Below are 121,896 nucleotides of genomic sequence, written 5' to 3' on the forward strand. Positions count from 1 at the left end.
ATTTACCCATAGTTGGGACAAGGTTGATGAGTGCAAGGGCGTATCCACACGCTGATGGGCCTACACCCTGCATCTCTAGGGCCCTTGCAGCTCCGGGATACTGTACAATAGTGCCTTGGATGCTCAAACTATTGTAAAATTGTGTATCTGTAACAAAATTAACGCATACACAATCTTATCATGTCTTATAATGTTGATTGACCCTATTGATATTTGCAAGTGTTAACAACCTGTTTAGTCTATTGTTTTCAATCACATGGTTTAACCGACTAATTCCGTTTGAAGTGATGATGCAATGGGGGAATTTAAATGCGGTTGTAAATAGACTACCAACCTATTAGATTCTCAAAGAGGGACGAAAGATACCAAAGGGACAGTCAAACTCATAAATCTAAAACAAACTGACAACGCCAAGGCTAAACATGAAAAAGACAAACAGAAAAACAATAGTACACATGACACAACATAGAAAACTAAAGAATAAACAACACGAACCCCACCAAAAACTAGGGGTGATCTCAGGTGCTCCGGAAGGGTAAGCAGATCCTGCTCCACATGTGACACCCGTCGTGTTGCTTATGTGATTACAAATCCGGTAAATAGTCTAATACGGTAGGTCACATTCATGAAAGGGAAGGGGACTGTAGTTACGACGTAAGGAACATATCCGATATCATTTGTGAAACGGTTATTCCATAACGGTCAACCAACTCGTGATGGCGTCCGTAAAATTTACGAAGGAATGATTTCAACTTCACCATTTGGAACTCTTGGATTAATAGCTTATTTGTGAGCAGTAACCCTCTATCAAGAAAATCATTTCTAGTTATTTTTCATTTTCAGGGTGCTATAGTAGCTATTAAAAGTATAGATAAATCAAATATCACAATAAACAAGCCATCGCTTTTGGAAATTAAAAAAGGTGAGTTCGAATATATTTTTTGTTTCATTGAAACTATTCAAAGACGTACATTAGCTTCAACATTATTATTCACGCAAAAATGACTAACAGGTAATATTATCATTCCACTGTAGGGCATAACCGTTAAAATTGTCCGCTCTACGCTTAGAATGGACGTGCTATTTCCTCTTTTTTCACATCAAAATGAATTACACAAAATTACCTAGAGATTTTTGTGTTTACAATATTTACATAAAAGCTTTATTTTGACTGAGCAGGAATTGGCTGTCGAAGATAGACAAAGGTAGAGTAGGAATATTTTGATCATGTCATATGCAATGTATATGTGGTTTGTTGCTGTACTAAATTTAGAAACATTGTATCAAATGTTTGGCTGTGTAAGGTTTATGCTTTAAACGTTTGATTATGTTAGCTTTTGATTCTGTTTGCATGCTTATTATAATGAAAACAACACTGTATCAAGTCCCATGGATGTGCTTTTCCTTATTTACCATCATTATTGCTATATTACTTTTTTACAGATTAAAAATCTGCTGAATGACCATATTGTTCGTTTTCTCGGTTCTTGCATCGACCCTCCAAATATGTGTATTAAAACAGAGTACTGTCAGAAGGGCAGCTTACAGGTATTAACAAAAGCCAATTGTACACTTTCTCGATGAATGCATTTACCCTCCAAACATGTGTAGTATAACAGAAGGGCAGCTTACACGTAAAATAAAAGCTGATTCAGCAGCATAGATAATCCACTTTATTTAAGACCTAAGTGAACTTTACAACTAATTTTTATTTGTACTAGTTTATTAACTTAATTGGGTTATCTGCCGTTTATAAGAGAAAACATATTAGAAATAACAAATACATGATACCTTTTCTACGCTATCTCTGACATATATACAAACGATTAAAGTGACGTCAGTTGTTTATAAAATGTATTTACTTAAGACTCACTATAATGGTTTGCTACGGAATGACGGAATTTCGAAATTACGGAAATTCAGAATTACGGATTTTCGGAATTACGGAATTACGGATTTTCGGAATTACGGAATTTCGAACAAGGGTAAAGCTATATGGCACCGACAACTTCGTTACGGACCATACATATCATTACTAAAAAAAAAACATTCTTTCAAACAGTCCAATCCAATACAGCTCCAAATAACAATAAATATTCAAATGGTAAAATAAATATTCCAAACAAATTAAAATATACAAATGCTGATGTCCCGAACTTTGAGGATACCAACTGAGTGGCCTCAGACTATAAATTGAATAACTTCAGATACAACGAAAATCAAAAATCGTGTTAAACAGAAAATGTATTTATTTTTAACATAGAAAAAATATTGAGAAGGAAAACAGTTCTTTTTTATATCAAAGACTTTTCCCGTTGGTAAATCGATATCACTATGAACATAATCAGCTCGCCGCCTGGACGCTCTTTTACATCGCGATGACCGTGAGAGCATTCCGTTGCTTTGTTACCACAGAGATTTGACTTGCGTTTTCGACTAGTAATCGATCATATAAATAACAATCTGTATCGCTTGTTATAAATTCATTTCTTCAATGGATACTAAAAACAAATGAATAAGATGTAATTGTCTGTTGACGTTAGAAATGTGTATATTTTTTCTATATTTTTCTTTATTTATACATTTAGATCGTTCAGTGCCGTTTATTTGGTATTTTTATTGACGTAATCGTTCTTGTACCATCATAACTGTCGTTACCTTTAATGCTTTAGAAGTGTGTTTGTCCATATTGCACTTAACAAAACATTCAGCACCCAAATGACGTTTTGAAGGACAGGAAAGCAGTTATTTGTTAGGGGTTTATCTGATATAAGATTTATAGGTATATTAAGAAGATGGTGCATGAGTTGGAATGAGAGAACTTTCCATCAAAGTAATAGTTTGTTTTAAGTAAAACCATTATAGATCAAAGTAGGGCCTTAAACATGGAGCCTTGACTCTCAGCGAACACCACGCTATATAGGAACCGAAAAATTACTAGTGTTAAACCACTCAAACAGGAAAACCAACAGTCTAATTTGTATAAAAAAAGGAGATTCAAAATGCACAGGCCAAATTTTGTCGAATCAATCTGAACGAGGACAGTGACGTTACGCACGGTGTTCGGTTTAATAGTGGTAACGTTACGCGAAATCGTTTTTCTACCATATTTGCCAACTTCTTTACAAAACGTCATAACAATTTTTAAAAACAGATTTCAATTTGATTTCTAAGTATTTATGTAAGAAAATGAAGGTTGTTTAGATGACTAATTGTACATTTTTGACACATAAATCTGTATTAAATCATTATCTTAATTTATTAAAGCATATAATTTACATAATTATCACATTTAAAGACTGTCAATTATTGCAAGATGTGTATCCTCGGGCATGGTCAAGATTCCTTCATTACTTGTATCTAAGTCCATGCATATAAATCTCTTTGAAACAGCGGGTACCAAAGCTGTTTTACGTTGCAGAAGTTTAAATTTTACCATTCCATCTTCAACTATCAATTTGTTAAAGTAAAGTCCGCGAATAATTTCACTACCTTTTAGAAAATGTGCACCCCATTTATCAGTGGTATCGATGCTTAACACTTGTGCTTTTCCCGAAGCTTTCAACAAAAAATAATCATCGTTTGGATCATCGGCAACAACGGCAATGCTACATCCTCTGTTGACTAAGTCTTTTATCTCCGTTTCATCCTCGTCTTGAAAATCGTTTTCCCTATTAACCTCATCTTCTCTTGCCATTCTTATTTTACGTGCCGTTCCGGTGATATGACAATTTTGGCAATGTGAATAGTTGCCATTCAAACACGAATCACATAAGTAACAGGATAATTTTTTACAGAAATAATTCCGTTTTCAATACAATGTACATTGTGAATAGATCTATTGTTTGGCACTGGTTTAAATCGGTTTTGTTCATCACGTTCTATATTACCTAATAATCTAAAAATTCTACGTTTACAACTTGCACTTTCATTTGGTTTTGTTAAATTTTGAATGGCGAATTGATACATATCTTCCGCAGTTTTGATTTTTACTTTACCTCTAAGAACAGCAATATCGGCCTGTCGTTTAACAAAGCCACCTGCTGCGTCCTGTGGCCCTTTCGCATGACTGGTTTCAAAATTTTTTCGAAAGTATTGATCAAATCCAAAATCTTCTTTAGAATAACTAAAGTCACCAAGACAATGTCGGCTTTTGTATTGAGCTTGACAACCGTCTGTAAAGTCGTGAATCGTATTAAGAGATGCAGAAATGGAACTAAAATAATAAGTTACAAGTTTTTTAATATTATGCGTGAAATACATTTCGTGTGAGTCATCTGGACTAAACACAAAAAAATGTTCTGTTATTAAAGATGGGTTTTCGACGGTACTTTCCTCTCCGTCAATTTCTAGTATGGCATGTCTATACACTAATGTTACATGCATAGATATTTCGAGTCTTGCAAAATAAGAAGATTGAATTTCTGTTTTTTCGAAGCATCGATAAGTTTGCGCGAAATTGGTGAGACGGGAAAGTTTTTAAGATATCTCTGAAGTAGGTAAACATTTCACCAGGCTTTGTTGTTTTGTTGATAAGATTAACTTCCTACGGGACGAACCTTTTGTTTTAATATTTACATACTCGTATCGCTCCCAGTTAATATCTGGAGCCAATTCGGAAGTATCAAGCTCTTCTTGCATCAAAATCAAACCGTGAATACCGCAATTGTCACAGTTTCTATCGAGACACTCAATTTTGTGATATTTTTCCTGAGGATCTTTCTCGCACAAAGTTGTATTAATCAAATCAGAAAGCGTCTCGAATACCTTAATCTGGATTGTATCGGCAACATCATGATTTTTCAAAACATTTTTTCTGAACTCCATGCATTTTTGGAAAATACTTTGGGCTTCTATATGGTATCTACAACAGCAAGTAGACCTGTCTTGTTGTCTAGCTGCTCTTACAAAGTAGGGTCTCAAGTTTTCAAACTTTCGCTGTTTAATATCAATATCAGGATGTGTTGTTCTGAATTTTAAAAAAGCTTCTGTTTGTGTTTTATTTAACACATGTATCATGTGGCTTGAGTAAATGTTTGGTTCTTATCTTACCCGTTAATGTCTTTTTTGTTTCTTGTAGGTCGAGATATTGATGGAGAAAACTAAAAGTCATAAACCGTTTTCTTTTCATCTTCAGACATTGCGTCAGATCTAGTTTTTCTGGAAGTATACGTCCAACTTGATTTTTCAGTTTGTAGAACACGCGTTCTCGACTTTTGACCTTTTGACAAAGTTTTTACGGGTAGTCCTAAATTTCTGGCTACTTTTACTTTTATTCTATTTTTTGTTCTTCGTTTCCATTTACAGCTGATGTTATAATTGAAACCGTTTTTCGAGCATCGTCGCTTCTTTGTCCTTTTGTATGGTCTAGTGCAATTTTTATATCTTTGATGATAGATGAACCCATCGCGGACATTTCTTTCTGTTCATTAGATGTTAATATTTGAAGTTTCTGTAAAGTAGCGACAGTTGGTGATATACTCGCACGTTTTATATTGATATATGACGATATCAAAGCTGCACGTTTTGTTGGGGTTCTTGACAAAGCGTCCTTCATTTTTTTCAATGACCTGCATTTTGACATTTTAGTATTAAAAAAATTGTCAAGTTCCTCCTTTGAGTATGTCCTGACTAGCTGTTCCCTGCGTTTCCCCCTATGCTTTCTTACATACTGTTTGTTTTTTTCCTTTAACTTATTCTTTTTATGCCTTTTATTTCTCATGATAAGCGCCTTAGGGTTGAGACTAACATTTTTTTTCTGTTTTTCGCCGACTAGCATTATACTCATTTTTATGTTCAAGTTTTGAATCATTTTCTGTTGTTTACGCTTCTCGATTTTTTTTGTCTTATACCATAATGTTCTTTCTCTTTTAGTTTGAAAACTTGGTATTCGTTGACCCTGAACACTCATTTCTTCCTAAAAAAAATAGAGACAAGGTTTCTTTAACTTCGGTTCTAAAAACAACTATCTGAAGAAAAAAAAAATCATTACTTGTTTTATACATGCTTTAGAGTAAAAGTTGAATTTTCCGTAGCAGAGATGTATTCGACGGACTGGCATTCCATTCGATAAGATGATGTTTTTGCAAATATTATCTTACTGTACATGCATGTAATATTTGTCACTGTACTTAACGCAAATATAAATTAAATGAGTAAATATGTAACGATAGTATTCCGATAGTAAAGCTTTGAGTAGTGAAAATACTTATCGATTATTTGAGGCACGGGCATTTTTAAACTCTGCATGATAATGTTTATTTTTAATCAGGTCGGAAATGTTACTGTTTTCATCATTAAAAGTATTACGGGTCCATGAAGAACGGGTATATTTTTCCAAGCGTCTTTTATTCAAGCGTATGCAAATGGAAATGGAAATCTTACTAGCAAAGACTTTAAAACAAAATGTACATATGTAATGTTATTTATAAAAGCGTTTGCGTCTATGAAATACAATCTTCAGTTAATACTAAAATTTAATGTATGCATCATATATATCATATTTAGTTTGCACCAATGCGATAACTGAAATTAAGAAATTAGACTACTGTGTAGATACATGCGACAATTTTGGTAATTGTTACAAAATATTATATACGTTGACGTTTCCGTGCGAAAACGTTCTTTTTTCACTTGGTAACATTTTGGGGAGACACGAACAACTTTATAGAAATTAATGTATTATTGCGCGATTCCCGAAAACTAAAGGCTCAAATTAAACCTCTAAAAAATTACTTTTCGGAAATCAACTTATTTTCAAGGATTTATTGGTTTGTACCAAATTGTATCTCTGTTCATTTATTATAGGTACTAACAAACCTTAACAATTGCTCTTTGGTAACATTTTCGGGAGACACAGAAAAAGTTGTAAAAAATATAAAATGGTATATGATACGTTAGATATTGATACATATTCGTAAAATATAATGAAATTACACTTTTAAGTTAAAGCGACATACCTGTTCTATGATTTGTGTGTAAATTCTACAATGTCAAACTTCTCGCTATTCGATTTTTGTTTTAAAATTTTCAAGTCTTACAGTTCTACGAAATTTCAAATATGGCCGCTAGACTTTCAACCGACGTCATAATAAACCTCCAATTTTAACGTGGTCAATATGATTATATTGATTCCCTCCAAAACATATTTTGTTGAATTCCGTCCAGGAGAAAGCATTTTTTTTTTAATTTTCATATGACTGGTTAGTTCTTGTTGTTCCGTCTTACATGGGAATTAACGGCAAATAGTTCACGTAAACATCGCATAATCATAAGATAAAACATAGAAATTACTTTTTTCCACCTGATTTTATTTTGATTTGTTTCAAATGATGCATCAAGACAGTTTACCGTTTATTAATACGTAGAATATATTTGGTTTTATCTTATTTGCGCATCAAGACAGTGTCAATTGATAAATAGACCGAATACTGTGCGTAACGTCACTATGATTAATCTTTGTCAAAAGTTAGTTTCAGTGTTATCAATAAAGACAGTCTTCCATGCATGCGTTGCGAGCAGATCTGATATATATTATTTCGGTGCGTTCCTTATAAATTTGCTAATAGTTATATATATATATATGAATAAAGATTTTGATACTTAGCTATTTGATTACGACATTGTTAATTAAACCCCATCGGTACTGGCATTTTCAAATTTTGAAAATGGTGGATTGAACCTGGTTATATTGCGCTAAACCTGTCACGTGTATGACAGTATCATCAAATTCTGTCATATTTACACCGATGCATGAACAAAACAGACATAATAGGTAAAATTGTCAAAATATGGATACAGCAGTCAAATATTAATACTAATAATTACATATATCGATATTACAAAAACACAGCTATATTTTAAAAGTATTGCATTGATGTTTTAAAAGTATCGCATTGTTTATTTATGTAAATAAGAAAAACACAGCACTTCAAATTTTACACGGACATAACCTTTAGCTTCTAACTAACTTCTGAATGTATATTTAGACTCAATTGTTGTTTGTATTTGAACAATAGTTTTAAAGTTAGATTTTCTTAATTTTTCGTTGCCGAAAACAACATTTTCCGCATTGAATGTCTGCATATTTACAATTGATATTAGACAATATCACTCATTGATATAAGAAAAGTTTTTATCGATACGCTTCTTCCATAGACTGATTAACTACTGAGATGGTGATACCCTTCACTGACCACTGAGAAGGTGATACCCTTCACTGACCACTGAGATGGTGATACCCTTCACTGACCACTGAGATGGTGATACCCTTCACTGACCACTGAGATGGTGATACCCTTCACTGACCACTGTTATGGTGATACCCTTCACTGACCACTGAGATTGTAAATCCCTTCACTGACCACTGAGATGGTGATACCATTCACTGACTACTGAGATGGTTATACCCTTCACTGACCACTGAGATGGTTATACCCTTCACTGACTACTTAGGTAATGATACCCTAACTGACCATTGTGATAGTGATACCCTTCACTGACCACTGAGATGGTGATACCCTTCACTGACCCCTGAGATGGTTATACCCTTCACTGACCACTGAGATGGTGATACCCTTCACTGACCACTGAGATGACGATACCCTTCACTGACCACTGAGATGGTGATACCCTTCACTGACCACTGAGATGGTGATACCCTTCACTGACCACTGAGATGGTGATACCCTTCACCTACCACTGAGAAGGTGATACCCTTCACTGACCACTGAGATGGTGATACCCTTCACTGACCAGTGAGATGGTGATACCCTTCACTGACTACTGAGATGGTGATACCCTTCACTGACCACTGAGATGGTTATACCCTTCACTGACCACTGAGATGGTGATACCCTTCACTGACCACTGAGATGGTGATACCCTTCACTGACCACTGAGATGGTGATACCCTTCACTGACCACTGAGATGGTGATACCCTTCACTGACCACTGAGATTGTAAATCCCTTCACTGACCACTGAGATGGTGATACCCTTAATTCATCGAAGATTGATCTTACCTGAGGGAGTTAAAAGTCAACCTATTTAAAATCAGGTAAACTAATGTTGTTTAAAATCCCATTTTTTGCAAATTTGAACTCAGAAATCCCCCCTCTGTTTATATTTGTAGAATGTCAGTCATATAGTGTTTAATACTTATGGGACGACACATGTCCGAAACTTACTAATCTGTTTTTTTTGGTAATCTCGTCATCACATTAGGATATTTTAAAACGGCATAAATGTATTGGTGACATTAGAAAACAAATATTATTTTTTTTTATCAAATATTAATCATTTACATTCAGGTTTATTATATATACCACACAACTGTTGGATTTGTCACATCGTGTCTATCAGTCCACCAGTCGAACGAGTTTTATTATAAGTCATGGCAAAAATGATCTCAGCCCTTCTCTTTGTCAGTTTTTCTTGTTTATCTGAGTTTGGACCTACATTTGCTGAACGTATAAAACAGAACACTACATACACGAATGGCTATGGTGTATCTTTAAAGCAGACCACGACACATATAGATGATGGTGGTGTATCTTCAAAGCAGACCACGATTTACAAAAATGATGGTGGTGTATCATCAGAACAGACCACGATTTACAAAAATGATGGTGGTGTATCTTCAGAGTCGACCACGACACACATAGATGATGGTGGTGTATCTTTAAAACAGACCACGACATGCATAGATGATGGTGGTGTATCTTCAGAACAGACCACGACATACATAGATGATGGTGGTGTATCTTTAAAACAGACCACGACAAACATAGATGATGGTGGTGTATCTTTAAAACAGACCACGACATGCATAGATGATGGTGGTGTATCTTTAAAACAGACCACGACATGCATAGATGATGGTGGTGTATCTTCAGAACAGACCACGACATACATAGATGATGGTGGTGTATCTTTAAAACAGACCACGACATGCATAGATGATGGTGGTGTATCTTCAGAGTCGACCACGACACACATAGATGATGGTGGTGTATCTTCAGAACAGACCACGACATACATAGATGATGGTGTTGTATCTTCAGATCAGACGACGACATACATAGATGATGGTAGTGTATCGTCAGAGCAAAAAAAAGAAAAAGAAAAAGTTGTAAAAAATATAAAATGGTATATGATACGTTAGATATTGATACATATTCGTAAAATATAATGAAATTACACTTTTAAGTTAAAGCGACATACCTGTTCTATGATTTGTGTGTAAATTCTACAATGTCAAACTTCTCGCTATTCGATTTTTGTTTTAAAATTTTCAAGTCTTACAGTTCTACGAAATTTCAAATATGGCCGCTAGACTTTCAACCGACGTCATAATAAACCTCCAATTTTAACGTGGTCAATATGATTATATTGATTCCCTCCAAAACATATTTTGTTGAATTCCGTCCAGGAGAAAGCATTTTTTTTTTAATTTTCATATGACTGGTTAGTTCTTGTTGTTCCGTCTTACATGGGAATTAACGGCAAATAGTTCACGTAAACATCGCATAATCATAAGATAAAACATAGAAATTACTTTTTTCCACCTGATTTTATTTTGATTTGTTTCAAATGATGCATCAAGACAGTTTACCGTTTATTAATACGTAGAATATATTTGGTTTTATCTTATTTGCGCATCAAGACAGTGTCAATTGATAAATAGACCGAATACTGTGCGTAACGTCACTATGATTAATCTTTGTCAAAAGTTAGTTTCAGTGTTATCAATAAAGACAGTCTTCCATGCATGCGTTGCGAGCAGATCTGATATATATTATTTCGGTGCGTTCCTTATAAATTTGCTAATAGTTATATATATATATATGAATAAAGATTTTGATACTTAGCTATTTGATTACGACATTGTTAATTAAACCCCATCGGTACTGGCATTTTCAAATTTTGAAAATGGTGGATTGAACCTGGTTATATTGCGCTAAACCTGTCACGTGTATGACAGTATCATCAAATTCTGTCATATTTACACCGATGCATGAACAAAACAGACATAATAGGTAAAATTGTCAAAATATGGATACAGCAGTCAAATATTAATACTAATAATTACATATATCGATATTACAAAAACACAGCTATATTTTAAAAGTATTGCATTGATGTTTTAAAAGTATCGCATTGTTTATTTATGTAAATAAGAAAAACACAGCACTTCAAATTTTACACGGACATAACCTTTAGCTTCTAACTAACTTCTGAATGTATATTTAGACTCAATTGTTGTTTGTATTTGAACAATAGTTTTAAAGTTAGATTTTCTTAATTTTTCGTTGCCGAAAACAACATTTTCCGCATTGAATGTCTGCATATTTACAATTGATATTAGACAATATCACTCATTGATATAAGAAAAGTTTTTATCGATACGCTTCTTCCATAGACTGATTAACTACTGAGATGGTGATACCCTTCACTGACCACTGAGAAGGTGATACCCTTCACTGACCACTGAGATGGTGATACCCTTCACTGACCACTGAGATGGTGATACCCTTCACTGACCACTGAGATGGTGATACCCTTCACTGACCACTGTTATGGTGATACCCTTCACTGACCACTGAGATTGTAAATCCCTTCACTGACCACTGAGATGGTGATACCATTCACTGACTACTGAGATGGTTATACCCTTCACTGACCACTGAGATGGTTATACCCTTCACTGACTACTTAGGTAATGATACCCTAACTGACCATTGTGATAGTGATACCCTTCACTGACCACTGAGATGGTGATACCCTTCACTGACCCCTGAGATGGTTATACCCTTCACTGACCACTGAGATGGTGATACCCTTCACTGACCACTGAGATGACGATACCCTTCACTGACCACTGAGATGGTGATACCCTTCACTGACCACTGAGATGGTGATACCCTTCACTGACCACTGAGATGGTGATACCCTTCACCTACCACTGAGAAGGTGATACCCTTCACTGACCACTGAGATGGTGATACCCTTCACTGACCAGTGAGATGGTGATACCCTTCACTGACTACTGAGATGGTGATACCCTTCACTGACCACTGAGATGGTTATACCCTTCACTGACCACTGAGATGGTGATACCCTTCACTGACCACTGAGATGGTGATACCCTTCACTGACCACTGAGATGGTGATACCCTTCACTGACCACTGAGATGGTGATACCCTTCACTGACCACTGAGATTGTAAATCCCTTCACTGACCACTGAGATGGTGATACCCTTAATTCATCGAAGATTGATCTTACCTGAGGGAGTTAAAAGTCAACCTATTTAAAATCAGGTAAACTAATGTTGTTTAAAATCCCATTTTTTGCAAATTTGAACTCAGAAATCCCCCCTCTGTTTATATTTGTAGAATGTCAGTCATATAGTGTTTAATACTTATGGGACGACACATGTCCGAAACTTACTAATCTGTTTTTTTTGGTAATCTCGTCATCACATTAGGATATTTTAAAACGGCATAAATGTATTGGTGACATTAGAAAACAAATATTATTTTTTTTTATCAAATATTAATCATTTACATTCAGGTTTATTATATATACCACACAACTGTTGGATTTGTCACATCGTGTCTATCAGTCCACCAGTCGAACGAGTTTTATTATAAGTCATGGCAAAAATGATCTCAGCCCTTCTCTTTGTCAGTTTTTCTTGTTTATCTGAGTTTGGACCTACATTTGCTGAACGTATAAAACAGAACACTACATACACGAATGGCTATGGTGTATCTTTAAAGCAGACCACGACACATATAGATGATGGTGGTGTATCTTCAAAGCAGACCACGATTTACAAAAATGATGGTGGTGTATCATCAGAACAGACCACGATTTACAAAAATGATGGTGGTGTATCTTCAGAGTCGACCACGACACACATAGATGATGGTGGTGTATCTTTAAAACAGACCACGACATGCATAGATGATGGTGGTGTATCTTCAGAACAGACCACGACATACATAGATGATGGTGGTGTATCTTTAAAACAGACCACGACAAACATAGATGATGGTGGTGTATCTTTAAAACAGACCACGACATGCATAGATGATGGTGGTGTATCTTCAGAACAGACCACGACATACATAGATGATGGTGGTGTATCTTTAAAACAGACCACGACATGCATAGATGATGGTGGTGTATCTTCAGAGTCGACCACGACACACATAGATGATGGTGGTGTATCTTCAGAACAGACCACGACATACATAGATGATGGTGTTGTATCTTCAGATCAGACGACGACATACATAGATGATGGTAGTGTATCGTCAGAGCAAACCACGACATACATAGATGATGGTGGTGTATCTTCAGGGCACACCACGACATACATAGATGATGGTGTTGTATCTTCAGAACAGACCACGACATACATAGATGATGATGGTGTATCTTCAGAGCCGACCACGACATACATAGATGATGGTGTTGTATCTTCAGAACAGACCACGACATACATAGATGATGATGGTGTATCTTCAGAGCCGACCACGACATACATAGATGATGGTGGTGTATCTTCAGGGCAGACCACGACATACATAGATGATGGTGTTGTATCTTCAGAACAGACCACGACATACATAGATGATGATGGTGTATCTTCAGAGCAGACCACGACATACATAGATGATGGTGGTGTATCTTCAGAACAGACCACGACATACATAGATGATGGTGGTGTATCTTCAGAACAGACCACGACATACATAGATGATGGTGGTGTATCTTTAAAACAGACCACGACATGCATAGATGATGGTGGTGTATCTTCAGAACAGACCACGACATACATAGATGATGGTGGTGTATCTTTAAAACAGACCACGACATGCATAGATGATGGTGGTGTATCTTCAGAGTCGACCACGACACACATAGATGATGGTGGTGTATCTTCAGAACAGACCACGACATACATAGATGATGGTGTTGTATCTTCAGATCAGACGACGACATACATAGATGATGGTAGTGTATCGTCAGAGCAAACCACGACATACATAGATGATGGTGGTGTATCTTCAGGGCACACCACGACATACATAGATGATGGTGTTGTATCTTCAGAACAGACCACGACATACATAGATGATGATGGTGTATCTTCAGAGCCGACCACGACATACATAGATGATGGTGTTGTATCTTCAGAACAGACCACGACATACATAGATGATGATGGTGTATCTTCAGAGCCGACCACGACATACATAGATGATGGTGGTGTATCTTCAGGGCAGACCACGACATACATAGATGATGGTGGTGTATCTTCAGGGCAGACCACGACATACATAGATGATGGTGGTGTATCTTCAGGGCAGACCACGACATACATAGATGATGGTGGTGTATCTTCAGAACAGACCACGACATACATAGATGATGGTGGTGTATCTTCAGAACAGACCACGACATACATAGATGATGGTGGTGTATCTTCAGAACAGACCACGACATACATAGATGATGTTGGTGTATCTTCAGAACAGACCACGACATACATAGATGATGGTGGTGTATCTTCAGAACAGACCACGACATACATAGATGATGGTGGTGTATCTTCAGAACAGACCACGACATACAAAGATGATGGTGGTGTATCTTCAGAGCCGACCACTACATACATAGATGATGGTGGTGTATCTTTAGAGCAGACCACGACATACATAGATGATGGTGGTGTATCTTTAGAGCAGACCACGACATACATAGATGATGGTGGTGTATCTTCAGAACAGACCACGACAAACATAGATAATGGTGGTGTATCTTCAAACCAGACGACGACATACATAGATGATGGTGGTGTAACTTTAGAGCAGACCACGACAAACATAGATAATGGTGGTGTATCTTCAAACCAGACGACGACATACATAGATGATGGTGGTGTATCATCAAAGCCGACCACGACATACCTAGTTGATGTTGGTGTATCTTCAAAACAGACCACGGCATACATAGATGATGGTGGTATAGCTACAGAGCAGACCACGACATACAAAGATGATGATGGTGTACCGTCAAAGCGGACCACGACATACATAGATGATGGTAATATAGCTACAGATCAGACAAGAAAATTCATGGATGACTATGGTGTATCATTGAAAACAACTGTAGAAAAAATAAGTAAGTATAAAATATTTTTTTTCTGAAAACCAACTTATTAAACAAAAGTGGTATCATAGTTTCCTTTTGGTCTATTTTACATTGTTGTTTGATAAATTTTGTTTTGTACTTCAATTATAGTTCTGTATTACTAAATGTCAATCAAATCTAGTACAATATATTGATTTTACCACCCTGCTAATTAGTTTCTGTTTATCATTCATCAAGAGACAAATACATTAGATTATAATTAGAGCGAATATAATTCTAGATTATCGTTTCATTTAACTGCTCATCTGATCAACACCTATTAAATAAAAACACGTATAATCCATCAGATAAACGCAGATTGTTATAGAACTCAATTTCAAAGAAAATATATATTAAGGTTAAAAGAATTTTTTTTTTAAATTCTGAAACTGTGCTATTTTACAGTCAAATTGCATTGACCATATAATATGTACATGTGATAAACAGAGTTTAATCGTGTCTTGTTTAATTTTTACACTTTAAGGAATAACACATGAGTCGGTTTCACTAACTATTTACGACTAATTAGTTAAAGTCTTTTGTGAAACCGACTACAGCTTCGAGGAATGTTTACGTTGCCCGCTTAAAATTCAAAATATTTCATCTGGAACAGTTGTTAGAGTTTCATCTCAAAGAGAATAACTATGCATTGTCTCGAAATATAAAATGTGTAGTCAGCTCAGTGCAGGATAGAAAGGCCTGATGCAGCCTCTCATTCTGTACCAAACCAGGAATATGACAGTTGTTTTACACTCTTGGCTGATATCGTTTACATTTGTCAGTTTTTTACTCTATCTGTTGGCTGATATCGTTTACATTTGTAGTCAGATCAGTACAGACTGGCGCAGCCTCTTATTCTGTACCAAGTCAGGAATATGACAGTTGTTTTTCACTCGATCTGTTGGCTGATATAGTTTACATTTGTCAGTTGTTTTTCACTCGATCTGTTGGCTGATATAGTTTACATTTGTCAGTTGTTTTTCACTCGATCTGTTGGCTGATATCGTTTACATTTGTCAGTTTTTCACTCGATCTGTTGGCTGATATCGTTTACATTTGTCAGTTTTTCACTCGATCTGTTGGCTGATATCGTTTACTTTGTCAGTTGTTTTTCACTCGATCTGTTGGCTGATATCGTTTACATTTGCCAGTTGTTTTTTACTCGATCTGTTGGCTGATATCGTTTTCATTTGTCAGTTTTTCACTCCATCTGTTGGCTGATATCGTTTACATTTGTCAGTTTACAACCTATATGTTGGCTGATATCGTTTACATTTGTCAGTTTACACACTATCTGTTAGCTGATATCAGTTACATTTGTCAGTTTACACTCTATCTGTTGGCTGATATCGTTTACATTTGTCAGTTTAAACTCTATTTGTTGGCTGATATCGTTTACATTTGTCAGTTTACACTCTATCTGTTGGTTGATATCGTTTACATTTGTCAGTTTTTATGGAATTCCCCTTTTGAAGTTTACCTTGGAGTTTGGTATTTTCGTTACACTTTTACTTGTTTCTAGGCCTTAAACAAATAAACTTTATATTTCAAGAAAAATATTTAGCTTTTCGATATATATTTTTTGTGCAGTCAAACTGCATTACCGTATGAATATTATATACATACATAGAGATATTCAAGGAAACCCAAGTGGTCAAATTAACATCAGAATACATGTATATCTGTCATACTTGGTATTATAAAATTCTCTTTATTTTAAGAACCAAAATATGTGTTTGCCATAATTCTAAAGAACAAAAATAAATATAAAATACTTGTCTGTCCCCCCCCCCCTTGTTATAGACTTTACAATGATTCTTACAACTGTAGCAGGCTATGCGCTTTTTCTGTTTCCCTCTTCTTATAGTTTTTACAATGATTCTTACAACTGTAGCAGGCTATGCGCTTTTTCTGTTTCTCTCTTGTTATATTTTTTACGATGATTCTTACAACTGTAGCAGGCTATGCGCTTTTTCTGTTTCCCTCTTCTTATAGTTTTTACGATGATTCTTACAACTGTAGCAGGCTTTGCGCTTTTTCTGTTTCTCTCTTGTTATAGTTTTTACGATGATTCTTACAACTGTAGCAGGCTATGCGCTTTTTCTGTTTCCCTCTTCTTATAGTTTTTACGATGATTCTTACAACTGTAGCAGGCTATGCGCTTTTTCTGTTTCTCTCTTGTTATAGTTTTTACGATGATTCTTACGACTGTAGCAGGCTATGCGCTTTTTCTGTTTCCCTCTTCTTATAGTTTTTACGACGGTTCTTAAAAACTGGAGCAAGCTATGCGCTTTTTCTGTTTCCCTCTTCTTATAGTTTTTACGACACTTCTTAGAACTTTATCAGCAAGCTATGCACTTCTTCTGTTTCCCTCTTATTAAAGTTTTTACGACGATTCTTAGAATTGGAGCAAGCTATGCGCTTCTTCTGTTTCCCTCTTGTCATAGTTTTTACGACAATTAATAGAACTAGAGCAAGCTATGCGCTTCTTAATATAGTTTTAAAGACGATTCCTATAATTGGAGCAATCTATGCGTTCTTCTGTTTCCCTCTTGTTATAGTTTTTACGACAATTCATAGAACTAGAGCAAGCTATGCGCTTCTTCTGCTTGCCTCTTAATATAGTTTTACGACGATTCTTAATACGGGAGCTAGAGATGCGCTTCTTCTGTTTCCCTCTTTCTCCTCTTGGAGTTTGGTATTTTCGTTACACTTTTACTTGTCTCTAGGCCTTAAACAAATAAACTTTATATTTCAAGAAAATATTTAGCTTTTCGATATATATTTTTTGTGCAGTCAAACTGCATTACCGTATGAATATTATATACATACATAGAGATATTCAAGGAAACCCAAGTGGTCAAATTAACATCAGAATACATGTATATCTGTCATACTTGGTATTATAAAATTCTCTTTATTTTAAGAACCTAAATATGTGTTTGCCATAATTCTAAAGAACAAAAATAAATATAAAATACTTGTCTGTCCCCCCCCCCCTTGTTATAGACTTTACAATGATTCTTACAACTGAAGCAGGCTATGCGCTTTTTCTGTTTCCCTCTTCTTATAGTTTTTACAATGATTCTTACAACTGTAGCAGGCTATGCGCTTTTTCTGTTTCTCTCTTGTTATATTTTTTACGATGATTCTTACAACTGTAGCAGGGTATGCGCTTTTTCTGTTTCCCTCTTCTTACAGTTTTTACGATGATTCTTACAACTGTAGCAGGCTTTGCGCTTTTTCTGTTTCTCTCTTGTTATAGTTTTTACGATGATTCTTACAACTGTAGCAGGCTATGCGCTTTTTCTGTTTCCCTCTTCTTATAGTTTTTACGATGATTCTTACAACTGTAGCAGGCTATGCGCTTTTTCTGTTTCCCTCTTCTTATAGTTTTTACGACGGTTCTTAAAAACTGGAGCAAGCTATGCGCTTTTTCTGTTTCCCTCTTCTTATAGTTTTTACGACACTTCTTAGAACTTTATCAGCAAGCTATGCACTTCTTCTGTTTCCCTCTTATTAAAGTTTTTACGACGATTCTTAGAATTGGAGCAAGCTATGCGCTTCTTCTGTTTCCCTCTTGTCATAGTTTTTACGACAATTAATAGAACTAGAGCAAGCTATGCGCTTCTTAATATAGTTTTAAAGACGATTCCTATAATTGGAGCAATCTATGCGTTCTTCTGTTTCCCTCTTGTTATAGTTTTTACGACAATTCATAGAACTAGAGCAAGCTATGCGCTTCTTCTGCTTGCCTCTTAATATAGTTTTACGACGATTCTTAATACGGGAGCTAGAGATGCGCTTCTTCTGTTTCCCTCTTTCTCCTCTTAATATAGTTTTACGACGATTCTTAGTACGGGAGCTAGAGATGCGCTTCTTCTGTTTCCCTCTTTCTAAGAACTGAAGCAAGCTTTGTGATTCTTCTGTTTCCCTCTTGTTATAATTTTTACGACGATTCTAACAACTGGAGCAAGCTATGTGCTTCTTCTGTTTCCCTTTTCTTATAGTTTTGACAACGATTGTTAGAACAAGAGCAAGCTATGAGCTTTTTATGTTTCTCTCCTGTTATAGGTTTTACGACGATTATTTTAACTGGAGCAAGGTATGCACTTCTTTTGTTTGCCTCTTAATATAGTTTGTACGACGATTCTTAAAACTGGAGCAAGCTATGAGCCTCTTCTGTTTCCCTCTTGTAAAAGTTTTTACGACGATTTTTACAACTTGGGCAAGCTATGTGTTTCTTCTGTTTCCCTATTGTTATAGTTTTTTGGACGATTCTAAGAACGGAAGCAAGTTGTGCGTTTCTTCTGGTTCCCTCTTTTTTAGAACATGAGCAAGCTGTGCGTTTCTTCTATTTCCCTCTAGTTATAGATTTTAAGACGATTCTTAGAACTAGAACAAGCTTGGTGCTTCTTCTGTTTCCCTGTTGTTATAGTTTGTACGACGATTCTTAGAAATTTGAGCAACCTATGCACTTTTTCTTTTATGCCTGATATAACGATAATTACTAGCATTCAAATGAAGTAAAGTTTCCTATGCATGAGATTGTGGTCGTTACTAGTATTCACATGATGTAGAGTTCCCCATGCCTGATATAGATCATTGCTAGTATTCAAATGAAGTAGAGTTCACAATGCCTGAGATAGAGGTCGTAACTAGTATACAGATACCGTATAAGACAAAGAAAATATTGATTAAAGATATTTTTGATCTCAAACTACGCAGAGGTTTTTAATAAATGACTTTACGATATGGCTTTTGCTCAGTGTTAAAGGCAGTATAGTTGAGATATGTCTTATCGGCAATTAAACCATATATCTGAGTTATATTTTACAGTAATGCTTCATCTCGCTATTTACATCTACCCTTAGGCTCGTGAAAATGGTTGAATATGATAGTTTTACGAGAAGACAGAGTATTTAATCTCACAACAATAAAACATATAGAAACAACTATAAATGTGATTTAATTAATGTTCGTCATTGAAAGTTAGCCGACTGAAAAGTTTAAATGGAAGAAATTTTTTCCTGATACATAAACCTAGGAAATTTCAATTTGTATAGAAAGTAAACTGGATAAAATTAGATCTGATGTCTGGATGCCAAATGAGGGTATCTCCCCAAACCAATTCCATGTGTAAAATCTTATCATAAAACGCACAGGCGCTTATAAAGGACTCTTTTATTTGTTGTTTTACCGTACAATCAAGTATTATTATATTTGTAATAGATATGCATGGTATTATGGAACACTTTTTTCTATTTCAGAATATATGAATCGAATAAAATGCGAAATAATGAATTTGACGGATATCGTTTTGCCATCTGCTTCGGGACGGGTGTACCCTGTGAATAAATCAAGTCAGTCGCTTCTGATATGGTTTGATGACTTCAGCTATCTTTCACTTTCCATTAGCAAGAATTGTGTTAGCCTCGCATTAGATATGTTTCTCGACATAATTATAGATGTAGCATATTTACAAGACTTTCTAACAAAATGCCCGGATAAAACATTCAGTCAAGACATATTGTGTGACTCTACTCTGGCCTATAATGTCAGCTACATTAAAGACGTGTTCCCACACTTTTCCAATGTACAGATATATTTTATCGATAAGTTGGACCACTGCACAGCGCAATTTAATGCATTTTTGGAATCAGAAAACCATTTATTAACAAATGCAGAAATCTACCATTTCCTTACGAATAAGACAATCTGCTGGAAACATGTTTATTTCACTTATATATTAAATGTTAAGTTTTCGTTGAAAGACTTAAGTGATGATAGAAATACCATTAAAACAGGTAGTTTATCAAAGCATAGATCGAAGGCTGACGTATATATCATACTTCAACACCAAGCATGTCAAGAACAATTTCTTCATTACATCTATTGGAATGGTTTACATGTGAAAGAAAACGACACGTACCTCCTGAGTATTGATAATATCATCACGTTTAATGAGGGAAACAATTGTATTCACGTTCGTGGTCCATGCCCAGATAGATATATCCAGGCCGCACTGGCATTTCCAAAGTCAGCAGTAGTTTATTTGGAAACCGCAATAGCAGTAGAAGTGACACTTGTGAACGGTGTCATGTTATATATTTTTCTGCAAAAGAAGAACCGAACACCGGTCACTTTACTCCTTTCAGCTCTGGCTATATCTGATACTACAGTCGCAATCCTCATGACCATTCCAACATGTATTGCCTTTCAGATATATGGTCACCAGATGGATTACAGAGATATAATGCCTGTGTGGTATATATTTGACTATCCACAATGTATAATGTATTTATTTATTGATGAATTGAAGTTTACCTTCCACTTTGTATCAGTTTTAATAACAACACTTTTATGTCTACAAAAAACTGCCGCTCTTCTATTTCCAATGTGGAGCAAACGCCATTTGAGTAATACTGTGAGTGTAGTATGTTCAGTTTGTATAGTTATCTTTTGTTTTGGTATTTTTACCCCTATTCTGTATAGTTCATTTTTAATGGAAGAGGTTCAAGGCAGTTGTTGTCGTAAATCGTCAGTTATATATCCTAAAGTATACACTTACTTGTATACAATAGTTTACGGGTGTACCATTCTAGCATGTTTAATTGTAATCGTCTTTACAGTTTATATAGTATGCAAGTTAACAATTTGTAGAAGAAATCTTCCATGGACTGATAGTTTGGCTGTTCAGAAAAGAAACAGAATTTCAGCATTAACAGTAGTTTTAATTTGTATTATATTTGTTGTATCAGAGTCCGTGTCTATTGTTGCATTTTCCCATTTTACACTGATGCTTTTTGACATTAACAGTGCATTGCCATTCTATTTAGATATCAAACAATACGTAGATCTCAGTTTAATACTTGGATTCTCTTTAAACTTTATAATTTATATTGTTATGAGTAGAGAGTTTCGAAATAAATTGTGGATTACCGTTACAAATATTGTAAGATGTTGCAAATGTTGGTAACGTGGGTATTCTGGTATTTCAGACCATCCGTCAATTTCTGCTTGTAATTCTTGTCCTCTAACGAGCATCCTCATGGGTTTTTGATTATGTGTTTTTATGATCGTATTTTGTTTTTTATTGATCATTTGATAATTTAGGACTGCAATTTTGATAATTTGATTATCCAAAATTTAATTAATGATTATACAGGGAGAAAATGTGATTATTTGGATGTTATATTCAGTATATTGATATTTAACATGAATGTAGTTCATGCACTAAACTTTAATCTTTCGCTTTTATCACATGTTTTGCATTTTTTGTATATTTATTGATTATATTGTTTTTGTGCCTCACGAAAATGTATTATTTTTGCTGAAATGCAGTTTTACATACTATCTATTACCACATATAAAATTTAAATTATGTTTGTTACAAATTTATTAATGATGTTTAAAACAAAATCGTGATTTTTTTAATTATTATTACTTGGTCAATGCCACTACTGAAGGACGTGTCGTCCACGAGGGTATCACTAGCCCGTAGTCAACACTTCGGGTTGACATGACTATCAATAATGTGGTCATTTTTATAAATTTCCTGTTTACCAAACTTTGAAATTTTTGAAAAACTTAGGATTTTCTTATTCCAGGCATAGATTACTTAAGCCGTATTTGGCACAACTTTTTGGAATTTTGAATCCTCAATGCTCTTCAACTTTGTACTTGTTTGGCTTTATACATATTTTGATATGAGCGTCACTGATAAGTCTTTTTAAGATGAAACGCGCGTCTGGCGTACTAAATTATAATCCTGGTACCTTTGATAACTAATTAAAAACATCTTACTCCACTAAAAAGAGTCCTATGTATCGTCGATTTCTATGCACCTGTAGATAACGCCCATCGGACATTATATTAAACATAATATACTTTTTTATCCAATCATAGCCTACGTACAATTGTTGTACTAGTATTATAATTACAAATAAGCAAGGAGTAAAGAACGAGTTACTTTAAACAGATTTTATTGTTCAAAATGACAAATGAATCAGACACAAGTTTTTCATCTATGTAACATCTTTTCTAAAAGAACGCGATCATGTGATTAGTTGTCTCGATTGTGTAAGATATTCTAGAATAACCGTTCAGTATCATTTTTCTATATACTGTTCTTTTCAGTTACGCTTCAGGCTTTAAATACTTATGAAACACGAAAAGACCTCACTGTCTTAACCTATTCAAAAAGAGTACTGGTATTGACGTTCTCTTTGTCTTTTTTTTTTTTTTGGGAAAGAATATTGAACTTTAATGTTCCCGCAGGCGATGCTGGTCACATCTCAGATTTTTTATTTATTAAGTGGACGAATAAATCATAGCCGATGGGAGACGCTATTCATAATATTAATAAAGGATCGTCATAGATCTCCTCACGTCACTTTGGAAATTTCAAAATTGGCGGGAAATGTATTTTCCGTTCGAGCCAAGCCGACATGGACATAGACTAGCAAACTGTATTTCCAACGTCTGTTTATTGTCTACGCATCGTTGTTGTGGGTTGGAATAATAATAAGTCTATTTTCCCATTTTCTTGTGTACCGTCTTTTCATCTTTGCTAGATGGTTACGATCCAGTCCAGAGGAAGAGACTGCATCGTAAACAGAGGCTAGCTTAGATGTCTATCAAGCCCATTGTCAAAAAAAATAGGGCTTCTTTGTGTTCTAGACCGCAGTGGCGTAGCTCTACTTCTGTTATTACTGAGACAAGTGGGTGTAGCCATTTTATTTTATTTAATCATACTTCTGTTAGTTTGACTTGTTCTATTGTTAATACTCCTGAGTACAGATGAACATCTAAATAAAAGACGGTTCGGGAATGATTGAACAACACGATGTCTTGATAAGCTAGCTATAAACCATATCATTAATATTCGCCATAGCTCTTTTATTGGTTGTTCTTCGTCTGACTGTATTCAAATGTGGCCTTTAATTATTAAGTCTTGTGTAAGACGTGTTTTCATCATTAACCCTTTCACGTTCAAACAAATTGGACTGAAACTTATGTAAAAGACACTATCGAATTTAATCGAATATAGCATTCGAACTAAAGCTCATACTAAGGTCATGTAGGATCCATTTGAAAGATAATTGGTTAAATATTTTAAAAATGTAATATATATCAGAAAATTTGTCTTTTTTAGTAACGTAATGTGTTTCTTAAAGTCACGTGACTTGCGAAAAAAAAGTGAAAAATACAAAATTCTTCAGAAAAAGGTTGTGTGGAGACATTGTTATGGGCTAATAGGATATGATTTTGTTGTCAAAGCAATGACCCAAATCTGATATAAACAGAAAAGTTGCTATTATGGTATAGATGGAGGAAATATGTGCTATATGCCTCGCAATGTTGATGCCCGCAACATGCAAAATAAAGGATCAGCTGTCCATCCAAATCTATTCCTTGATTTTTTTTTAGGCTAAATCATATTCATTCAAGCAGAAAATAGAATGTTGGATTTAAAAGTAAAGATTTAATGACCTACCAATAATAACTTGGTGTTTTGGCCCAAAATGTTGGGGTGGTGAACGGGGAGGGGTGCAATTAGGAGACACATTTTTTAAAAAGAAACAAACAGTTTAGAAATTAAGTGTCGATATAACATATGATTGTTGTTAATCTCATTATTTTGAACAAAAAGAGGATAATATCATACCTTGGTTTGCCTAACTTATACCGGTTCCTTTATTTCAACAAAAGTGTTTTTCCATAACCAAGCACTTGAAAAACAATGTTCTGTTACATCTATTTCAACTTGTAAACTAAAAACTTTCATGAACTTTTTTGGGGTTTTGTCTCTTTTTCAATTAGTTTGGAAATGACCACACATTTACAGTGTATTTGAAGTTTATGATTGCGTTGGTACACATTAAAGCACTCTTTTAACGTTCAAGTTTTAATCAGACTTTGAATAGTTTTCCTCCAAAAATACACTGCATCATTAATAATCATATTGCCCCTGAAATCAACAGTATATCACTATGAATCACATAGCTGTTATATCGAGTATTGATTTGAGCCCTCCACCACTGCTGTAAGTAACCAAATTTATTTTATTTTGTTACATCTTCTGATATCGAACTCGGACTTCTCTTGAACTGAATTTTAATGTGCGTATTGTTAAGCGTTTACTTTTCTACATTTGCTAGATGGTATACTGGAGGGTTGAGATCTCATAAACATGTTTAATCCCGGAGCAATTTTGCGGCTGTCTCAAGTCAGGAGCTTCTGGCCTTTATTAGTCTTGTAAGATTTTTTAATTTTAGTTTCTTGTGTATAATTCTAAGTTTAGTATGACGTTCATTATCACTGTACTAGTATACATATCTTTTAAGGCATCAGCTGAAGGACGCCTCTGGGTGCGGGAGTTTATCGCTACATTGGTGGATTTGACTGTCGTCTGCTCTATGGTCGGGTTGTTATCGCGTTGACACATTCCTCTTTTCCTTTCTCGATTTTAAAATCTAATGTCAAAGATTCAGTATTTTACGCAACCAAGTTGCACAAAAACATAGTCCATCGGTACCAGAGTAGATAAGAAGATTTAACCAATTCGCGTTCCCATCGGTGCCAGAGTAGGTTAGGAGATTTAAACAATTCACATTCCCATTGTTTCCAGAGTAGGTTAGGAGATTTAACCAAATGCACGCTCCCGTTGGTACCATAGTAGGTTAAGAGATTCAACCAATTTACGTTCTCATCGGTACCAGAGTAGGTTAGGAGATTTAACCAATTCACGTTCCCATTGGTACCAGAGTAGGTTAGGAGATTTAACCAATTCACGTTCCCATTGGTACCAGAGAAGGTTAGGAGATTTTACCAATTCACGTTCCCATCGGTACCAGAGTAGGTTAGGAGATTTAAACAATTCACATTCCCATTGTTTCCAGAGTAGGTTAGGAGATTTAACCAATTCACGTTCCCATTGGTACCAGAGTAGGTTAGGAGTTTTAACCAATTCACGTTCCCATTGGTACCATAGTAGATTAAGAGATTCAACCAATTCACGTTCCCATCGGTACCAGAGTAGGTTAGGAGATTTAACCAATTCACGTTCCCATCGGTATCAGAGTAGGTTAGGAGATTTAACCAACTCACGTTCCCATTGGTACCAGAGTAGGTTAGGAGATTAAACCAATTCACGTTCCCATTGGTACCAGAGAAGGTTAGGAGATTTAACCAATTCACGTTTCCATCGGTACCAGAGTAGGTTAGGAGATTTAACCAATTCACGTTCCCATTGGTACCAGAGTAGGTTAGGAGATTTAACCAATTCACGTTCCCATTGGTACCAGAGAAGGTTAGGAGATTTAACCAATTCACGTTCCCATTGGTACCAGAGTAGGTTAGGAGATTTAACCAATTCACGTTCCCATTGTTACCAGAGAAGGTTAGGAGATTTAACCAATTCACGTTCCCATCGGTACCAGAGTAGGTTAGGAAATTTAACCAATTCACGTTCCCATCGGTACCAGAGTAGGTTAGGAGATTGAACTAATTCACGTTCCCATTGGTACCATAGTAGGTTAAGAGATTCAACCAATTCACGTTCCCATTGGTACCATAGTAGGTTAAGAGATTCAACCAATTCTCGTTCCCATTGGTACCATAGTAGGTTAAGAGATTCAACCAATTCACGTTCCCATTGGTACCAGAGTAGGTTAGGAGATTTAACCAATTCACGTTCCCATTGGTACCAGAGTAGGTTAGGAGATTTAACCAATTCACGTTCCCATCGGTACCAGAGTAGGTTAGGAGTTTTAACCAATTCACGTTCCCATTGGTACCAGAGTAGGATAAGATATTAAACCAATTCACGTTTCCATTGGTACCAGAGTAGGTTAAGAGATGCATTCAATTCACATTCCCATCGGTTCCAGAGTAGGTTAGGAGATTTAACCAATTTACGTTCCCATTGGTACCAGAGTAGGTTAAGAGATTCAACCAATTCACTTTTCCATTGGTACCATAGTACCGATTGGAACGTGGATGGGTTATTTCGTCTTATCATCACAGGGATTCTGCTGGAGATAAGATAAGTACCATGAAGGAAAGAAAATTTAAATCTTATTCCATTGTCAAGTTTCCTGTTGATGTCATTTGTAAACGTTCCTACGAGTTTTCCGCCATTTGAAAATGTTATTTCAGTTGTTTTACTAGGTACCTTATGCGATGTCTCATGCTTCTCTTCTATTCGGACCTCGTTATCACCAATGCTGTTTATTGCACACCTTTTGGTTAAGACTTCAGATTCTTGTGACTATCGAAAAAGACATCAAAATATACAGTTTTCTTCAATACCTGCTCTTCTTTATGTGCACCATCAAGATGTTAATCGGCAATCTCACTGTCAGCATTCGCTGTGTTCTTCTCTTTCTGTTCTTGTCCATCATTGTTATCTTTTTTTCTATCAATGGAAGGTTTCGATTAAAACTGTGCCTTTGTTTTACAAGAGGTGAGCTTCAGTTTAGACCTTCGTTCCATTGTTATTATCGATATTTAATAGATTTTTGCCATAGGTCAATTCTACAACATTACCATAAACCTTTTGTTTCTTTATCGTCATATAATGGTGGTGTTTTTGGAAGTACAAGCTTCGGGTTTGTCCTACAAATATCAAAATTATCTCCACCTTGCCAAAAGTTTTTCGCAACTGATTCATTTTTTATGATTCCTGGTTTTGTAGGGGTATCACCAATCTTCTTTCTCGTCTAGTTTTCATCAAATTTGACTTTTATTTTATCATATATGAGTTCATGCCTAATGTGTATCTTCTATTGCGATCCTTTAATAGCATAATTGAAAGCATCTGACATCGGCTGTGATTCAATCGTCCAATTAACAAATAAAAAATCTGAGATGGGACCAACAGCGCCTGCGGGAATATTAAAGTTAAATATTCTTGTCAAAAAACGTGACAAAGAAAACGTAAATACTAGTACCCTGAAGGATATGAGGTCGTTATATATGTTAGATGGGTCAATGTTCGCAATTGTTTCTCCATAGGCGGTAATGGTAACAATTTCTTCAGTTGCTCAGTTCATATCGTTAACTTGGATGTGTATGATACAAGTAGCTCGTTTCGAAGCTGAAATATTTTCACATATGTGGTTAAATTTTCGGGGTACGAAGTGGGATAACTTTTTCCGTAAATTAGCAAACCCCTAGAATCCTTTCGTAATGCGGCTCCACATGGTACAAAGATCCCTCTTTAAACACAACAAGTTCTTTAAAAATTTAATACTTTAACCTCATTTAATAGCTGCATAGTTTTAAAACATTTATTCTATGTTCCCTCTTTTCAAAACAACAGAAATGGTTAAGCTTTGTACCTTGTATATCATAGAAACGTGTCTAATATCACTACACACAGATTTTGTTTTGTTTACAAACAACTTTTGAGTTCCTCATTTTGAGGCGCATAAGGGATATTGACCCAAATAATAGTTGGTCACATGACACAAAATGCATGGCCAGGGTCAGTATTACTGGATGGAAAAACATTACCACATGTTGATACCTTTACACACCTCGGCAGCACTGTTACTACGAATGGCGGTGCGTGCAGAATCTGACAGTAAAAGACGACTACCACAGGCAAGTTCAGCTCTTTGTAACCTGCCGGCTGTGTGAAAATCTGGTCAATATACCATCCGAACCAAACTCAAACTTAACAGCAGAAGTGTCATGCCTGTATATTTGTATGGTTCAGGATGTAAAAGGATGACAGAACATTACCAAAATAAGCTGTCGATATTCCATACCAACTGTCTGGGAATGATTCTGTGAATCTTTTAGTCACAACTATAACGAGAAGACGGTAGAGGTCGATTGGGGATGTCCTTCGAAAAGACCAGGAGGTTATCACATAGACATTACTCCACTGGACCCCCCAAGGCAAAAGAAAGAGAGGAAGACCCAAATGACATGGAGAAGAACTGTAGAGGCAGAGGCTAATACACATCAACATGCATACAAGGGGCACACTACAGAAAATTGCCAACGACCGATAAAAGTGAAAAAATATTCATAAACTGCCCTTCCCGCCAACTGCGTTCAAGGGCAGTAAGTAAGTCAAGTAAGTATAATTGAATAAAACTTTGTATTGTGTTTAATATGATGGCCGATTGGCGTTTTCTACAGGTGAACAGAAATTGACTTAAAATTCTCGACGATACCGACGATAACCTCATTTTAATGGAGAAAAATGTTTGAAATAAGTAATAACAATTAAAATATTCACGATTTTATTTAGAAAAATATTATTAAATTTGTTATACACATAATGTAAACTACACGTAAGGTAATATATAGTGTGTAAAACTAACATTTCAGCAACTTTTACACATTATTGTGAGGGACAGAATCAAATAATTAATATATATGTATATGCAAAAGGCAAAACGCAAAACATGTGATTTAAGCAAAATGTTTATTCAATTGAAAAAAAAATACAACCACAAAGGCGATTTCATCCACAATTAGTAAGTAAAATATTTGGAGAATGTTTTAAAGATATTTCAAAATATGAGAAGTTTGTCATGTTTGTGGAGTTGACATATATTAAAAATTTCCCAAAATTCAATTCCGGAGACCGATATTAAATTTCGTTGGATTCTTAGCAATTTAAATGCTTTGTGTATTTTCGCGACCATTTGTTTTCAAATGGCGGCCATCGAAAACAATTTGACAGCTGAACATTAAATTACGTGGATTTTTTTCAAAAAAAGTTTAAAATTGCCAGTTTGGAATGTAACTACGACAGAAAATGACAACGCGTTAAAAAGTACCTCTAATGACCTCTATTTCTTTGGGAAACATGTCTGTTTCCAACTTTGTTGGGTATGAAGAAGAAATGAATATACAGTCAAGGTCGTTAAAAACTTCTTTCATCATTGTAATGAGTCTAAACAAGAAATTTAATTAATGGGTGTTTTATTAAAAAATGAATTAATTCAAATGGCAAATTCTTGTCAAATATTACAATCATTAAATAACAGGTACAAGACAAGAACAATCAAAACCAAGGAGTAAACAAAGACTTAAAAAAACAAAGGACATTTACATCAACAGTTATAAATAATAAATACGAAACAACACGAACTTCACTAAAAACCGGGAATTAAATCAGGTGCTCCGGAAGGGTGGGCATGTCTTGTACCGTAAACGGCACCCGTCTCACCATCTGTCATTTGTGATATAAATATCCAATTATCAAGGTGAATATATACAAAACTTTGTATATAAATAGGTATGCCACCTGATACAGCAACATGAAGAGTAGAAACACCATTTTGGTTTTTTTTCTAAAAGTACTTCCTTCATATATAAAATATAAAATACTCTGATTTGGCAAGGGCTACTATCTGTGCGAAAAACTAGTATATATTTGTTTAGGGGCCAGCTGAAGGACGCCTCCGGGTGCGGGAATTTCTCGCTAAATTGAAGACCTGTTGGTGACCTTCTGCTGTTGTTTTTTTATTTGGTCGGGTTGTTGTCTCTTTGACACATTCCCCATTTCCATTCTCAATTTTATAGCTTATCTAATAATTGAATTTTACAATAATAATGATTTTTAAATTCAAAATAATGTCACTTATGATTATAAGTAACATTTTTTACAGAATTTCTGTCAATATTTTTGGTAAACTTATCCTTTGTCTGTATGATATCTTCAATAGGCAATACAGAATGGTTCAACAAAGAAGCATAGGATAGAGCTAAAAGGCTTTTTTTTACTTTGGAGAAATAATTGTGACTCTTAGGTAAAACATTATAGGTCAATGTACGGCCTTCAACACGAAGCCTTGGCTCACACCGAACAACAAGCTATAAAGGGCCCCAAAATTACTTGTGTAAAACCATTCAAACGGGAAAACCAACGGTCTAATCTATATAAAAAAAACACGATAAACACGTATAAGTTAAATAAACAAACGACAACTACTGTAGATCAGATTAAACGACTTAGTATGTTTTATTGCATTAAACATTGCAAGAAAGATTTATTGAAGAGTTATTGAAGATTTGAACATCTGTGATCGTCCTTGCTTTTGAAACAAACAGCCAAGAATCTAAGAAAGAAGGAAACAGAAGAAGCGCATAGCGTACTCCAGTTCTAAGAATCGTCATAAAAACTGTAACAAGAGGAAAACAGAAGAAGCACATCGCTCGCCCAAGTTCTAGGAATGAGGGAAACAGACCAAGCGTATAGATTGCTCCCGTTCTTTAATCGTCGTTAAAATTATAACAAAAGGGAAACAAAAGAAGCGCACAGCTTGATCCAGTTCAAAGAAGCACATAGGTTGCTCCCGTTCCAAGAAATATGGAAACAGAAGAAGCGCATAGCTTGCTCCAGTTCTATGAAGCGTATAGGTTGCTCTCATTCTGAGAAAGAGGGAAACAGAAGAAGCGCTAGCATGCTTCAGTTCTAAGAAAGAAGGAAACAGAAGAAGCGCACAGCCTTCTCCAGTTCTAAGAAGCACAAAGGTTAGTCCCGTTCCAAGAAAGAGGGAAACAGATAAAGCGCATCGCTAGCTCCAGTTCTAAGAAGCGCATAAGTTGCTCCCGTTCTAAGAAAGAGGGAAACAGAAGAAGTGCATAGCTTGTCCCCGTTATAAGAAAGAGGGAAACAGAAGAAGCGCATAGCTTGCTTCAGTTCAAAGAAAGAAGGAAACAGAAGAAGCGCACGGCTTTCTGCAGTTCTAAGAATCGTCATAAAACTGTAACAAGCGGGAAATAGAAAAAGTGAACAGCATGCTCCAGTTCTGGAAATCGTCGTAAAAACTATAACATGAGGGAAACAGAAGAAGCGCACAGCTTGATCCAGTTCAAAGAAGCACATAGGTTGCTCCCGTTCCAAGAAATATGGAAACAGAAGAAGCGCATAGCTTGCTCCAGTTCTATGAAGCTCATAGGTTGCTCTCATTCTGAGAAAGAGGGAAACAGAAGAAGCGATAGGTTGCTTCAGTTCTAAGAAAGAAAGAAACAGAAGAAGCGCACAGCCTTCTCCAGTTCTAAGAAGCGCATATGTTAGTCCCGTTCCAAGAAAGAGGGAAACAGATAAAGCGTAAAGCTATCTCCACTTCTAAGAAGCGCATAGGTTGCTCCCGTTCTAAAAAAAAGAGGGAAACAGAAGAAGAGCATAGCTTGTCCCCGTTCTAAGAAAGAGGGAAACAGAAGAAGCGCAGGGCTTTCTGCAGTTTTAAGAATCGTCATAAAACTGTAACAAGAGGGAAACAGAAGAAGTGAACAGCATGCTCCAGTTCTAGAAATCGTCGTAAAAACTATAACAAGAAGAAACAGAAGAAGCTCATGGCTCTTTAGAATTATGTCAAACACACATAGCTAAACATTTTCTTGAAATAAAAAGTTCATTTGTTTAAGGCTTAGAAACATGTAGAATGAAAAAGAGTGTAACAAAAATACCAAACTCCAAGGTAAACTTCAAAAGGAGAAGTCCATAAAAACTGACAAATGTAAACGATATCAGACAACAGATCGAGTGAAAAACAACTGACAAATGTAAACGATATCAGGCAACAGATCGAGTGAAAACTGACAAATGTAAACGATATCAGCCAACAGATCGAGTGGAAACTGACAAATGTAAACGATATCAGCCAACAAATGGAGTGGAAACTGACAAATGTAAACGATATCAGCCAACAGATCGAATGGAAACTGACAAATGTAAACGATATCAGCCAACAGATCGATTGAAAACTGACAAATGTAAACGATATCAGCCAACAGATCGAGTGGAAACTGACAAATGTAAACGATATCAGCCAACAAATGGAGTGGAAACTGACAAATGTAAACGATATCAGCCAACAGATCGAATGGAAACTGACAAATGTAAACGATATAAGCCAACAGATCGAGTGGAAACTGACAAATGTAAACGATATCAGCCAACAGATCGAGTGGAAATTGACAAATGTAAACGATATCAGCCAACAGATCGAGTAGAAACTGACAAATGTAAACGATATCAGCCAACAGATCGAGTGAAAACTGACAAATGTTAACGATATCAACCAACAGATCGAGTGAAAACTGACAAATGTAAACGATATCAACCAACAGATCGAGTGAAAACTGACAAATGTAAACGATATCAGTCAACAGATCGAGTGGGAAACAACTGACAAATGTAAACGATATCAGTCAACAGATGGAGTGTAAACTGACAAATGTAAAAGATATCAACCAACAGATCGAGTGAAAACTGACAAAGGTAAACGATATCAGACAACAGATCGAGTGAAAACTGACAAATGTAAACGATATCAGCCAACAGATGGAGTGTACACTGACAAATGTAAACGATATCAGCCAACAGATCGAGTGAAAACTGACAAATGTAAACGATATCAGCCAACAGATCGAGTGAAAACTGACAAATGTAAACGATATCAGCCAACAGATCGAGTGACAACTGACAAATGTAAACGATATCAGCCAACAGATCGAGTGACAACTGACAAATGTAAACGATATCAGCCAACAGATCGAGTGACAACTGACAAATGTAAACGATATCAGCCAACAGATCGAGTGGCAACTGACAAATGAAAACGATATCAGCCAACAGATTGAGTAAAAAAACAATTGTCATATTCCTGACTTGGTACAGAATGGGAGCTGCACCAGACTTTTCTATACTGTACCGAGCTGACTATGCAAATGAATTTTACATTTCGAGACAATGCATAGTTGTTTTCTTTATGCTGAAACTCTAACAACTGTTCCAGATGAAATATTTTTAATTTGAAGCGGGCAACGTAAAAATTCCCCAAAGCTGTAGTCGGTTTTACAAAAGACTTGAACTACTTAATCGTAAATATTTAGTGAAACATTTCTTTAAACAAAATTATATTTTGATTGAAATTGAGCTCTAGAACCATCTGCGTTAATTTGACGCATTATATGTGTTTCACTTTTTGGCGTTTTAAACTTTAAACCCTGTACTTTTTGTTGGCTATTATTCGTGTTTTCCCTGATATATATGTGTTCTTCTATTTATTTGTATTATTGTCCTATCATGTAATGTTGTCATTTTGATGTTATACTAAGTATTGCCATAAAAGCGGGAGATTTGGCATGCCACAAGACCAGGTATAACTCACCATGTTTTTCTCTTAAAATGTCCTGTACCAGGTCAGGCAAATCGCCATTGTTATATTACAGTTCGTTTCTGTATGTGTTATATATAAATGTTGTGTTTCTGTTGTGTCGTAGTTCTCCTATTATATTTGATGTGTTTCCCTCAGTTTTAGTTTGTAACCTGGATTTGATTTTTGATCATTTTCTCATTCGATTTATGAATTTCAGCGGTATACTACAGTTGCCTTTATTTATCTATTGTATTTGTCTCTTGATGAATGAAAAACAGAAATTAATTAGCAGGGTGGTAAAACCAATACATTGTCCTAGCTTTAAATTAACATTCAGTGATACAGAAATATATTTGAAGTAAATGCACAAGCACAAAACAAAATGAATCAAACACCAAAATAGACCAAAAGGAAACTCTGAAACACCATTTGTTTAAATTAGTTGTTTTAGTACAAATCTACTACTTACTTTTTTCCCCCACAGCTGTCTTCAATGATAAACCATAGTTGTTCATTAATTTTGTTGTCTGCTCTGAAGATACACCACCATCATCTATGTATGTCGTGGTCTGTTCTGTAGATATACCACCATCATCTATGTGTGTCGTGGTCTGCTCTGAAGATACACCACCATCATCTATGTATATCGTGGTCTGCTTTGAAGATACACCACCATCATCTATGTATGTCGTGGTCTGCTCTAAAGATACACCACCATCATCTATGTATGTCGTGGTCTGCTCTGAAGATACACCACCATCATCTATGTATGTCGTGGTCTGTTCTGAAGATACACCACCATCATCTATGCATGTCGTTGTCTGTTCTGTAGATATACCACCATCATCTATGTATGTCGTGGTCGGCTCTGAAGATACACCACCATCATCTATGTATGTCGTTGTCTGTTCTGTAGATATACCACCATCATCTATGTATGTCGTCGTCTGTTCTGAAGATATACCACCATCATCTATGTGTGTCGTTGTCTGCTCTGAAGATATACCACCATCATCTATGTATGTCGTGGTCTGCTCTGAAGATACACCACCATCATCTATGTATGTCGTGGTCTGCTCTGAAGATACACCACCATCATCTATGTGTGTCGTGGTCTGCCACCATCATCTATGTATGTCGTGGTCTGTTCTGTAGATATACCACCATCATCTATGTGTGTCGTGGTCTGCTCTGAAGATACACCACCATCATCTATGTATGTCGTGGTCTGTTCTGAAGATACACCACCATCATCTATGTATGTCGTGGTCTGTTCTGTAGATACACCACCATCATCTATGTATGTCGTGGTCTGTTCTGAAGATACACCACCATCATCTATGTATGTCGTCGTCTGTTCTGAAGATACACCACCATCATCTATGTATGTCGTGGTCTGTTCTGTAGATATACCACCATCATCTATGTATGTCGTGGTCGGCTCTGAAGATACACCACCATCATCTATGTATGTCGTGGTCTGTTCTGAAGATACACCACCATCATCTATGTATGTCGTCGTCTGTTCTGAAGATACACCACCATCATCTATGTATGTCGTGGTCTGTTCTGTAGATATACCACCATCATCTATGTGTGTCGTGGTCTGCTCTGAAGATACACCACCATCATCTATGTATGTCGTGGTCTGCTTTGAAGATATACCACCATCATCTATGTATGTCGTGGTCTGCTCTGAAGATACACCACCATCATCTATGTATGTCGTGGTCTGCTCTGAAGATACACCACCATCATCTATGTGTGTCGTGGTCTGCTCTGAAGATACACCACCATCATCTATGTATGTCGTGGTCTGCTCTGAAGATATACCACCATCATCTATGTATGTCGTGGTCTGCTCTGAAGATACACCACCATCATCTATGTATGTCGTGGTCTGCTCTGAAGATACACCACCATCATCTATGTGTGTCGTGGTCTGCTCTGAAGATACACCACCATCATCTATGTATGTCGTGGTCTGCTCTGAAGATACACCACCATCATCTATGTGTGTCGTGGTCTGCTCTGTAGATATACCACCATCATCTATGTGTGTCGTGGTCTGCTCTGAAGATACACCACCATCATCTATGTATGTCGTGGTCTGCTCTGAAGATACACCACCATCATCTATGTATGTCGTGGTCTGCTCTGAAGATACACCACCATCATCTATGTGTGTCGTGGTCTGCTCTGAAGATACACCACCATCATCTATGTATGTCGTGGTCTGCTCTGAAGATACACCACCATCATCTATGTATGTCGTGGTCTGCTCTGAAGATACACCACCATCATCTATGTATGTCGTGGTCTGCTCTGAAGATACACCACCATCATCTATGTATGTCGTGGTCTGCTCTGAAGATACACCACCATCATCTATGTGTGTCGTGGTCTGCTCTGAAGATACACCACCATCATCTATGTATGTCGTGGTCTGCTCTGAAGATACACCACCATCATCTATGTATGTCGTGGTCCGCTTTGACGGTACACCATCATCATCTATGTGTGTCGTGGTCTGCTCTGAAGATACACCACCATCATCTATGTATGTCGTGGTCTGCTCTGAAGATACACCACCATCATCTATGTGTGTCGTGGTCGAATCTGAAGATACACCACCATCATCCATGTATGTCGCGGTCTGCTCTGAAGATACACCACCATCATCTATGTGTGTCGTGGTCGAATCTGAAGATACACCACCATCATCTATGTATGTCGTGGTCTGTTTTGAAGATACACCACCATCATCTATGTATGTCATGGTCTGCTCTGAAGATACACCACCATCATCTATGTATGTCATGGTCTGCTCTGAAGATACACCACCATCATCTATGTATGTCGTGGTCTGCTCTGAAGATACACCACCATCATCTATGTATGTCGTGGTCGGCTCTGAAGATATACCACCATCATCTATGTATGTCGTGGTCGGCTCTGAAGATACACCACCATCATCTATGTATGTCGTGGTCTGCTCTGAAGATACACCACCATCATCTATGTATGTCGTGGTCTGCTCTGAAGATACACCACCATCATCTATGTATGTCGTGGTCGGCTCTGAAGATACACCACCATCATCTATGTATGTCGTGGTCTGCTCTGAAGATACACCACCATCATCTATGTATGTCGTGGTCTGCTCTGAAGATACACCACCATCATCTATGTATGTCGTGGTCGGCTCTGAAGATACACCACCATCATCTATGTATGTCGTGGTCGGCTCTGAAGATACACCACCATCATCTATGTATGTCGTGGTCGGCTCTGAAGATATACCACCATCATCTATGTATGTCGTGGTCGGCTCTGAAGATACACCACCATCATCTATGTATGTCGTGGTCGGCTCTGAAGATACACCACCATCATCTATGTATGTCGTGGTCGGCTCTGAAGATACACCACCATCATTTATGTATGTCGTGGTCGGCTCTGAAGATACACCATAGCCATTCCTGTATGTAGTGTTCTGCATTGTGTATTCAGCAAATGTGGTTCCGAACTCAGATAAACAAGAAAAAGTTACGAAGAGAAGGACTGAAAACATTTTTGCCATGACTTAAAATAAAACTCGTTCGACTCGTTTGGTGGACTGATAGACACGATGTGACAGATCCAACATTTATGTGGTAAATAATAAATACAATCTAATTAGAATATTGATCTCTAATTACGTTATACTACTCATTTTTAGTAAAACGTAATCAGAGATCAATATTTTAATTAAATTTTGATAAATATTTTATAAAATAACTTTACTTTCTAATATCGTCAATACCTTTATGCCTTTTTAAAATATCAGTGAAATATTTCCTAATGTGATTTCCAAAACACATTGGTGTCATCCCAAAAGTATTAAACAGTATATTGACTGGATCTCTACAGATATAAAAGGGAGATCTCTGAGTTCAAATTTGTAGAAATGGGATTTTATAAAACTTCTAAAACCCATTAGTTTACCTGATTTTAAATAGGTTAGCTTTTAACTCCCTCATGTATAGTCGATCTACGACGATATAAGGGTATCGTCATCTCAATTGTCAGTGAAGGGTGTCATCATTTCAATAGTCAGTGAAGGATATCATCATCTCAGTGGTCAGTGAAGAGTATCACCAACTCAGTGGTCATTGAAGGGTATCATCATTTCAATAGTCAGTGAAGGGTATCATCATCGCAGTGGTCAGTGAAGGGTATCACCATCCCAGTGGTCAGTGAAGGGTATAACCATCTCAGTGGTCAGTGAAGGTATTACCATTTCAATAGTCAGTGAAGGGTATTACTATTTCAGTGGTCAGTGAAGGGTATGACCATCTCAGTGGTCAGGGAAGGGTATCACCATCTCAGTGGTCAGTGAAGGGTATAACCATCTCAGTGGTCAGTGAAGGTATTACCATTTCAATAGTCAGTGAAGGGTATTACCATTTCAGTGGTCAGTGAAGGGTATCACCATCTCAGTGGTCAGGGAAGGGTATCAGTGGTCATACTTTACACGCAATTTGACGTACTTGAAAGATTTAAAGCTCGCACATCTAGCAAATAACGCTGATAGCTTTGAAATTTCACTCTTGATAGGAGCCGATTATTATTAGGATATAGTTCAAGATCACGTGATTAGAGGGAATGGACCTACAGCCGTAGCATCAAAAATTGGTTACTTGTTATCTGGACCCGTAATAGAAACAGAAAGAAAGCCTTTTCCTCATCGGTTCTTTAGAATGTTACTTCACACCAAGCAGAGGAAAGCGAGATCGGGAAATTCTGGAATTTAGAATCGCTAGGAATATGTTTAACACAACAAGACGATGAGGAGAGTTTTGTAAAGACTAATCAACAAGACTGTATTAAATTTGAAAACGAACGTTATTCTGCCAAGTTGCCATGGAAACTGTATCATCCGGACTTACCTTCAAACATCCTGATCTCTAAAGCAAGAACCGAAAGCACAATTAGAAGACTAATAAAATTGAGAATGGAAATGGGCAATGTGTTAAAGAGACAACAACCCGACCGTAGAAAAAAAATACAGCAGAAGGTCACCAACAGGTCTTCAATGTCGTGAACCACATTTATTAAGAACATATTCAGAAATTATTGAAACCCAAATGGAGAGAGGGTTCATAGAGAAGGTAAACAATAAAAACGACAATGGCAAAAGCACTCACTATATACCACATCATGCCGTAAAAAAGGATTCGGCAACAACACCAATTCGTATAGTGTACGACTGTAGCTGTAAAAATTCGCCAGATCACGCAGGTTTGAATGATTGCCTAATGTCAACTCCACCAGACTTGGACGACTTAAGGTGGTATGGGAGTCTTAAATAAAAATGATAGAATTTATTCATACTTTGTCAAAATGTAGTATCTATTGATACATGTTCAAAAATATTATAAAAATGATAGGTCACCGTGCATATTCTCAAGCTACAGGTTGTGACAAAATGACAAATTTTGTATGGATTATACAGGAAAAAACAACATTTTGTGAATAGAAACTAAACAAAATGATAGAATTGTAAAATAAATTAGGAAAAGATTGCTTTCAGACAATGCTTTGAGAATATCAAAAGAAAAGATAGGGTCACCGTACGTTTTTTCCGGCTAAAAGACAAAATAGGAAAATTTCATGTAGAGTCCTTCAGAAAATGCACTGTTTTAGAGTTACCTCCCCTGAAATTGCCAATTTGAAAATATTCAAAAACAACCAAAAATAATCTACACTTGTAAAAATATTAATATTTCTAAGTTATATTCTTATAAATTGGTTCTTTTAAATGAAAATTCATATTAAATATCTGCATTCCTGCGTCACATTTTGCTAACTTGATAGAAAATATAGACCTTAGATTCTCTGTTTTTACAATCCAAGATGGCGAAAGACACCCATACCACCTTAACAAAAATATTAATGGGATTTATAACCAAGAAGTACACAATAACCACAGACATTGAAAAGGCTTTCTTACATATTGGATCAGATGAGAAAGATCGACATTTTACACGCTTTTTTTGGTTGAGCGACACAGATAATCCTAGCAGTACTCTTACAACATATCAATTGAAATCTATATATATTTTGTTTGGTGCAACAAGTTCACCGTTCATCCTAAATGCAACACTGCTTAAACACTTGGATGCATGCAACACAAATATATCAGCAATGATGAAGAATAACCTTTACGTGGATATTATTTTGTAAAATGAAGATGGCGCCGCAAAGTATTTTGTACAAGCCAGATCATTGATGTCGGAGGCTGGATTTAACCTTCGTTCATGGCGTTCAAATTGCTCAAAACTTACAGATTTAGAAAAACAACATAACGTATGTGAAAAAGAAACAGTTTTCAAAATACTTGGACTGGAATGGGATACAGTTAAAGATACGGTCACTTTTCAAAAATCGACTTATTTGATATTGAACTACCAATTAATATTACAAAACGTGAAATTCTTAAACAGTCGTCAAGTATTTACGATCCGCTAGGATTATTTAGCCCTGTATCCGTCTGAGCAAATATTTTAATGCAGACATTCTGGGAACAGAAGTACGAACGGGATGAGCCATTACCGTTAGAAATACAGACAACATGGAAAAGTTTTAGTAAGACAACTTAGATTGTACCTGAATAACAAAGACGCAATTTGCTGTGGAGGGATAATTCATAACGCACCTGTATGTGAAAATACGAAATTTCCTTATTTGTTACCTAGAAGTCATCCTTTTCAAATACATAATATATATGATTTGATTTTAATCCTGATTTGGCCATACCATCGGCCGTTCTCTGTGATATAACTTTTTGTATAATCAAGGGTGTAAAAGTCTTTTGATCTATTTTACTGACATTGTCAAACTTCATTTGGGAATTCATACTCTCAATGGTAAATGAAAATTTCTTGTAGTCAATAGAAATATTGCCTAACAAAACTCTGAGTGCCTCAACATCCTCAACTGCATTATTCGCAATGTAATCACTTTAAAATTTGCAAACATCTTTAAAAACTCACCTTTATGATTAGGCAATTTAAATCTGGGTAGGTCGTTTTAAACAATGGCAAAGTATCCACAAAACCACTAACAATTTGTCTAAACTCTAAAGAGAGTTTTATCGCCAAACAGGAAAGAATTTACAAACTGTTCAAGTTGGAGACGTAGTGGAAGATGATAAATTACAGAAAAACCGATGGAACATTGCCGTTGATGAATTGATAACCGGAAACGATAGTTTTACACGAGCAGCTATAATACAAACTTGTGCAGGACGTACATCACGTCCTATAGTAAATCTGTACCCGCTCGAAATCCGAACAAACATTAACAATTTAGATGACAAAAAAGATGAAACTTCAACAGAAAGGTTGACAAGAGTTCTACCAAAACGAGAGGAATCTGTCCGAGCTCGAGAGAACATCAAGAAATGGACTACCCAAAGTAAACTACTTACTGACAATTTTATTTGAAAAGGCCCCGAGAATGACGCGAATTGAGCGCGAATATATTATACATGTTAACGTTGCCACCTGACTTATAACGTTACTTTTATAGCAATGGCTAAACACGTGTTAGTGTATAAACACGATCTATACACAACGCATGTATCATTGTTTATCTACTTTACACAACATCATCATCTCAGTGGTAAGTGAAGGGTATCACCAACTCAGTTGTCAGTGAAGGGTATCATCATCTCAGTGGTCAGTGAAGGGTATCACCAACTCAGTGGTCAGTAAAGGGTATCATCATCTCAGTGGTCAGTGAAGGGTAACATCCTCTCAATGGTCAGTGAAGGGTAACATCATCTTAGTGGTCAGTGCAGGGTATCACCGTATCAGTGGTCAGTGAAGGGTATCATCATCTCAGTGGTCAGTGAAGGGTATCATCATCTTAGTGGTCAGTGCAGGGTATCACCGTATTAGTGGTAAGTGAAGGGTATCGTCATTTAAGTAGATAGTGAAGAGTATCACAACCTAAGAAGTGAGTGAATGGTATCACCATATCAGTGGTCAGAAAGGGTATCATCATCTCAGTGGTCATTGAAGGGTATCATCATCTCAGTGGTCAGTGAAGGGTATCACCATCTTAGTAGTCAGTAAAGGGTGTCACCATCTAAGTAGTTATTGAAGTATATCACCATCTCAGTGGTCAGTGAGGGGTATCATCATCTCAGTGGTCATTGAAGGGTATCACCATCTAAGTAGTCACTAAACTGTGTCACCATCTAAGTAGTTAATAAAGGGTATCATAATCGCAATGGTCAGTGAAGGGTATCAACACCTCAGTGGTCAGTGAAGGGTATCATCATCTCAATCGAAGATTGCCAGTTTTCTATCGAAGGTCGGATATCTAGGTTCTCTATGGGTTATCTGCCTCCTTCCATCAATTGAAACTTACCGCCACGAAATAAAATCACTAGTGTTGAAAGTAACGTTGAACACCAATCAATCAATCTCATCGCTCCCTGTTTTCGGATATATCATAGAGGCCCCTCATGGGGGGGGGGGGGTCCTAGTAATCACATAATCACCATTTTTTTGCCAATATAATCACATAATCATTAAATATTTGCTTATCTTTAGTAATCAAATAATCATAAACTAAAAATACAGTCCTAGGTAATCAAATAATCATGAAATATTTGGCTTAATAATCAAATAATCATTAAAAAAACGGCCAAGTAATCACATAATCAAAAACCCCACGAGGGCCCTCGTCATATGGCGTGTGACATGCAAATAAACGATAACAAGTGAGAGGTATAACACGTGTCATGATCAATCGAAGTGATGGAAATCACTCATGGAAAGATTAAAAGAGTAGTTTGAATAATTTCATATTAAGGTATGGTGGGGGAAAATGAACATTAATAAAGCATTATTGCTGAATATTGCATCTACAGCAGGTTTTTAGAAGGAAACGTGCTTTTCCAGTATGAGGATAAAACGAGCTCAAATAAAATAATATGAGTCTCTTAATTTGCACAATTTTATTTAAACTGCAGTTTATATCTTATCGAAATAATGTTGCTTGTTCTGAACATGTTAAAAAAAAGCAATTAAAAATTTCTTCTAGTAATAAAATTAACGGTACCAATTTTCTTGCACCAGACGCGCATTTCGACAACGATTTCAGTGATGCTCATTTGAAATCCAAAGCTTATATAAAAGATGAAGAGCTATATTCCAAAAGGTCCAAAAAGTATAGCCAAATCCGTGAAAGGAATCAGAGCTTTGCATGAGGGAGATACATTCCTTAATTTATAATAATTTCTAATATTTTGTAACAGCAAATTTTAATAACACAAAAAATCCGTCGTATTTTCATGCCAGTACCGAAATACTGGCTACTGGGCTGATGATACCCTCGGGGACTAATAGTCCACCAGCAGAGGCATCTAAATGTTACCAGCTATCCTTGTAAGACATAAAATCTAGACCAACAGCTAAAAACATTAAAGTATCAACTAAAATAATCTAAACATGTTGTTTTGGGGCATTTTGTAAGTTGAAACAGAGGTTATATGATATTGAAGATTAAAAGTTGTAGAGTGCCTTTTGATCAATTTTTAAAGTATTTTTCAACACAGGGCGTTGTAAATGTACTTTTATTTAACTTACGTAAACAAATTTAAAAAAATATTTTTAAATTTATTGAAATGTGGATTTTTTCTTGATTGCAAAACTATATATTCACTTCTAATAAAAATTCAAATGACTTAAATATAGACATAATGATTGATGGGGAATAAACTAATAAACAATGAAATAAATAAAAATTTTAAAACTGTTTTAAGCCAATTCCTGATAAAAAAAAAAAAAGTGAACTAATCGAAATTTTTGATTAATTACAGATGATTATTTGAAATTTATCAAGTAAGTTATAGGCCTTTTATATATTCACATTAATGATTATCTATTATAATATATACACTCCGCATTTTTTACGTTGATCTAAACATGGAGGTAGGAGTACAGCCTAAGCAACACGAACCACCAAAACAGGTTATCTCTTGGACGGAACCCGGATTTTAGGTTAGGGTTCTGATACTTTATTAAGCTAAGAACTAGATATATAGATGCCGTTTGTAAATTTATTTGGCACGCAAATCCGCGACGCATACCCCCCCCCCCCCCCCCCCCCCCCCCGTTTCCCAATCCAGCCTGAATTTGCTCCTGTATCTCAGTTGCTCCCAACTGGTTGCCATAAACTGCACCACAAGACAATAATTGCAAAACTGGCCGTGAAAATAATAGAGATAATTTTGAGTTAGCCCCCCCCCCCCCCCCCCCCACACACACACATACACAATATAATATCAAGTTGAACAAAACTGGTTGTCAAAAGTTATCAGGGTTTCGCTTTAAATGTTGTTCGGGAAAGAGATAACCCCATGGTTTGTCTAATAGGAATGTAGGACAGAAAGTAACACGACTGGCAAAAAGTCACCATCATCAGTTTCGAGATTTTTTTGTTTGAACTGGTATATTTAAAGAAACTGTATTAAATACTATCAAATAATTGTCATGAGAACAAAATGGCAAAGTAGCTCTGTACTTACGGAGGCTTGAGGATACAACAATTTCAGGAAAATTTAAGACATTTTTTTTCATCATAAATTTTATTTATTACACTTAGTCTATTAGTTGTTGCTGTATGATATGAAACCAAAATCAACCCCAAAAAAATCGATTTGTTTTTGCACCAGAAAAAAGCTCCAAATAATCTCCCTATGATGCAAAAATGCATATTTTATTTGCATTAAAATTGAAATATCTTTAATTTGTAACTCATTGGTTAGGTAACCTATATTTTTTTCCCCATATTTTTCAAATAAGATATACGGCTTAATTAAACTGAATAATTGTAAAAATTTAAGCAATTTCTGTAATTTATTTCTCTTTTATTCCGATATTACGTCTATTTCTTCTATTAGTTCAACAAAAGTTAATGGCATGCTTCTTTCGAAGGCAGATTAATTGTGAGCTTTAACTGAGACTACTTTAACACAATTATAGTAGTCTCGGGCTTTTATGAACGGTGACTCCATTTTTTTTTTTTTATAATTCTATTAAGTATATATGATGAATAGATCTAGGAAGATTTGGTGTGAGTGCCAATGAGACAACTCTTCATCCAAATAACAATTTATAAAAGTAAACCATTATAGGTCAATGTACGGCCTTCAACACGGAGCCTTGGCTCACACCGAACAACAAGCTATAAAGGGTCCCAAAATGACTAGTGTAAACCCATTCAAACGGGGAAAACAACGGTCTAATCCATGATAAAAAACGAGAAACGAGAAACACGTATAAATTACATAAACAAACGACAACTACTGCCCCCCCCCCTCACTACTGTACATCAGATTTCTGACTTAGGACAGGTGCATGCAAACATTTGCAGCGGCATGAAACGTTTTAATGGTACCAAAACTTCTCCCTTTTTTCTGAAACAACAGCGTAACATCACAACATACTGAGAAAAACACACGATAAAATATCAATTAGCAGGCTTAACTAAATAAAAATGTAAATTAAGCGGCACACTATGAACGAATAAATTTGATCTGCGATATCTGAATGCAAATGCACAGTTAATAAAATATAAGGGACACACGTTTAAGGCCAAAAAGCAAACAAACATGTCCAAACAATCGCGGCCATGGCAAGACACTACTGTGAAATATTTAACCCCCGAAAATGAGTCACTTTTGAAAAAAGTCCATTTATAGAAGAAAAAAAAGCGAAATCCTATATTTAAAAAAACAAAACACACCAGCGATTTTTTATATCTTACTGGAATTAAAATTTAAGAATAATAATTAAATATCTTAATTTTCTATTTAAAAACTTTTGTTACTGTTGCTCATACAAACATTTTAACTTCATATTTTAAATTTATTTTTTTTAAAATGCAAAAAAAAAAATGCAATTATAATCAAACGATTATCTTACATTTATGAGGGCCCTCATGGGGTTTTTGATTATGTGATTACTTGGCCGTTTGTTTAATGATTATTTGATTATTAAGCCAAATATTTCATGATTATTTGATTACCTAGGACTTTATTTTTAGTTTATGATTATTTGATTACTAAAGATAAGCAAATATTTAATGATTATGTGATTATATTGTGTAACGAAGTAAGTTCTTTGGGAATTGTCAGGTGGCCAATGTCATACAAAACCAAATTAAAATATAAATTTAATTAACAAAACAAAATAAAGTAAATTCAACAAAAATTGTAATATGAAATGAGAACACAAATGTAACTAAATAAACACACACGGAACTAAACAAAATGTCATGAAATAAACATAAATCAAACAAATTTCAGCCTGCACACTTTCCGCACACTGCCCGGATACGTTCCTCGTTGTACGTACTGTAGATGTAAATGATGAACTGGGTTGTTCCCCTTTAAATTTCTCTTTATAATTAAACGGACGAATTAACTAATTTTCACATATATTTGGTTGCTTCTAAATTGATTGAAGAGAACACTAAATTTGTATGAATAAATATAATGCTGAATAACAAACTATAACTGCTTTAAACTGCATAAATACTGCACGGACTTCTCGATTTCTCAACTAAAAATGTATATAATTTTACGGACTTTTTGCTCCAAATAAATAGAAACGGACTATAGATTTATCACCGCCTCCATGCGTTGTAACTCCAACCAATATATCACCGAGTTGTTACCATTTTTAACCCCGACACCATTAATTCATCGACACCATTATCTCCGACCAGTCGACAATTAGCAACGTGCCAACGCACACTAAAACCGGGCCTAAAAACCCCTGCAAAATAATAATTGAACCCAAAAATTACTTACGTTATCTATAAATATGAATAATATGGCAATTATCCGTACATTTGGACCGCGAGCAAGAAATATCATCTCGACAGCAAATTGACCTCAATGTACCATAAAATATAAGTAAAATAACTTACCTGAGTGTTGTTTCAATTAGCCTTTGGACATCCATGTCCTGTCCTGACAATTATAATGTCCAAATTGCTCTCTAAACCACAAACCCAACTGCACAAACGTGTGCTACTCTCAATGATCATGTGCCGACTGATTTGAGACTCACCTGTTAAATTTCAATAGGTGCGTAATCACGTGATAAACAAGGTCTGCTTGACTAGATTACCGGTGTTAGTGAAAATAAGAGATAACATAAAATATAGTCCTAGGTGTAAAATAAATCATATAAATAATTAACTGAAGTTTGTTACAAACGTCCCTTTCCAGGAGACTAAAGAACATTTAGTCCGACCAGAAACAACAAACTTCAAAATCTAATCTGAAATTAAGCTATATCAGTAAAAAAAAAAAAAAAAAAAAAAAAAAAAAAATATGTACACATCAAACATAAAAAATTCAGTCCTGTAACACTAAAATAAAACCAAAATTAACACAATAACGCTGTAATAACGCCACACTCAGGGGTTATCTAAATATCGCCACATCTAGACAAAACATCTGCAACAATGTTTGTCTTGCCTGCAATGTAAAAAACTGTATAATTAAATTCCTGAAGTATCAAACTCCAACGGAGTAACCGTTGGTTACTGGTTTTCATCCTCTGTAACCACTGTAAAGGAGCATGATCAGTATAAATAGCAAACTCTTTACCCTCTAGATAGTTTCTCAAAGTTTTAACCGCCCACACTATGGCAAAGCACTCCTTTTCTACCACTGCGTAGTTGCATTCCGCTCCAGAGAGTTTCTTGCTGATAAACATAATTGGACGCCTTCCGTCATCAAATTCTTGCTCTAGTACAGCACCTAGACCCTTACCGGACGCATCAGTCTGCAAAATAAACTTTTTAGAAAAATCTGGACTCCGTAATACAGAATCACTACAAATACATTCTTTAAGCTTGTCAAAAGATTTTTGTGTTGTGTCTGACCATTCAACTTTATTTGGTTCGTTTTTCTTTGTAAGGTCAGTCAAAGGTACGGATATGTCGGAGAACTGTGGTATAAACTTCCTGTAGAAACCTATCAGACCGAGAAATGATCTCACCTGTTTCTTCGTGACAGGCACTGGAAATTCATGTATAGCAGATACCTTGTCCTGAACAGGCTTAATCTTGCCACCGCCGGCAATATGTCCTAAAAACTCAAGCTCATCGTAGCCAAATAAACACTTACTCGGTTTTGCAACGAGGTTTGCCTGTCTCAGTGAATCGAATACTGCCCTTAAATGCTCAATTTGGTACTCCCATGTATCGCTAAATATACCAATATCATCAATGAACGAGTCAGCAAATTCCTCGTATCCTGCCAGAACTTTATCCATCATACGAACAAAAGTAGCACCTGAGTTCATCATACCAAATGGAGTAACAGTAAACTGATAATGTCCGAACGGCGTTATAAATGCGCTCTTCTGTCGGCTGTCTTTATCAAGTGGTACCTGCCAATAGCCCTTAGTTAAATCAAGTTTACTGATATATCGTGCTCTGCTGACTTTATTCAGTACCTCATCCATGCGTGGCATAAAAATCGGGTCAAAGATAGTCTGTTTGTTCAAGGAACGATAATCGGCACAAAATCTAAGTGTGTTGTCTTTTTTCTTGATCAGTACTATCGGAGCTGCATACGGACTGTCAGACGGCTCAACTATACCTGCAGCTAACATATTGTCAATCTCTTCTCTGACCTTATCTCTAAGTGCGTATGGTAGTGGGTACGGACGTTGGTAAATCGGTTCATCTGTTTTTGTAACTACTCTATGTTCTATAATATTTGTTACCTTAGGTACGTCACTAAAGATGTCTTCATATTCTGATAGTAATTCTTTAAGCTGCTGTTTTTCGACAGTTGTCAATTCTGGTGAGATCGTAACGTCATCTACATTTTCTTTGCTTTTCAACACTGGAGTTATATCTGTAGTCATCTCACTATCATCTGTGCCTTCATCTGTGTTAAGACCTGAAATTACATTTAAGCACGCAGCAATATCTGTTGTGACATTATTATCAAGATCATTATCTACCCGCTCATGCCATAACTTCAACATATTTACATGAAATACTTTGTCTTTTCCTCTAACCTTGACCTTATAGTCAACAGGACTAACTTTATCAGTCACTATAAATGGTCCTTTCCAACTCGCTAACAGCTTTGATGTATGTGTAGGCAATAATATAAGCACCTTTTGACCAACTTCAATCTTTCTGTCTCTAGCTTTTCTATCATAATAAAACTTCTGTCTTTGTTTCGCTTTTGTTTCATTTTCAATGGCGTACTCAGCCATTGTTCTCAACTTTTCTCTAGTGTCTAATAAATAACTCAACACAGAGTTTTGACATGTACTAGGCTCTTCCCACTCTTCTTTAAGTACTGCTAGAGGTCCTCTAATGTGCCTGCCATATAACAATTCAAACGGTGAGAAACCAGTACTCTCATTTGGTACCTCCCGATATGCAAATAATAAGTAGGGGATATATGCATCCCATATTTTTGGTGTCTGTCGTGCATATGCCTTCAACATTTTCTTCAGTACACCGTTAAACTTTTCACAGAGTCCATTACACATAGCATGATAAGGACTAGTGCGTAACTTACTTATCTTTAATAGTCTACATACCTCAACCATCAGCTCTGACATAAAGTTACTGCCTTGGTCTGTCAACAGCTCCCTGGGTATGCCAACTCTAGAAAATAAACTTATAAGAGCATTAGCGACTGTAGAAGCTTCTTGGTCTTTTAAAGGAATTGCTTCTGGATATTTAGTGGAATAATCGACGCAAACAAGTACATAACGGTTTTTATCATCAGTCATAGGCAAAGGGCCAACAAAATCAATAGCAATGCGCTGAAATGGCTCATCCATAGGTGGTATGCTAATCAATGGAGCACGTGGTACTCTACCCTTCGATGTACCTATCTGACAATCTGGACAAGACCTACAGTATTCGGCAATATCATTAAATATACCTGGCCAGAAAAAGTGCTGCATGATTCTGTCTCTTGTTTTCTTATTCCCAAGGTGACCTGCCAACGGAATATCATGTCCCAACGAAAGAACTGTTCCTCTCAACTTGCTTGGTAATACAATTTGCTGAATAACTTCACCACTTGGCTTAGTATACACTCTATATAGTAAATCTGAATTATATATAAAATAAGATGCTGGGTTATCATGCACATCACTTACATAAGATTTTACCTTATCCAAAGTCTCATCTGTCTTCTGTAACTCAATCAACTGCTTCCTATCACAAATCTTAAAATCATGGCATACGTCTGAAAAATCTATAGAATGAGATATAGGTATATCGCTACTACGCTGAACATTCGTCTGATCAATCATAATATCTGCTTCATCCTGCTTCTTCTTTCGAGATCGAGTCTCAACTGCATGACATGGGACTGAGTCACCTGAAACAAAAATATCTTCTCCACTAGTCACTGATAAACCATCGACACTATGTGGTACTGATGTGTTCACATAGTTTCCAACAATCAGATCTGCAAACGGTGTATCTAAGATCAATGCAATAATATCACCTGAAATATAAGGAGTAGAAATATTAATACATACTTCTGGACACTGCTTCACTGAACCATCTGCTAAACATATGTCTCTAGTCTGACCTGTAAGACAATCTGGGTTAGTAAACCTACTATGAACAAATACAGTAGAACAACCTGTATCTCTCAAAACTGAGATTTTATCACTATCGATCTTACCTTCTACTATATCAAGTCCATGTACCTGTACCTTGTCGCCATTACATGAAACACCAGGCAACTTAACAGTCACACCACTAATATAATCATCTACTCTATACTCCTGTCTACTCTGTATGCACAAACCAAACTTACCTGGCTTAAAATTATCCTCCTTTGACCGGTTCGTCCTTGTAGGACAGTGCGTAGCTATATGACCAATGTTCTTACAAATAAAACAAGTCCTAGTGTCAGGTTGTCTTCCTTTTGATTGGTTATATCTACCTTGTTGTTTAGATTGGTCGGTGTCAATTCTCCCAACTGATTTAGAACTTACCTGTTCATCTTTATGTGCTTGCTGAAAAGCCTCAGCTTTGTCTACCAACTCATCAATTGTTTTCGGTTTCTGTTCCTTGATCCAAAGTTTGAGCTCTTTATTACAACTTACCATTAACTGTTCTCTAGTAACTAAATCAACAAATCTATCAAAATCAGTGCCTATCAACTCACGCTCCAACCAATGTCTAAGAAAACCTACTAGTCTGACTGAAAATTCCTTAAATGACTCATCCGAAGACTGGCGTTCACTTCTGAACTTCTCCCTGTATGCCTCGGCAGTAAGCTCGTATCTACATAAAATAGCAGATTTAATTTTATCATAATTTTTACTGTCCTCTTCAGACAATCTAGAAAATGCCTCTAAAGCTTTCCCACAAAGTAAAGGGACTAATCTAAGGGCCCACTCAGACTTGGGTATTTTATGCAAAACCACCAATTTCTCAAAGGACCTTAAAAATACATCTGGGTCTTCACCTTCCTTAAATTTAGGAAGTTTCGACTTCAAACTTGAATGTGTCTGTGGTGGTGCAACACCTTGAGCCATTTCTTTCTCTCTAAGCTCTAACTCTTTTAAACGTACCTCTTTTTCCATCTCTATCTTTCTCATCTCTCTCTCTTCCATCCTAGCTTCTCTCTCAGTAGACTGCATGTTTTTCAACATTTCTAAACATGTCTCCAAAGTTTCACCCTTCTCTAACATCTCCGGAACCCAAGCGGGTAATACACTTCCTGCCATACTGTACAATACAAATAATAATAAAATGATAATGTAAACAAATAATAAAACATAAAAGTTCAAACAAAATATATAACAGAAAAAAAATCCCTGTTGTCTACCTGACAATATTTTCTAATATAACAATTGGCACAGTGACAATCCCACCGCTGCCACCATTGTAACGAAGTAAGTTCTTTGGGAATTGTCAGGTGGCCAATGTCATACAAAACCAAATTAAAATATAAATTTAATTAACAAAACAAAATAAAGTAAATTCAACAAAAATTGTAATATGAAATGAGAACACAAATGTAACTAAATAAACACACACGGAACTAAACAAAATGTCATGAAATAAACATAAATCAAACAAATTTCAGCCTGCACACTTTCCGCACACTGCCCGGATACGTTCCTCGTTGTACGTACTGTAGATGTAAATGATGAACTGGGTTGTTCCCCTTTAAATTTCTCTTTATAATTAAACGGACGAATTAACTAATTTTCACATATATTTGGTTGCTTCTAAATTGATTGAAGAGAACACTAAATTTGTATGAATAAATATAATGCTGAATAACAAACTATAACTGCTTTAAACTGCATAAATACTGCACGGACTTCTCGATTTCTCAACTAAAAATGTATATAATTTTACGGACTTTTTGCTCCAAATAAATAGAAACGGACTATAGATTTATCACCGCCTCCATGCGTTGTAACTCCAACCAATATATCACCGAGTTGTTACCATTTTTAACCCCGACACCATTAATTCATCGACACCATTATCTCCGACCAGTCGACAATTAGCAACGTGCCAACGCACACTAAAACCGGGCCTAAAAACCCCTGCAAAATAATAATTGAACCCAAAAATTACTTACGTTATCTATAAATATGAATAATATGGCAATTATCCGTACATTTGGACCGCGAGCAAGAAATATCATCTCGACAGCAAATTGACCTCAATGTACCATAAAATATAAGTAAAATAACTTACCTGAGTGTTGTTTCAATTAGCCTTTGGACATCCATGTCCTGTCCTGACAATTATAATGTCCAAATTGCTCTCTAAACCACAAACCCAACTGCACAAACGTGTGCTACTCTCAATGATCATGTGCCGACTGATTTGAGACTCACCTGTTAAATTTCAATAGGTGCGTAATCACGTGATAAACAAGGTCTGCTTGACTAGATTACCGGTGTTAGTGAAAATAAGAGATAACATAAAATATAGTCCTAGGTGTAAAATAAATCATATAAATAATTAACTGAAGTTTGTTACATATTGGCAAAAAAATTGTGATGATGTGATTACTAGGACCCCCCCCCCCCATGAGGGGCCTCATTTATCTGGCTTGGTCTTTCAAACAAAAACCGTGAAAAAATTAAAAAAATCATCAGACCCATTTTTTTTTTCAGTATAAAAAGGAAATGTTCCTTGATTTTTAGAATTATATTTGAGAATGAAAAGGTGAAAAAAGACTAAAACAAAAAGAAATCTAATTGTATTTATTTATGTATTTTCTCATTTTGAAAATTAGCATGTAAGTTGCACAGACGCTGCTCCTTATTATCCAATCTAGCTCAACCCAATACACATTAGAAGTTTGTTTTTCTCTAATTATTTTTTTTCTTCAAATTATTATATGATTTTTATGAGGTCATGTTAAGTTCCAGGAAATTGCGAGAATGCAGAATTTTTCACTATTACTACCAGAGCTTCCATATGACTTACCCCCGGCTTTGAATACACATCATTTTGGCATAGCTACACACCTGGCTGTTTAGAGCGTACATAAAGAGGAGAAAAAGAACCCTATCTACATATGTAACATATGCACACAAGATGTAGATTCAAAGGAGCCAGTGTAATGTGTAGTTCCTGTTTTGAGTGGCAACATTTATCTTTTGCTAGACTAAACAACTTCCAAAGGCAAAGAATAGACCACTTTCGAGTTCATCCGTCACCGGAAAAAAACTCGTCAATTATACGCGCCTTTATCATCGTCATTTGTGCGTTTAGGGGCGTCGTCACTTCCTTCCAATGTTGAGCGAGTGGTTGGAAAACTATAATTCTATATTGTACGAATTATTCGGCAAATTGAATTCTCAAAATTGACAATCAACACTGCTGTCATTAGGGAAATGTCAGTAAGTACCTACAGAGCAACCATTATTTCTAGTTGATCCTGCACAAAGACGATCACTAAGACGCTTGATGAACGTAAATAGTGCAGGGATACAGGCGAGCCCCTCTATCTGGTAAATGACGTCATAAAGGCGTGTATAATTGACGAGTTTTTACCGGTGACGGATGAACTCGAAAGTGGTCTATTGGTTTTGCCGGTGACAATTGCAAATGTTAAATAATGTGTCAATTTGAAATTCATAGCAAACAACTATTAATATTGTCTGTCATATCTGTTTTATGATGTAGTTTTGCATAACACTATTTTTATCACTGGCAGAATATTTAAACCATAGATTTTACACAGATTTAAATTTGAAAATCAACATTTTGTTATAAATATTTTAGAAAAAATATATTTAATAATGTATTTACAAATGTGTGTTCATGCTTTTAATTAATATTATAAAGTTATAAATTATTTATTTATGAAAATCTTTTATTTTTTATTGTACTGTATTTGTAATTGCTTAATATTGTGGTAAAACGATTTAAAATTATTATTAAGCTTTTTTATTCTCTACTAATCACATCGATGAACAGTTTTATTTAGTGCCGGCTAAATAGCATATTTGCTATTTAGCCGGTGCCGGTCAAATAGCAAATTTGCTATTTTGCCGGTGCCGGTCAAATAGCCACTGCCTAAAAAATACGTCCTGTGACTTTCTGCCCGTTCAATGTTACCGCCTAATTCTTGCTAAATCGTAGCTGAGACTACTATAACACAGTATTCTCAGATCGTAGCTAATCGGGCAAGGCATTCGGATTTAAAAAAGAGAATCTTGTTTTGATGTCAATAATATCAATTGTTGACTTGTTTTTGATATTTATTTTAAGAAAGTCTTCTAAGATCTACTAAATAATGGATAAACACATGAATTCGTACAAACACGCTTCACCACATGTCCCCTATGACACCCCTGTTTAAACTGATTTCCCCCCTATGGTGTGTTGCTCATAATCGATTAGAAACTAGTTGCGCATGCTCACAAAAAGAAATTGAGGTCTGCAACAGGACAATGAAAAGATTAATGTCGAAATGATAAGTTTCCGTTGTCACATTAATTGATAATTGTTGCAATAAATTATGGAAATTTAAGTACTGAAGAACATGAATTAAAAATTTACCAGTTGATATGTAAAATCTATACAATTTCACAAAATCTAAAAGTTCTTAAAAAAATTGTATGGTCACATGGTTTCTTAAACACACGCGGTCTACCCACGTGACTCTTGCACAAAAACGAACAGACAATGGCGGATGCAAGTCGTAAGAAAACACTCTTTTTACCTTTAAATTATTGTTTTAGCTCAAGAAATGATTTGAAAAGTCAATCCTGTGTCCCATATATATGTTGTTAGACGATGATAGATACTAGTATTTTGCTCAAATCATGGTAAATTGCCGAAACAAGTCAACATTTCGCACAAAAATGCCGGCATCGCACCGGGCGGTAATGAACCCAATCGAAACAAAAATAGTATATTAAGACTCAGCATAAGAAAAACAGACACAATTGATATAAGTCCAGAGTTATTCAACTAAAAAATCCTCGTTCGTGTGAGGCATTATTTTCATACTGTACTGTACTTATATAGTATTAGTAATGTGCTCTCTTTTAATATCTCACTTCAGACGTTGAATTTCATTTAATACCAGCATGAATGGTGGGGTTCAATAATATAATTATGAATAAAGTCCAACTAGAACTATTAATCGTGCTTTAATATAAGTTTGGGTTAAGTTAAGTTGAAATATTGTCCATATCTGACTATCAAAAGTTGGTCAATGGCTCAGTTTTGAATCTAAAATCGTTCATTATTAATAACAAGTAAAAATGATGGGACATTGTGATAAGTGTCCAAATTTGAAAATGAATAGTGGCAGGTAAACAAAACTTGCATAAATTAAGTGATAAATATTCAATAATGAACAAATTGAAACCAGATTTATATGGATCCAATGCCCTCAGTCAGCTCAAGAAGCAAGACCTATTCTCTGACATCCGAAGCTGGGGCCTTTGTATGTAGGAGCTTGTCCAATTTCAAAAAGTTGATATTACACTGTTCATGTATTTTGAACAGAGTAATATCAACTTTTTGAAATTGGACAAGCTCCTACATGTATTTCAACAGTCTGCACAGTTGGCCACTAGTCCGATGCCCCAGACTAGTAAAATTTCATTCGGACTAGTAAGTTTTTGAAAAACTTTGTTTGGCCCAATAGGAAAAATGTCAGGATATTGGTCTTCGGACTAGTAGTTAAAAAATATTTTGGTGTAGACAGTAATATCAACTTTTTGAAATTGGACAAGCCCCTACATACCACGTCCCCAGCTTTGGATGTCAGAGAATAAGTCTTAATGACAGATCAAGAAATTATAGTAATATTAAGTAACACTTTTTTTTCACACTAAACTTTGCCCCTGAGAGAATACCCATCATTTCGCAAAAAGAAATGTTTACAATCACAGCATAAAAAAGGCTAAATTTGGGGTACACAATCTTGTGTTGTTTTGATTTGGTTGCCCACAGATTACACTGGGAGTATTACATGTAGATGGGTTTCCTGTTACTTTCATAAAACTTATGTTTAAACATCCAGTAGAAAAGTCTATCAGGGCAGAGAGAAAAAAAATCTTGAGTTTCCTGTAACCCGACCCACCCTGTTTTTCAGCACTGACACTAATTTTTTATTGGATCTTCAAAAAAAAATGGTATCAACCCACCCTGTTTTTGACACCAGCTTTTGTTAATCGACATAATAATTTATCTAACTTGCTTCTACTGGCACAGAAAGCCAGTAAAACATTTTATTAATTTCAAAAGGTATTCCAAATAGGTTAAAATCCAAGAAATTTGCACAGCAGGTGCTTCAAAAACATTGCAAATGGCTGCACTTCCGGTATTTAAAAATAATTACAGACCTTGAATTAGAAAAACCATGAGGCCAAAATAAAAATATGGTTTGTTTCCCCTCGCCCGACCGACTCAGAGAAATCCCGCCGACTCAAAAGTTTTTATTCCGTTTTTTTGCAACATTTTTTTTTTATTTCCGGAAATTTTTCGGGGTTGTTTCCGGTGCCGATGATCATTTTATGGTGACCAAAAATCAGCGGTATTGTTTTTGAATTTCAAACATCATGTATTATTTTGTACACATTCCGATCACGTGATCGACTGGTTTATTTATCCGAGAGATCGTTAATTCACCCAACGATGTCAAATATCGTAGGGACAAGTTCAACAAATGATCAAAATGGCGCCATTTGCAAAACTTTTACTGCCAAATTAACATTTCCTTCCTCCAATTTTTCGCTTTTAAAAGATACCGAAACTTAAAAAAGGAATGGACAGAGACATTTAATGAATGTCTCAGGTGCTGAAAAGTTCATTTCTAAAAAATATAAGGGAAGTGTTACCCCCTTCTCTGACCAGCTGACAACGTGGTCTCGACCATTGATTGAACCATTTATGACTATATCATTACTTTTTCGCGTTTACTACCGAACTGTCAAACCTGCATTGTTTGAAGGAGGCAACCCTGTTATCAAGGGATTCATTATAAGCCCGTATATTACGATTACTTGTCCATCCGTGGCTCTTTGTCAAATGGATATGGGAATAAGACGAAACGAGAATTTTGTGTAGATATATATGAAATATCGATATTTGTCAACCAATCATCAATATATATTGTTTAAATATTGCTTTAAATTTAATGTAAACAGAGGATGGCTTGGATTAGGAATAGTATTTAATGCTTAAAAGGCCACAAATGTAAACAGGAAGTTATGTCAGCCAGTAAGGGAGATAATTTGGGAGGGAAAGACCTAAAAGAAGTATTGTCAAATCTTGAAAAAACAAAAAGAAAATGTACAACACTACCTTTTTGAATGTGACCTGTATTCAGATGCCAGAGACAAATTATTTCATCAAATATACTTCATAACAGGACAAATTCCAACAGATCTAGATAATTTATTAACAATCAATTTGCCAAATGCAGAAAATATCAATCAACTATTAGCGGAGTGCATAGAGGAAACAAACCGTTTTAGTGGATAATTTGATACAAATTTCTTTAAATTTTTATATTTTTAATTTTTCATGCCATTTCAATAACCTAATAAACCATTTTTTAAATTTATTTCACTTCATACAATAATTCTATAATATTTTTAAAGCGCCACCTACAATATATAAGTACAAAGGAGAAACTACATTTGTGATAATTATTTTACAAGAGAGGATAATTTACAAGAGAAATTACTCTGTCATCACGACAAAGATTGAAGATTGAAGAACTTATCTGGTGGCACATATTCAATTGTTTTAATATAGAATTATCAAACACAACCTCTAAAAATCAATAACAAACCAACTGCGCGACGCGACAAAGTTACTGAGAATTGTGGAAAATCACGCGCTTACCACAGCGCTATCCAAAAATCCTGGGGAGAACACTGGAATCTGTTTCTCAAATGTAGACAATATGCATCTTTTCCAATGATCTCAAAAAAGATGTTTTCTTTCTATGTAAAGACATTGGGCATGGTTGTCGTTGTTTTAGATGTCACAATAAGAAATTCAGAGGAAAGCAAGAAAATTTGATTTTTATTAATATTGGTGATTTCCTCAATGTCAGAAGCAAAATCTTGAGTCCTGAGCTGTCAGAGGGTAAATTGTTTGATGGAACATTCTTCAGGTTGAACAACTACAGTACATGCATATATATATTTAAAACAGTTTGCTACTTAGTAGTCAGACTCACTGTCAAAGAGGGAAAAAAATCACAGTCATGAACAATTCTGAAATACAAATCCAAATACAATCAGATAAAATTAATGTCAAGTTGACACCTGACACAGAGAGCTACAAACATTTAGACAATTTAACACGTACATTTTAAGTTGCTACAGATGGCTATATATGCCAGACATACACATAATCGATTTGTTTTGCTCTGTTGGATATTAAAAAAAATATCAAGATAAAAAAAAAAAAAAAAAAAAAACCTACCTACCTACCCACCTACAAAAATGTGGGTAGGGGTTTGGGGAAACAGACATTCTTTTAATTGTGGCCTGATAATTTCCTGGATTTCATTAACAATGTAAAAAAAAAAAAAGAATTTCAACCTACAACCCTATTTTTCAAAATGATGTTACCGGAAACACATAATTTTTTTTATCAGCCTAAGCATCAGTGTCATATATGCTGATTGACACTGGGCCAAGCATGTTGTTTCACAAAAAAAGGATAAATCTAGCTTCCACACCTTTAAAGTCTTCAGGTCAATGCTATACCAAGGAAGTTTACCAAGTTGAGAAAAAAATTGTTAATATTTAGGGATATATGTTGCATTTGACATTGAAGATTTAAAAAAAAACATGTCTACATTTGGCTTGTGGTAAAGTAAACTTAGAAATAAATGTTTAATTAAGTAAAACTTTAAAATAATGTGAAAGTTATGATTTTGTATTCATTTAAATTTATATATGTGTGTTTTTATTTCTATTTGCAGAATATAATTATTCAGCTGGAGGGGCACCAAAGTAAGTTTTGCTTAAGATCAATTTCAATGTGTTTAGTATCCATAGCAATAGCAGTTTTCTCTTCAAGAATTTGCAATGGCAACATTTGTTTCATTTATGTAATGAATTAGAATGTTTTAACCAGTAAGCCAACATCTTCACTTAATCTGAAATCAATTATCTTTTCTTGACCCTTTCCTCCATAATGACGCCTCGGTTAAAATGCTTCGACTACAGTGTCTGCATCAAACTATAAAATTTGTATTGAAATTGAAAAGAATATTTATTAGAATATCCTAATATCCGACTTATATTTATTTGTTAGAATATTTGTTTTTCTCAATGCATTGATACTTCAAAGCATATTTTCAATATTTTGTTAAAAAAATACTATGCGAATGAAAGATGAAAAAAAAAATTCAATGGAGAAAAGGGGTTTAGGGTGGACACCAAATATTTAAAAAATGGCTCTGCATAGGAACAAAACATCTTTTCTGATTTCTGTCTACAATCTTCTTGTTAAACATATTTTACAGTAGACTTTGTTTTGTTTTACAGCTACAACTATGGTAGTTACGGAGCAACAGCAGCTGACTCAACAGCTACATACCAACAGTATGGTCAGACACAACAACCACCAGCACAACCGGTATGTAAATGTCTTGTGATTAGAAACATGGCCAGAGTTCTTGAAAAGTGGTAGTCCTAAAGAGTTGACCAGCAATTTGCAAAGGACCAACACAATTTTAGCATTGTGCAATAGAAATAGTAGTGAGGACTACCATGGGGAAAAAGATTTCAAGAACTCTGAATCATGGCAATGAACATCAGAAAAGACTGGTATTGCATAATTTTTAAATCTATTTTTAGTCCAGTGATTATACTAAGATGAGCAAATTCAGCAAGCTTTAAATAAAAAATATTGCAAAAAAAAAACAACACTCTTTTAATTCATTAAGAATAATAAGACTAATTGAACAGTATCTCTAAATCTGGAAAAAGTCACAATTTCCAAACATGTTTTTTTTAATTGTAGTGTTGCTCGTCCCATACATTGTACACTTTTAGACATCCAAAAAAGCTGCTGCATCAGAAAACCAATATTCAGACCTTTTTCTTGTGTGTCAGTCTTCACACTGAATGACAGCCCAGGCTAGTAAAATTGCTCTTGGGCCTGTAAAAATCACATCAACAGGCCAACAATCTAACTAAAAATTTTCAAAAATTAAGGTGCGGGCATGTAGATTGAACAGTTCATTGTGAAGACTGATGTCAGAAAGTTCAAATAAAATGTAACTTGCATGGGGCATATGACTGGTGACTAACATTGCATACTGTAACTTTATGAGCGTTTTTTTGTACATTTTAGGCTGGCTACCAGCAGCCTGCAGGTTACACAGGTTATGATGCTAGTGCTTATGGACAGACAGCACAACCAGCAGCTACTCAGGCAGCCGGTTATGGACAGGCAGCTACTTACGGACAAACAACTGGTAAATAGTAATGCACCATATCTTGGCTTGCGCTTGTCTCCTTTTATTAGATTTTCACTGCTAGATCTGTTCTCTCTCTAAAGGTTGCAATATGTCTCCTTGTATTAATTGCGATAGCAACATTGTTTGCTCTCTGTGATATTTTTTTGCAGTTAATATAGAACATGCAACAAAGGTGTCTAAAAATTCATGAGTCAAATTGCAATCTTCATATAATTAACTTTATTAACATACAATACATTGCTATAAACGGTCACTACCTTCTTTCCAAATTTTGATGCTTTTTCTGTAACTACATGCATATTTCTGCCGTTTTTGTTGTATTCGTCCTTTTTTTTTAAAACCTTAACCTTAATATATAAAAGTTGGTGAATTGTTTATATTGGAAAATATTCTTTATTTGATTTCTGCACATTTGTTTTTGACTTGCCTATTGTACAGAACTGGTAACAGTCATATGAACTGCAGCCTTCTGTCATCATATTAGCAAACCAATTTTGTCTTCACACTATAAAATATTTGTTTTTTTGAAAATACATTTCCATAGGAAACTGACATCCATTTCGTAGAGGTCTAGGTGATTGTTCTTATTTTCTTAAGCTCTTCCTATCTTACTAAACAAAAGTAAATTCAGTGTTCAATGTAATCTGAGCTTCTTCAATTTTAATTTTTGCATCAAACAAAATATATTAATTGCATAGATCAAAGTTCAATTTTCAAAATAATTCTGAATTTTATTTGAAACAAGAATACCTGACTTTGTTTTTTTCTTTAAACATAATATTGGTTATTTTTAGTGCTGAAGTTTTTTCTTTAATATATATATTGTAGTAGAAATTGTATGAGCACAAAGCTAGAACTGATATCCTATGAAATGTATTTTTGAAAGCATCATATACATAACTTTTCAGAAAGTCCTCCTATCTTGTAGCTGAGGTAACCTACATGTACACAATAGGTAAACAACAATGTTAGAATAAAACTGACTGGGTATTCATTAATGTTTTAGCTCAAGCAGCACAAGGAGGTGGTCAGGCTTATGGAGTTGCAGGGTATGGACAACAACAGTATGCAACCACAGGTAATAAAAAGCTATTATGTGAACAGCAGAGGTAAACTAGCTGGTAAACAACCAAACATGGTGGACATGTAGTGTATGTTGTCAAAAACCAAACATGGTGGACATTGTATTGTATTGTATGTTGTGTTTAGTAATTAAAGTTATACAAGAGTCGACATTGTTATCTCTGATCAGTTAGATAGAAAATTGATAATTAGAAATCTTTCTATTGTGAATGAATATGTGATATTCACATATACTCAATCTAGCCTCTTCCTCATTTATATTTTCATGGTCATAAAAACAACAAATGTCGAACCTTGCATAAAACTAATTTATTCTGCACTTGAATGTTTATAATATAATTGAGAAATAAAACACTTTGTTGACATGTCCATTTGATTTTGTGATGTTGTTATGTATGTATCTTGTATGTTGTAGATCAATCTGCCTACGGAGTAACACAGCCACAAGATGCTGCTGCACAGTACGGCCAGCAAGGTAATAACATTGATTTATTGATAGTATAGAAATCACACTTATAACCAGGTATTTTGAACCAAGTAAAGCATGTGTTGTCTTTTGGATGCTTTTTTTGTCTCAGTAATTTGTTTTCCATAGTGGTCTTAGTTCTTTTAAAAAATGATTTTTTTTAGTTAGTATATCTTTGAGAGCTGTGTAGTTATCTTTGTTATGTATTTTATATTATGGAGACCACAATAATCATGTATATATATGTCACAAATAAGTCAAATGTATTGTTGTTGCCCTAGTTCCTCTGGAGGAAGGTTTGTCACACTGTGAACCAGAGCTAAAATATAAAATCTTGTTTCAGGGTACCAACAAAATACCTCATCCTATGGCTCTTCAGGAGGTTACGGTGGACAGGCTACCACTACCACTGGCTATGAACAACAGTCTGGTGGTTACGGTGGCCAGACTGGTGGCTACAGTGGTGGTAGTGGAGGAGGAGGAGGTGGCAGTGGTGGTGGTGACTACGGGTCACAAGGAGGTGGTAGCTCTTACGGCAGTGGGGGAGGATCAGGTGGATACGGGGGTTCTGGTGGATCCTATGGCAGTGGTGGGGGAGGAGGAGGAGGGGGTTATGGAGGAGGCAGAGGTACGTCATTCTTGGCAGTCAACAAAATTACAGCTTCCATCTTACAAGCTGCAAATAAATATTTTTTTCACAGAAAAAGTCACTTTGATCAATGATGAGAATGAATATATAAAATCTTTAAGAAATAACTTGTTTAATTAAGATTTAGGTAAGTAAAATAAGAATCCTCCCTCTGGCATATAAAATTGGCTGAAATTTTGAAACATGTTAATGTAATGTTAAAAATCTCTGTTGTGTCATTGTTTTGAATCACCAGCTTGCACAAATTGTGTTCTTTTTGTAATACTTTTTTGTGTTGACAAGCTTGAGATGAGATTTATGTTTTGATTGGACTTATTTTAACAGGAAGAGGAGGTGGTGGAGGTGGTGGCCGAGATGGCGGAGGAGGAGGAGGATACGGAGGTGGAGGGTAGGTTTCTTTATTATCATTAAGATCCACAACAACAAAACTATTCGGGGAAAATACAAAATCGTTAAGAGTCCTTGATGAGGTATGCAGTACAGCTAGTTTTGGTTTTAAACAGAATAGAAAAAATAAGGAGTAGAATGTTACTAATATGTAACTTGCATTAAAAATAAGACTAGTATAATACTTTCCACACTTGTGTGATTATTGGTTGAAGAATGGGTTACTATAGCGATAGTTATATTATTAAGTAAGGTGTGAACAATCCATATATTTATAAAGTTTATTCCTTTATATGGTATAAACTTAGTTTAAAAAGCCACCCTGGGTAATAGTATCCGATAGTGATTATTGGTAGAATTGGTTAAAAACATTACAAGTACAAATCAGAATACGGGTATAAAATTATGATTTACAAAGGTTGTTCTGTGATACATCTTGAAACATCACAAGGGTTCAATTATCAGGTTATTGCACACATACATCTGTATAAAATAATTTATAAACATGCTATAACTCTGCCATTTCCTAAGATTTTTTCAACAGGTTTACCATAGAAGGTTGTATAAACGGTGTACTTTGTTGCAAAATGCATAGAATGTCGGGGCTATCAAATTAGTATTGTGAATGAAATTAAAAGGACTCGCTGGAGCTAACAAGTAACAAAACTTTATTCTGATCATTGTTCTGGTATTCAGGTTTTTTTTTACAACTCATGTTCTATATATATAATATGCATCAATTTACTATAAAAAAAAACTGGGTTTATTTTAAGAGGAAATAACAAATGTTTATAGAAGAAAAAGGTTTACTTGAGTCGGGAATTTTGTTAGATGTATATTTTTTATGAAAAATTTACATGTTCTGTCTTAAAACCAACTTCAAAAAAATAATATTTTCTTTCAAATTTTATTGGTAGTTTTATGTCTGAACCTGTAATGAATTCTTACTTGAATTTCTAAATCAGCTATCCTCTGTAAAATCAAAGTCAAAGCCTGTTTCATAAATAAAATTCTTAACCACCCTTTAAAGCAGAAATAAACATATTCTGCAAGATCTTTACAAACATGAGATTTTCTCTTTATTTGGTACAATTGTATACATCTGAGATTAAATGTTATATATTTATATAAAGGTGATCAAGAGGTGTAGTTAGCATTTCCAGCGAGTCTGTTCAGGTGTAAAAATAAAAATAAATCCAGGTTATATAAAAGTGGCTCTGGTACATACAAATTAAATAAAACTACAAAGTGTCAGTCTGATAAAAGTGTTGATGGTAAAATTGGTGTTATTTTAAGTCTTTTAATTAGGTTAATTTCATTTAAACTGACTCCTACCAAAACATTTGGAAATTAGGAGCAATAGATTAAGAAAATTGAAAAGAGTGTTTTTACTATGAAAGTAACCCTGAAATAAGGAGGCTACTTAAATTTTACCTCAGAAATAAAAAAAAAAAATCAAACTTTTAATATACAACTGATTGTTCAACATGTTTAAAATAATCCACATCACTTGTTGGGTTAATCTCCATTGTAAAACAGTAATTGTGGAATTGGTTTTACTTCGAGTACAATTTTATTTTATTGGGTACATTTTGTACGCATGTTTCTTTTTTATGCATGCAGATATTCTTTTGAATAGAATAGTCTTGTGAATAAAGAGTCATTTAGGAAGATGCCAAACTAAGCCTGTCATTAATGGTTTTGGAAAATGTGCAGGTCCACGCAAATCAGATAAAAACTAAACAGATTTTTGTCAAGGTTTGAATGAAATTTTTAATTGGTAAATTATTTTTTACATAATTTTTTTTCCTAATTTGTAAACTAAATTGGGTTAAGATGAAAAGAGATTACATATCTAAGAATTGAAGGTTAAAGTATTGTGTGTGTGTTTTTTTTTAAAGGTTTCACACCTTGATCATTAGATAGGTCAGAGAATGAGTTGAAAGATTAAGACTTTAGATATTAAGTCTTAGTTGATACCATATAATGTGTATAAATCATTGGAGAATAATGACAGTTATCTGAAAAATACTAAAGGTGGTTATGTAAAATAGAAAATCTTTTATGTTAAGTACAACATAAAAGAGTTTATTTTAAAATATTATAAAAGTAATAAATTATATTAATATTTCCCCTATACCAGAGCCACTGAAAAGGGTATGAACAAGAATATTATTTTCAAGTGTATGGAGGTTAATTATTTTAGATAAACATGAAAATGAAGTTGACACAAATAATAAAAAGGTCATATTTGGAGAAATAATAAAAAAAAGTCATATTTGGACTAAAAATAGAATAGTCATATTTGGAGTCTGAAAATAGATAGGTTGGGAGTGTTTTGCAACAGTCTACATTTAGTATTTAGCATCAAAACCAAAAGAAGACCTTGTTTGGATGTACAAGGATATGGCAGTATAATCCGTCCACATCTTGTGGGCGTGATCGATACTGACCCCAACAATATATTTCAGTGGTAGTCGTGGAGGGTACAGCAGAGGTTTTGGTGGTGGTAAGTTCAAAGGTCAAGCTTTTGTCACTGACCATTATTCCAAGTTTTCTCTTAGTGTTGCAATTACACGCAACTATCTTTAAAGAAATGGATGCTGCATTTGCATTGCTTCATCTGTTTTCTTGATAATTAATGTAGTTTTGTTGGATATGTTAATACTTATTGGGCAAGGGAAGTAACTGAGTGAATACACTGGTTAAACAGAAAGGTGTTTATCTTTATCTAATTGAGAACTAAAAATTGAGTAAAATTTTTCTGATTTCATTTTTAAAAAAAGCTAAGTTTATTCACTCAATCTTTTATACATAGTGTATTTATGTTGTTTAATCTTAATTTTGTGAAAGAGGGATTTATGTACCAACATTCAAAACTTCAAAAAAGATTTCAATGCCATAAAAAGGAACAAACAAGTTTTATATTATAAATGGAAAAGAACTGCTTATGGCTATGTTAAATGATACAATTTTGAATTTTGGTACTATAAATGATGGATGAAGTAGTAGAGTAATGAAGGTTGGAAGATGGAATATGAAGCTTTTGTGTCAAAACAACGTTGGAAAAGTCTGGAGTAATGTGGACCTGCCTTCTTCAATTTAAAGTGATTATAGACATTGAAGTACTACAGAAATCAAGTGACGAAAAGCATCATTAGATTGGAATAGACAACAAAAGTTTATTCAGAGGAGGATAAAGTGATAACTGACATTTAAACAATTACAGATACAAAATGTGAACTGACTGCAATAATGTACATTCTATAACTGGAGAACAGTTAAAGATTATATCAAAGATGATTAGCATTTCTTTGAATGAAGTGGAATATTAATCTTGAGTTCAAATTAGAAGTACCGGTATAATGAGGTCTTGAAGTTATAATTATCACAAAGCTATGCAAAATTAGTAATAGAAAGCATAGTGCCAGTTATACTTCAAGTTATTAATGATGAATCATGATAAAAAATATATGAATCAGGGAAAATTGATGTGTTGATAATGTTCTTATCAAAAGGTTGAAATATACAAGTGCAGATATAAAATAATATGGGATATAGATATCAAGATTGAATTTGTATAAGACAAATGTTACTACTAAGAAAAATCATAAAGTGTGGTCTGTTGAAGCCAGTAGAAATTATATCAATTACAGAGCGCAACATTGAAACAAATATCAGCTCTGTGAAAATAAGATGGGCTTCTATACATGGTATTAAGCGTTCTCAATGTAAATGTAGATATAAAAGGACTATATCAGTTGGTGATACCATCGACTGTCTTAAAATACATAGGTCTTACTCGAGAAGTGTCATGGGAAAAAGTAGTTCCTACTCGAGAAGTGTCATGGGAATAAAATAAGACATGATAAAATATGGTATGAGTAATATGTGTCGGGAAATATTAAATCTCTCCGCAATCTATGGTACAATCTGGATATATATATATGTCCGCCCTACAATATGAACAGGGAAATGTGTATGAGGTTAAACCTGGTATTAATTAAACATAAACCGATAGGAAAATGGCAGATTTAATAATAAATGGTCAAAACTCCATCCTTTAACAGGTTTGATATATAACCGAATGAAAATAATCCACATAAAAAAGTGTGGAAGATGGTTAAGTATTGGTGTGACCGTTGAGTACTAATTTGTTCTTAAGTTGTTACATTTCCTCCTGTTGTACATGAAATCCATAAAAAAACATGTTTATTATGTATCTATATATTATTATAATTAAGTTAACATAAAAAAGTACTTAATTTATTATTATATTTTACCTTGCTTTCTGAAAAAAATCTTAGGTTTTTCAAAATAAGGGTCAGACTACATCTGACAAATCAATTGGAATTACATTAAATTGCTATATATATATATATATAAGTACTTTTTTACAATACAATGAACATACCAAAATTAAACTTCTTTTTCAATTAAAAAGTAGCTATAAAATATGTCTTGCATCATACATGTCACAAGCAATTGCTGATCCATAATTATACTAATACTGTGGATTCTTTTATGTTTGTGGGTACCAATTCACATGGTTAAAAAGACCCTACAAGTTTGTGGATATTTTATTTCTTTGTTTTCAGAAGTTTAATATCAAACCTATAGAAAATTTGTTAATCGTTGAACATTTAATTTTTGGTTTACCTGTACCCGAGAAATCAACGAAAATTGGCATCCAATGAATAATATAAATAAACCCACAGTTCTCAGCAATTTTTATGTTATAAATTATATACATATTAGTAAACCTTTTATTTGACAAAAGTGTGATGGTGTAGAAACTCGGTGATTGTATAGTATGGATCATTAATAGATAACCTTCGTGTTTATAGAATTTACTTAACTAATGAGACTTTGCAGAGGGTTGTTAAATTATGTGGATACCCTGTAACTCAACTTCATAGTGTAAAACTAATCTGGTATTCCCCGGATAATTATTTCTGATTTCATATTGTTCAATGAAAATAAAACCAATATTAGATAGGGTATTTTTTGTACGAACAAATTCTATTTGTTACTTTCAGTATTTTCTTCAAATTTCTTAACCTTGAAAAATTTAACAACTCAGTGAGTTACAGGGATTCAGCCTCTTGTAATGTTTCTATATTAAAATCATTCATTTATACCATGTTTTCACCAAACCTTTAAAAAGACATCCAAGTTGACGACCAGTTGCTACATATACATACATAAAACATTTTTGTTGAGTTATGTATCTTGTACAAAGAAGGTTCTTATCTGTCATACTTATGATCATTCTGATAGAACTTTATGTTAACAGTATCACTTATTGAATGTTGTCATTATTTTAGTAGATTATATTTGGTATGTTCAATCTTTTGCTTATGTATGTACAAAATCAATTTGATAAAAATACAGGTCATATGTCCAGCCTTTGCTTTCAAGAATCGTGACAAGGCTTAGATGTACAATTTGTTAAAAATGTTAAAGCAGGAGTATTGATTGTCTGCTGTTGTAATATAAAGAACAAAAAATAGAAATCGTTTTGTCAGATTCTTGTTAACAAAGCTTGGACACATGATTTGTATAACAATCATATTGGTACCAATTACCAATCTTAATATGCAAGACACACTTGTAAGTTACAGTTTAGAAATAAAATTTATAAAAAATATCTTTATATCAGAATTCCAAATTAATCTTTATGGACATGTTTTAAGCAGATAAAAGTACTTGTGAATATTGCATATTGATATTGGTTTTCATGAAGTCGATTCAAAAATGCTAATCAAATTCTACCTGTTTTTCAGGAGACAGAGGTGGCGATAGAGGAGGTTAGTAAATATCATGTATATATCTTTCTGTAATCAATGGTAATGTTTAAAAAGAAGTATGTAACAGCTTTTGATTGTTAAAACAGTAAAAAGAAATATCAATCAAATTTTCTCTTGATGGATTTATTGGACACCTGCTTCTTGCATTTGTTTGCCAATACTTTTAATTGCAAGTGTAAGTTTGCCTCTTACCACATGAGTTATATACATTGATTTTCAAATTCTTATTGAAAATGTTACACTTCTCTTTACTACATGACCTGATAGAAAATCAACTTAACATTCTAATAATTTACATTCCAGGTGCTGGAGAAATGACAGAAATGATAGATACTATCTTTGTAACTGGATTGAATGAAGCCATTACTGAAGATGCTCTTGTAAACCATTTTGGAAGTATTGGTGTCATCAAGGTACATATATATATACTGCTTTTGAAGAAACAAGAATATAATGAGCTGCACATAACAATTTACAAAGGTTTTACTTATGAACACAAAATTGTTTTTGTTTACTTACTTTAATAATTATCTTAGATAATCCTCTTTATGTCCTTGAACACATAAGGCATCAACACACTTAAAGCAAATTATCTTATGCTCTGTTTGTGTATAAGGAAACGAAGAATGGAAAATAAAACAACATAATTTCACAAATCATTAAGAGACATCAAAGAAAACTATGATATTAATACATCATTCATTCGCCTAAAAGTTTGAAATGCATGCATCTTGAAAAGCACGGGAAATACTTAATATATTTTTTATATTTTGTCCCAATTCTGATTCTAAATATTAAATTCATACATTTTCTACGTTTCATAACCACAAAAGTTTCTGTTACTATATAAAATAATGACCTACTAATATTTTTGTTTGTAGATGGACAACAGTTTTTGTTACTATAAAAATATAATGACCTATTGATACTTTTGTTTATAGATGGACAAAAGAACTGGTAAACCTAAGGTATGGATCTACAAAGATAAAATGTCTGGTAAACCAAAAGGGGAGGCAACCATCACATATGATGATTCTGCTACAGCACAGGCAGCTATCAACTGGTTCAATGGTAGGTTTCTTATATATAAGAAAGCGCATTGATATCCTCTGATAGCACATGAAACATAATCTAACTATATAGTGAAGATGCTTAACAGATCTATATCTTGGAAATATTGAGAAGGATTTATAGGAAGGTTGTAATTGACATTCATCATCATGAAATCAATCCATGAGAGATGAAAGGCACTCAAATTATTAAAATATGGGTTGTTGCATTCTGAAAATTCTAAGAGTTTGTAAGAATATAAAAAAAAAAGAAGTTTTGTATTGGGGCTTCAAAAAAAGGCCTCGAATGTCCCCTTTAAGTTCATTCTAAAACAGTACATGCAGAAAGAACAGAAGGTTAGGAAGAGACTTACAAATAGTGCTCCATCTTCTAACATACTTAAAAAGATGTCACTTTGCATACATAAAATGGACTCATGAACCCATGTAAAAAAAAATCAACTCGATTCCTTCTCTCAAACATTCATATCAATGAAGTTAATTGTCACCTTCTGGAAACATTACAAACCATAAAAAATATCCTTTTTACAGAATCATATTTTGAAATGAATATTGTTCTTTTTCAGAAAAAGATTTTGATGGTGGTATTATCAAGGTTGAGATAGCCAGAAGAGTACAGAAGAGCTTTGATACCAGAGGAGGAGGCCGAGGCGGAGGTGGAGGAGGTGGAGGAAGAGGTAAAACATTAAGTTCAATATAAACGCCAGAAGTTGTTCTCATCAAGAATATCATAGAATTGTTTTATGCAGGATGCTCCATGAACAGTCCTGGAATCAGAGGAAGAAATGGTTTCTTATATTTCCTTTTGAAAGTTCATTATTAAGGATTGCTGAAATTTGCAGTAAAACATATGAGAAGTCTATACAATATAAAACTTTTATGATTTCTGAACAGTTTTTTTTACATTAAATGAAAGCATAAGAGTTAATTGACTGACAGAGGGTTTTAGATACAGATAATGCATGCTGGGTAGAAGGTAGCCATACCTGTAGCCAGGGGGCTTTCAGACGAACCCCTCCACCCCTTTTTGAAACCTGATGAGCACTGTTCAAATTGTGACTGTTAAAGTCGAGTTCATGAGTCCAAATACCCCCCCCTGAAAATTACTGGCTACGGGCCTGGTAGCTTCAAAATAAAATAAAATTTTAGTGTTTCAAGTACTAGCATTAGAGGCTGATCATGAAAGATAAACCCAATTTTTTTCTTTCGAGAGTTAAGGGCAAGTGAGTGATACTTTGTTCTAACTTTGTTTTGGGTATTTTACCTTGTAGTAGTTGAGTCCTGTGTTTAAATATTAAGTATAATTAGACCTCATAAATCACTTCTAGTGGTAATGAAATATTGCGTATAATTAGAGTGGTATTTACGTCCTTTTAATATTGCGTATAATTAGACCTCATGCTAGACATATATGCATTTACAGGAGGTGGCGGCCGAGGAGGAGGCGGTGGATTTGGAGGAGGAAGAGGTAAGGGTACAGTATGACAGGAGGAAATATTGTCATTTGTTTACTTACCAGGTAAAAGTGATCAAAACATGCCTAGGTTCAAACTAATGGATTTGAATACTAATTCTTCTGTGTTGTGGATTGAAGAAAATTGTATTGTTGTGAATATTGATTTCAAGGTTTTGCAAAATTGCATACAATCTGTTAATTTTTTTTATACTTCTCTGATACTTTTAAATTCATGGCTTGTTTTAACCAGAACATTCCACAAAAAAGTGTATCCAACAAGTAATATGGAAACCACGGTATAGATATTTTCCACATATTTTTTTTTCAGATGATTATATTTATAGGATGATTTGGTAGATGCCTTTTATACCCTGAGAGACTACATATTACAGTATTTTAACTTTGATTACAAGACATTAGCAGTATATCTCATTAAGGAGTGATTTCATACTGTTTGATTTCAAGTTCTGTCTCGTATGATCTCTCCCATTGAATGGTGGTTGTTTGGACTACCAAGTCCCATACAGATTTCTACATTATATTCTATGATATATCCAATAGTAACATACAATATGTGAATGCCCATGTTATGACCTTTGATCTGTTTATATACATACAGATTTCTACCTATTCTATGATATATCCAATAGTAATATACAATATGTGAATGCCCATGTTATGACCTTTGATTTGTTTATATTTTAGGTGGTGGTGGTGGTGGTGGTGGCAGTGACCGAGGAGGTGGCGGCGGCAGTGGTGGACCTTCCAGAGATGGTGACTGGACATGTCCCAACGGGTAAGATATTTTTTATAGGCAGGAAGTGTAGTGGTTGTTTGATCCCTGAAATGCATGAAGTCAGTATTTAAAAACAAGAAATTTGTTACTGGTAGAGAAGTTTGGTATTTACATAGCCAAATCTAAATTGTTGGAAATATTACAGTAGTTGAAACATTCATTTACTGACACTGCAGTCAAAAACCAAAAACATTCTTTTATTGACACCACCTTCAAATGTCAGATGAAATATTTAATTATTGACACTGCTGTCAAAAGCCAGCTGAAAAATTCATTCACTGACACCAGTCAAAATCCAGTTATAAAATTCATTTACTGACACTGCAGTCAAATGCCAGCTGAAATATTCATTTACTGACACCAGTCAAAATCCAGCTATAAAAATTATTTACTGACACTGCAGCTGAAATATTTAATTTCTGACACCAGTCAAAAGCCAGTCAAAATATTTAATTACTGACCCTGCAGTCAAAAGCCAACCAAAATATTCATTTACTGACACTGCAGTCAAATGCTAGCCGAAATAGACATATACTGACACTACAGTGAAAAGCCAACCGAAATATACATTTACTGACACCGCTGTTTTAAGCTAACCTGGAAAATTTATGCACTGAAGTGTTTCTTTGTAAAACATAAATTTGTTCAGTTATGATAATGGCATAGAAAAAGAATAATATTGTTCAAGATGAGTACAAATGTTCACTCTTTTAAGATTCATGCTGAAAAAATGATGTAAACAATTTTGTTATGTGTTTCAGTGATTGTGGAAACAACAATTTTGCATGGAGAGACAGTTGTAACAGATGTAACACGGCCAGACCAGAAGGAATGGGAGGTGGAGATGGTGGTGGCCGGGGACGAGGTAGAGGAGGCTTCGGTGGTGGCAGAGGGGGAGATAGGGGACGAGGAAGAGGTGGATTTGGTGGGGATAGAGGTGGCCGTGGAGGATTTGGTGGTGGCCGAGGAGGCGGTGGTTATGGAGGAGATAGAGGTGGACGTGGTGGTGGAGGCCGAGGAGGTGGTGGATTTGGAGGAGGAAGAGACCGTGGAGGTGGACGAGACAGGTAAGACATCAACTCAGGCTTCAGCTGCTCTAAAGTGGTATATAAATGAATAATTAAAGCATTTCATATATACATATTAATAAACATGAAACTAATTTTCTGGTTTGGTGTTGTAGCAAGAAAAAAGTAGGATAGAAAATCCAGGAGCACACATGGAAATTTGACATTATTTTTGAAACATAAATTGTCTAAAAAAATAAATTATAAATTATAAATTTAGCAGCTCAAATGTAAGCTTATTCAATTGCTATTTTCCAGATGAAATATATACAACATATACTTTATTATTGGTTATAAATATAAAATGCTTAATATAGCCTGTATAGTTTAAATGTACTGATATAGATGGTTTTTTTCTCTATTTTTCAGACCAGGTGGTGATAGAGGTGATAGAGGTGATAGAAGACCAAAGCCATACTAAATCATTAGACATTGACTTAAACATGACTTTTAGTGTTGTCCACATTTTATCTCTTTTACTATGTTTTTTTTTATCATCATGAAGATTTGCCAGCCATTGTCATTAAAACATCATTCAGTTATACTAAAGATATCATGAGTAAAACTTTTATATTGTATACTTGTTGAATGTTCTTTATTCTACTTACACTTATTGGTGTCAGAAATGAAGGGTTTTGATCAAACATACCAGAAGACAGCAACCCTAACTAGAAAAGCATTTTCAAGGTTTATTGAGCTACTCATTACATATGTCAAATTTTAAACCAACATTAGACATTTCATACAATTGATTATGGATTTTTAAATTTTCAATGTCTTAGCCCTTTCAAAGTATTGGTTATAATCAGACTGATAGATCTGCAATTGGTTGATTTATGTTGACATGAAGAACTGATTTAGGGATACCACCTAGAACAACAGATGATATTCTCATGTATTCTGTTTTCCAAAGCAATTACTAATATATATGAAAATGACACGGTTTACATTGATAAATTGACATAATTCATTAAGGTTTTTCCTCCATGTCAGTGGGACATATTTCCATCCTGTTGTTTAATCATGTGAACAAATTGTGTTTCATATTTGTATATAAATGCCAAGAAGAAGATTAGAAATGTATTAAAGCTTTTGAATAAACATTTGCCATTTATTTTTACCAGCTTGTCTTAATGACAATCCTGAATATACATGTAATGAACAAGTAATATTTGAATTACATAAATGGGTCAAAATCTTAATTGTTTTTACATAGGCGGCAATGGTAATGTTTTTTCCTGTAGCTCAGTCCGTATCGTTTACTTGGATATGTATGATAGCTCGTTTCGAAGCTGTGACACTTTCACATGTGTGGTTAAATTTTCAGGGTACGAAGGGAGGATACTTTTTCTGTAAATTAGCAAACCCTGAACATCCTTTTGTGATGCGGCACCTTATGGTAAAATATTCCCTTTTTAACACAATAAGTTCTTTGAAAATTTAATACTTTGAACACATTCAATAGCTCCATAGTTTTTACACATTTATTCTATGTTCCTCTACTTTCCTAATCACCACAAATAATTAAGTTCAGTCATTTGCTAAAAATAGAAACATGTCCAATATCACTGCACAGAGATTTTTTCTTTACACATGACTTTTGAGTTCCTCATTTCAAGGCAAAGGCACATTAGGGATGTTGTCCCAAATGATCTTCAATCAGCTAGCACTTATCCTAATTCATGATTTATAAAAGAAGTGTAAAAATCTTTTTATTTATATGTCAAAATAGATATCTCAATGGGTTGTTGAAAAAAGGGTGTCTTACTTGTTTCAGTAGGTTAACAAGAGTGCACACAATGACATGTCTGGTTCTCTTTACTTAAAGAAATAGAAGTACTATTGATGTTATGTTAGTAATCCTAAATAGAGAACTATACAAAAACTTTCACATCAATTTAACATGATCCACGAAAATGAGTTCAAGGTCAGATAAACCTAAAATGAAATACAATGTAAACCTTACAACCATTCTTTACACCAAATGTGCTTTAAAAATAGTTGACCTAATGCACAATCGAAAAATCAAACCTGACCAGGAAAACTGTACATCATTGGTCATGGATCAATGAACCATAAAAATGAGACCCAAGGTCAGATGAACCCAGCCAGACAGACATGTACATTCTTTAAATATAGTTGACCTTTTGCACAGTATCTAATCTTTAAAAGAAATTTAACAATGAAAACTTGTGATTTACCAATGAACCATGTAAATGAGGTCATGGTCAGACGATCGTTACAAAGACAAATGTGTTAAAATCATTCCATACACCAAAAATAGTTGGTCTATTGCTATTGGTGTTTTAAAAAAACTGACAAAAAAATAGTAAAACTTGAAATATATAATTAAATATTGTCAAACCCCAAATATAGTTGGTTTCTGCATATAGTATTGGAATAACTGACCAAAACACAAAAACTTATACCACTGGACCAAGGAAATGAGGTTCAAGGTCAGATAGTACATCTTCCAATCATTTCATACATTAAATCTAGATCTATCGCATACAGTATTCGTTAAACATGAAAATGATGTCAACTTTATAAAAGTCTGATTGCACCTGCCTGTTTGATATGTACACAATTCCTTAAACCAAATATAGTAGAGCTCTTGCTTATAGTATCGGAGATGCAGACTTAACCACGAAAACTTCACCTTGTTTACTTACCCATGGAATAAGGTCCTAATTAAGTGAAAACTACCGGATGGGGATAAGGACCTAGCAAGGTAAGTAAGTAAGTAAGTAAGTAAATTTTATTTAGAGTCGGCATATATATACATTATAACAGAGAAAACATGAGCTCTGGTGAGCTCTTTAACCGACTAAGGTACGCACATACCAAATATAGTTACCCTTTTCCTCGTAATAAGAAAGGAATTGAAAAATTACCATGTGACATGACCAAGTAAAGTTTTACCAAATTGTTCCGACAGAAATAGTGAATCTAATCAATATAAGTGCAGCAAAGATCCAGAGGAAAACGATATACTGGTAAACCTTGGCTTAAGAATTTCTGTGTCTGCCCTCAAGTAATATATTCTATTGCGCTCATGAACAATATATAAGCTAGCATCTTGAGCTTTTTTCGTGACCTAATAGTTGCAGCTTCAAATGGATATGCTAATAGTATGTGGTGTAAATGATTTCGGCCTCCACTTTGCTGTTAATATGTTTTGTTGAATATTAAAATATTGTTTATGTTATCTGGACATGAAAAAATCATAACATGCATTTCAACATCAACTATTTAATAATTAGTTGAGCTGGTATAAATGATTGGGAAACAGATCTTTAAAGCACGGATTGGCCATTTTCTTGGATTTTTGCAATAAATCATAAAAAAAAAAAACTAAATTCACCTTGTCATCTCGCTGACAACAAGTAAAAGTACAAATGTGCAAATGTCTTTTACTATACCATTCATGAACTATTTTACATATGTTTGTACTGCCAAGGACCCCACCAAACTAATCTCCATGCACAAAAGTCCCAAAAAACATCAGCAAACTACGAATCTCGATGATTTAGTTGTTTGATGCTTTAACGTTCAGTGGCAAATATTTCATTTATGTTCAATTTCAGAACAATGAACCTGGATGAAAAAGAGCATAAACCTCTTTCAGACCACACGTTGCCATCAGAAACATCGACCTATTTATTTATTATTACTTCGTTTTAACATCTAGTAGCAAATGTAAGACGAAAAGGTAGGTTCTATTTCAGCTTTTGTTAATCCGCATGAAGGGTATGGAATTTGATCTGCCACTAGGAAATTATGACAGTTGTTGCACTCTATTACATATGCTATTGATTGATTGTTGTTTGATTCCAGTGGCATCCGGCAAAGAGTTGTTCCAATGGTTTTTGCCGTGCATAATATAGCGTGCCACTCATTACAAGTAAACAATTAATGAATGTAAAACTATTCATAAAGCTTCTGAATAAAGTAAATCGGTTTTCGGTCATAGGGCAGTTGAAAGAGTAGCTACATGTAGATAGGACTTATAAACAATTTATGAATGTAAAACTATTCATAAAGCTTCTGAATAAAGTAAATCATTGTTAATTGAAAACATAAACTACACATTTTTATGAAACAGAATTTACTCAAAATTGTCCAAAATCTGCTCTTCGGCTCCAAGCAGATACGAGCTTCTCTATTTATTTGTCAATATTCACACTGAAATCTCGACGAATATGCAGTAATGCTAGCGATGCTAACCTGTCATTGTTCATTGTTGATCGTACATTTGATTTCAATAGACGTAGTACACTGATAGATCTCCACGGTAGCATTCGCGAGATCTTATAAACCAGTGTACGTGTTTGCCATTGAGCGACCTCCCATGAATGCGTCGAAATTACATACCAGGTCAGTTTCGTATGTCTCAGACAGTGTTGAGATTTTTTATATTTACTACAACACGAGGAAGCAGATACGGCACAAAGATGCGATTTTCTGATAATACCAGACGCGACTCCACTCTCCAGTTCCATTATCATATATGGTCTATAAACGCAAAATATAATGAGACTGGCTTTCCAGTGACTGTTTTGGCGTGTTTGCAGGATGAGTGGCTCTGGTAGTCAGTCGAACACATCGCCGTGGCATAATTTCAACGATATCAAAGGGTTTAAAGCTAATGCCGATTGGTACATCTCATTCCAAACAGATAAACCGTACTCTGTAAAATGTGCTCCGAAACTACATGTATTGAGTATAACAAATTCAAATCTTGTAAAAGATACAAGTTACAGTGTCCGATTTTGTCATGCATGATCTCCAATAAAACTTCTATTTTGAAACCAAATGCCGTTATTTAATGACATTTCATCAATCAAAAAAGTGACAACATATGTGTCAGTTCCTTTAAAATTTAATTTATAAATTTTTAATCTTGCCATAATTTTTTTGCATGCCGAACCGATGTGCACGCAACTACGTGTTAGCGAATAGGGAGCTACGCGCCTGCGGCCCCCTCATATATTAACACAAATATGCTAGAAATAACATTTATTTACTATCTACTAATAATTTCTAGGTAACTGTCTACAGCGGATTACGTTCAAATCACTTATAATATCTGAGACTTTTAGTACAATAGTCCAAGGCAAGATAATATATAACCCTCGAGAGCTCTAAATTATATTTTCCGTTCCATGGTATACAATATGATCAATGGAAGTAAAACATCATTTAAGTCGGGTTACATGAAAATTACAAAAAAAAGTCTGCAGAGCTTTTTGCCAACAGTAACAATAAGAACACATACACAATTAAGACATAGGACATAAAACATACATTTCCTATATCTATATACAAAGTCATTAGACATATATATATATGTATATTTTTTTTCTTTTTCTGTGACGTATTAAATTTATATTAAGATCCAGTTTGTTACATCTTGTGATCAATTTTATTTGGCAGTCGCGAATGGCAGTCAGCAGGGTTAAAGAACATCAGTTGTTCGACCTGTTAGTCAAATGCGTTTTGTTTAAATATACTTTTTCACTCTTTTGGTCTTTTGGAAAATGTTGTTTGTGCTGTTTTTAGACCCTTCTACAACGAAATTTGTTTGACATGCACACGTATAAAAATTGCGGTTTTTATCCAACGCAATCATAGGTTTGAACGTAGTTTTCAATTTAGACTCGTACATATATATATACAACTCGTCTAAACATCAACCCAACAATGTTAGATCTGTAAGTTTGCTTTCGCAAATTTTTGATTCTTCCCTCGCACCCCGTATAACCCCGTTACAAATGAATCCGGACGTTGACGCGTTCGAAGCGATAATCAGGACAACATTTGGGATGACAATAACTTTGAATGCCTCTCTAGAACTTATTTGAGTATATATGAATATGTCAATGAGCATGTTAGTATCTTTATTCAATTATACAGTTGTTGTAAGTTTTAGATATTGTATAAAACGTTTGATTAAACTGCTAGATGCAAAACGCACAGACATGGTGCAATTTCATACGGTTTACGATGTAAACAATGCTGAATATCTTTTCGTGCATACACCTTTGAGAATTAATACCTTAAGCAATACTAAATAACTATAAATTGAATTACTACGTGCCTTCAAATGTGCCCTAGAACTTAGAATAAACGCAATATCATAGAAAATAATTTTTCTCTGACTGTATTGTTCGTTTCACCAAATGTGTCGCGTTCGTTGTGCGTTTTGAAATAATCACTGTACAGTTCGTTGACAAAAACCGTGACAAACACTTTCTTGTCAAGGTTTTCGAGATGGTTTCGGCGACCCTTTTTCTGTATTTTATTGCAAATGTTTATCTGTTAACTTAGTCAAACTAGTTGAACTTAAAATATCTGTCATACAAAGCCAAAATTGAAATATGTAACTCGAGTACATCTGCTTGGAATGTTTCTATTGAAAATTGAGACTTTCAATGTTTTTCCAGATGAAATGAACAGTTAATAAATATATTCCAGAGGAAAGAAAGTTTCAAAAAGTATAGTACAGTCATCAAAACTTTAATGACTTCCTTTTCACAATTTAAGACTCTTCCAAATGCCGATGTTGGTCCAAATTCGCCTAGACGAAAGCAGACATACATGAAGGAGCTCGTTGAACATAATTTGCCGAATGCCATAGATGGCATTCCAACTGCTTTAATTTTTTTATTATTTTTTTTTTACATGCGGAGCTTTGTAGATGTGGTGTGATGGCCAGTGAGACAACTGTCCATCAAAGTTTAAATGAAGTTGGCGTATAAACTATTATAGTCCAATGTACAACATTTAACAATGAGGAAAACATATACCATACAGTCCCCTAAAAAAGGCCCCGATATAAAAAAAAAATATGAAAAAAACGATTACACTAACGGTTAATAATTTATAACTTATGAAATGACAGATCTATATAACCAATGTACTGCAGGATTCTGACGTTGGACCGACAAACAAAATGCGGCAGGTTTAAACATGTGAGCCCCCAACCCACTCCTTAACATAGAACACTGGTGTAACAGCACAACATGATAAAAAAGTTCTGTTGCAATTGGCTAAACTCAAAATGTCGGTACAAGGCACAAAAACCATATACATAGAATATCGACAAAGGAGTAGTTGTAGTAACTGATAGTTATTTCAAAGCGAATTACAACTAAGAAGTAAATCGTGTATCCAAAGTGTTTTAATCAGTATATCCTACGCTTTTAGGTAAAGACGTAATAAAACGCACGAACTTGTCCAATGCCAAATATGAACAGTATCGAGAGGATGTACGGTATTATGAGTTCTCATAAGTGTGCATAAATTGTAATAATGTTAAGTGATGTTTTGATTTAACAGGTAGAGCAAAACTTTCTATATTGTGGCCAATTGTTTTTTTTTTATTTATGAAAGAATTTGGTGAAGGGTGACTCGGAGATATACTATAAGTTATGATCACTTTGGTCTTTTTCCGATCGGCAGTAAAAACTGACTGAAGTTGGCCACCCATTTAGTTGTGTGGGATGTAACAGTACACAGTCACGTCCTGTCCGAATGGGAATATAAAATCCAATGTCTCGTGTAAAGAGAGTACCACGCTAACTACATAGTACGAACCCCTGCAAAAACTTCAAGAGATGTCTATAAATAGCCTGTTGAAAGGCACCATTTGTGTCCTTATAAAATATGCATCATTTTATCCAGTGGCAATCCAAACGTCCCTGACGTAATTCCAGAGGGTCTCCTCACAGGACTTACATGTATGTGTTGCTACTTTGTGCTTATCCTGAACATGCATGGCATATTTGTAAGTGATCGTTAAGCAACCAACAATCAGCCATTACGTACGCGTGTCATAAACAAATAAAAGGGTCCATATATTGTCAAGTACAAACAGTAAAGAAGAAACACAGCAAATGTCTAAGGTTAGGTTGGTGATTGATGCTTTGCTAACCCATAATTTACCAATGACGCCAAGGGTAACTGGGGAATATAAATATGGTCCCTGTGGTCTTCTGTGAAATAAATCAAAATTTGAATGAAATGCATATGGGTGAGTATAGACTTTAAAGGTGTTTATAATAACCAGAATGACCTGACCAATCATTTAGATTTTTGCACCACAGTAGAAAGACTGTAATGTTCGAGGAATTTAAGCATAATCTTTATACCATAAAAATTAAACAAACACAAAAACATAATTAAAGAAAGCAAACCAGTTAATATTGAGTGTTTTCTCTTCATCTTTATATCTTCACATTAAAGTAACTGTATTACTATTGATGGCTATCAGTTACATGTTCCTTGCATAGACCTATTCTTGAGCCTTAATGTAACTCTATGGTAAGCTATGACCCCCTTGGACCCGCCTCTGAGATTCAGGCCAAAAGGCTTAACCTATAATCCATTGATTATATTTGATTACTTTCTATATCAAATAGAAGATGCGGTATTGAAACAGCTCTTCGCAAGAGACCAAACGAAACAAAAATGAACAACTATAGGTCACCGTACGGCCTTTAACAATGAAAAAGCCTACACCGCTATTAAGCACACCGAAATAACAAATGTAGTCAGTGCATACGAGAAAACTAACGGCTCAATTTTTGCACAAAAGTGTGAACAAAAAAATATATACAACCACTGAATTACAGGCTCCTGGCTTTCAACAGGCACATACAGAATATGGCGGGATTAAACATGTTAGCGGGCACCCAACCCACCACCTAACCGTACGTTGACTGTTGTATGGTAAACACTTTCAAATATGCTATGAAATTAGAAATCGGACTTGTGTATCTGTATGCTTTGTCATAGTTGCATCTATTGAGTTATTGTATTTTCCTACCAATTCACACTTTTGTATACATGAGGATTTTTTTAAATGTAGAAATTTCCTCCAAGTGTTTTTCGACAATACAACTGACATTATGGGTTGCTGTCTGCATGTTATGATGGTAAATTATTATTTTCAAACATGCATATTGGTTATAATCATATCAAAGCATAATCTAATACATGCAAAATTCATTCACAAACGCAATATTTTGTCAACGAAGCGTACAGTATAAAAAGGTGTAATGACAACCAACATGAAAAAAGAGACATTTTAAAACGTGTATTTTTTTGTTTCTAGATACAACATAAACAAACGATCTTTATAAGTTTGTTAATTTATACTATGAAGTTTTCAAAAATGTATGTTTTAAAAACTATGAGGTACGAGAAACATTAAGTTTTGAATGTTTAAAAATACCAAGCACGTTTTATCATTAATATCGTCGTGCGTTTTTTGATGTTTGTATAAAAAAATGTCACATTTTTTAAAAACCTTTTAGTAACTCATGAGTATTATGGCAAAGAATATATTGGCGCAAAATATACGAAGAATAGATATTGGATTGCCTTTAAAAGTATGAATTCCTTACTATCTGAACTCAGTGCTAAACGGTGTGCTCGACTCGAACGCGTCAACGTCCGGTTTTATCTGTATCGGAGTTATACAGGGTGCCTCGCCGGGATTCGAACCCATGCTACTGTGATATCGTGACACCAAATCGCCTACACTGCAGCCGTCCCTTTAGACCATATATATATATATAATAAGACAGCTATATTGCATAAGCAAAAATGTTCATATACTAGTATTAAAGGGTATCGGGACCGTTCGCCCTAGTAACATGTTCGCCCTGGGTCCGTTTGCCCTGACAAACAAGTAAAGTACTAAACTAACTAGATAAGCACATGCAAACTGAGACTACTATAACACAGAGATTGGTCACTCTCTGTACTGGCCAGTCAAATCGTATTTTCACGATGTCCACGGATGCGCGCGCATTCGGACTGATTAGACAAGAAGGACGATCAGCCATTGTTTGCAAGCGTGGTGCAAAATAATAACATATGTGGCTTATTAAGGCGTTTTATGTATCAGTAAGTATAATAATAAAATTAAAAATGTCAATTATTGTTTGATTATGTTCACAATAGCCTTGTTTAGTGAATTTATAAGCGTAAACTTACAAATGAAACCTTGAAAATTTACCGCGTTTGACTTTTCAGTTCGTTAGACCGACTCGAGTTATTTTGTAAATAGGTTAAATTCAGAAGAACAGTTGGCTTTCTAGATAGTATTAAAACTTTCTTTCATATTTTTTCTTTACACTGATGTATACTTTGTCATAATTTGATATACCAGCAAACTGCTATTTATCCCTTTTTGTGGGGAGATTTACCACATGAAGGTTTTGAAAATGGCCGATGTAAATTTTGAGTCAATTTCTGTTGTGCTAGGGTATAATTCAGTTGAATAATTTGTTTTCCCAAATGGCATTAAAACATTCCCTTGGATTTCTTCTTTCTAGTAATGTTTACTTTGTCATAATTTGATATACCAGCATACTGCTATTTACCCCTTTTTGTGTGGGGGGGGGGGGGGGGTCCCCATGATGAAGACTTTCAAATGAAAAATGTCAATTTCTGTTGTGCTAGGGTATGATTCAGTTGAATAATTTGTTTTCCCAAATGGCATTGAAACATTCCCTTGTATTTCTTCTTTCTACTAATGTTTACTTTGTCATAATTTGATATACCAGCATACTGCTATTCACCCCTTTTTGTGTGTGTGTGTGGGGGGGGGGGGGGGGGGGGGGGGTCCCATATCATGATGAAGACTCCCAAATGAAAATTTTGTCCACATTTTAAACAAATTTAATCCATCAATTTACCATGCTATTAGTTTGTTTAAGTAAAGTTGCAGACCCTATTCTGAGTATTCATTTATCATGTTTATAGTCTAGAAGCATAAGTAAGTTTTCAATGTTACTGATTATAATTTTATTTATTGTAGAAATGCCTCTCCGAAAGAAATCCCGTTTGGGACAACCGAAAAAAACAGCCATCAGAAAAAAGAACCAAAGCATAAAATTGGTAAGTTTATTTTTCAACATGGTAACATTTAAATACTTGCTGACTTTGAATACCAATGAATAAGGTTTACTGTAATATCCATTACTTTATACATAGGTCACTGAGTTCATTGCATGTCTTTGGCTGAAGAAAAATGCTTCATTCCCTTTGTCATTTAGGTGAACCCCATTTCTAAGGTGGTTATGTCTGAAGCACTTGTGGTTCCAAAATTTAATGCCTGCTGTCTGTGGTGTTTTCTCTGACAAATGTGTTGTAGTAGTCTCAGATGGCATACATGTAGGAAGTAAAGTTTACAAGTAAGACAAATAGTCTATTCAACTCTATCTTTTTTTTTTTAATTTAGAATGCCAAAGATCAAAAGATGTAGAAATTAACAAATGGAGTTAAAAAGAGAGTAATCCTCGACAATGAACAGCTGTTGGTACCAGTATGGAGGAGACATCTGTTCCAGTTTCAATCCACACTGAAGATGGAAAGAGAAAATATGAACGCTTAAATTTGATTGTCATGCTGTTTCTTTTTCTAGCACCAGTGAAAGGCACAGAGCAACTGATTGCACAAGAAATTGAGATATTTGCAGTGAATGAGACACACAATAAAGATGAAGAATCTTGCCATCTCCCTTTCACTGTATGCAATTTATTACAAGTTATCATCGCTGATACATGTATATATTCTTAGCTGTACAGATACCGAAATTTGCATAACCCAGATCAGTTGCAGGGAAATTATCATAAAATTCTCAGTTATCATTGACAGTAACATTATGAATAAATGTTTGATAATAAAAATATTATTTATACCTGGAATTGTTTTTGTTCTCTCTCATTTTGGTTTAGTTATTGAAAAAGGATGGAATAATGTGTAGTGATATTTTAGATATATTGTATACATTAATACATGTACAAGTTCTGATTCTCAGTCTGACTGGTCCTTTTCATTTTAGAATACTGGGATGTATGTAGGTGTCTTTTTACAGATGTAATTTGGTTTATTCAAACGCCACACCACATTTATTGGTTTATAGATTTTATTGATATGATTACTGTGCTTTCCCAAAGTAAGGAGCCTTTAATTCACTGGTGTGTTGCTGTATACATCATATTTGGATTTTTTTCTTATTATTTTGTTCATAAATAAGACCGTGAGTTTTCCTGTTTGATGTGTTAAACCTTTTTCTTAAATAGACCTTGTATAGTTGACAGTGCAATATGAATTTTACGCATTGCTTAGAGCCTTTTGGTCACCTTTAAATGTTGATGTCTGTATCATTTGTTTTCTTGTGGAGAGTTAGACATAATATTGCATATACTGTACAGAAAAAAATGAATGTCATACACTCGCAAATCAATATGTAATAAAAAAATGAAATATTTGCCACTGGACGTTTAGCAACCATCAATTAAATCAACCTGATCAACAACAACAAAAATGAAATATTTGCCACTGGACGTTAAGCAAGCATCAATTAATTCAGCCTGATCAACAACAAAGGAAGACACCTTTTCGTGCAGTTTGTATAAAGTAAAAAAGGGTTTTAACTAACAATCAAGTCAAAATGTTGTTTCACTATTCACACAGGTCCATGTCAAAATGTTTCAAAATTAAAAGGAGAATTTTCTAGTCTAAAAGTAAAAAAAGAAGGGAAACATGTACATTACGCTTACAATATGGTTAATGCCTTTATATTCGAGGTCAAAAGTGAGACTTGTATTGCAATTTTCTATTAAATGATCATTAAGTGTAAGTCCTAACTAAATACACAATCCGTGAAAAGGAGAAACCATAAATTTACCGACAATCATAAAAACAACTGAATGCAAGCTCATAGTATTTCGAAAAACACAATTAGAAAACAATTTACAGACCATCATAAAAAATCAACCCAATACAAGCCAAATTAATAATGAACCCAGAAAGTAGTCATTTTTTAATGATCTATACAAATTATAAATATTATAAGACAAAGTCGATCATGATAAACGATATTTGTCAAACAATATTTATTATTTAATTCTATAATTTGTAAATAATATTTTCGGAAGGAGTGTGAAAACCTGTGGTGTAACTACTTCGTGGGTACCAGGTGTCAAATAAAACTCATTTTAACAGGTTGTGATTTACCTGACCATTGGATAATTCAAGCCGAATATACATGTCACACTGTGACATTATGTCTCCGAGAAACCCATTATGAAACAATCAAATAATTAACTCCGATACATGACATACAATTTATTACGTATTAATTATTTAATATTGTATTTTTAATACAATATCAAATCTGAGACTACTATAACACTATATAGCCGTAATCTTCAGCCGTAATTAACCTTTATTTGGAAAAACAAAAACAGAAGCCTTTTTCCATTTTTTTTTTTTTCAATCATTCATGAAAATTTAAAAAAATTATTAAATAGTATTGATAATGAGATTTATATATCTGAATTCCATTTTTAGTTAGCACGTGTATACGTGTATCAAAACTATATCCCAGCCAATTCACAAATGCACCTGTTTTTACAGGTAGGTAAAACAGGTAAAACATTTGTTTATTTGATCGGGGGATTGTTTATATGATTCCTTGATTGGATGAAATAAACGGGACCTATTTCAACAACTTCGTTTGTCGGATTTATGAGAATTACAATCCATTCTCAATCATAGTCGCATAGCTTATTTTAAAAACTTTTAAAACATGTTTATTATGAAAAACTATTAAAATACATTTATTATTATAAACTATTATAATATAATAATTATTAAAGTAGGATAATCATAATAATATTCATATAATAATAGGAATAATAATGACAGCATTGAAAATAATATTTTGCTTTGTATTATTCATTTTTAATTGAACAATTACATGTCGTCTGCTAACGGTAAAATACGAAACTACGTTAAATTAACGCAGCTAGCTTTTTTGAGTGTAGCCGGTTTAATAGGGAAATCGAGAGTGACCAATCTCTGTGTTATAGTAGTCTCAGATGCAAAGCAGACGAAATAAATAAAGAAAAACTAGCTATAAAAGTAGCATAAAATATATAAAAGCTCTAAGACCTGCAGGAGCACCAACACCTGTCATAAGTTGCCATTCCAGTTGATGAATTGGTTAATAGAAATACATCCTTTCTCCCTAAAAATAAAATGCCCGTCAGAATAAACAAAATCTGCGCACCGAAGTCCCACCGAAGTCAATGCGATAATTATCCGGAATGAACGATTTTCCGGAATTGTGTCAGTTATTTTGTATACCGGAAGTTTTCATTCTCCTAGCAACTGCACTTCCGACATCTGACAGAAAAAACTTTTTACAAAATGCTTCTTGAATCACAAGAAATGCAAGGCCAAGAAATCCCTAAACTTATACAGGTACATGGCTGCTTCATCATTTCCTCATCTACTCACGTTTTAAGGGGAAATGCAAAGGAATACAATTTTACAAAATTAAATAATATCGTTCTTTATTTTGACAATTTTTGACCAGGGTCAGGGACCAGCATAACTTCAAAAGCCTTTTATATTTGATGATTATGTACATGTATACACTAAACGTTAAACATTGTGAGTTTGCATTTGTACTTAAACATAGTATAACAGGTTTTAAGGTGTACAGACTTGTATCAAGCTTCAAAAAAAAGTTTAATATGTGAGTCAATACAAGCCATTTCTGGATATCACACAGGATCCCGTTAAATGTTGACATCATAAAACAAAATATCTAATGCCACAATGGAAAAGTGATTGTTGTTAACGTTAAAGTTCAAGCAGCCAGGATTAGCGATAAGGTGTATATGAGGCAGGTGCTACCTGTTCAAAACATGTATCTTTTTTAAATCAAACAAAGAAGCCACTACCTATAAGCCTTTGTTTAATAAACAGTTGAAGATGAACCAAAATGTTGATGCTGGTTTAATGCATTGATGGTTCAGAAAATTATAAAGATCACTTTAATGACACGATTACATAGAATTTATATATAATGTATCATTAAATTATTATATACATACTGCAATAATATACTATAAACAAAGACACATAACAGTAATTTCAAAGTTCTTAATAGGACATGTATATGAATCATTATTTTTTTTATTATTTTTTTCTAGCCAAGAGATCACAGAGCTAAAGTTTGTGTATGGTAAGTATAACTTGTATTGTCATACTGATAGACTAATCATAATTATGGTGTACCATAGTCAGTCAACTATTATGTAAACCATATACAATGAATCAGTCTAATTGAGACAGCTTTTGATTTTTTTTAATAACATATAAAATTTATACAGAATATACAACTTGTTCAAAATTGCATTAAAATAAAATTGGTTCAAATGAAAGTCAACTTCACAATTTCTCATTTGAATACCTGATTGATCTATACCAGAGAAATTAAGGCTAAGGGGAGATAATTAAACATCAAATTATAAAAGCTGTTTAAAAAATAACAAGTGGGAAAACGTTCAGCCTTTTTCCATGATACATTTTCATTTGTTATTTTGCAGGGCAGATTTAACTGTTGATGATGTGGATCGCATCAGTGAATCATTGAACTCAGACCATGTTAGGCAGTAAGTAATATTCTTATACAGAAAGTGTACGTTTTCTTTATTTTCGCATTTATTATTGAAGAACTATATATATATGCAGAACTGTAATGCAATGAAAAAAAATATATATATGTCATATGTTTGTTCAATATAGATTAATTTGAAATATTTGTTAGCTCAGCTTTCCACCAGTCAAATAAATATTTGAAGCTTACATTGTATATATTTGCAAAGTTACCACTTTGAATATCTTTTATATTTTTTTACAATATGATATTGAATAAAAAATACTGTAAATCAACAAATTATTGCAAGCGACCTTTTTCCTTGAGTATAAATTGTCACAAATATGTAAAACTTGAATTCTTATTTATTTTTAAACTGGCCGCCATGAAACAATTTGATAATTGTGAAATTGAATAAATGTGAAAAGAGATAGTATTGGCTAAATATGAAATAAATTATTCTTGAAAAAAAGTTGGTTAACAGTAATGTCACAACAATTCTCAGCTGATCAGACAAGTTCAAAGACCATAATTATATCAATTAAATTGTTTGCTCCATCCCATTTAGTAAGTTGTTGCAATTCTTGATTTGGTTTTGACACTTTGTTGATTACTGCAACAAAACTGTAAAAACTTATATTAAGGTTTCAGTTTTGACTAATTTTGACAACATAATGCAACAAACAGTACAATAAAATTGGGAATGGAAATGGGGAATGTGTGAATAATGTGTCAACCCGACCAAAGAGCAGAACACATCCTAACTGTAAGAAACACACTTACCTCTCAAAGCCTGTCCAAGGTTCCAATTTGTAGAATTTTGAGTACACAGGAGTTTTTTTATGGCTATATAAATATTATTATCTAGTACTTACACATTTCAGGAACAAAGTTTCCAATGGGTTCCTATGTAAAAACTAGTTCATTGAGTTCACAGTGAAAATCTATAACTTAAAGTTATACCTACATTTCTTCTAATTTTGCCAGAGTTTTAGCTGACATATTCCACTTGGACGACTTTAGGACCAATATAAAGACAGGGATTGTTATGGATCTGTATTTTTATACAATAATGTTTGCCAGAGAAAATAACTTCAACAGAGAGAAAACTTCTGCTGTGTTCTCAATTGTAAAGAAGACACATGAAGTTTGTATTGGTATGTTTATCTATTTTCTAATGGAATTGATGAGGGTCCGGCTGAGGTACTTCAATTATGTATTCTTTAAATTTTTAAGCCATTTATCATCTATGCTTTAAAATTGTTATATATTTGCCCCCTACTCTATTCTTTATATATTAAGCACCCTATTATTCTCAGTTTATTATTTTTTTGCCTGTTTTTCTCTAGATTCTTCATATTTTTAGCCCTTTATTCTGCACTTTAAACCCATTATTCTCTTTTCTGTAAACCCAATCCCTCATTGATGGCATTCAAAATATCAACATGTAATAGATGTGTCTTGGAGGTATTTTTTTTATTTATTTCCTTCAATTAAAGCTCATATTTAACTCGATTATTGCTGATTATAGGATTTTGGTTGAGAGGGAACATGTTTTTCTAAAACTATCAGATTTTTTAATTATATTAGCTGCAAGAACTAAATTATCTCCCCTTCTGTTAATTTTTCTAAATTTTGTGTTTAAAAAAACCTGATTGTTTTGTACATATAGAAACAAAATAAATATTAAATCAAATGTCTTAATGTTACTCTTCTCTCTTTAACCAAACAGCCTTTCTATTTGTCTCAAAATTTGGAAAAAAACTTCCAACGTCTGGAGGGAAGCACGTCAGAAATATCTGTAGCTATAAAAATTCATGAATTTTTTCTTTTACATGTAATATCTGTATGAGATGAGAAATTGTTGTGTCAGACATAAATGCTGAAAATAATGATATTTACCATTTATAATTTTTCAGAGACTCCATTTGGAAATGTAGACCAGACATTTAATTATTTTAAAGAATTGGTTCTGTGTCATGCTGTTAATGTAAGTTTTATCTTTAGATAGAAAAATGGAAAGTACAGTATGAATTTAGGCCACCCCCCCCCAAATAAAATAAATATGGATTCATTGCAGTCCTTTAAACACAAAAAAAAAGGTGTTCAAATATGGCATATTCTATGAGATGCTAGCTAACCAAATTTCATTTATACAACAATGATGTAACACACCTTCAATGGCTGACATTAGTTTGTTTATTAGCTCATAGAGTGACCTAGTTTAGTCGTCATCAACATTTTTTTATGGTTTACTGCAGTTTGAATTTAGAATTCAATTATAAGAAATGGCTGTTTAATAACCCATGTTATTCAGTGTGCAACACATTTTTTATTTTATTTCTTCATTGACAGAAAAAAATAACAGTCATTCCTTAAATAAGGTCAATTGTTTATATTTCTGTAACTTGTCAAGATTCAGGACTATTTATAGTTTGTTGATAATATTGGGTCATTTTCTTATAAATATAGTCTTTTTTTCATATTGGCAATAACTTTTAAGAAGGGTTAACATTGCAATACAAATTTATTACATGTAGTTCAAAAAAATATGGAAAGTATTCAAGGGATGTTCTAGATATAGATATTTTGAGAACTTATAATTCAGAGACCACAAGTTAGTTTGGAGTTATTAAACAAAATTTCATGTTGTTACAGACACTATCTCACAAATTATAGTGAGTGATGTAAGAAAATCCTGAAATATAATTAATACAATGTACTTCAGACATTTCTATGTGTCCACACTTAAACAATATATCTACAATAAAATGACATGTTTTTTCAGAGACCACCACACAGAATTGAGTTATTTAATGCAGATGAAGTCAGAAAAATTACAGAATATACAGTCAATACATACTTCAGACATTTCTATGTGTCCACACTTACACAATGTATCTACAATAAAATGTTTATGTTTTCACAGAGACCACCACACAGTATTGAGTTATTTAACGCAGATGAAGTCAGAAAAATCACAGAATATACAGTCAACACATACTTCAGACATTTCAAAATGTACAAATATGCATTTACACCATTGGTAAATATAAGTTTTTAAAATACTGTGTATTCATTACTATTTGTTGGATACCATTTTCGTGGATTTTGTGGGTATAGGGAAGCCACAAATTTAAATGTTCAACGAATTAAGACTTTTTTAAAAGAGCGTATGCAGATTTTGCCATAACAAGAAAATTAAATATCCAAGAAAATGCAAGTTTTTTTCAATCCACATAAATGGATACCAATGAAAATAAATGAATCCACAGTATATATATATATACTTATAGTCCGTAGCAATGTTGGACACTTACAAAATATTTAAAGAAAAAAGGAACAGGTTAGAAAATTTCTACTTAGATTTATCAGAAAAAATACTGTAAATTCAGAAGTAAATGTGTGCATTACATGTATAATTAAGAATCCTGAACCACTTGCAACAAGAATGTGTCCTCAGTACATGAATTCTCCACTCGCACTATCATTTTCTATGTACAGTGGACCATGAAATTGGAGTAAAAACTCTAATTTGGCATTTAAATTAGAAAGATTATATAATAGGGAACAGGTGTACTAAGTTTGAAGTCGATTGGACTTCAACTTCATCAAAAACTACCTTAACCAAAAACTTTAACCTGAAGCGGGACAGACACACAGACCAGAAAACATAATGCCCCTCTACTATCGTAGATAGGGCGTAAACATGCAAAATTAAAGCTTATTGCAAAAAATCATTACTGAATTTATGAATGCGAGTCTTTATTACATGTATTGTAATCCTGATACTTTCAGTCTACAATTATTTCTGAATTTTTACAAAATTAACAAAATTTTAATATGGAACAGAGCAATTGTAGTATTACTTTTAATTAAAAATTAAAACACCATAAAACAATATTATGAAATATCTTAATTCTCATCATTGATTGCTGTTGATTTGTCAAATATGTTCCTTTTTAACTTCTAAAATATCAGATAGCAATATTATTTAAATTGAAAAAGATAATTAGTAGAACAATTTATAATACCTTTATATTGAAAATAGGCATCTTCGGAAAATATCTGTGAAGAATTTTTTTCTGTAGCAGCCACAGGACAATTCCAAATGAAGAAATAATCATGAAAAACATAACAGTAATGTGACTAAGGGCTTATAATTTCATTATTTTACTTTATTTTGACTGGCTAACAGCAATCTCGCGTCATTTTTTGTTTTAAAATGAATTGCAAGAATTGAAACATGCATGATGACACATTTCCACAATTAAGTGAACAGGTAAATAAATGAAAAACTTATTGATTGCTTCTTTTAGTAATTTCATAGGGTTGTAAAAGTGCATACATTTTTTAGAATGACCTGCTAATACACGCTACATACAAAATGTACTTCTGAAGTGAATAGTGACCACCCAATGAATTTACAAAAAGAAGCATTCAACTCTTAATTGAAAACATTGTATTAATTGTTATATATATTACTTTATATTACAGGTGAGATTAGACCTGTCTTTATCTTACGTTGGATTACCTGTCACACCCCCACCATCTGAAGGTAAGGTTCAGTCTGTCATATGCATAGTTACTTCCCTTGATAACTTTTCTCATATGAAGGTCCTTATTCTGCAGGTGTCCTAATTGTGCAGTCAATTTATATAATCATATAGACATATGTAAAATACATGTACTTGTAAAAATAAAAATTAAGTTTAGCTCCCTAGGAACCATTAAGATTTCCTTTGGACTTGGATTTTGTTAAATGAGTATTTGGGTACAAGTTTTATTTACATATTTTGCTTCCAAAAATTTGACTCCAGCACACCTGATACAAAGGTTTACAGAAACATGTCAATTGAGGGCTCTAAAATGTATTTTAGCAATTACAAACTCCAAAATTTAGGAATGACACAAAAATAGCACAAATTCTCAATGTAGGATATTGTAAGCATGAATTAATTTTATTTATAAACTTAGCAATAGTTTTTTCTGCATGAATAGTGGGTATATATCAATTGTTGATTGTTGTAACATTTATTTTGTACCATAGGTAAGAAAAATATTTAGTTTCTCATTTTGAATGTTTGACTGTCCCCTTTTTATTAATAAAAAATAATTTAGACTCTGTCAAGTAAAAGCAACTATAAGTGAAATAAATCAGTGCAAATTGGGAAAAATGCACTGTTTTTTTCTATTCACAACAAAATTTTGACTTTTTTTTACCCAAATTGCATCTTTTAAATTCTTTTTCTTGAAGTACATGTGTATCAGAATGTCCTCCCACAGAGTTGGTAATGTGTTATATTCTCCAGTCAAAAATCTTAAAAAATATTGGAAAGAGAGCTTCCTAAGATGAAAGTGATACTGGAAAGAGGGGGGAGGGGGCAATACCTTTTTATGTTTACCTGTTTTGGTCCTTTTTTAATGTGTTGTTAACTGAGATAAATTAAAGCTGTTAAATGTTTTTAACCCACTTTGTTAACTGTTATCAGCATTTTTGCATTTTGTTAACTGTTTTTACCAAAACGGAGGTGTTGTTAATTAACATGTTAACAAACCCCCTTTTGCCTCTCCTCTGTAAAAGCAGAAATTTTCGAGGAGGATTTAATTTAAAAGCAATTAAAAAAAAACCACGCTAAACATTTCTTCCATTTACTGGAAACCTCAAAAATTAAATCCCCATGCATGAAATCTTATATAGACAAAACCTTTAAAATTTTTTAACCCCACACATATTAATGTTTCTACGGTAGTTAGACCAATATTATAAACATTTTAGCTGATGATGATGGTGATGAGGATATCATTTTATATACTGCCAATGGTACAGGTATAGAATGAAATAGCTTCTAGGAAATATAAAGAGTTTTGCTAGATATTATTATGAATTAGATAGTTTAAAAAAAAGTTTCTTAGAGCGTGTTACATATTTGCATCATATGGAGCCAGTATTTCAGCAGAAATGAGATTATATTTTTACCCTTTTTTGTGTCCCACTGAGTGAAACTCCTAATTTTTCCTACATAACAAAATTGAAAAATGTAGAATATATCATATTTGGTTATTAACCCCTGTTAGAATAAATCCACATACAATGTTAAAAAAATTATTAAATATTTTTTATGAGGCTTAGAAGCTTGGGAAGGACTTATCACACCAAGTGCAAGTCCAAAACCAATCTTGCAACATATTCATATATTTACATATTTTTGTTGTTGTATTATTAATGATTTTTCCCTTAATATCCAGTAATCCCCTAGATAAACTACCAAATTGAATTATAATATTAACAGTAGAAAATCACATATTCACAAATATGTATTGTATTGAAGTCCAGAGCTTTCACTATAACAGAACTGGCAAGTATAAAATTATTCCCCAAACATTTATTTATTTTTGTCTTTGACAAAGTATTGTAATTCATACTGCAATTGATAATGGTAACATTTTCTTTATTTGATGGAAACTTAGAGAACTCATACAGGTTCTAATTTCAAAGAAAATATAACTTACTCTTTAATAGATTGATTTATTTACTGTCCAGATGAAATTGTTTTATGCAGGACAATTTTAAAAGTTTTGCAATCTTGTAGTTACTATTCACTATTATTCATATAATACCACTTTTTAGATTTCGTGCATACGTATACGAAAACCATGAATTTGAATTTTCAGAAAGCTACAAATTTAATATAGGTTTGTAATGGTTTGTTCATTATCACTGAACTAGTATATATATGTTTAGGGGCCAGCTGAAGGACGCCTTGGGGTGCTGGAATTTCTTGTTACATTGAAGACCTGTTGTTGACCTTCCGCTGTTGTTTTTTCTATGGTCGGGTTGTTGTCTCTTTGATACATTCCCCATTTCCATTCTCAATTTTATTGTAAACTACTTTTGTTTGATCAAACCACAACAATGGTAATACTAACAAACATAATTTATATGTGTTATTTGATAGTGTGTTGATTCACATTTAAACACACAAAGGTTTATATTTATATACATTTACAGCTGATGAAACCAGTCCACCAGAAGATGAGGTTCCCCCTGAACAGACAACGGAACCAACAGAAGGGGAAACAACTACAGAACAACAAAAAACTCCTGAACCAGGTAAACAAATTAACTTTGTTGTTGATTGGTCTATGTTTCATGTATAGGTCATGGTAGTCTTATTTTGAACGGAGTTTATATACAAGTAAATGTAGCTTATACTCTGGCCACTCGCTTTGAAAAATTAGTGTTCAATGACAATGATTTGATTTTTTTTTAGATATTCATAAGTATTCACTTTTTTACCAGAAAGTAGTAACTTTACCTGACCATATCGGGAAAAAGGTATTTAGACGGATCTTAATACGTTCTTGTGAAACGTCAAAATGTTCAGGACTTAATTAAATCCCTATTTCGGTAGAATGTTACAAGCATACGATTTTTATTGCGTCTTACACTTTGAGAAGCAAATAATCTTTAACTACTTTATTCAAATATTGTGTAAAAACATAAATATTGAGCTTTGAAAGTCAAGTGGCTCGAGCATTTTTCTGAGGAAGTTTTAAAAAATTGCAAAGAAATATTTTTACAGTGGGTTAGCTTTCATAAGTCTTCACTATCTATAGATTAACAACTTTTGGTTAATATTTACAATTTAGAATCATCATTGAAGGTGGCGGACGATTGCACAGTTAATTAATTCTATTGATGTGCCATTTGTATGCAAGATTTTCCACTATAAACGAATGTTACTTTAAACAAATATAAGGACTTAGTTAGCTAAATCTACAGATTTTATTAGATATTATGATTTTTATTGCAACAGATTAATATGCTACATAAAGATCAGATTTGAAATATAAAAGTGTAATTGGGATTTAGTTCTAAAATCAAAATCCTACTTTTTGCTCTACATAGCTTGACAAAGTTTATTACCAACTGTCTACTGTTAAAACTATATCAACTTCTATATTGTTTGTGAATATTGTTGGTTGCTGTCTCATTGATGTATACTGCACATATACTGTTATGCCTACATGAATTATAAGGAGGTTGAAATGAAAATTTTGAAACAAAGGAAGATGCAGAACTTTCACATGACAATAATTTGGATTTTTGGTCATTTTTATGTCCCATTTATGGGCATTATGTTTTCTAGTCTGTGCGTCCGCCTGTTCATCTGTTTGTCCATTCATCCTGCTTCAGGTTAAAGTTTTTGGTCAAGGTAGTTTTTGATGAAGTTAAAGTCCAATCAACCTTATACTTAGTACACATGTTCCCTATGATATGATCTTTCTGATTTTAATGCCAAATTAGATATTTTCCCAATTTTCACAGTCCACTGAACATAGGAAATGATGGTGTGAATAGGGCATCCATGTACTGAGGACACATTCTTGTTTTGTTATAAATTATATATAAAATCTGCATGTATTTGAGCTGATATCTGACATGGTGTTTGATTAATTTTGACCATTTAATGTCCATGCAATGCTTTAGGCAGGGTTTCCTCTGGGTCAATTATTTTTTTCGCCACCTCTTTCGCCAAAACAATATATTTTTCGCCACTTTATTATTTTTTTTGCCAATATATTTTCCTTTGAAATTTTCTTTTTTTCCAGCACCCCCCCCCCCCCCCCCCCCCAAAAAAAAATAAGAAGTGTTTTTTTACAACAAAACGAAGAATTTTATTACTTGGAATTGATCCCTCATGTAAGGTGTAGTCATTACATTGCTGCACAGGGTTACTCTAATGCCAACCTTCTAGACCGTCGTAAATAAGTAAAACTATATGCTTGAAACACCTGTGTTACTGAAACGACTTTGAAGTACCCACTCAAATCAATGATCTAGTATATGAAAGTTAAATGATAAAGTTTAAGATCAGAGACCTTTCTAGCTTTTGAACATTTTTCGTCATAACAATAATTTTCTTTTCAAAAGAAGGAGAGGAAGCGTAAATTTTGCTTCAAACACGTGCGTCGCAAAGCGGTAAATAAATCCCTTTTGAGACATGTGACAGAAGCCATTTAACCATATCATTTTGTCATATCATACAATCAACACCTTTATTAATTAGTCCTTTGATGTCGATAGCTATAAATGCAATCAGCTGATTATTGATTTTCTGTCGAAATCTTAACGAGTTCAAGGTGAATTCCGAGTATTGTCTCATCAGTAAAGTCAGAGAAACCGAAAAAAGTAAACAAACAAGATGGCTGAAAATAAATCGTTTTATATATTTCTTTCGCCAAATTCTTTGGCCAATGACGAATTTTAATCGCCACAATTATTATTTTTTCGCAAATTGCGAAAATGGCGACCGCCAGCGGAAACCCTGGCTTTAGGTGTTACAGTTTTATACATTCCAAATTATGGAAAAAACTATAAAGGCTATTGTAAATTCAGAAATTGTGTGCATAATTTCAAAATGTATTGTAATTTTTGAAGAAGACAAAAATGCAAGATTGTTTATTGGGATTTTGGGAAAATCTGCATACATATATATATATATGTTTATTATTGTAATCGCCCAATCCCATTCATCACATTTATAAAAACTTTGCACTAATTTCTGAAATAAAATCACATTTTTGGAAGAAATGAATTGACACAACAAAAACGTTTTTCATTGCAGAAGAATCACAAGCAAGAAAAGAATTACGGACAATGATACAGACATATTTATCCGACGAAATCAAGAAAATGAAAACTTCTGTTGAAGAACAAATCAAAAGCACAGAAGATAGTCTCAATAAAAAGTTAGAGGTAACAGAAGGGACAAAATCAGGAAAAGGTGCTAGGGGCTCACCAAAGGGGAAAAAGAAATAGCGGACTATCATTGACTTATATATATTTGTTGAATTTTGTATTTTTATTTGTCCATACAGTGAAATAAAATTATATTAAGTATATTTTGACTGTTATTAAAATAAGATGTTAATAAGAGTTATTCATTCTTGAAGGTTAAAATTTAGATTGTCATTCTGTTTTTACCACAGATAAAAGCATGAATGAACGTTGACGTTACATAATAAAATATTTATCATGTCTAAGGTCTAGCAAAAGAACAATATTATATTATAAATCTGAAAATAAATGACCACTGTTTAGTTTGAGTATCTAGACAAGGGGAGATTATCCAACAACACAAGGATACAATAAACTTTACTTATCTCCCTTGTTACTACTTTAAACTTCAAAGGATTTAGTATAAAGTTTAAAACAGAAAGAAAAATTGTTCAACAGATTTTAATAATCAACAAAATGTAATTAACATTTTATTCTTAATAGTAAAGTCTAACATTGGTCATAAGCAGAGAACATATTTCATTACTGAGCTTACACCATTAAATAAACAATGTTTACAATGTGACTTAGTCACAAGCACAGAACATAAAATTTACAATGTGACTTAGTCATTAGCACATAACATAGTTCATTACTGAGCTTACACCATTAAATAAACAATGCTTACAATGTGACTTAGTCATAAGCACAGAACATAAAATAAACAATGTTTAAAATGTGACTTAGTCATAAGCACAGAACATAGTTCATTACTGAGCTTCCACCATTAAATTAACAATGTTTACAATGTGACTTAGTCATAAGCACAGCACATCAAATAAACAATGTTTACAATGTGACTTAGTCATTAGCACAGAACATAAAATAAACAATGTTTACAATGTGACTTAGTCATAAGCACAGAACATAGTTCATTACTGAGCTTCCACCATTAAATAAACAATGTTTACAATGTGACTTAGTCATTAGCACAGAACATAGTTCATAACTGAGCTTACACTATAAAATAAACAATGTTTACAATGTGACTTAGTCATTAGCACAGTATATAGTTTATAACTGAACTTGCAATATATAAAACAGCATTTACACTGAGCCATAGTAAACTTTAGTTTCACAACTATTACAATCTCCTTTCTTTTGCCCAGTAGAGACACACCATCATAATACAGTGAGAAAGCTTTCCCATTCCAATTGAATCCACTAATTCTACTTCCTATCATGTGACCCTCTGTCGTTTAGTGGGCTGTTGGAGATTGTCTTCACTCTTATCGAAATCCTGACTTTCTACTATATCTCGAATTCCACCCATCTGTTAAAGGGAAAAAACACATTATGGTAATATAATTAATTTAATATTTTCTGAAATTTAGATTTTTCTTGTAAATACAATTCAATTATCAAATTTCATAAGATACCAATAACTCTTAAATCAACAAAGTCAGGTTTGTGGCTTGTTAATAATTCCCCTGTTTTAAGTTTTTCAGTTAAAAGAGTTGATGATTGATGGATGTTAAAAAGCATCACACAGTATATACCATGCTGACATGATCCTTGATACCAAATTTCAGCAGCCCTTGATTTACTAATTACTGTTCCAGAGAAGTGTTATACAATAAATACAGTTTACTGTAAATTCAGAAATTATTGCATGCATTTATTATTGCGTTTTTTTGTCATTTTAAGACTAAAATGCGATTTTAATTTTTTGATATTGAGAAAAATCCTGTTTAAATTCTATAAAAAAATTACATTATATTAATCCTGGCTCATTTTTCACAATAATACAAACATGGTTATAATTTCTGAATTTACAGTATTCAAAATCTTGAGGGCCCTTATGATTTATCAACCAACACAAATAAACAATGGTTTTATTTTCATTTATAAAGTTCATATAAATTTGTGTTTCTTATTTAAAAAAATACAGTTTGTAGGATTCATAATCTCAAAGATAACATCAGACTTACTGTGACTTGGTACGGGACTGTGGATTCTTTTTTGGATGGAGATTTATACAACCAAGCATATCTTTGTTGACCTTCCCAGTATAAAATGACCCTGACTGTACTAGCATGTCCCCAACTTTCTCCTAGAGCAGGAACTAACTGAGAACTCTCTCCGTGTTTGACTTTTGTAGTCATTTGGTTAGTCAGTACAACCTACAATAATAATAATGATGAATTATCTCCCCTGTTTCATAGTTGTCATGGTGTAAATTGTAATCATATAGGTGTTGACTTTAAATGAGAGCCTCCAATTATTTGGAATTTCTGTCTGTAAATCATTCTCAGTCTTTAGGTATGCAATGTTCAATCCTATTCAATGTTCAGTTTTAAAATTTATCACTGTTTGTTCAGTTTAAAACAAGAATGTGTCCATAGTACACAGATGCCCCACTCACACTATCATTTTACATGTTCAGTGGATCGTAATATTGGGGTCAATACTTTAATTTGCTATTTAAATTAGCAAGATCATATCATAGGGAACATGTGTACTAAGTTTCAAGTTGATTGGACTTCAACTTCATCAAAAACTTTAACCTGAAGCGGCACGAACAAACGAACGGATGAAAGAACGGAGGCACAGACCAGAAAACATAATGCCCCTCTACGATTGTAAGTGGGCATAAATTGTAAGTGGGTCATTAAAAGTATGAAAGTGATATTTGGATAAAAATTAATGTAACAGAAAACCCATGATTTTTTTTAATTCCTACAGTTTAAAAAAAAAGTTTTACATGTTGTTAATTTCTTCATTCATTTATATATGTCTCATTTAAACATAGACACTACTGAAGTCAAAATGTCTCATAGGATATTTTTTTCCTTGAATCACATTGTAAAGAGACAAATAAAATCTATTTCAAACCAAAGACGTCTCAAATTTCTCAAGCAAAGGTCAAGTTTATGATATAATCAATAATATTGTAGTGATCTGGCCTTTAAAATTTTCTTCTTTCAAATGCATATTTTAACACTACTATAAACATCCTTGCAATTCGCCGTTTTAGAATCTAATGCATTCTGGGTAATATTTTCAAAATTGTACACCGAAATGTCGTGATTGGTTGAAAACGTCCAAAACAATGAAAATTCAACCAATGTCGTGACGTTATTTTCATTTTGGGGTACGAACAATGAAACTACCCATCGTCCTTTAGATTCTGAAACGGTCAATTACCGACTGTAGACATTTACTTGGTATGACTGCCTGCTATGTAGCAAATACCTATTAGACTCAGACTGACAATGACTGAGAGGGAGATAAATTTCCTGCCTGAACCAAATACTGTAAATTCAGAAATTATTGCGAGGTGTTTATTTTTGCGAAAAATGCGACAGAGTTGTAAACGCAATAATTTAAACTCACATTTTGAAATATTTCATATGAATAAAACAGGATTTTTTCTCAAAATCGTAATAATTAAAATCACATTTAGGTGTGAAATGACAAAATCGCAATAATAAATGCATGCAATAATTATCTGAATTTACAGTACATTACATTTATAGTTGAAAACTTACAGCTATTTTATATTCTGTTGCCAGTTTAATAAAGCTCTGTGCCATTGATGTTAACAGTCTCGTCCTCAACGAAAAATCATCAAAGTCATGTCTGAAGTGGAAAGCTATACTGTCTACTACAACCAGCTTAATCTGTATACAATTAAAAAATAATTAAAAAAATCTCAAAACCTCAAAATAATTATTAACATTGTGTAGTGTGGATTCGTTATTTTTCGTGGGATATAAATTTTCCAAGTTTTTCTGAATATAAATAAGCCACAATTTAAATGTTCAAAAAAGTATCATTTTTCTTTTGGCTAGTATGCAGACTTTGGGAAATCCAAAAAATCAAATACTATTGAAGACACAACTTTTCCAAAATCTACAATATTTGGACCCACCAAAATAAAACAAATCCACACAATTTACTCATGATAATGTTAAAAGAACAATTTATAAAGATGGTAAAAAGCTGAAAATTCTAAAAACAATATTTGAAACCTCCCCATCTTAAAATGGTTCACAGTTTTTAGAGAAATTGGTATTGGTGTTGATATTTGATTGATTGATTGTTGTTTGCTTAATGTTAAGTGGCAATCTTGATCCATGACTATTCCTGTTCAGTTTAATCACAACTTGTAGACTCAAGGAACTAGTCAGCTAAATGTTTTAATTACGTTGTGTTGTTAAGGTAATATTAAGCTTCTCAGTGATCAAATTTGGTGTTTGTCAAACTGCTATGTAAACTGTGTAATTTTTTCTGATAAAAGGGTTGGTTCAAAGCTTTTGAAATTTTTATATTTTTGTTAAAGGGCCAAAGTAAATACTTGCTCAAAATTTTATGAAAATTAAACGAGCCAAATTACTTTTAGTGAAAGGGTTGGGTACCACCTTAAAGATCTCATGTTGACCTTACATGTCTGTTGGGTTCTTTATACTGTTCGGTAGCTATTTCATTAATGTGAATGAACCCCTACGTTACTTGTGATTTTTGGTTCTGTTTGGTTGCCAGGTTGCTGTCACTCTAACATATATCTCTTTTGTGTAACCTTTGTTTCATACACATGCCAGCCTGACGGGGACATCTTCCTCTATAAAAAGTATATAAGTCTTGCTGCTGTTGTTTGGTAAGACACATGATTTGGGTGTGGTTTTCAACCAAAGCAGAACATCTGACCTGTATTCAAATTGGTACATTGAGACCCCAATCTGGTTTCATACAAGTATAAAATGAAACCATAGAATGGTCTTTGATCTAAAACTTGAGAATGATAAACAAACCTTAGGATGATCCTTGATAAAATCTGGTAGTAGATGAACTGTAGCTAACAACTCCACATAGTCATGACATCTGTAGTAATGGATCCTGGATAATACTTTCTCTGTTGTAAACTCGGACATACTGGATTTAGTTTCTGTAAATTTAAAAACAGTTGTTTGAATAACCTTTTGACATTTTTACGGCCCCCTACATCTTGTTTAAATTTAATGCCCATTGTTTGTATACTATTCAAATTTGATTGAGCACTTGCACTTTACTGGAGTTGATACATTTGTAGTTTAAACATATAAGCTGCGACAGTTCTATAGAAATTGACCTTCCACAAGTGCACATATACATGTATAAGACTTTGATTAATTTTGGAACAATCAATTATGAGAAAAAATGTTAGAGTTTTGTTATATTTGTAGGGTTCTAATAATAATTCAATTGAATTTTTAAAACTGTTAGACTTTACGGAGAGTTTTTTTCAAACTGAAAAAGAGTAACAGCAGGGGTAGAATTAAAGCTGTTTTGTGTACTGGACAGCCAGACCAGTGGACTAAAATTTTTACTGCAGGTCCTGCAAAAATGACATTAATATTACAAACACTAAAATAAATGATAGATTTTTACTTTTATTCTCATGCTTTCTTTTAAATTTGCCTCGGACCATTGCATCGGACAAACCGAGATTGTGATGAAAACTAATTTTTCCTTTCAAACTTATCTGTACATAGCATCAACAAATTTCTACTTATCCACCGGACCAGCACTAATTTCGACCCCTGAACAGATGTAAAGATATTCAAAATCATTTGCATAAGATGAATATCTCTTTGACGCAGCTCATATTATATTTGCTAAATTTAAGCAAAACAAGTTTTAGTGAAACTTGTTATCAATTTATAATAATTTATTTCCATAAGAAAATACAGCTTTATAATATTGGAGTTATAAATATCCAATAGACAGTATACAGTGTAATATAACATTATACAAATCAATGAAAGAATTAAGTGGAGGATGACATCATTTATATAAGATGATACTATGGATTCATTATTTTTTCTATATGCTTGAAAAGCAGCATGGATGGATGGACATCATTTACCTGATGATTTTTCAATGTCCTGTTGCATTTGGAATCCATTTTTTTATATTCAAAGTGTTATATACTGTAAACAAACTTATTTTCTCAAGCGATTTATTTTCGCTACTTTCGAGAGTAAAAAAATAAAGCAAATATAAATTGTCGCGAATATGTAAAACTTTGATCTTTCCCTATTAAACTATATCCAGAAATTAGAAAATCGCAAAATTAAATAGCTGCGAAATAGACTAGAAAGAGTAAAACACGAAATAAAGTATCCGTGAAAAAAAGTTTGTTTACAGTAGTCTATCGTCTTTGCTTATAGTTGAAGGCTGTACGGTGACTCAAAGCTTTTAATTTGGTTGTCATTTGGTCTCTTGTGGGGAGTTGTCTCTTTGGCAATCATACCACATCTTCTTTTTTTATAACAATTCTGACCTTCATCTGATTCCATCTGAGAAATTTGTTGACAATGTTGTATGGTTGCCATGGTGATATCTACTAATCTCTCCACAATAAAACTCCCTTCTGTATCAATGTACACCACTTCACCATCCAAACCTCCAAAACATTCTGGTATCTGTACATCTACCGCTAGCTGCATGCTGGAATAACATACAAAAACTACAGGAGTTGAATTATAATATAACAAGAGGCTGTCAAAATGATAGCAAACCAGGTTTTCAAAATATTTATTTGTGTCATTTTATAGGCAATGAAGGGCCATAACTCCTGAAGGTCAAAAGTGAAAATCATCAGTATCTAACTTGATCTCAATTTTGTTATCAGCTTATACAACATTTTTATATTTGCAAAGTAATTATAGAATGGTTCACAAGTTATTGCTCTGAAACAACATTAAGTGCCATTTTCCAATCAAAAATGAAAATCATCAATATTGAAATTGACCTCCATTTTGTCAACAGTAACAACTTATTACAATATGAAAAGCGTTGGTTGAACAGTGTCTAGAGCACACTTGAATAAAACTTAAGTCCACAATTATACAAAGTGTGAAGATGACCAGTTTTGTATTGAAAAATATTTCCTGTCTAAGACTCTAAGTATAGTTACCACATTTGTGTCTTTCCTATCCCAGGAGCACCACAGAACTCTGTTATCTTACACAGTGGTACTCCCCCACCTAGCATGGCATCAATCTGCTCTGAGAACGTGATGATAGGTGGTAGTGTCTGCTCCTGTTGTAAGATATCAAATGCTGATTTTACTGTAGACTTCTTTGTAGTGTCATCGTTAACAAGTTTTATGATTTCCAAACATTCCTCCAAGCCTATGCCAGTTTCTACAAATAAAAAAGTCATTTTAGGCAAAGTTAAATATTCATTGCATAAAGAATAATCTTGAAGCCAATTGTAAAATTGTTACCTTCTTTTTTGAAGTCGATTGATTTCAAGAGGACCAATTATAATATCATTTTTATTTTAATCAATTGAAAGTTAGAGGTTTAAATTTTTTAAAATGAAAATATTTATTCCTACAGTTTTTTACTTTCAAACTTTAAAATACCACTCAGATGAGACTATTATAGACGAAACATGCATCTGTCATACAAAACTGCAAGACTATCTTTTAAACAGCATATAACATATCCCTTTCATTTAACAATGAAATATACCAAAACCTAGGCAATGATTGGAATTGGACATGTCTAATAGTCTATATGCATTAATATGTAGCTTCATAAGGGTGACTGCATACATGTGATGGACTGTGAAACTCAGATCAGGAGATTAGGACTCAGATCAGGAGTTTTTTTTATCGACATAAATATGTCGTCAATGTAACCGTATGATGTAGAAATTGTGTTTTTTCTACAAATTTCCATCAAATTGTAATATGTTTATAGTACCCTTATTGCCTTTCTATTTGAATGAAATAAAATATTAAGAAGAATCTGTTTCTTGTTTTGTTTTTGATAAATGATTGTTCACTGCTTGCAAATAAATCATTATATTTATTTATCTTATCTGTATAGTATTCATGTCTCCATCTCTTTAGGCACCCTGCACACCCTGTGTTCATCATAATTTGTTTATAGTTTGATGATTAACATTGCACTCCTATATTTAATCTGAGGCACTTTCTTCACTACATTACCTTTAGACAGACCAGAAGGCTTGATGTCTTTAAGATCTTCTACTGTTAAAAATCCTGCAGCACACAACTTTGTCTTATGAACAGGTGCTATGGGAAAGGTGCTCAAAGTTCTCTGAGACTGCATTTCTTATTACTGCAAAAAAAAAAATATAAATATTTACTGGGGATTCATTATTATTCTGTCTGTGGGATACCAATTTTTGTGAATTATGTGGATATTAAATGATAAATCTGTTTAAAATTTAATGAAGTGCAATTTTAAATTTAATTTTGAGTTCAGACTTTGGCAAAATCAGACAATCCAAAATATTGCATGGAAACATAATGTTTCATCCATCCATGTAAATTGGTATCCACAAAAATTAAATGAATCCACAATAAACTTAATTTTCCAAGTGAAGAAACTGAAAAGAGATTGGATAATGTGAGAAAAAAATGTTTATTGAAATAGTATACGGTCACCAGATAAAAAAAATGCACACTATAATTACTGAACTTGTTCTGAGTAGTCAAACTACTGTAAATTCAGAAATTATTGCGTGCATTTATTATTGCGATTTTGTCATTTTAAACTAAAATGCGATTTTAAATTTTGCGATGTTCAGAAAAATCCTGTCTAGTTCATACAAAAAATTTCAAAATTATTATTATTTATTGCGATCATAATACGGTTGCAGTTTTCGCAATAATAAAAACCTCGAAATAACTTCTAAATTTTCAGAACTGTATCAACACTGAGGTTGAGAGTTTGAATCCTGTACATGGCAGGTACACTTGACTCCAATCTTAATTGACTAGGATTGCCAGTTTATCTACCTAAGGCCTGTAGTTCTCTCCACACACTCTTGCCTCCTCCACCAAAAACAAAACTGACTACCACAGAACAAACGTGTTGAAAGTGGCATTAAACACCACAATAAATCATTTCCTGTACTGATTTTTATTGATATTCTTTACTGTATCTTTTGCTATTCAACTGATAAAGCAAGAGTTTAATTTAGTTTACACAGCTATACCAGGAGTGCATGATACAGTGTTAGTCGTCTTTTTACATCTTAAATTTCTTTTAACATGTTTAATTTACATGAATAAAATAGAATATTTTAAAGGCTAGAATAACGTCCTTGTACAAAAATTTGCATGATGATGATTCTAAGGAAGTATGTTGACTGGTAACTGGTTTACTATTCTTTTTGGACTTTTTACAAATTGTGACTTAGATGGAAAGTTTTCTCATTGGCACTCATACCACATCTTCTTATATCTATACAAGAAATTTATGTCTTTGCATGTTGCACAGTCTGCATAATAGTTGTTGTTGAAGACAGTAAATGTATGTTGATTTTTAGATGACTTTTGTGTAAATGATTTGCTGTCCCTTAGTCATATCAGCCAAATATATTCAAATCAACCAAAATAGAATGATCATGATGATTTCCAAAAAAAATTCCCAAGATATATAATCCTTAAACCAATGTATTAAACTGATATGTCAACAGGAGATGATGACTGTTTGTACATTTTTGTGTGAGGCAGACACTGGTCAGGCTGATGCATACAACGCCATCAGACTAGTGGACTCTTTATCTATTAATAACATGTGGTTTCTGTTTGTGCTGATACATTCAAAGCAGTTTGACTAATTGACAGGGACCCTACTTATATTATTTCTGTAAGCAGAAAAACCTCTATCAAAGAAATCCTGCTAACTAACAAATACAAATAAATGTCTCTGCTGTTCATTTAACAGTTTGGGATTCACTGGTGGGGTGTAATCATAAGTACATTTGTAATGTATACTGTAAGTTCAGAAATGAATGCCATTTTTTTTAAACGTTAAGGCGAATGAGTGAGTATGGCAATAATAAGAAGCCATATTTTGATATCTGAAACATGTACTGTACGCAACTTTTCCTAAAACTGCTATACTGCATATATAATTTTTTATCCCTCAGTATAACATTTGTATAATAACAAATAACATTTTAACAAATGACATTATAACAAATAACATTATAACAAACATGACAAATTAAAGAACCTTAGTGAGCAGGCTCACATACCCCACGTCCCCACATTGTCATTGGAGAAATTAAATAAGTGTAAGAAAAAAAAAAATATAAGAAAAATTTATTTCCTGCTAATATGCATATCTAAATAGTATGTCCTTATTATGTACAAAATTTCATGAAATTCTGTTGTGTGGTTTCAGAGGAGTTGAGATGACAAACTGTTGCAGAAGTACATTGAAGCAAATAAGTTCAAAGGGGCGTAACTCCTAGAAAAAAAATTGAATCGCAATTTCCCGTTGATATGCACAACTACATAGTACGTCCTTATTATCTGAAAAGGTTACGTGAAATTCTGTTGAGTGGTTTGAGAGGAGTTGCGATGACAAACTGTTGTAGTAGTACATTGAAGCAAATAAGTTCAAAGGGGCGTAACTCCTAGAAAAAAAATTGAATCGCAATTTTCCGTTGATATGCACAACTACATAGTATGTCCTTATTATCTGAAAAGGTTACGTGAAATTCTGTTGTGTGGTTTGAGAGGAGTTGCGATGACACGAAACAGGACTGACGGACGGACAGACGGGTCAAAAACAATATACCCTCCGCAACTCATTGCATGGGGTATAATAACATTATAACAAATTACATTATAACAAATAAAAACTAATTAGCCACAAATGAGGTAATTTCTTTACCAGTAACAAAACAAAAATAAAAAGATAATAACAATTTTAAGAAATGACAACTTCCAAAAATTTCAAAAGCAGATCAAAACATGAATATAAAATACATGAATAAAACTCATTGTTGCTTTGTCACAGGTTGCTTAATAATAACAGAACATGAATGTTTAATAACCTTTAACAATAATAAATAATTAAGAGTCCCATAAGAGCCTGAATCACTTACCAGTTCATCTACCTATTATAGTTTAAGTAGAAGACAAAATCTTGAAAATAAGTTAAAAGTTCTGGTTGTCATTTAAGTACAAGAACTTATAAAAATTGTCATCCAATATTTAAAAAGGATGTTCATATTTTTTGTAGATCTTCTAATTGCGTATCTTTTCTGTTGTTAAAAGTTTTTACCTATCTATTAATATGATTAAAGTTTTGTGATAATCTAGGTACTGCATTGATATAATAATTATTAAAGTGATAAAAACCACAATAGAGACCTTTTAATATTATGGTGTTTTAAATTCATGATGCAAAATTTTCATTAGCTTGACAAAACATAAGGAAAAGTGTTATTGCTGTTCTTCATTTTCAAGTTTAGGTTAAGACAAGAACATGAGTCCTAGATTGGAAAATATGGTATCCCCACTAAACAATCATTTCATTATATAGCAAAAGCTTAAAAAATTAATATCAATATTATGTCATGGTAATGTTCTATATTGTCATAGAAACTAAATAATAAATTAAACAACAATAAAACTTCTTCTTCTCACTGCTAAAAATGACCCAGGACTTGCCTTAAAAACATTACTGAGAACCGTGAAGTTATGTTGAAGGTTTCAGAGCAAAATGTTATACATCATTACGATAATAAAATAGCCTCCCTTTGCTAGATGACAACAATGCTACTATCACTTTTGAGAAGGGTAGGAGGGTCCTCATCCAGATATCCTAGGCTTAAAAAAATTAAATCCCAACATCCTGAAATTAGAAAAACAAATTCCTGGATCCCGGAAGGGTCAATCATGAAATCTGGAGCTTCAAAATGCATGATCCCGGAGTCCCAATAAAGGTACTATCCCCCCTCACTATTAGTGCAGTAAAAAATACAGATGGGATAACTCTGACAGGTTAACTAATATCAACAAAGAAATCTTCAAAAAACTGACAATAATTTGCCTGACAATCTAAAAAATAAAGTAAGAACAACATACATTTAGACAACCATGGACACTGTGTATCCCTCTATACCAGAACTACTGGTGGTGTACTGTATATTGAAACTTGTGTACTGGGAATTGAAATATTGCAATAGCCTAGGTAGACAACAACATTTCACTTTCAATTAGTGGATCTCAACTTTAATGATATAAGGAAGATTACCGATCTCGGAAAAGTTTCCAAATGAACATAATATTAAGGACTTTTCCATGATATTCAGTCGAAATATTTTTCGAAACTATTGCAAACTTATTTCATCAGTCATGTTAGTTAAAATTTTATCCATATCGATTGAAATTAGGCTAAACATGATGGGTGGTATTTGGGGACAATTTTTAACTAAAAAGGTTGAATCAACATACATGTGTGACTTGTATGAAAGGTTTAGATTTGAAAAAAAATTAGGATATATATGGTCATGGGTTGAAAAAATGACCCCTAAATAATAGCAGTACCTCAGATTGGGCAAGATGATCTAAAAACCTCAAACCAGTGCTTAATTTAAATTTATATAGTTATATGTCACTAATGACTTGTCTAAACTATAATAAATACTGTATGGTCAGAATCCTTAAGTAATAATAAAAAAAAACAGTTGCTTAAGTTAGTCTATACATAAAAAATCTACTTTTTTAAAGTTTAAATCCCATCAACATGATCAAGTTATAAATTTATGTACTCTGATGATACTCATCTTGATCGAGTTATATACTTTTCAATTAGTCCATCATTTAAATAATTTTCAATAAAAAAATCCAAAATCTATTTCTAAAAGTAACACAGCAGTCTTTGTCAATTAATTGTCACCCTCAGAGATCAATTTCACATGAAAAGCTTTATTCGGTACACGTTCATCTCCTTTTCCAAAATTTCTGAATTTCTGATCTTTTGGGCTAATCATTGTCACTAACAACAGTTTCGTTTGACTTTTATTGAAGCTATGAAACCCAATAACCTCACTCTTATTATACTTATAAACAAGTGGTTCAGAAAATGCCAGATGAACACACTTCTTCTTTGGATGCATAATTTGGATACCATCTTCCATCACCATGAACAGGTTACCATGGTGATCTATCGTAACAGCACTCAAACCATATGGGCTATATGACATGCTTTCTGTGCCATCCTCTTTTGAAACATAAAGCGTGTTATTAAACAATCCCCAAAATGTGTTGTTAGGTTGTGCAATGAAGGAATCAAATTGCAAGCGGAAATCCAATTCCTGAACACAGCAACCAAGAACATCAAACACAGTTAAGCAAATTTTCTCTGCATTTTTTTCAGTATATAGAAAAATCCTTTTGCTGTTAGAACCTAATATCACTTTATCAATGTAAGAAGTATAACCATAATTGTCAAGATTTATAGATCCCATCTTTTTCATTGTTGCTTTGCTTGCAAATAACATTTCCCTATTCAAGATTTTATGATAGACAATTACTACTCTATCTGAATTCTGAATAGATGATATACCGTATATCTTAGCATCATCATACATAATTCTATCAAGTGAAAAGAAACGGTACTGCTGCAAATATTTCATGTCTTCATCATATTTTACAAGCAGTAAGACTGTTTTGTAGTTTCCATTGATCACCAATCTAAGTTTCCCTGCTACGAGTATATAATTATCATCTGTCACCGTGGCACATTGCACGTCTAAAGACATATCATCTACTCTTTCATTTTCTGCAAAGAAGTCTTTAGGATCTATCCATTTTTCTTTTCCTAATGTGAGATTAGGAAAATCTTTGCTTTCAGTTCTAGGTAAGCTCTCATTATGATTAATCAAACCTTCTACGCTTAATGGATTAGTAACCTTTTCATAGTTGACAGACAAGTATCCTAGTGATTTGATAGCCTCTATTTCATGACTTGCTTCATGCAATTCAATATTAACTTTTGAGTTAGGTGCTATTTTCTGCAGCCTTTTCAGTCTTTCTTTTTGTTTTTCCGACTGATTTTGTACAAATGAGTATATCTGACTTTCAGAACCATTGGCGGTTACAAACTCTAAGGCAGTCTGATCAGCTTGAACTTCCTTCTCCATATTCATCAACTCTTGTTTCTCCTTTTCTGACTCTTCCTTTCCATCTTTATCAACATCTGCAAGTTCACTCAACAAATCTTTTTCTAAATCATCTATATGCATAATAAACTTAGACTTGATATTGGAAACTGCCTTCTTTATTTTCTTTATTTGATTTTTTAACTCTTCTTTTGACACCTTTTTTTCCTCAATAAATTTTTCACTGACTTTTGCCATTTCTTTCAAATCATGGCCTAATTTTTTGAGCCAATCAGATTGCTTGATTCCCTTTGCTGCCCTGTTTAGATGACAGACATTTTTACAAGACTTATGACTAGTTTGGAAGCATTGACGACAACAGATCACATCATGATCTTTGCAGACGACATCTTGCTGTAGGTCGTGATGCCATTTGCAATTAGATGTGGACAACATTTCATAATATTCAGGGGATATTTGTTCCGTCATGTCTATAACATGATGGCTTCTTGTAAGTTTAATTACTTGGTGATCTTCCAAACATTTACTACACAAACCCTCTTCACAATCACTGCACCAACTTGTGGACTTGGATTCCACATCCCGTCTGCTGCATGGATTACAATGCATCGTAAAATCTTCCGCTTCCTGAAACACCAAGTTTATTTTTTTTATTGTCATCTGGTATTATAGTAATTTTGCAAGTTGGTTTAGAACATTTCTAAAGGTCACAGGTAATTATAAGTGAGCATCAGTTTAGGAGGTTGTTTGCCATACCCCAAAGGTCAAAGATGACATTTTACCGTTTCGGTGCCACACTGATAGAACTATTATGTTTCAATTTTGGACTGTAAATCATTATGGTTTTCTATATCTTGTTTAAAGTTCTCTTCCTCTATTATATTATCTAAGTATGCAAGTTGTTTTTTAAAGAATAAGTTATAGTCGATCGGCGTAAACAACTTCATCAAACAATTGGTCCTTCTGTAGCATAATGATGATATAAGCATTGTGATATAGGAAATTCCATACCTATATACTTGTAGTCATAGTGCCGACAGTTACTTTCTTAAGGCCACAAAGTTCTGGAACTATGTATGAAGATCCAAGATTTTGTTAAAGGGGGGCCCTGGCAAGCCAATGTTTGGAGTGACACTTGTAACAAATAGACTCAATGCATTTATTATATATATAGCTCCATATGGACCCTCCCCCTTAAAAAAAAATATGCCTCTGTCTAGTCCCAAATATATATATATGAACTGATGAGAAAAGGTAACAACTGATCACCAAAGTCTTTATTATTGTACAGCCTAGGTGGCATAGTGCAAGGCGATTAAGTGCCACGATATCTCAGTAGCACAAGTTCAAGTCCAAACCAGGAAAAACTAACTTTGCAACCGCAAATTTACAGATTTAACATTCTGGGCTGATATATAATTAGACAAATTATATTCCCAATGTGTTCTCAGCCTTGTATCACCATTACTAGTGATCTGATGGATAAAATCTGCCATAGAGTTGTCACTAGTTTAGGCGTACTTATATATATATATTATAAATATTAACCCAACAATGTTAGAACTGTAAATTTGCTGATGCAAGTTTTTGTACTTTCCTGGCCATGATTCCATCTCGTGTTTATACTAAGATATTGTGGCACCAAATCACCTTGCACTATGCCCTATGCCCTAGATCACTTGAACACATAGGCTCTACAATAATAAAGCCTTCTGTGGCCTTGGGTTACCTTTCCTCGTCAGTTTTAATCTAGCATTGTAACACAGTACATGATATATAAAGCATGAATATGGATTTTTTACAGATCAGCTGAATTATCTATCGTAGAGGATATTACAAATTAATGTAGGATGCAGTCATAGCAATGATCATAATATAAGTATGTCTAAAACTAGTGACAACTCACAGACAGATTTTATCCATTGGGTCACCAGTGATGTTGACACAAGGCTGAAAACACATTCTGTTATTAAAATTGTTTAAATAACAGCCCAACAATGTTAAATCTGTAAATTTGTGGAAGAAAATTTTCTTTTCTTCCCTGGTTAGGATGCAAACTGAGATATCTTGGCATGAAAATGCCTTGCACTATGCGGGACGCGCTAGACCACTCCACCACCTAGGCTCTACAATAATAAAGCTTACTGTGGCTAGGTGCTACCTTTCCTTAACAGTTTTTATCTAGATTTATAACACTATACATTATATATAAGCCATGCAGATGGGATTTTTACAGATCAGCTGAATTATCTTCAAACATTAAAGGGATTATATTTGTTAGTCTAAAAACCAATATTTTACCTTTTGGAATGTTGGACGGTCTTAAAAAATCTTTATACTTCTTTTTTCTGTAATCCTACCTTTTACATCTGAAATATATATTTAATTATATAAATATTATAAATATTAAAGAATGTTGTTGAAAGAAGTACACATAAGACTGCAAAGGTCGAATGAAGTAAATAAAAATATAACATAATAATAATTGTTACACATAATATAATCAAACATAATAGGATTAAACAAAATTGTATGTCAAATGTCTGTGTCTAAATCTTGATATCAAGTTAAACAGTAGGTATTATCAACACTAACTATTACAAAAAAGATAGCAAACTTCAATCTAATGTACTGTGTTGCGAACAAGGCTATCTATACAAATTCATTGCGCCCTTCAAAACATTATAATACAGAATAAACATGGAACTTATTAAAAATTTCAAGCACAAGAAATTATGCAAATTCAGAGTTCAAATGAACACATATATACTAGGATGGTTTTCTCTAAAATATATTTAGAATACCGCTATATATATGCAGCCGTATGACCATTTTCATAAAAAAATATATATTTGGAATTTTTCTCATATAAATATGTTCCGGACCATATGAGTATTTGGACCATACGGGTATGGTCATGACCATATGGGTATATACTCATATGGTCCGACCGTACGTGTATGGTCGGGATAATTAACACTCTGTTACAGTTTACTTTAAATTCATCTCAACTCTTCATATGGTATGACTGTTCATTAAAAAGACGCTATCATATAGGTAATTTTATATTAATTTATATAATCATAACAAAAAGATTAGCTAAAACAGTTTCAAATATTTCTAGTTAATTTTGTTAACTAGTCAAAACTATAATAAACACATTTTTTACCAATGGTCATTGCTGATGGTCATTACCGATGGTTATTACCGATTTGTTATAACGAGTGAATGGCAATATGTTGACTTAAAAAAATATTTCTAAAAATTTCTTAATAAACTGTTACACAAGAAGTCAATTGAAAGTAACACATTTTATTTAAGTTGTCTTGTGAATATGGGGTATTGCAGTCGTGTTACGATATTTGAGATCTAGAGCTACTTAAAACATCGTAGATATATCGGAATGGCCCAAGACCTCGGTATCACTGTACGCAGCTGCAAAAAGGCTAACTTTTCATTCGTAAACAAAAGATGTAAATGTAAAGGATCGTGCACAACAAGGACTACTAAATGAAAAAAAGCTATGATACCGTGTGGAAGTAACTGTCACCTCAATCCTACATGCAAGAATGTAATTAGCGATAACACTAATTAGGGTATCAATATTTAATTTTTATGTAGTCTTTGAATTATAAAATTAATACATTGTCATGTAACCATCATTGCTTTTTTAGATAGTTTTTGTATTGAAACGTTTATAATGTAATTTGAAAAAAAATACCTATATGGTCCAAATAATCATATGGTCAGGCCCGTTAATAACCAAACGAGTATTATAACAACAACAACAACAAAAACAATACTTTATTTTAAGAGGGTTACACAGTTAGCTATATAACTAATCTTCCCTGAGGCCCTCGTAATGAAAAATCAAACAAAACACAAACATATACTAGTACATTGCATACATACATTAGCATAAAAAGTCAAGTGTGATAATAATGTTCAATACAACTTGATAAAATGTGATGAAAAAATAAACATGATGACATGATCAGTTTTTAATATTATTTATACAGCTAGGTTGATTTCAATAAATGATCTGTTATTTTGTATTTGAAAGAATTAATATTTGTAATATTTCTTAACGGTATTGGCAAATTATTCCACAAGAATGGTCCAGAATACATAAAAGATTTTTTGAATAATTCTGTTTTTGGTTTAGGGAGTATGAGGTTTCCTTGAACAGCATTTCTCAAGGGGTACGGATTTCTGTCTGAAACATAATGAAACTTGTTAGTAAGATATGATGGGGCATCATTATTAATGCACTTAAATGTCATCACTAACTTATGATATTTTATTCTCTGTTCAACTGTCATCCAGTTTAAGTGTTTGAATAAGGGTGCAGAAGGAGCGAATGGGTCTGTTTCGCGTATGGTCAGACCATATAAGTATACGCATATGGTCCAAATACTAATATGGTCCGGAACAAATACATGTTTGTGCAGACCATAATGACTAAGTATTAGTATTTCATACAAAATATATATTGTGACTTTATTTCCTGTTACCTTTTTTCCTGTGACTTTTTTTCACAATTTTTTTTCCTGTTACTTTTTTTCCTACATTCACACGAACAAGGATAAAACTTAATGCCCCCTCTTCTGTGACAGTGGCATAAAAATCCACATTAAGGTATTTCAACACAAAGGGAAGTTTTTAACGACCTTAACTGGCTATACAGACTTTGCAGTCAGCTTAAGGTATTTCAGGGGCATGTACCCCCATCTTGCATTGTACCATAACAGTAAATAATTGGTCTAGTTCTTTGCCCAAATCTACAAATTTGGAGACAGATTTGCAATTTATTGGTTACACTGTTTATTTATATAAAGACTTCTTATACTATCTATTATAATTTTTAAGATATAAGGCAGAATGGCAAAAATTTGGAAAAATTTGTCATGAAAGGACAACAAATCTAATAAGGCAGAAGAGAAGGTTTGATTCCATTTAAACGTTTTATCCCTCTGCAAATGTTTGCACCTGTCCTAAGTCATGAATCTGATGTACAGTAGTTGTCGTTTGTTTATGTTATATATACGTGTTTCTCGTTTTGTTTATATAGATTAGACCGTTGGTTTTCCCGTTTGAATGGTTTTACACTAGTAATTTTGGGGCCCTTTATAGCTTGTTGTTCGGTGTGAGCCAAGGCTCTGTGTTGAAGGCCGTACTTTAACCTATAAGTAAGTAAGTAAGTAAGTAAATTATTTATTATAGTGACATGTGTTTTTCACAAAATATTATATAATACAGTGATATATAAAAACAATAATAAGAACACCCGACCCTTTGGGTATTTAAGTCACTTTAAACATAAATTTCAATGGTACGACGAACAAAAATAAATAAAATGTTATAATGGTTTACTTTTTAAATTGTTATTTGGATGGAGAGTTGTCTCATTGGCACTCACACCACATCTTCCTATATCTATGTAATGTGTGGTTCCAGTTACATTGAAAATAAACGTAAGGTGTAGGTAGGTAAGGATATTTTTTCATTTTATGTTATTTTTTTACATTGATTCTATGGGAGCAACATTCTGACTTTAACAGTGCTTATTTGGAAAATGACAAAAAAATCTTGAGGGTAGGCTATTATTACGACTAAAAAGTAGGGTAGGTAGGGTAACTGGAACCACACATATATTTTTATTTGGCCTTATATAAATATATTGTATGCTGAATTAATTTCTATATATATATAACCCCTTGATACCCTTGTCAGGTTCGGGTTGTAGTGTACAATGAAGGGAGGGGTTGTAGGAGGGGTACTGATCCCGAAATCCTGGGGTAAAAAACTCCTGATCTGAAATCCAAGGCTTAAAAACACAAAATCCTTAGGTCTGGAAATTCGAGAGAAAAAAAATTCCCCGGATCCCGAAATCCCAGTCTTATAAACACCCGATCCAGGAGTCCCGATAAAGGTCCTATCCCCCTCAATGAAGGTGGGTATGTAAAATCCTGATCATTGCCGACTTATCATCAGACAGTCCTTTTCAAAAATCATTTATTTCTTCAAAATTATGGCCTTATTTAGTTATTTTCTTTTACTTAATACATAGTGATGTAACAGGTCGCTCATTTATAGACAGGCCAAAATTCCAGTTGTCTCCATAGAATAGAATAGAATAGAATATTTTTTGTAACGGAGGGGGTCCGTGACAACACCTTCCGGGACGTGTAGCGGCCAGTACTTCGCCCCTATTCGACCATTGGGATACCTGATATCAGATTATGGTTGAACAAAAGACAATGAATCAAACGAAACTATATTTTATCATCCGTATAAAGACATCATTCGTAAATATAGCTCAACATGCAGACTTTTTATACCTTCAGGTATTTCACATCCAATTTTTTATGGAAATATTCTTTATAAAGCACAAAGGTGTCAGTATTCACCTCAGAAACTTACAAAACCTTTAAATAGACTGATTAAGAAGGGATATAATTACGATACTGTTGTCAAGTCATTAAAGATTGCATATTTTGGCGTTAATATTGAGTCACTGATAAGGTCTTTGCGTCGGAACTAAAGACATTTATTCTAAAAACAGTTGTTGGCATGACACGGGTTATGTTCTTCTCATATATATGTTATGATGGTATGATACTAAACCCCTAACGGGAAGGATTGTGCCTGATGTTCATATGATGAAATCATTATCTTTCAGTCAGTTTAATTGAAGTCTGGAGCTGGCATGTCAGTTAACTGCTAGTAGTCTGTTGTTATTTATGTATTATTGTCATTTTGTTTATTTTCTTTGGTTACATCTTCTGACATCAGACTCGGACTTCTCTTGAACTGAATTTTAATGTGCGTATTGTTATGCGTTTATTTTTCTACATTGGTTAGAGGTATAGGGGGAGGGTTGAGATCTCACAAACATGTTTAACCCCGCCGCATTTTTGCGCCTGTCCCAAGTCAGGAGCCTCTGGCCTTTGTTAGTCTTGTATTATTTTTATATTAGTTTCTTGTGTACAATTTGGAAATTAGTATGGCGTTCATTATCACTGAACTAGTATATATTTGTTTAGGGGCCAGCTGAAGGACGCCTCCGGGTGCGGGAATTTCTCGCTACATTGAAGACCTGTTGGTGACCTTCTGCTGTTGTTTTTTATTTGGTTGGGTTGTTGTCTCTTTGACACATTCCCCATTTCCATTCTCAATTTTATTTATTCACAAATGTACAATAATTGCATGTATTAAACAAAGTCGGATATAAACAGGAGTCAGAAAACTTTCTAAACTGAAGTTCAAAAATATAGTAATTTCAAATGTAAATTGAAAGTAAAGTGTTCCTAGAGTTAGTCTTAACAGTAAAGTAAATTTGCTTCGCGTTGTGTTTTATAGTATTGAAATTTGCACCATCAAGGGGTGGCTAACTCTGGCGAACTGCCTCGAAGTGGTGGCTAACTCTAAACTCAAGTAAACTAATCAGTCCGGCGAGTATTTGGCGGCCTGTGCAAGGCTGACTCCGACTGAATTTCAAATAATATTCTAAACTTGTCATTAAACAGGGTAACTTTAACTAAAACGGTACTTAGAAAAGTTGAATAAATAAATATTCATAAAACATTATAAAAACATCGAAAGTTAAATACTAAATTAAAACAGTTAAATTAACAATCCTTACTTTTATCTTACTGTGTTAAAATAAAATTAAACTTAAAATAAACATTTAAATACTAAATTATTAATCTGTCCAAATTAAGGGGAATTAACATAGGTACATCAAGGCACATCTATTACATTTTATTTCCCAAATTACAGGGCCCATAAAGGCATAAAATCAGATACAATTGATTTACATAGCCATAGAAGGTGTTTTTTTTTTATTTAGACGGTAGTTGCCTTTGGTCCGATATGTCATGCACCACTGACGGCTACTGACCCTCGTCCCTCAGGTGACCTTAAAACCTGAAATATGAGTGTTTATAGTTGATCATTGGGCAAGTTAGCAGCAGAACCTTAGCAGTTTGGTACTCTGTACTCATGATATTTTTTTGAAATTTTTCGGACTGCAAATTTCAAAAATATCACAAGGATTTAAAGGTTTCGGTTCTACAGCTAGGGGCGAGTATAAAGTGGGGCGACTTCACCTAACTTCCACGAGAATCCTCCACACAACTGCACAAAGTAAACAGAAAATGTAAAATTGAAACAACTTAAATATTAGCTTAAATCGAAATGTGGATATAAACTGCACGACAACAAACTATTAAAGGTATTTCTCTTACATACAGATAACGTATATATTATATATGCTGTTTACGTCCACAGGGTTTATTTTTGTTCAGAAATTCTGGTCCGCTGGACGAATTTCCCGCTTTTAGATACGTCACCAAAACTAGTGCCCCAAACCACTTGTCAATACTTTTGAGACAAGTAGAGTCAAAAAGAGACAAGAAGAAAAAATATAGCGACAATATTTTTTTTCTCATATATTTTTGATCGTGTTCCATAACTAATTAGATATTTTCAAGCTGGAATATTTTATCTATCCCAACAGCACGTCCCAGTCCTGTTTTATATTATGA

The 121,896-nt window shown here is 33.8% G+C and overlaps 6 protein-coding genes and 1 long non-coding RNA gene across 11 annotated transcripts; 4 read left to right on the forward strand and 3 right to left on the reverse strand.

Annotated features, from left to right (window-relative positions):
* Positions 1 to 12,657: 12,657 nt before the first annotated feature.
* Positions 12,658 to 16,160, forward strand: LOC134727942 (location of vulva defective 1-like). Its single transcript, XM_063592339.1, has 2 exons — positions 12,658 to 15,196; positions 16,030 to 16,160. Exons 1-2 carry the CDS (start codon positions 12,658 to 12,660, stop codon positions 16,158 to 16,160), a joined length of 2,670 nt encoding a protein of 889 aa, XP_063448409.1.
* Positions 16,161 to 34,802: 18,642 nt separating this feature from the next.
* On the reverse strand, positions 34,803 to 37,843 carry LOC134727943 (mucin-12-like). The gene is made up of 2 exons (XM_063592340.1): positions 35,503 to 37,843; positions 34,803 to 35,419 (listed from the first exon to the last, which is right to left on the reverse strand). Exons 1-2 carry the CDS (start codon positions 37,841 to 37,843, stop codon positions 34,803 to 34,805), a joined length of 2,958 nt encoding a protein of 985 aa, XP_063448410.1.
* A 9,997-nt stretch (positions 37,844 to 47,840) lies between these two features.
* On the reverse strand, positions 47,841 to 52,145 carry LOC134727944 (uncharacterized). Its single transcript, XM_063592342.1, has one exon. It carries the CDS (start codon positions 52,143 to 52,145, stop codon positions 47,841 to 47,843), a length of 4,305 nt encoding a protein of 1,434 aa, XP_063448412.1.
* Positions 52,146 to 55,486: 3,341 nt separating this feature from the next.
* LOC134681352 (RNA-binding protein cabeza-like) lies at positions 55,487 to 74,722 on the forward strand. 2 transcript variants are annotated; one of them, XM_063540938.1, is made up of 17 exons: positions 55,487 to 55,597; positions 59,855 to 59,885; positions 60,423 to 60,513; positions 61,234 to 61,357; positions 62,367 to 62,438; positions 62,859 to 62,918; positions 63,253 to 63,537; positions 63,883 to 63,946; positions 66,417 to 66,454; positions 69,732 to 69,755; positions 70,059 to 70,168; positions 70,697 to 70,826; positions 71,392 to 71,502; positions 72,249 to 72,293; positions 72,987 to 73,077; positions 73,839 to 74,144; positions 74,514 to 74,722. In XM_063540938.1, the coding sequence occupies exons 1-17, from the start codon at positions 55,582 to 55,584 to the stop codon at positions 74,563 to 74,565; spliced, it is 1,650 nt and encodes a 549-aa protein (XP_063397008.1). In that variant the 5' UTR covers positions 55,487 to 55,581; the 3' UTR covers positions 74,566 to 74,722. The 2 variants fall into 2 exon arrangements, with proteins under 2 accessions (XP_063397008.1, XP_063397009.1); XM_063540939.1 differs by lacking the exon at positions 62,367 to 62,438.
* A 9,179-nt stretch (positions 74,723 to 83,901) lies between these two features.
* On the forward strand, positions 83,902 to 86,099 carry LOC134682100 (uncharacterized). The gene is made up of 3 exons (XR_010100780.1): positions 83,902 to 84,059; positions 84,976 to 85,055; positions 85,399 to 86,099. It is a non-coding gene; the product is annotated as an uncharacterized LOC134682100 (long non-coding RNA).
* Positions 86,100 to 88,299: 2,200 nt separating this feature from the next.
* Positions 88,300 to 99,556, forward strand: LOC134681353 (cilia- and flagella-associated protein 119-like). Its single transcript, XM_063540940.1, has 9 exons — positions 88,300 to 88,430; positions 89,168 to 89,199; positions 89,564 to 89,629; positions 90,601 to 90,770; positions 91,533 to 91,603; positions 92,543 to 92,659; positions 94,111 to 94,171; positions 96,626 to 96,727; positions 99,246 to 99,556. The coding sequence occupies exons 1-9, from the start codon at positions 88,377 to 88,379 to the stop codon at positions 99,437 to 99,439; spliced, it is 867 nt and encodes a 288-aa protein (XP_063397010.1). The 5' UTR covers positions 88,300 to 88,376; the 3' UTR covers positions 99,440 to 99,556.
* Positions 99,557 to 100,250: 694 nt separating this feature from the next.
* On the reverse strand, positions 100,251 to 121,684 carry LOC134681354 (DNA repair protein RAD51 homolog 3-like). Of its 4 annotated transcripts, none has more exons than XM_063540943.1 (9): positions 121,601 to 121,635; positions 115,649 to 115,716; positions 107,403 to 107,535; positions 106,359 to 106,587; positions 105,723 to 105,889; positions 104,212 to 104,345; positions 102,949 to 103,080; positions 101,389 to 101,580; positions 100,251 to 100,730 (listed from the first exon to the last, which is right to left on the reverse strand). In XM_063540943.1, exons 3-9 carry the CDS (start codon positions 107,524 to 107,526, stop codon positions 100,638 to 100,640), a joined length of 1,071 nt encoding a protein of 356 aa, XP_063397013.1. In that variant the 5' UTR covers positions 107,527 to 107,535; positions 115,649 to 115,716; positions 121,601 to 121,635; the 3' UTR covers positions 100,251 to 100,637. The 4 variants fall into 4 exon arrangements, with proteins under 4 accessions (XP_063397013.1, XP_063397014.1, XP_063397012.1 ...); XM_063540944.1 differs by having other exon boundaries at positions 121,597 to 121,613; XM_063540942.1 differs by lacking the exons at positions 100,251 to 100,730; positions 101,389 to 101,580; positions 102,949 to 103,080; ... (2 more) ...; positions 106,359 to 106,587; positions 107,403 to 107,535 and adding an exon at positions 110,938 to 113,974 and having other exon boundaries at positions 121,601 to 121,684.
* Positions 121,685 to 121,896: the final 212 nt, after the last annotated feature.

The sequence above is a fragment of the Mytilus trossulus genome, chromosome 8 (assembly GCF_036588685.1).
Source record: "Mytilus trossulus isolate FHL-02 chromosome 8, PNRI_Mtr1.1.1.hap1, whole genome shotgun sequence".
NCBI classification, from domain to species: Eukaryota; Metazoa; Mollusca; class Bivalvia; order Mytilida; family Mytilidae; genus Mytilus; species Mytilus trossulus.

Excerpts from the sequence above, each read along its gene's own strand:
- LOC134727942 (XM_063592339.1), top strand. The coding sequence starts at position 12,658 with ATGGCAAAAATGATCTCAGCCCTTCTCTTTGTCAGTTTTTCTTGTTTA. Across the intron at positions 15,197-16,029 it reads AACAACTGTAGAAAAAATAA|TCAGATCAGTACAGACTGGC; the intron begins GTAAGTATAAAA and ends TTACATTTGTAG.
- LOC134681352 (XM_063540938.1), top strand. Across the intron at positions 61,358-62,366 it reads TACTTACGGACAAACAACTG|CTCAAGCAGCACAAGGAGGT; the intron begins GTAAATAGTAAT and ends TTAATGTTTTAG. Across the intron at positions 70,827-71,391 it reads AGCTATCAACTGGTTCAATG|AAAAAGATTTTGATGGTGGT; the intron begins GTAGGTTTCTTA and ends GTTCTTTTTCAG.
- LOC134681354 (XM_063540942.1), bottom strand. The coding sequence starts at position 113,956 with ATGCATTGTAATCCATGCAGCAGACGGGATGTGGAATCCAAGTCCACA.
- LOC134727943 (XM_063592340.1), bottom strand. The coding sequence starts at position 37,843 with ATGCAGAACACTACATACAGGAATGGCTATGGTGTATCTTCAGAGCCG. Across the intron at positions 35,420-35,502 it reads GACACACATAGATGATGGTG|AGCAGACCACGACATACATA; the intron begins GTATATCTACAG and ends GTGTATCTTCAG.
- LOC134727944 (XM_063592342.1), bottom strand. The coding sequence starts at position 52,145 with ATGGCAGGAAGTGTATTACCCGCTTGGGTTCCGGAGATGTTAGAGAAG.
- LOC134681353 (XM_063540940.1), top strand. The coding sequence starts at position 88,377 with ATGCTTCTTGAATCACAAGAAATGCAAGGCCAAGAAATCCCTAAACTT. Across the intron at positions 88,431-89,167 it reads AAATCCCTAAACTTATACAG|CCAAGAGATCACAGAGCTAA; the intron begins GTACATGGCTGC and ends ATTTTTTTCTAG. Across the intron at positions 92,660-94,110 it reads AATATGCATTTACACCATTG|GTGAGATTAGACCTGTCTTT; the intron begins GTAAATATAAGT and ends TTTATATTACAG.